The sequence below is a fragment of the Protopterus annectens genome, chromosome 13.part0 (assembly GCF_019279795.1).
Source record: "Protopterus annectens isolate FY-2018-M chromosome 13.part0, PAN1.0, whole genome shotgun sequence".
Classification (NCBI taxonomy): Eukaryota; Metazoa; Chordata; order Ceratodontiformes; family Protopteridae; genus Protopterus; species Protopterus annectens.
Window position 1 is genome coordinate 735,403,391 of NC_056747.1, and position 144,179 is coordinate 735,547,569.

Below are 144,179 nucleotides of genomic sequence, written 5' to 3' on the forward strand. Positions count from 1 at the left end.
CCCCCCAAGAGGCAATGTCTGGAAAAGCTTACCAGTCAGGAGAATGAGATGTTATTGTAGACCCTCTGAACACATAGCATGCATATCCTGAACAAAGGTGTCATGGACAAGATGTATTTTTGCCAGATGTGTCAGGGAGTGGTGTAGGATGTGAATGCTGCAGGTGCCCATTATTGGTCTCTGTAATAGGTGCAATAAAGGGTTAGCAATATGATACTCTGTTCAAAGACATGCTCAATACAGGTGGTGGACAACCATCACAGAACTGTCTCATTCTGGTATAGGAGTTCCAGCTGTCCTTGTCTGGGCAGTGGAAATGGATCTCACACTTTGGCATGACTTTAATGTGAGACAGAGTGTCAGTTGTTGATATACTACACTGTAAACATATATATATATATATATATATATATATATATATATATATATATATATATATATATATATATCATCATCATCTTCTTTCGGCTATTCCCATTAGGGGTCGCCACAGTGAAACATCTGTTTCCATTTTTTCCTGTCCTCTGCATCTTGCTCTGTCACACCAACCACCTGCATGTCCTCTTTCACCACATCCATAAACCTTATCTTAGGCCGTCCTCTTTTCCTGTTACCTGGTAGCTTTATCCTTAGCATCTTTTTCCCAATATACTCAGCATCCCTCCTCAGCACATGTCCAAACCAATGTAAACCTTCCTCTCTGGCTTTGTCTCTAAACCTTCCAACCTGGGCTGACCCTCTAATATACTTATTCCTAATCCTGCCCACCCTCGTCACACCCAGTGCAAATCTTAACATCTTTAACTCTGCCACATCCAGCTCTAACTCCTGCAGTTTTGTCAATGCCACTGTCTCCAACCCATATAACATAGCTGGTCTCACTACCCACTTGTAGACCTTCCCTTTCACTCTTACTGGTACTCATCTGTCACAAATCACTCCTGACACACTTTTCCACCCACTCCATGCTGCCTGTACTCTCTTCTTCACCTCTCTTTCACACTCACCATTACTCTGAACTGTTGATCCCAAGTATTTAAACTCATCCACCTTCGCCACCTCTACTCCCTGCATCCTCACCATTCCTCTATCCTCCCTCTCATTCACACACATATATTCTGACTTAGTCCTGCTGACCTTCATTCCTCTTCTCCCTAGAGCATATCTCCACCTCTCCAGGGTCTCCTCCACCTGTTCCCTACTCTCAGTACAGATCACAATGTCATCTGCAAACATCATAGTCCACGGGGACGCCTGTCTGATCGCGTCTGTCAACCTGTCCATCACCATTGCAAATAAGAAAGGGCTCAGAGCTGATCCTTGATGTAATCCCACCTCCACCTTAAACACATCCGTCACGCCCACCGCAGACATCACCACTGTCACACTACCCTCGTACATATCCTGTACCACTCTTACATACTTCTCTGACACTCCTGACTTCCTCATAAAATACCACAACTCCTCCATAGGTACCCTGTCATATGCTTTCTCTAAGTCTACAAAAACACAATGCAACTCCTTCTGACCTTCTCTGTACTTCTCCATCAGAGCAAACATTGCATCTGTAGTGCTCTTTCCTGGCATGAAACCATACTGCTGATCACTAATCATCATCTCCCTTCTTAACCTAGCTTCCACTACTCTTTCCTATAACTTCATGCTGTGACTGATCAAATTAATCCCTCTGTAGTTACTACAGCTCTGCACATCACCCTTATTCTTAAAAATCGGTACCAAAACACTTTTTCTCCATTCCACAGGCATCCTCTTACTTTCCAAGATTTCATTAAACAATCTGGTAAGAAACTCCACTGCCATTTCACCTAAACACCTCCATGCTTCCACAGGTATGTCATCTGAACCAACAGCCTTTCCATTCTTCATCCTCTTCATAGCTATCCTTACTTCCTCTTTGCTAATCCATTGACTTCATGATTCACTATCCCCACATCATCCAGCCTTCTCTCTCTCTCATTCTCTTCATTCATCAGCCCCTCAAAGTTCTCCTTCCATCTGTTCAACACATTCTCCTCGCTTGTATGTTTCCCTCATTATCCTTTATCACCTTTACCTGCTGCACATCTTTCCTAGCTCGGTCCCTCTGTCTAGCCAATCAGTACAGGTCCTTTTCTCCCTCCTTAGTGTCCAACCTTTCATACAACTCTTCATATGCCTTATCCTTAGCCCTCACCACCTCTCTCTTTGCCATGCACCTCATCTCCTTATACTCCTGTCTACTTTCTTCATCTCTCTGACAATCCCACTACTTCCTTGCCAACCTCTTTCCCTGTATACTCTCCTGTACTTCCTCATTCCACCACCATGTCTCCTTGTTGTCTTTCCTCTGTCCAGATGTCATACCAAGCACCTTTCTAGCCATCTCCCTTACTAGCTCTGCTGTACTTACCCAGCTATTCGGTAACTCTTCACTGCCACCCAGTGCCTGTCTTAACTCTTCCCTGAACTCCACCTCACAATTACCCTTTTTCAATTTCCACCATTTGATCCTTGGTGATGCCCTTACACTCCCCCTCCTCTTCTTGATCACCAACATCATCCTACAAACCACCAGCCTATGCTGCCTAACTACAATTTCCCTGGTCACCACTTTACAGTCTCCAATCTCCTTCAAACTGGCCCTCCTACATAAGATATAATCCACCTGTGTGCATCTTACTCCACTCTTGTATGTCACCCTATGCGCCTCCCTCTTGTTAAAATACGTATTCACCACAGCCATGTCCATCCTTTTCACAAAATCCACTACCATCTGACCTTCTGCATTCCTTTGCTTAACACCATACCTACCCATCACTTCCTCATCCCCTCTGTTCCCTTCACCAACATGCCCATTGAAATCTGCTCCAATCACCACTCTCTCACCCTTGGGTACAGTCATCACCACTTCACCCAACTCACTCCAAAATTTTTGTTTCTCATCCATCGCACACCCAACTTGTGGAGCATATGCACTAACAACATTCATCATTACACCATCAATTTCCAGCTTCATAATCATCACTCTATCCGACACTCTTTTCACCTCCAAAACACTCTTAGCATACAGTTCCTTCAGGATAACTCCTACGCCATTTCTTCTCCCATTCACACGATGATAAAACAATTTGAACCCACCTCTGATACACCTAGCCTTACTCCCCTTCCATCTGGTCTCTTGCACACACAGTATACCAACCTTCCTTCTGTCCAACATATCAGCTAGCTCTCTCCTTATACCAGTTATACTGCCAACATTCAAAGTTCCGACCCTCACTACCACAGTTGTAGCCTTTCTCCTCTCTTCCTGCCTTCAGCCATGCCTTCCCTCTCTTCTCCTCCTTTGGCCAACAGTAGCCCAATTTCTGCCAGCACCCTGTTAGCTAACAGTACTGGTGGTGGTCGTTGTTAACTCGGGCATCGACCGATCCGGTATGAAAATATTTACTGCTGTCCGCATGATGATTTGGTGAAGTTTTACACCAGATGCCCTTCCTGACGCAACCCTCCCCATTTATCCGGGCTTGGGACCTGCACAAAGAAATGCACTGGCTTGTGCATCCCTAGTGGCTGCGTTAAACATATATATATATATATATATATATATATATATATATATATATATATATATATATATATATATATATATATATATATATATATATATAGTACCGTGCACTACTTATGTGATGTGACTGGTTCCCTAATAACCTTTGGCAAACCTGTCCTTTCAGGTACCTCTGGGCTACATCTGCAATGACCCACCAGAATGTGTTTTATGGGGGGTATAGGCATTTGCTTGAGTGCTGCCAAAGGTATCATGCTCACGCTTTCATTGGTTCTACTGGTGGAGGAAGCAGTACAATGGGATTGCACATGCCTGATGTCAGCAGGTCTCCTGAGGATGATGATGGTGAATGTGTACATAGCACAATCCAATGAGACAGACTCTCTACAACACTACCATGGAAAGGCTCATTCACCTCATGAATGTCATGAACGTCTGTGGAGGTACAAGCTGAAGCTACATTATCATCAGTGCAATGTGGCCTCCTGTAACTATGAACTTTGACTGGACTCTCCATGACTCCCCAGCCACACAGCCACTGTCATTTGCACTACCTTTGACGTGCCCAGACTCACTGTAGGGAAGAGTTGGGGAGGGTTACATTACTGACATGATTCAAAATCAGTTCCTGATCCAGGTGCAACACGCAGCATAAATCAGTGGATGTGCAAGTCAATGATCCAGACATAGCATTGTGGAGATTATGAGTGGTTTCTGTGAGGATGTGCAACACCTGCAAAATGACATAGAGTATGTAGATGGGGAACTGCTGTTACTGTTTTAGTCTCCTGTGACAAATGTGGCAGTGTTAAGGCCCAGATGCTAGGTTGCCAGGCACATGCCACACCTACACATACTATGCAAATGGCTGCTGAGACAGCTTCTCTGTTAGCTATGGCTACACAGTCTGTCACACCTGGCTATTGGTGGTCACACTGTTGTGAATGGTGATTTTTCCCAGGGTTAAAATCTGGGACTCCTCCTCATTCTTCTCATGAATAATTCCGTTATCACCTGTGGGCACATGAAGTACCATGTGTGTTCATGATTTAGGTCGGTATATTGGTTAAGGTAAAACACAAAGTGCATGGTTTAATTCTTACATGGGGTAATTGGCTAGGCTTAAAATGGTCAACAAGGGCAGTTAGCCTAGTACTAATCTATGAGCTTTGTCCGGGTTGTGGATGATAAAACTGTCTTGGATCCTGATATCTGACAGAATATCAGGATGCAACACTTCTTCTCAAAGTTTTACTCATTCCCTGCTACAGACTGCATTGAACCTTGAGAGTGCAGGCCATCACAATGGAAATGACCAATGGTCATAATAATGTAGCACAGACCTATGACTGAAGGATGTGATCCCTGAATTTCCACAATGTGCTAATAAATTAAGTGGCTACTGAACTTGCTTCTCATGACCACGCCATATATGACAGTATTGTTTTTTAGCCATTACTGTGTCCCCAACAACCACCTGTGCAAATAAGGATGACTTTGCTCTACCCACCTCTAACCTGAGTGAGTAGGGCTATGCCTGATGCACAGCATAGATAGTTCATGCACTGCCTTGCATAGCCTGGATGCAGTAATGTATGCATTGCTTTATTCTGTGTTATTGTTGTTATGGTCCATAGTGTCACTATGTCTTGTGCCCACTTCCACCTCACATGTGATATCCAAATGCCTCTTCACCTCCAGACAGTTCAGCAGTGTTACTCTTTCTTGTGGCCACTTCCACCTCACATGTGGTATCTAAATGCCTCTTCATCCCCAGATTCTACAGCCTGCTGTTCTTCTGCTGATCTTACTGCTATGTTGGGCTCTGCTAAAATGTTTACCTGTTGCTATACCTGTTTACAAAGCCCTATATTACACAACATGACATACACTAAGATAATTTTGCTGCAGGTGTTTAATGTATATTAAAACACCCTGCCTGCTCTATTAAGAGAGTAGATGGATCCCTTCAATTGTCCAATAACACAATTAGAAATGTTATGCGTTTCTCCATGGTGGGAATGTGCACTGCCTTTGGGGTTTACAGATGGTGTTCATCATCCACAGCTCCATAACATACCTAGCATCACCCACAATACACAACAGCCATACCATATATGTGGCCTGCTTTCAGTCTGCATGGTATCTATGTGTGTACTGCTCTGTGTAACCCACCTATGTGTGCATTTACCAACTAGATGACCCTGTGAGAAGTCCTCCAGCATGAGCCAGTGGTAAAGATTGGATGTTCAGTTCAGTGTAAAGGATGGATACATGAGAATCACTGCAACTGCTAGGGTGGTACACAGATACATCATATATAATGTTCTGATCATTACACACCACCTCACATTTAAGGTAGTGGATATCCTTCCTATTGATTATTTCAGACCCTGAGAAAGTGGGGCCTTGATAGCAATGTGGGTGCAATTTATGCCTCTTAAGACCCCAAGGAAATAGGTTACGGTGTAAAATGCCCATGTAGTGTTGGCTCTCTTTTCTGCAGTGATGGAGAATCAGGTATGCTTCTCCATGTGCTGCAGCATGATGTCAAAGCACTGGTGTAGGATATGTGAGGCTGACACCTGTTGGTGTAGGATATGTGAGGCTGACACCTGTGATATGTCTAATGTGTCTCCCAGTAGTCATTAAAAGGTCCATGCAGCTAAGGTGGTGAACATTCTTTTGTGCCCACTGGGATGGGTATTCCACATATCACCCCTGTTTCCTCTTAAGGGTGACACAGTTTGACTAGCGCCCGTGTGGTCTCCCTGTCCAGTACCTGCTGTTCTGTCAGGTGCTGGTTTATGAGGCAGTGATGGTATCTTCTTTGATGATGCTGATGGCTGCAGTGTGCAATGCAGACAGCATTGGCTCTGATGGCAGCCACTAACACATGTTGTTTGGCTTTAGCTGCTGCTTCTTCTAACATACCTGTAGAATACACCAAAACTCCCCAGTGTTCAGAAGAGGCTTACTCTGTGGAGCAGTCTGCTGGCTTAATACATTTCTGAATTACACTGCCATGTTTGGAGCTAACATTTGCATAATCCATGTACTTCATTTGCATCGGGTTCTTTATTCCCATAACATTAAGTGATCATTTGAATGAACTGCATACCATGCTATTTTTCACATTCACAGCCATGTGTTTCTGAATCACCCACACTCTGTGTGCTGCCACTGCTTGTGCTAATTTATTTAATGTATTTATTAAGTTTTGTTGACCAGAATTTTATCCTTAATTTTGGTCATCTTTGTTCCTGTGCATAATGTTTTGTTAGCATTTCATTTCTAAATGGTTTGTACTCGATATTCATTATTTATTTATTGTTATTTATTATTTGTTGACTGGGTTAGTGCCAAAAGCCTAGTGGCCTCTTTTCATGGAAGACCTCAGGTGGTATATAGACTACTAGGGGAAATTTGGCCATGGCAGTGGCAAACTTCCCCTATTCTTTTCAATAGGTGCCATGGCTTCTTTTACATCCACCAGAGCTACAACCAGCTGAAGCTGATGGGACCTCAGTTTAACATCTCATCTGATTTTCACTTAAAATAAAATGCCTTTTCCTTTTCTTTTTTTTTTTTTGTTTATTTTATTGTATTTTTGTGTGTGAATTCATACGAATGAATAAAGTTTGGTCTTTGATTAATGAAATTCATATGGCCCATTACCAAAACCACTCTTTTTTTTTTTTTGCGGAATTCTTTAAAATATTGCTTGCAATGTATGGTTGCAGTCACAGCTCTAAACTTTTTTACTCAAGAATCAAGGACAAAGTCAAAAATAGTGTGAGGACAAAGGCCCAAAATTAAATACATTTTTAAATATTACTCTAATCCACTTAGAACATTTAATAGAAAAACAGATTTTGCATCAAAATGCATTTTCTGAATCTGAGCAGTAAGCATGAAATTCTAATATCTAGTATTATTTACTGACTGTAATCCTCAGTGATTCCCCATAAAATTAAACCAGAAGGCACAGGACACAAATAGAAGGGAAAATCAAGGATGTTCTGCAAAATCAGGGACAATTGAGAGGTATGCTTGCAACTAATGACCACTACAAGTCAACATATGCCACTGTCAAATACTTGTTTCCTTTGCATTTTAAATGCACCTCAAAGATAATTGCTATCACAGTTATTTAAAGTTTATTGTTCTCTTCAGTGCTTAGCTATTTATTTTATGATGCTTAGTTCATTTTCAATTTTAGAGTGCAATTTACTAGCATTTTATACACAGGTTGAGTATTCCCATAGGGCTAATAACTTGTTTACCGTGTCACCGAATGGAAAGCAGATGCGTCTGTTGAAGTGGATGTCTCTTTTCAGTTTCTGTGTTGACTAGCAGTAACAGTTTGTAGGACACCCTTGGTCATTTTAAGAGCAAGAATCAAGCTGGTTAAATATCTGACCCATTTTTTTTGTAGTAAAGCCAGAAGTAACAATAGACATAAGAGCCCACAGAGACTTGCTTACATTTTATGAGCAATGTTACAGTATATCATTTACTTGTGCAGTAAAATGGTACTGCAGATTCTTACGTCTTTTCTTGTAGATCATTTTTACTGTGCTAAAAAATACTAAAAGACAATACAGCTCCCTCTTGGAGATATTACTTATGACTATAGCACATGCAGTACTATAAAGGGGGAGAGAAAAACTGCTGTGTTTTGGTCCATAAAAACGACTTTATTAAAGTCATATTTAAGGCTGTCTATTATATCTAAGACACTGTTGATACAGGAAGCAATACTTTTAATTAGAGACAATGGAAATATATGTAAATTTATGACGTAAACAGTATTTCAGTGAGAGAGAACTATTTGTGTTAAGTGTTTCCAGTATGGCTAGTACATCCAAGAATTTAAATTAAACAGTGAATGCTTTTACCTTTGATGCATGGACTAAATTGTTCCTTTTGCAGATGGATGTATTCAAGCACTTAAGCTCTTTTGTTCCAGCATGTGGTGTGTTGGTTCTACAGCATATATAAGTGAGCAGCTGAATTTCAGACTTCAGAAACAACAGTAGACTACTTCTGCATGTTAATTAGTATTACCTTTTTCACACATTGTGCACATTATGACTTTCAGCTTCTGCATAAAATAAATTACACATCTTATAAGCTGTTCATTTTCTCTTCACAAAGTGAATCAGTTTGTTTAAAGCTGTAGAACAGTGACTAGCAGAAAGCATCAGCATTTAGTGAGCTCTGAATGATATCAATTCTGTAATGGATTATTTGGACCAGATTCCAAAAGACTTTTACACTGAGAGCAGGTCTTTTAGAATCCAGCCCCCCCCCCCCCCCCCCCCATGTAAGCCTGTTTACAGATAGGTTTTACACTGAAGTAAATCACTTACACTGAGAGCAAGTCATTCGGAATCAGGGTAGACTTTCACTGAGAACAACTGATGTTATGTTGTCCTATCTCGCCTTTCTTCTAACTGGTTAGGTTCGGAACCGATCATCAGTTCCAACTTGGCCAGTTACTAAAGCTCGAGGTCTTTCACAGGCTCATGGCTGTATCCCTATCTCATCATGCTCTAGTACAACTCCCCAGATCTTGTTTGCCGCTAAACAGATCGCAGGTGTCCATCTTGGCTCTGGCTGCATGAAAAGTATATTTCTATTATTTACCTTATTTTTCTGTCTAATTTTACATATAATAGCTGTTGTAGCTAGGAGTTTGTTGTCGGTAGGAGTTTGTCGTTAACTGTCGTTTCACATTTGCCTTTTGCTGTTTGTTCTTGGCCATCATTTCATAGGCCTTGCTATCTCCTATCCTGGTTAAACTGTGTAGACCCGTTTAAGATAGAGGGCTAAACCTACTCATTTTAGTTAGAGAGCAGTCTTCGGTGTGATTTCTAGCGTAAGTAGTTTTCCTCACTTCTGTTTAAATAAGGGCATCAGCCCGTTTAAGTTAGAGGGCTGTCGCAGCCCGTTTTAGTTAAGGGGTAACCTTATTGTACTATCTCACTTCCCTGTTTAAAAAAAAAAGTGTGCTGGTTATTTCATATCTTTGATACTTTGAAATTTTAGATATTTAGATATTTAGACAGTGGTTGTAGCTATTGCCTGTTTGCTATTTTGTGTGTGTGGCTTGTTTGAACTGTGTTACCATGTCGAAAGATAAGGAATCTAAACCTTATGGTTTTAAGAAGTGCAGCAGTTGTAGTAAAAAAATGTCCATTACAGACTCTCACACCATATGTGTTTATTTGGGAGCAGTTCATCTACAGGAATCATGCTCTATTTGTCACTTGTTTAGTTCCAGAGTGTTATTGGGATGTAGGAACAAGTTGATAGTAAGAGGTCTGCTAAAGTCTCCCTTCCATGAAGCTTTGGAAGAAAGTCAGAGCTCGTCAGCATCAAAAAAATCTCCGTCAACCAAATCTGATAAATCAAAAAGATCTTCACCCTCTTCAGGACTTTCTGAACCAGCCAAAAAATTGACAAAAGTTATACTTTCGGCTCCAATCATCTCTACTTTGGAACTGACAGGGACTATTTCATCGGCACCAGTGGTCTCGGTGCTCATGGAATTTGAAATTAGGGCCCAGTCCCCTGAATTGGAACTAGTTGGTCCTATTCCTACAACCAGTCAGATCTCCCACCCTCTTCTCCAGGTTCTCCAGGAGTCTTTCAGACAATGATGTGGATAGGGTGGTATGTAGACTTCTGAAGACACCGACACTGGCCAAACTTCTTTTGGCTCCAACCCATAGGGATTTGGAGATAGCCAAGACTACCCTAATTACTTTAATTCCTCCTCCAAGCTGACCTAGGGCCAGAATGCTTGGAGCCATCTGATGTGGAACCAACAGTTTCGAGAACCACTCCGGTTTCTTCGGCACTGACTTCTTCTCCGACATCCTCGGGGGCATCCGAGGAGTCTAGGAACCAACGTTCTCCAGTCGGGTCAGGAGAGGGGAGTCAGATCTGACATTTGTCTGGTCTGAACTTCCCTCTTGGGGCTTCAACGCGGGTGAGCTCGACCCCTTCATCGGCTTCGGAGCCAACCCCCTTGGTGCCAGTGATTTTTTCTGGCTCTTCAGAGCTGGAGGGATTGTCAGATCAGGGGAGGGGGACTTTTGAGCTGATGAGGCACATGCTGTCTCCCCAGGCAGCTCCACTCAGAGGATCCAACATTCCTCCCCCTAAAGCACCGGCGTCTCTCTCTCTCTCTGCACCTCACCATCCACAGAGGTCTAGGCCTCAGGGTACACCATCAGGTGAAGCCCCCCCCCTTCTAAAACTTCTCCAGAATATGCTTCTGTCCCTCTGAAGAGACTCTGTAAGAGAAAGCACCTGGACTCCCTCGAGGAGTCAGTCACCTCAGACACAGACCTCAATGCGTTGGAAAGGTCCCCACGGTCGCCCTCTGAGGATGTCTTCTTCGCAGACATCCTAGAAATCCTTCAACAGAGAAGCGGCTGGAAGCCCATCAACCCTTCTGATGATGAGTCTGTTTACCTGGAGGCCTTTGGGTCTCCCCCTTCAGCCACTTGAGTGTCTCCGACATTCAACGAGCTCATATAACTAGTTAGTTGAAAGGCATGGGAGTCTCCATATGCAGTGGAGCCTGTCCCTAGGAGGCCAAATACATTTATCACAGCTCCTGCAGACAAGGAGTTTTTAACTAAAGGTGTTCCTGTCGATGCTATGCTGGTGGCAGCAGCCACCAAGAAAGAGCTCTCTGAAACATCCTCATCTGTCCATCCTCCAAATAAAGACTCTTGTATGATGGATAGATATGGGAAGCACATGTTTTCTTCTGTGACGTTTACCCTAAGATCGCTGAGTTATCTGATGCATTTTACAAGGCTGCAAAGGGATCTCTTGAAGAAGCTAGGAGATACTCTTCAAGGTACAGTAGCTGCAGGAATCTCTGACAAGGTATCCTCCCAGCTCTCCACCTTAAACTCTGTTGTTAACTCCTTCATGAGACTCATTTCATATGCAGCGGATGGAGTGAGTAGGTCAGCAGGTTCAGGAATTTCCTTACAGAGACATTCCTGGATGTGCTTATGCAACTTTGCAGAACCCTTCAAGTCGTCTTTTGTTAATGCCCCGTTTGACGGCTCATCCTTGTTCGGGCCAAAAATTAAGGAGACACTAACCAGGTATGACCAAGAAGAAAAGACTCTCTCTCTACCATTGGAGTCTGTTTTTCCGTACCTTCAAGACCTTACTCTAAAGGCCAGAAGGAGGGAAAGATGTGGTTCTGGAAATCCAAGAGACCTTTGCAGGACACACATGGTGATTCTTCCCCCAGGGGCAGAGGGGGAAACACTAATGGAAGATGCCGACCACTTGGCAGAATGTGTCCACAAAATCAGGGCAACAGGAATTTGTTATGAGGCAGGCCCTTTCAGCATTCCTGAAAGAAGGCCCACCTGTCCAGCTCTGGAGGTAGTCAGGGGGATGCTTATCTTTGTACCTAGAAGCCTGGCTAGAAATAACAAGACACAAGTGGGTACAAAGAATCATATCCAGAGGCTACTCCATACCCTTTTCTCTTCCCGTCCCAAACATAAAGAAAACACTGGATGTTCCACCCAGTCAAAGGGGTCAAGCAACCCTAGAAATTCAAAAGTTGCTAGACAAAAGGGTCATCCAAGAGGTCTCTGCAGACCAAATAGGATCCGGAACTTACTCAAGATTCTTTTAGTGTCAAAATGAACAGGGGACTGCAGACCAATTTTGGATCTCAGCAAATTGAACAAATCAGTAAAAAAGACCAAGTTCCAGATGGTCACACTGCAGTCAATTCTTCCTTTCTTGAGAAAAGACAATTGGATGTCCTCTATAGACATCCAGGATGCGTACTACCACATAAAGATGGACAAGCCATCCAGGAGTCATTTGTGCTTCTGGCTGAGAGCCAGCCATTATCAGTTCAGAGCTCTGCCCTTTGGTCTCACTATGGCCCCCAGAGTGTTCATGAAATGTATGGCAGTAGTCAAGGCTCACCTGAGACGTCTAGGATTCCAGGTGTTTCCATATCTAGATGACTGGCTCCTGACTGCCACCACCAAGCATCTATTATTAGAGGCCAGAAACAACACGTTATTCCTTTGCTCTCACCTAGGCATCACGATAAACTACAAAAAATTTGCCTTGTTGCCATCGCAACGTATCATATTTATTGGAGCAGACATAGACACTGTAAACATGAGAGCAAAATTACCCACAGAAATAGTTTCAGTTCTGAGGCAACAAGTCTTCAACTTGATCTACAGGAAAAGAGTAAAGGTAAGAACTGTTCTAAAAATCCTGGGGACCATAGCAGCAGCTATAACTTTAGTTCCTCTAGCATGCATGCACATGAGAATTCTAAAATGGCTACTTTCCACTCAATGGTCCTTACAGGAACTACCCATGTCTCACCAAATTCTGTTAATGGAGTCATGCAAGAAGGACCTTTGCTGATGGCTCCAGTCCACTCATGTGACATCAGGTCAACCCTTTCTTCCACCACAGCCAGTTGTAACAGTAACCAAGGACGTTTCCCAGATAGGGTGAGGGGGCATTATATGGGCAGGACAGTTCAAGGTACTTGGCAGGATCATGAGCCCCATTTGCATATCAATGTCTTAGAGATGAGAGCAGTGCTTTTGATGTTGTAGGCACTGCAAGACTCTCTTCTGCTAAGGACAATTGCGATTCAGACAGACAACATGTCAGTTGTTTGGTACATAACAAGGAGAAACCAGGTCTTAGCCCCTATGTCAAGAGGCACTCAGAGTATGGCAGTGGGCGATCTCCCAATGCTTTCTCATAGCAAAGCACATCCTGGGAAAATCCAGCATGATAGCAGACAAACTCAGCAGGGAAATTCTCATGCCTCACGAGTAGTCCCTAAAACAAGAAGTAGCGGAAAGGATCTTCCGCAATTGGGGTCAGCCTTGCTGCAGTCTTTTTGCCCCATCCATGAATGCCAAATGCAGCAGCTATTTTGCCCTGATCCCCCCCTCCAAGGGGAGTCACCAAGGGACACACTTGTACATGATTGGCCCTCGGGTTTCCTTTATACTTTCCCTCCTTTTCCTTTGATACCCAAGGTTCTTCAGAAAGCCAGCTTATTGGGAAGCAAACTGATACTCATTGCACCATATTGACCTCATCAAAGCTGGATCCCCTTCCTTTGGCCTCATCTTCAGGAGGAGCTGTGGATCCTGGACCTAGGTTCCAGACCTTCTGACTCATTGGTCGGGAGCGCTCCATCCTTCCATTCAAACCCACAAACTGACAGCTTGGCTCTCCAATTCCAAATATAACCAGGCCCCCTAACCTCCCTCATTCAGTCAAAAATATCTTGATATCTTCTCATAAAACCTCAACCAGAAGTTTGTATATCAGCAGATGGAAAAAATTTTCCTCCTGGGCAATGTCAAAACATATTGACCCCTATTCTGCTCCCATAACTACGATTCTTGAATTTCTGGCTGATTTATTTAATGAAGGAAGTTCTTTAAACGACATCATTTCCTGTCTTGGCGCTCAAAATACACTTGAAAATAGCAAATGGCCGACTACTCGTGAAGATATCGTGCAGCAAATGGCTGACCCTTTCCCGCTAGACAACTGATCAGTTGTCTAGCGGGAAAGGGTCAGCCATTTGCTGCATGATATCTTCACGAGTAGTCGGCCATTTGCTATTTTCAAGTGTATTTTGAGCACCAAGCAGGAAATGATGTCGTTTAAAGAACTTCCTGTACATATTTAAAATGCTTTTTGGCGCCTTTCAGTGATGTTGTTCTGAGGAAGCTGCTTCTTGTTTGTAGCGGTGAAAACGCATTTTATTTTAAAATAAATTGGCGTTCAAGATCTTTGGAGTATTTTTGTGGAATCTTTCGGTGTGTCTTGGATTGGTACTCGCACCTCACGTTTTGGTTTTGCTTGTTTGTTCTTTTGCACTTGGTTTGTCATTTGTAATATAAATAGAACATGTTGAAGGGATAGGTATCTTTCTCAGAGACTATCCCTATTCTGGGACAAGCTTTCCATCCATGAGAAACAGAATTCATCCCTGACCCTATTCAAATGCAACCTGGGCCAGTGGATGTGGAATCAGAAATTTACCCCTGGACTGGCACCCCCCATTGGACAGAAGCAACTTGTAAATGCTCTGCCACCTAAACAGACCTTTATCCCCCTGGGTAATTTATACTGTCATCTACAAATGGGAAAACATGGCTATTATTAAAAAGGCGTCCTAAGGCTGTTAGCATCATAATTGCCTATGAACCTATTAATATAGTTAACTTTTTATATGTTTACATCACATAGAGGTATCAGTTTGACAATAATCTCTGATAGGAAATTAAGCTGCAGGAAATGTATGCAACATTACTTGGACTTTCATTTTTGCCTGGCTTCTGCCCCCTGTTTTACTGTAGGTTAGCTCATAATACAAACAAATAAATAATAATACTCAAAAATAAAGAAGAGGAAAAAGAAGAAGAGCACCAGGTTTAAATTTTTTTCTTTTATTTTTCATAAGGACATTCTTTTTTGTGGGAAATGGGGCATTACATACTCATTCACAAATATGAAGAAAGCAAAAGGCTAAGAAATAACTGCATAACTGCCTTTTACTTTGATTAATTAAAGAAATATAAGTACTACAGTGACGTGGTTATGAGTATCATTCTCTATGGCTAAGAAGATGAGTTGTTTAATAGGAAGAATAGAAATAAGGGAGAAAAATAATCAAAGGATATGAAATAATATCCAATCAAATGAAAGAAATGGGGGTGAACATTAAGCAGATACAAAAAGTATGACTAAGTTATTTAGTAATCAAGAAACATTTTGATTCAGAGAAAAAAATAAGAAACCAATACCAAATTAATTGGGATCAAAATTAAATGTGGTCTAATAGAAAAAGAAATGAGAAAAAGTCCAACTGAAAAATTTCCCCAAGGCATGTGATCGAAGACATGGACAGCAGAGGAAGCATTTAAATATCCTACCATATTTTTATTTGCTGAAGAAATATATCATTCATTGGATGCTTCATTTGGCTTTAGCAATGTATATATCAAGTCAAGGATTGAAAAAGAGAATGAGCTATCAGTGAACACGTCTAGTTAACATTCTTCTGAGACAGAAAGTTAATTTTCTGGATGTGGCTAATACATGGATTCTGAATCAGATGGTAGCCTTCAAATATGAGTGAAAATAAACCAAACTCAGTTTGCCAAAATGAAAATCTACAGAGGCACTGAAACAGTAAAATATGTAAAAAGATGAAAAACTGATCAGGGAAGATGAATATAAATCAGAATATATTAATATGGCAAATAGAGAAACTTAAATTGTCAGAAAAGAAAACGTTTAAGGAACGAATCATAAATAGTTTCCTTGTAAGAGCAGTGATGCAAGAGGAATGTAAGAAAAGAAGAATATCAAACAATGGGAGATAAAACCATCTTGGAAAGAGAATGATCATTAGAAATACTTCAGCATATCATATAACAGCTTATCCAAGGGACATAAAGTCTAAAATTATAATAATATAAATATAGTAGGCAAAACGCAACAGGCACATGTTGTGTCTCTAAGAAATGTGCTTGACAGGCTTAAGCAAAATGGAACTAAATTGATCAAAGAGAAATGTGAGCTTGACAAATATATATAAAAATTTTATGGGCTCATATTTTCAGTAAAAGGAGTGCACCAGATTCACAACAAGGTTAGGATTTTATATAATTTGTTCCCATCAGTTAATGCAAAAGAATTGACAAATTTGCTATGCACAGTTAATTGTATCTTTAAGATTCATCAAAGATTTAAGCAATATTATTGCTTCTTTGAAAGGATTAATAAAAAAATATATTCATTTTGAATGGGCAGAGATAGTTAGAAACCATGTGATTAGTTACAGCAAAGTGTCAATTTGCATATTTTGATATTATAGTTAAGCCCAAAGCGTGAACTGTTCTTATATACTGCTGTAAGTTCATTAACCCTGGCAGTAATTCTAGGTAAAGTGCAAGTTGACAGATAATGATAGCTTGATCACAGATCAATGTATGAGTACTATATTTGCAGACCAAACTGAAGTTCTTGCTATAGCCTGAACATGTGAACATTTTCACATATATTCATTTTGGAAAGAGTTAAATTAATAACTGAGTCACAAAATACACAAAGCCATGTTTAACTAGTTGAAGCTAAAACCACCACTCAGAATTGGAAGATATTCAGTAAGACTAAAGCCAGGTGTTTAAATTTCAATTTAGAATGAACATTTCTCATTTTTCATAGCCTTCCTACAAGCCTGATCTTCTAAGAAAATGAGTCTTTGACCAGAACAATAAAATTAAGAAATATAAAACCTCCTCTGTGTTTTTCTTAGCCCATGCCTCCTGCCCAAACATTATGGAGTCCCTCTGCATTAAGGCAAACACCATTCTAATAGAACACTTCAACTATTCTTCCATTAATTGGGAGACTTATACGTCCTCAAATATGTGGCCCCAGAAATGTATAGACTTCACCAGGGCAAACTCTCTGGACTAGTTAGTCTGCAACCTCCCAACCAGGAGCAATAACATTTTGGAATTGATTCTTATCAATATAGGGCCGGCTTTGCTCTCCACCAATTTTAACTTTTTTCCTGGTCAAATTGGATAACAGATCAGTCACATTCACCTTAGGACTGAAACTGGAAGCATCTTCCAGTGCCATGGTATTCAGAGATTATACCAAGGCTAATCTATTAAAACTGAATGATGATCTCACTAAATTCAAAAGCCCCTTCCATTTTGATGACTGCACTGCTTATGTAAAATCCATTATTGTCAAATTCTAGACACATGTAAATAGCTCCATATATGCATCTGTCTTCCTTCAGAAGTAAATACAACACCACATTTAAAAATAACCCTGTATGTTAGAACCCTGATATAAATAGGCTTTATAATAAAAGAAAAAAATAATCGCATGCAAAAATAACTTTAACTCTCAAGATGTTTTTGCCAAACTTAACAAGGAACTTCTGGACCTTAATCAAATCTACAAACCCAGATATGAGATAAAAATAACTACATAGTTGAAGGACAACAACAAAGCATACGTTATGTTAGAAATCTCTAAAACAATGCCCAGCACTGAGAAAAGCTAAGAGCAATGGATATCACATGCTCAGACCAAGAGGCTATAGATAATCTACTAGCAGACAAATTTAGCTGAAACTTCACCCTCTCCCCTCCCATAATCTCAGGTCACATACCTGCATCTATACTCTCCCTTAAATCTCCCTAAAACAAGTCATCAAGGTGCTAGCCAAAGCCAAGAACACAACCTTTATGCTGCTGCATAACACAGGTGCATAGGTTCATAGGTAAGTACTAGGCTAGCTGCCATTGTGGGCCATTTTACAACTGACAACTTCCATTTAGGTGCTTGAATTAACCTAGCCCCCTTAGTTTTAGATTGACCTGAACCATCCTATGGTTGATAATTATATATTACCCCTAGTAAGAATTACTAGGATCATACCATATATAATTTGATTGGACCTATGCATGGGATAAAGCATTTAGGAGCTGCCTCTGTCCATTAGTAGTACAAGGGGCAGTCCTGGGGTGAATCTTCTATTTCCCATCCATAGATCTATGTCGAGCTTGAATATGGACATGAATAAGCTGTGTTTTACATGGATGAGGAGTCTGTTCCAGAGCTGCTTACTGGTTACTCAGGAACATGACTTGTCAATCACACCACAGATGTTATTCAATATCAGCTTCCAAACAGGCTTCATACCAGATGAATGGCTGAAAATAAAACTCATCCACTTGCACAAAGACGGGACATAAACAGACACAGGTAATTATAGACCTATAATCCTAACCAGACTCATCTGTAAGGCTATGGAAAGAATCACTGAGAAATTAATAAATAAGGATATAGGTATCCTACAAATCATAGACCCATGTCAGTTCAGATTCATCAAGGGCAGATCCTGCTCACTTAACCTGGTTGACTTCTTTGAGAAAGTTACTGAAGTGATGCATGAGGGAAAATCACTACAAATCAAAAATTTAGACCTTGCAAAGAAAATCGCCACCTTCCCACACTGAGGTATCATAAAAAACTCTTCTTGCTAAATATAAATTCTTATGCATCACATTGGATAACAAATGGGCTCAGAAATAGTACCCAGGAAATTAGGATCAATTCCCCCATGGCTTCCGCTGAAAATTGGCTTGTTCCAAGTCGGACTTTCCTGGTCAACAAATGTTAAATAAAATAAATAAAATAAAATAAATCTCTACCTCCTCCAAAAGTCGAGCTACTAGAGGTGCAACCCAAGGTCCAGTCCTTGAGGCATTCCTTTTTGACACTCGTATTCTGTTACTAAGAAATGGAATTCTATCCATCTGCAATAGTGCAACCTCTGACCTCTCCAACTTCAAACACCTACTAAAAGAGAACCAAACAAAGACTTGGTTCTGCTCCTGTACTAGTCCATTCTGAACTAGTCCCTCCACCAGCATATTTCTAACTTCTTACTCATTCCTTCTGTCTGAACATTGTCAATCTATTTCTTTGATAAAGAACAAATATAATTTTGTCTAGACTGTAGGCTATGTTATCTAGTTATCTTTGCTTCAAAGTGTGTACTCAGCATGTTTAATGTAATGTCTATGAACTGCAACTTGTGAATTCTTTAACTGTTATCAATGTCCTTTTTTCAGCTTTTTTTATCTATACATATTTTTGCATGTATGTGTAAGTTCACATTGTCTGAACTGAAGCTGTGAATTTTTTACTTAGTTAATATGAGATTCTCTGGTTCGATTCTTGGCTGGGGTGCCTTCATTGTTGAGTCTGCATGTCTTCCCTGTGGTCACGTAGGTTTCCTGCGGGTGTTCCGGTTTCCACCCACATTCCAAAGACATGCAGTCGGCAGATTGGACACTAAATTGTCTGTAGGTGTGAGTGGGTGTGTGAGTGAGTGTTAAGGATGAATTACTGAGGCAGAGCTAGCCACCAGGTGGTGTAAACCTTGGCTCAAGATGATTGTCACTTTTGAAAGTGACGTCCCTGACCTCATGTGAAAAATGGGAAAAGGGGGTTGAGGATGGATGGATGGATTGTGTTCTTCTGTATTAGGTTTTGTAATAATTTTTGTTATTTATCTGTAACCATACTATGTCAATGCAGAGTTCTTCTTACCAGGCCTCTGCTGAAAATGGGATATTGTCCCAGTTGGACTTCCCTGATAAACAAATGTCAAGTAAATAAAATAAATAACAAATTAAAATGTTAAAGATTTATGGAAGACCACATTTGCAGATGACTGTAAACAGATCCCAAAATTAGGGATCTGGGAACCTATGCCAATGAAATGTATTGTTAGAAAGTCCTTTTTCATCACACAACTTATATCTAAAGGTATGACATTCAGGTGCATGGATGTAATCATTAGAATATACTCAGATCACATCAAGTTGATCTTTGAACATAATGCCCCATTCTGTATGTACCCAAACTAGAGAAACAAAATGCTTTCTCAATAAAAAGAGCCTAAATCACAAAAGCTACACAGAACCTCTCAAAGCCTTGCTCCTCTTCTCAGTATAATACATGCTATTAAGAGTTGACCTTTGCCTCACATATAGAGACTCAACAGACGTTCTTCTGTCAAACCTGTGACACATTTGCAAGTCCAGTGATAGCATGGACACACACACTTAAGGGATATCAGTCTCTTTTGCAATATACATAGAACATGTCAGAGGGTTAGGTATGTATCTCAGTGAATACCTCTTTTGTGGAGCAGTCTTCCACGCCACATAAAGTGAGGTACTTCTCTTAATCTATTCAAATGTAATTTGGACAAACTGATGGAAAACTGCAAATTTACCCCCAATTTAGCACCCATGTCCCTCAGGCTAGGGGAAACAAGTAAATGCCCCACCATATCCTTGTTCTGACCTCATTTGGATTATTCATATGCAAAACATAAGGACTAAAAACTACCATGGGAATGCAAGGCTAGGATTCTTAAGATCCGCATAGATCCGTAACCTAGTAAGTACTTATGAACCTATGTAAAGTTCAAATGACACGTAAGAAATGTATTTTAAGAAAAGACATTTAACTTTACCAATGGATATGAACCAGGACAGTTTTAGCCATGCTGTGCAAAGAAATATGAAAGTTTCAATGCCTTAACCAGTCACTGCTCTTTCCTGAAACTAGAGAAAAATCTTTGATGATTTAGACTTTAGAACTGGGACAAGACACAATGACCAGTGTAGTAATGACATATTATTTAAAATGACTTTGTCAATGAAAGATTCTGCCCAGAAGATAAAACAGAGTTATAAAGAAATGTGTTTGCTTGAAAAGCTATTGTGCCATAACCCAAAGATTTTGTTTTAATAGGATTTTGGACAATACTAAGCATAGACATATATGTTGTCATGTCTAACATATTTTACATATTAATTGTTTTATAATAATTAATTTTATTTCAGGAGTCTATAAAAATATTTTTTCATGTATTTTTAAAATAAATGTAAAAATAATTAATTTTTATTGCTCAGAAGTGTTGTTCAAAAAAGGATGTAATATTGTGATAGCCTACCATATTATAATTGGGGGTTGGTATTATGGTTAAGGTGATTATCTCACAGTCACAAGGTACTGAGTTTGATTCTCAGCGATGAAAGGGAAATTGGTGAATCTTAAAATGGCTCACAAGGGAAGCTAGCCTAAGTTCTTACCCATGAACCTATGAATAATAATAAATGATTTACCTATGTTAAATTGTATTACTGTACTTTGAGCTACTGTTCACTGATTTTCCTAAATAGCAAACTTGTAAATCAAAATTGCAATAAAGATGTGTTTTTGGCAAGGGTAAGCCTCAGGGTACCCCTATGTGGAGTACAAAAGACTTGATCCTCATATTCCCCTTGGTTATATAACTCTCAAGTCCATGGTTGTACAACACTGGAAAAAAGTGACAAATGTCAGTATAGTACACAAAGGTCCTGTACAACAAAAATCTACAATTTTTAGTGAACCACAATTAAATAAATACAAAGATAAGCTTCTCAATGTAAGTATACTTGTCTGAGTTTGGATTGCCCAGCTATATGCATTAAAAAGAACTTAGACTGATATTGGGTAAATAAAAGTTTAAGTTTTAGAGTTTAAGAGTGTAGAGGTGCAAAAGACCCCATCTTAAATATTTACTCAGCAGCCAGTCTCATTCATAGATACAATCTGCAAGGATGTTGCCTCTTGGAAGTCTTGGACTCATTGACTAACATGAGTAACGTGTAAGTGGAAAGTTGTGAAAGTGCAAGTTTGTGACTGGTAGAGCAATTAGGAAGAGTCACACATAGCAAATGCATTAGTGAATAAAGCTTGTGGTTACTTACTATACAGCTCCTGGCTAATTACTTCAGAATTTGCAAAAAAGACGATTAGGTTCATAGGTTTATAGGTGTGTACTAGTCTAATGGCCCTGGAGCCTTTACAAGCCTAGCCATAGGATTACTCTGGCATAGTGCCACTCGACCTTAGTTCCCAGTACCTCTGTCGAGTAGAGCCACTGGAGTTTTCCCCAGGGTGAATTTTCTGTTTCGCATCCACTCATCAAGATTTCTCTTGAAGAGAATCAGCGAGGTGCTTTGCTTGACATGTATGGGAAGTCTGTTCCATAGCATGGGCAGTCTCTGGGTTATGAATCTGTCCCTCCAGCATGCTCTGTTAATTGTGGTAATGAGGTTGAGGTCTCTGGAGCCTGTGGTGCGGAGGGATTGGGATTTCTTTAGATGTAGCATTTCTAACAGAGCTGGGTCAGACATGGCTTTGTAAGCCAAGCAGAGATCGCCTCTAAGTAGGCGATATGAGACAGCGAATAGTTGGAGTTTTTTGAGTCTGTCCATATAGGACAAGTGTTTAAGGCCTAGGATCCTCTTTGTAAGGTACTTTTGTGGCCTCTCCAGTTGTTGCCGGTGTCTAGTGAGGTACATGCCAAATGGGGCATTGTACTCAATGACTGGCTTAATGAGGGAAGAGTAAAGGGAGACAATGACCTCTTTCTTCCTGGATACAAAACTCTTAGTGATGAGATGTGCCACATAGAAGGACTTCCTGACCACAGTGGCAATGTGGTGATCAAAAGTGAGGTTGCTGTCAACCTGTGTTCCCAGATCTCTTATAACACTTTCTGTGTTCAGTAGACTACCATCAATGTTGTAATTCATGGGAACCATGTTTTTCCCAATGTGGATGATGACACATGTTTTGGCATTGAGCTTAAGGCCATGGTTCTGACACCAGTTATTGGTCTCAGTGAGGCCATTCTGTAGGATGTCAACATCACTTGGGGAGTTAATATTAGCTCCCAACTTGCAATCGTCTGTGAACTTTGTCAGCCAGAGTCCCTTCATGTTGGCCTGGACTTCAGAAAAGTAGATACCAAACAGGAGAGGACCCAGGACTGAACCCTGTGGGACTCCAGTCGTGACTAGTTGGCAGTCTGACTTGGAGTCAGCTACTTTCACACTGTGGGTTCTGTGAGCCAGTTTGCAACCCACCTAGTGATATAGGGGTTGATGCCAAGCTTAGTGAGTTTTTCTATGATTCCTGAGTGGGAATGGTATCAAAAGCCTTGGCCAGATCAAGGTAGGCTGTATGAACCGCCTTGCCTTTATCCACAGCTCTGGTGACTGACTCAAAGAAGTCGACTAAGTTGAGCAGGCATGATCTACCCTTCACAAAACCAAACTATGTGGGATCCAGAGTTTGGAGATTCCCTATATTCTTGTTTATTAGGTCCATGATGTTGCGTTCCATAGCTTTGCATATCAGACTCATCAGGCTAATGGAGCAATAGTTCCCAGGATCTGTAGTCACTCCTCGTTTGTGGAGAGGGATGACTGTAGCAGTGCACCATTTGATAGGGACAAAGCCTGAGGTGAGGCTGTGATTGAACAGGGCACACAGGTGAGATGCCAGTTCACTCTGTAGTTCATGTAGAACACAACCAGAGATATTGTCGGGTCCCATAGAAGCTGTATTCTTGGCCTTGGACAGTGCTGTTTTAACCTGTGCAGCAGTAATACTGAGTGCCTGGCAATCTACCGGTATTGTGATAGGTCCTTTGGGGGTGGGGTGGGGGGAGAGGGGTAAAGTTGGCACTGAATCTGTCGGCCAGTATACTGGCAATATCTGTTGGCTCTGTATAGGAGGTACCATAGTGCAGTAGCTCAGATCAAATCTGGGTATTGCCATGGAGATTCTTTACATAACCATAGAAGGTCTTTTGGTTGTCTTTACTATCTGCTGCAATTCTGTTTTCATAGCTAGCTTTAGAGGATTTGATGAGGGATCTCAACTTTTTATTGAGGCTGATAAGGGAGTTTTTCCAGTCTTGTGACTTCACCTTATTCCACATCAGTTTCCTTCTTCTGTTGTAGAGTTTGTTTATGGCAGGAGACCACCAGATTGGCTTCCTTGTTTTGGAGGAGAGCGTCTTGGTTCTATTGGGTATGGCGAGATCCATGCATTTGTGTACATGTTCGTACAGTGCATTGGTGTATGATTCTGCAATCACACAGCTATTCTCCATTTGCATGGGTGCTGTGAAGTTAGCCACCTCTGTTTTTAGGAGCCCAAAGTTAGCTTTGGAGAAGTTTTTCATGGTGGTTACCTTTGAGGGGTGGCGGGTGGGAGGTATGTGGATTTCCATGGTGATTAGTTTGTGGTCAGATCTAACCAAGGAGGAGCTGACTATTGGTGTAGAGCAGCAGTCACCCATGTTAGTAATGACCAGGTCAAGGATATTGCTACCTTTAGTGGGGGTAAGAATGAGCTGGTCCAGGGTGTTGGAATTAATGAACTCCAGGAAACATTGGGCAAGTGTATCAGTACATGAGTAGTTTATCCAGTTAATGGAGGGGTAGTTGAAGTCGCCTAATAAGAGAGTGTTATGTTGGATCCTAATATTCTCCAGGGTGCTTAGGAACATGGAGTGTGAGTCTTAGGACATGGTTGGGGACATATAGCAGACTATGACCTGAATCGCTGTCTTACCCAATGTTAGCTGCACCTGAAGTATCTCTGATGCGTTATGTTGGGCTACCAATCTGGAGGTGTGCACATCCTTTAGGAATATGGAAACGCCACCGCCTTTGGAGCTTCGGTCCAAGTTCTGGGGCTGAAAGGTGTGGAATGAGTTATAGCCTGGTAGTGCAGGGGTGCTTTCTGCTGCCTTGAACCAGGTCTCTATTACAGCACAAATGTCGATGTTCTCCATTTTAAGGAGTGCTTCGAGCGAGTGCATTTTGAGATTTAGACTTCTAACATTGAGCAGCATGACCCTCAGATTGCATTTGTTTGTAGCTGTTATGGTGGTAATTTGGTCTTTGGAACATCACTTAAAAAAGGCACAACAGGGGTGGCAAGAGCCTTGGCCAGTACCTGGAAGCCCAGAGGTGGCAGATGCAGGCCATCTCTGGCAAACATCGAGGTCAGTCAATAATGTCATCCCAGGCAGACAGATACTGGATCCCCTTAGAATGACACCAGAAACTTAGCCAATTGTTGAAATCAGTCATTTTCTGCTTGTACTTGCTATCATTCTGGGTGATAGTAGGATGCTGCTCAGGGTTAGGGTCATACCCGCCTGGGCTACATAGTCTGAGAGCTCCTCCATGTCTCTTTTCATGTAGTCCAGAGAGGTACATCTCACATCTCACATGTACAATGACAGAGTCATATTTGTACCTGTTGTTGAGGGACCTGAGTGCATGCGTTATGTCGTGGATCCTGGCACCTGACAGGCAGCTGACTGTTACTTTCTCCTTATTCATCCTAGTGAGTGGGACATCAGTGTGCCTCACTATCGAGTTACCTATGAATAGTGTTTTGGGCATGCTGTTTTGCCTTAGGGGCTTTGGTTGAGTGGCACACTGTTTAGCAGAGTTATGTGTCTTGTGATTAGTGTTGTGTTGTGGTGTTCAAATGCGGTTCTGTCTTGGAGGTCTCTACTGTTTGAGTAGATTTTTATTGAGAGCCTCCGTGAAGGTGTGTGTGTGGTTTGTGTTTTTATGTGAAGGCAGTGCTGGTGTGTGTAGTGGAGGGCTATGTGTTCCATGTGGTGTGGTGCAAGTGTTGACCTTCTCCTCTTGACCAGCTATTCCAGTCTTGGCTAGAGAGTGCGTGGGTTCCAATTTGGATATATAAGTTCATTTCTTGTAAGTCTGAGTGTTGGAAGGTAAGAGGAGAGGGTTGTCGATGTACATGAGGCAGTTGCTACATTGCCTCAGGATGCCCATTTTTACCAGGTTAACAGGAGAAAGCACAGAGAACTGACCTTTAGACATGCCTGGAGGGGTGGGCATTGACAATAAGTACTGGATCTGTTTCCTTGTAGAACATTTAGTGCTGGTAGCACTTTTGTGTGCTACAATAATTGCTACAAGAAGTCTGGTAAAGTGCTAGACTAATAAGCTAGTATAAGTGCAGGAGAGGAGAAAACTAGTAGATCTAAGGGAAAAATTGAAGAGCAGACTCTGGCACTGCTCAGAAGCTTACAAACAGTCCTGGGTACATCAAGCCTGTATCTGGACTAGACTAGTTACAAGAAAGGTGGGAAACAAGCGCAAATGTGGGCTTTTAAACCAGAAAGTTGAGAGAGATGGAAAAATTGTCCAAATGGCCAATAAACTACAATTTCTGGCCAGGAACCACTCCTCTTGTGGTAGATAGGCTACTTAGTGCTTACCACTCCCACTGATAAGCTAGAAGGCTTCCATCCAACACAGAAAGGCTTGGGGGGCTCAGGAGCTTACAAACAGTCCTGGATACAGCAAATCTGTATCTGGACTAAACTAGTCATTGGAAAGGGGGGAAACAAGTGCAAATGTTGGCTTTTAAATCAGGAAGTTGAGAGAGATGAAAAAACTGCCCATACGGCCAATAACTACAATTTCTGGGTTAGAAACCACTCCTTATGTGGTAGATAGGTTACCTAGTACTTACCACTCCCACTGATAAGCTTGAAGGCTTCCCTCCAACACAGACAGGCTTGGGGGGGCTCAGGAGCTTACAAACAGTCCTGGATACAGCAAATTTGTATCTAAACTAGACTAGTTACAGGAAAGGGGTGAAAAAGCTTAGAATTTTTTTTTGTTTTACTTTAGTAAAGTGGAAAAGGAGAAAGCTGGAACAGAAGACAATTCAATGTTAAGAATCTAAGTGGGTTGGCTCTCTCAAATGTTCTCTCTCTATTAGGTAGAATGAATTAATGACACTAGACTGGGAGGAATGTCCCGAATCAAATATACAGTATGGGCGGGCAACTGCAAGTATAAGAACAAGACAACAATAGAGAAGGCAGGTGGGAAACTATTACAGCTACTAGCTGTAGCCACTAAATGAAAGTTTTAAACAGATAAAGGAGCAAAGAGACTCTAAAAAATGCTTTTAACTGCAAACAAATCAGTTATATGATACCTGACTAGAACACAGAAACCTCAAAAAAATGCACAGAAAGGCACAGATATAGCACTCACAAATAGAAAATACAACTCTCAGTATGAAAAAGTTTACAGTTAAGTAATTCAGTAAACATGCAATTAGAGTAATGAAACAGTATCTAGCAATGAGAAATACAGTTAAAACAGTATAAAACAGTACATAAATGCAGTGAAACAGTACTAAAGCTTTATAACAGTGAAAAATGTAGTAGATTAACTGTATAGCACAATTATAAGTGTTACAGAAGTGAAGTTCAATGAAATGAGTGTAAGAAATAACTTATTCTGCTCTTGGTATTTTAAGGAATTTCTGCTTAGTCCCAGTAATGAATCACCATCTGCAGCCTGGTAAATACAAGCACAACTCTTTGCAGATACAGGGTTTATATACCAAGGAGCACAAATTACTAAGCAGGTCTACTAGCCCCTGCTGTTACCCAATCACTCGTGCTACAGAAGGTCAGGAAACCTGTTACTTTCAATAATAATGAAGACAACACACTATCAGCAGAAAATGGCTGCCAGAAACACAGGAAAATCAACAAACAAAACTACCAGGTCTTGACAACAGCAGGCCTCCATCAAGATTATGCAACCTGAGTAGAACACAGAAACCTCACAATAAATGCACAGAAAAAACACTCACAAACAGAAAATACAAGTGTCAGTATGAAAAAGCAGTTTACAGTTTAGTAATTCAATAAAAATGCAATTATAGTAATGCACAATATTACAGCTACTAGCTGTAGCCACTAAATGAAAGTTTTAAACAGATAAAGGAGCAAGGAGACTCTCGAGAATGTTTTTAACTGCAAACAAATCAGTTTGATACCTGACTAGAATACAGAAACCTCAAAAAAAATGCACAGAAAGGCACAGATAGAGCACTCACAAACAGAATATACAACTCTCAGTATGAAAAAGCAGTCTGATTTTGAGCATGTGCAGTGTTGTGTTGACACTTAGCCTTTTTCTCTTGATGTGAGTAGGCTTTTTGCTCTGTAGTAGAGTTTGTAAATTAAATGGTTTTCTTTTAAAAGACAGCCAGCCAAAATTATGCAATTTCGTCTGCATAAACGTCTACTATTTCAAGTTGCCTGCATTCCATCTGTGCTATGTATTGTGACGCCAACCACTGCTACCAATATGTGATGGCCACCAATATGTGACTTCCCCATGCTGGGCCAGTAATCAAGGAGCCTGAATCCTCACCACTGACACCAGAGAGGGACGTGCACTTGGAATACAAATGGATACACTAAGTATTTCCAGATGGAGAGCTCTCTGCATCAAGTACAATTTCCCTTAAGAGCACACAGGGAACACACTCAGTCTGAGGTCTGGATGTCTCTATATTTGACTCCCTCCAGGTCTCCAATAAGACTCCCTACTGGTACAGCTGTAGGCTTAGGTCCTCAGCCGAGTGTCCAAGCCAAGTCCTCCAGCACTCTCTTTGTGAACCCAATGCGTTGTGTCCCTGCCCCAAGTAGCTGGCACACACACACACACACACACACACACACACACACACACACACACACACACACACACACACACTCTTTAAGATTTAATTTACACACACACACACACACACACACACACACACACACACACACACACACACACACACACACACACACACACACACACACTTTTTAAGATTTAATTTACACACACACACTGACATTCTTTAAGATTTAATTTTCACACATACACACACACACACACACACACACACACACACACACACACACACACACACACACACACACACACACACACACACAAACACACACACACTTGGAAAAGGCTGGCATAGATTACCTGCTCTACCAGCTTTGTTCAGACTATAAGGTAGATTCACTGCTACTAGTCAGTTACTATAAGACTCTTACAAAGGATATCTATTTATGTGGTGCAATATTAATACTAAATGCAAATGATAGTAGTTGACCAAGACAGTGAGGCCTTCTGGAGTGGCTCACAGAGTGTCACCAAATAAATATAAGTACTTTCAAAGGTTAGATACTTTCTACAAGGACCAGTCACAATAAAAGTTTCAAATATATTTAATAATAAATAATAAAAAAACATGAAAATACTGAGTATATATTTACACTAAACCACAGAGTTAAGATAACAGGAAATGTTGAAAAGAACCGTGATGGACAGACTCAGACAAATAAAGAAAAACAATATCTAAACTAAGCTTCACTATATTCCTGACTAATATAAAATAATTACTGTTCCCTAGTTAAGTTACTTGCTACAGCAAGGCAAGATGATATGGGTGAGTTCCCCAAAACAGAATACTCAATACTCTGAGATTTCTCTTTGTAATATCTAAAATATAATTTCCAATAATGCTGGCAGAATGACCTCATCTGGTCACCTAACTCTAGGTTCTCGCAGTATTCCCCTTTGAAGCTGAGACAAGAATTTAGCATAGATGGCTACAATACACATCTAAATGTTTATGGCAGTGCCTGGGGCTTCCTCTCTTTTTGCTGAGCTAATGAACAAAGGCTTTTTCCCAGACCTAGAGTCTCTGGTCCTATTCAGCACTGTGGGGTACCATTTTAATGGCTTAACAACTCATTTGCATTTCCCTTATTTTTTTTAAAGCAAGCTAGCTGGTTAACCATTGCTGTCCCAGTATCCTCCATTAAAACATATATATTTAATGCAGTTACAATAATATATGTACATTCCTTTTCATTTTAGCAGGGTGCACTATTGATAAAATTTAACACAAGCAAACCTCACAAATACGTTTTCAGCACAAGCATTTGTACAAATCAGTTTGATGTTTATTTATTTATTTAACATTTGTTTAATGAAAAAGTCCAACTGGGTCAGGAACCCATTTTCAGCAGAGGCCCGGGGAGAAAAGCTCCAAATGATACATGAAAGTTAAGACATTATACATGAACAAGACAATAGCAAGTATTAAAGCACACTATAAATAAGTAATGAATACTAAATAAGTACAGAGAGGTATATACAATAATAAAACATGTACTATATAGACAATACTAAATAAAAGTAATATGGTAGATTACAAATTTTTTTTATCTGGTAGGATTAAGGTAAAGTGTGCAGGTCAGAATATTAGAAGCAAGCATATGCTTAGAAGAATTGTGGTTTAGGATGAGAATAGTTAAGGGTGCAGAAATACATAAAGTGTCTCAGTTCGATATGGTAATGGTTAGTTGATGAAATTCATGGACTAGGGATCTCCAGATGTAGAAAGGAAAGGCCCTAGAGAGGGGATGGAGTTCACCTGTTAGGAAAGGAGCAGGTACAGGTCTGATTACAAAGAAAACATTTTTTTAGAATGTGTTTGAAGTTGTTAAAACACTCAGTGGTAGTAATGTCAGAGAGTTCCAGAGCTTTGTGGTAGCATGAGAGTATAGGCACTGTCCAGCTCTTTTGTTTGGAATGTAGATGGTTAGGAGTTGTTTGTTTTCATAGTGGAGGGCTCTGGTAGGGATGTAGGTTTAGGTCATATATGAGGGCTAGGCAACTATCAGCTGTATATATCCTTATACATAATTATATGCAAATATACATATGGATATACAAATGACATACAGTTCTAATACATTTATAACATAAGCATCTTGTATAAACCAGTTTGATATTCAAAGGACATATCATTCTTTACAAAACTCCAGCTGGCTATACTGGCACTTGCCCATATCATCAAATGCATATTTTTCTACTGTCTGTTGTCCAGACAGTGGTAACTCACCTAGTTAAAATGCAAAAAACCCCCCCAAAAAAACTGAGGTGTGCAAACATGACATGGATCATCTTAATCCAATAAACTGATCTGTAAGATCTGAGGAGGGTAATATCAGTAATAAACAGTGTATAGGCTTTGTCTTTCCTAATAAAAACATGCGGCTCAACCTTGAAGTTGGAATCTATAAGTAAGGGAGGTGTGGAGGCATGGGGAGTTGCCACCCCAAAGAAAAAATATTTTGTAGCCTTTAGTGTTGCTAGTTGAATTCTATTTTCATTACATCTTTGAGCATGAATGTAGTCATGTTTTACACTTTGATGACTAAAACTAAAACCAACTAATGCTATACATAATTATTTAAAAATTAACCTGAATAAAACAAAGCTTTTTTCTAAATAATTGAAGGAGTGCACTGCACTTTTGGACTGCACTCTAACTCAACAGCCTTATTTATTTGACATTTATTTACCGGGAAAGTCTGACTGGGCCAGAAAGTGCCCATTTTCAGAAGAGGCATGGGGAGAAAAAGTCCACAATCACAATATTTCAAAAATCAAGTACAGCTATTTTCAATTACAAAGTATCATGTTACAAAACAGCAAGTAGAAATATTTTAAATCACTAAGTGTCATGTTACACTATAAGACATAAGATTGAAAAAATGTGATGAGAAAAAACATAGAACATATGTTTCATAGTAGAGTGCAACAAAAAATAATGAGTTGAAGAGAATATGTGAGGAAAAATGTAATAGTCATATTATTTGTGACATAGATTAGTATGTGGCAAAAGAGACTTAAGACAATTCTAATAAGATACTTGAAGATATATCAGACATTACCAAAGATAACATGATTAGAGACAGTGTGGTGAAACTGAGTGATGTCTTAGTATGAGGGAGGTGTTCATATTATGAATATAGAAGGAGGAAGGATGGAGAGTTGGAGATTATAAGAAGAGGGAAGGGTAGGAGGCCTTTAGGTAGCTTAGGTAAGTAGTTTGGAAAGAGGTATAGAAAAGGTCTGCAGAGTGGAAACTCCACCTAGACCCTTTATAATTAAATTTCTCATGTTTACATCAAGGAAAGTACAAAGCAGCTTCAACTTAATTTTTGTGGTTACATGAAGACTCATTTAACAGAATCATTCTTAGTCAAAGAAAAAAATAGCAAAATATAAAATCATCTAAAGTAAACATATATTTTAAAGTTCAAAAGTACATACCCTGATAATCCTGAAATGCTTTATCATAACAAATGGCATACTTTCAACAGTGCAGATTAAGAAGAACTGAAGCCTTAACTAATAATTCCTGATATTTTCAGCTGAGCATATTTATTGCTATCTGCTATTAAAGTTAAATGCATTCATATTTTAGTACAAGTATCATTCAAATAGGGGTTGAAACAATTGATTGCAGTACTTTACTCACTCAAATGTTCCTGCTGTTTTCTTAAATACATGTTTCATAGTTTTAGTTCTTTCTTCCTGACTTGAACAAATTGTCAATGTTATCCAACAAGGGAGTTTATATAGATTTTATATTCCTAGCAGATACTTGCATATAGCCTTTCTCACACTTATTATGGAAATGTTTATTATTGGGACTGGTTTCATCAATGTATTTGGTCTAGAATTATTCTCCTCCTTGTTCTCTTTTCTTTTTCCTTCTTCCTGTCGATATTTCTCAGTTTGGGCACATGCTGCACCCTTAATGCATGCTTTGTCTACTGCTGCAATTTATTACTATTTTTCTCCAAATTTGTTCCTGTCTTGTAGTTGGACTACATGGTCTAATACAGATTTTGCACTGGATTTTATATATCTCTACTTATTCATGCTCACTTTTCCTCTACTAAACCTAAAAGTCAAATCAGTTCAGTCACTGGTGCATTAAATGTGTTTAAGCACCTATCACCTGAAATACCTTTATATTTGTTCACACTTATGAAAGCCTGATTTAGCCATGTTAGACAGTTAGAAGCCAATGCATATTCTAAATGCTATTCTTTCTTTATGCAACACTGATGGCTACCATATGAAACTAGAGAGTAGTCTCACTTTGAGGGCCTGTCCAAGTTAGCTCAGGAAGGGATGACTACTTTTGCTATTTGCAATATGTTTATTCAGCATCTTCTTCTTTTCCACAAAGACAAATATGGTTTATTATTTAATTAACAGACATATTTCCCATTTCCTTCCCACTTATCTTCCCATTCTCTGTATAACCTTTTGTTGTACTCTGCATGCAAGTTTTAGTTGTTGTGCTCTCCTTGTTAGCCTGATTTTACATAAAGTTGATCTTTCCTATAGAGATAATTTTGGAGAGGTTAATATAATAAGTACCTGGTCAGGCTTCTGCTTGTAGTCTGTCTAGCTCATATTCTTCCATGATTCCTTCTATCCTCCCAACACACACACACACACACACACACACACACACACACACACACACACACACACACACACACACACACACACACACACATACACACACACACTGTGGACTGCCTTCATGAGGTTTTAAGTGTATAGAATGCACCAAGTAACTGGAATTAGGGTCTCCCCCATCTTTTTTTGGTCCACAAATGTTGTTCTTTTAATTAAGCTATGCCTTTTGTACCTTACATTTTATATCATACTATTTTTGTAGTATTATTAATTCAGTTGGATGACTGCAGTGCATCTAGTAATAACGTCTTCTTACTTTATTTCACCAACAGTAAAAATGCATAGTTTTATGACTGACCAACATCCTTAGGTTGCTATTATTTGATTATTGAGAACCACTTAAGTAATGTGTTTTGTTGATATCTTGTCATATGCAAGAGGTAGCCTGGTGGTGCAGATGAGGGGCCTTACATCCTAAGTTGGGTATTTTTCACAGATCTTCTTTTGAGTCCTTGGTGGGGGGGGGGGGTTCCTCCTGACAAATCTTCATGTACTCTAGGGCTGGTGGCATTTCTGTTTCATCCTAACTGGATTGGCTAAGTACAAATTCTTGTTTTTTTCTCTCCTATGAAATGAGATTCTGTTCCTTCACATGGGATTGTAATCATTCTCATTTTGTAAATATTTTTTGGGGCAGGTGGGTCCACTAGTTGTCACCCCAGTTTCTTCTGGAATTTCCATGATCTCCACGTTACCTCTTGAGGTATAATAAGGTGCTAGCTACTATCCTGCTTTTAGCTACTTACCTTTTGACAAAGCTTTGAGAGGATCAGCTCCTTTAACTGTAATTCTGATTTCTCCATTATAGGTATTGGCTGCATTTTGCATTCAGCATTTCCAAGTGCAAACACACTCGGTGAACCCTTTCCATCAATAGATCTGAGAGTGTTATCTCTCAGTCCATTCATGCAATGATCCTCTCATATACTTAAGGAATCACTGCCTTCCACATTTTCAGGGATAGCTGTGAACTGAAGATTCTCCATCCTGGACCTATCTCTGAGATAAGTAATCTTTTCCTAGAACCCCTCCTGTTGTCCCTCCAGTGCAGCCATCTTAAGGCTAGTTTTCACAGCATTTTATGCAGAGATTATTCGGTATCAGAGTAATGTGACACTGTATTTTCAATTGCTTTAAACGTTTTATCATATGTTGCTATAGAATCATCTAATTCCCATCAGTTCTCAGTAGTCCATTAGAGGACTTCCTCGTTTTATCTTTTCTTTCCCAGGATTCACTTTTGCTTGCTCTTGCTTAAGTTACAGCTGATGGGATATGGTCCAGTTCTTAAGTCACTTTTGCAGAAACTACCTTTTTACTTTGACTGTTGTCTTGACTTTTCTTCCTGCAAGAAGCATTTGTTCAAACTCATAATCTGACAGTTTGCTTACAGGTTACTTTTTGACAATGTATCCATTAAACTTTGATGTTTATTTGTCTGAGGAGTGGGTGACAGGAAAATCCAATGCAAGCTGAAAGGCACCATACAAGAAGGCCTCAAAAAAAGAAGTTATGTACTCACCATAATGTTGCATGTTTGTAGTCCATCTCGCCCTTCATTCTTACATATGGGTTCAGAGCCAATTATCGGCTCTGACTCGGCTGATTACAAAGCTCAAAGACTCTTAGTTGGCTCATGGCAAGGTAGGTATCCCATAGTGCACTAGTAAGAATCCCCAGATCTTGTTTGCTGCTAGCTATAAGAATGATAGAAAAGGTTATCCACAAGGAACACCAAAGATGAAAGGTCCCCACCCTACCAAATGCAATACTACCCTGTCTCCAGATCCTCCAAGGATGGGGGTAGGAGGGTCTTCTGCGTGGAGACATGCGTGAATGGGCGTACCTTCGTTGAAGGTTGTGTGTCAGGGCTGGTAACTCGGCACGTAAAAATCAATTACCAATCATTAGCGGACCGGAGTTCGCTATGGCGACCCCTAACCGGGAAAAGCCGAAAGACACAACAACTGTTTGAATGATTAGGAAAAAATACAGGTAGTTCAATAGTTTGATTCAAATTAGTAAATAGAAAAAAGGTGGAACTGCATCAAAAAACACTTGTAAATCCAATAAAGATGTGCAAAACACAGAGCGGAAAACCAACCGAGGTATATTCCAATGTTTTAATGAATCCACACAAACGAACACAAAAACATTTACTACATGAACGCCTTCACACCGTTTACATGCGTTTTCATTTTATCGCTATAGACTTCATCAGATGACTGGAGAATACATCTGCTACTAATATTTATACTAAATTTCATTAACAAAAACCAATGGGATTAAGTAATCTGTATTTAAAGCCACCAATGGGTTTGCAATTGAACCAAATGCAGAATTTTGTTAATGAAATTTAGTATAAATATTAGTAACAGATGTATTCTCTGGTCATCTGATGAAGTCTATAGCAATAAGATGAAAACGCATGTAAACGGTGTGAAGGCATTCATGTAGTAAATGTTTTTGTGTCCGTTTGTGTGGATTCATTAAAACATTGGAATATACCTCGGTTGGTTTTCCGCTCCATGTTTTGCACATCTTTATTGGTTCAAATTACCCTGAGAGCAAACTTTAGGAATGAAGGAAGGGTTTGTACGAAGGGAAAATCTGTCTTTATGAAAAATCAAGTAAGGAGGCTTGACTGACAGTGCTTTCAACTCTGACACCCTTCTAGTGGATGTAATAGCTACTAGAAAAATGGTTTTCCAAGACAGGAACTTCAGTACACATGAATGCACGAGTTCAAATGTTGGGGAAGTAAGTTTTGACAGAACGAAATTTAGATCCCAAGGAGATACAGGTTCCTAAAAAGGAGGTCTCAGCAAGGTAGTGCCTTTAAGGAAGGTTTTACATAAGCATTTTGTTTTGGTTTAAGGTTTTACATAATCTGTGAGCCATCAGATTAGGCTCATGTTGTCCCAAATGAAAATTTGATATCGCTGCCAGTTGAACTTTAATTGCAGCAGCAGCTGACCCCTGATGGAAAAGTTCTAACACCAAGGGGATGGTTGCTGTGTAAGGATCTACATTTTTCTCTTTTGCCCAGATAGAAAATCTTCTCCATTTGCTAGTGTATAACTTCCTTGTGGAAGGTTTGTGGGAAGTCGTATGGGTTACTGTAGGTGAAAAATCATGAAGCCTGATTAGGGATGGAAGTGGAGCAGCCATGCTGTCAAGTTGAGGGTGTGGAGGCAGGGCTGAAGGGAGCCTGACATGTGAGTCAAGAGGTCTGGAACTGGGGCCAGAGTCCATGGATGGTCTAGGAGATGAGGCCCGAGAAAGGGGAACCAAATCTGATGAGGCCGGTAAGGAGTGATCAGAATCATTTTGCTTCCCAAGAACTTTGCTTTCTGGATCACTTTCGATATGAGCGGAAATGGGGGAAATGCATACAGAAGTCCCGGAGGCCAATTGTGAACAAGTGTGTCTCTTGCTGACATCCCCAGAGGGGGGATAAGGGAGAAGTAGCTGCTGCATTTGTCATTGATTTGACTGGCAAAAAGATCGCAGCAAGGCTGTCCCCATTTGTGGAAAATCTGTTCCACTACTTTCTGATTCAGAGACCACTAGTGCGGCATCAAGATTGCCCTGCTGAGCTTGTCGGCTATCACACTAGTTGTCCCCGGGATATGCGTTGCTACTAGAAAATGCTGGGAAGATATTGCCCACTGCCAAACACGAAGAGCCTCTCGAAAAAGGTGGTAATATCTGGTTCCTCCTTGCTTGTTTAGATACCATACCACTGACATATTGTCTGATTGGATTGCTCTCGTCCCTAGAGGAAGAAAGTCATGAAGTGCTTGCAATGCTAGAAGCACTGCTCTCATCTCTAGGACATTGATATGCAAGTGAGCCTTGTGATCTTGCCATGTGCCTTGGACAGTCCTGCCTAGATAATGCCCCCCCATCTGGGAAGCATCCGTGGTCACAGTAGCAACGGGTTGGCGAGGAAGGAAGGGTGTTCCTGTTGTTAGTTGATCAGGCTGAATCCACCAAAGGAGGTCTTTTTTGCAAGGTTCAATTATGAGAATATGATGAGATAGAGGCAGTTGTTGAAGAGACCACTGGGAAAAAAGTATTTTTTGAAGAATTCGCATATGCAATCTGTAGAGTGGAACAAGATCTATGGTAGAAGCCATGGTCCCTAAAGGTTTCAGCACTGTCTTGGCCTTGACTTTTTGTTGAGGAAGTAAGCTGTATAGCTGTTGTCTGAGATTTTGAATTCTGTCTGCAGGAAGATGAGCCATCATGGTGACTGTGTCTATTTCTGTGCCTATAAAGTCACAAATTGAGAGGGCGACAAGGCAGACTTTTCCCAATTTATCAGAATTCCTATCTGGGTACAGAGCTGGATGGTTGAATCCCTGGCTTGTAGGAGTATGTGCCTGGTGGTGACGGTCAGGAGCCAGTCATCCAGATGATCAGTCTTAATGTACAGATATCACTCAGTAAAGGACACGTCTGATGATCAGTGTTAACGTAGAGATATCATCCAGTAAAGGACACATCTGATGATCAGTGTAAATGCACATATATCACCCAGTAAAGGACACAACTGATGATCAGTGTTAATGCACAGATATCACCCAGTAAAGGACATGTCTGATGATCAGTGTTTATATACATATATCAACCAGTAAAGGACACATCTGATGATCAGTGTTAATGCACAGAAATCAGCCAGCAAAGGCCATATCTGATGATCAGTGTTAATGCACAGATATCCAGTAAAAAACATGTCTGATAATAAGTGTTAATGTACAGATATCACCCAATAAAGGACATGTCTGATGATGAATGTTAAAGAATTGATATCACCCAGTAAGGGACATGTCTGATGATCAGTGTTAATGCACAGACATCACCCAGTGAAGGACATGTCTGAGGATCAGTGTTATTGTACAGATAATTCCAAGTAAAAACATGTCTGTTGATCAGTCTTAATGTACAGATATCACCCAGTAAAGGACATGTCTGATGATCAGTGTTAATTTACAGATATTACCCAGTAAAGGCCATATCTGATTATCAGTGTTAATGCACAGATATCAACCAAAAAGGACATGGCTGATGATCAGTGTTAATGTACAGATATCACCCAGGAAAGGACATGTCTGATGATGAGTGTTAATTTACAGATATCACCCAGTAAAGCAGACATCTGATGATCAGTGTTAATGCACAGATATCACCCAGAAAGGACATGTCGGATGATCAGTGTTAATTTACAGATATTACCCAGTAAAGGCCATATCTGATGATCAGTGTTAATACACAGATATCACCCAGTAAAGGACATGTCTGATGATCAGTGTTAATGTATAGATATCACCCAGCAAAGGACATGTCTGATGATCAATGTTAAAGAACAGATATCTCCCAGTAAAGGGCATATATGATGATCAGTGTTAATGTACAGGTATCACCAAGTAAAGGACATATCTGATGATCAATGTTAATGTACAGATATCACCCAGCAAAGGACATGTCTGATGAGCACTGTTAATGCACAGATATCACCCAGTAAAGACATGTCTGATGATCAGTGTTAATGTACACATATCACCCAGTAAAGGACACATCTTATGATCAGAGTTAATATACAAATATCACCTAGAAAAGGACATGTCTGATGATCAGAGTTAATGTAGAGATATCACCCAGTAAAGGATATGTTTGATGATCAGCATTAATGTACAGATATTACCCAGTAAAGGGTTTGTCTGATGATCAGAGTTAATGTACAGATATCACCCAGTAAGGGACATGTCTGATGATCAGCGTTAATGTAAAGATAACACCCAGTAAAGGACATATCTGAAGATCAGCGTTAATGTACGTATATCACCCAGTAAAGGACATGTCTGATGATCAGCATTAATGTACAGATATAACACAGTAAAGGACATGTCTGATGATCACAGTTAATGTACAGATATCACACAGTAAGTGACATGTCTAATGATCAGCGTTAATGTACAGATATCACCCAGTAATGGACATGTCTGATGATCAGCGTTAATGTACAGATATCACCTAGTAAAGGACATGTCTGATTATCAATGTTAAAGAATTCATATCACCCAGTAAAGGACATGTCTGATGATCAGTGTTAATGCACAGATATCACCCAGTGAAGGACATGTCTGATGATCAGTGTTAATGTACAGATATCACCAAGTAAAGAACATGTCTGATGAGCAGTCTTAAGGTACAGATATCACCCAGTAAAGGACACGTCTGATGATCAGTGTTAATGCACAGATATCACCCAGTAAAGGACACAACTGATGATCAGTGTTAATGCACAGATATCACCCAGTAAGGACATGTCTGAGGATCAGTGTTAATGTACAAATATCACCCAGTAAAGGACACCTCTGATGATCAGTGTTAATGTACAGATATCACCCAGTAAAGGACACATTTGATGATCAGTGTTAATGTACAGATATCACAACATAAAGGACATGTCTGATGATCAGTGTTAATGTCCAGATATCTCCCAGTAAAGACATGTCTGATGATCAGTGTTAATGTACACATATCACCCAGTAAAGACACGTCTTATGATCAGCGTTAATATACAAATATCACCTAGAAAATGACACGTCTGATGATCCAACTTAATGTACAGATATCATCCAGTAAAGGATATCTCTGATGATCAGTGTTAATGTACAGATATTACACAGTAAAGGGTATGTCTGATGATCAGACTTAATGTACAGATATCACCCAGTAAGGGACATGTTTGATGATCGGCATTAATGTAAAGATATCACCCAGTAAAAAACATGTCTGAGGATCAGTGTTAATATACAGATATCACCCAGTAAAGGACTTGTCTGATGATTAGTGTTAATGTACCAATATCACCCAGTAAGGGACAAGTCTGATGATCAGTGTTAATTTACAGATATCATCCAGTAAAGGACATGTCTGATGATCAGCGTTAATGTACTGATATCCCCCAGTAAAGGACACCTCTGATGATCAGTGTTAATGTACAAATATCACCCAGTAAAGGACACCTCTGATGATCAGTGTTAATGTACAGATATCACCCAGTAAAGGACATGTTTGATGATCAGTGTTAATGTAAAGATATTTCCCAGTAAAGGACATGTCTGATGATCAGAGTTAATGTAGAGATATCACACAGTAAGTGACATGTCTGATGATCAGTGTTAATGTACAGATATCACCCAGTAAAGGACATGTCTGATGATCAGCGTTAATCTACAGATATCACCCAGTAAAGGACATGTCTGATGATCAGTGTTAATGTACATATATCACCCAGTAAAGGACACGTCTTATGATCAGTATTAATATACAAATATCACCTAGTAAAGGACACATCTGATGATCAGTGCTAATGTACAGATATCACCAATTAAAGGATATGTCTGATGATCAGCGTTAATGTACAGATATTACCCAGTAAAGAACATGTCTGATGATCAGAGTTAATGTACTGATCTCACCCAGTAAGGGACATGTTTGATGATCAGCGTTAATATAAAGATATCACCCAGTAAAGGACACCTCTGATGATTAGTGTTAATGTACAGATATCACCCAGTAAAGGACACGTTTGATTATCAGTGTTAATATACAGATATGACACAATAAAGGACATGTCTGATGATCAGAGTTAATATAGAGATATCACACAGTAGGTGACATGTCTGATGATTAGCGTTAATGTACAGATATCACCCAGTAAAGGACATGCCTGATGATCATCGTTAATATACAGATATCACCTAGTAAAGGACACGGCTGATGATCAGTGTTAATCCACAGATATCACCCAGTAAATCACACATCTGATGATCAGTGTTAATGCACAGATATCACCCAGAAAAGGACACGTTTGATGATTAGTGTTAATGTACAGATATATTCCAGTAAAGGACATGTCTGATGACCAGTGTTACTGTAGGGATATCACCCAGTAAAGGACATGTCTGATGATCAGCGTTTATGTAGCGATATCACCCAGTAAAGGACATGTCTGATGATCAGCGTTAATGTACAGATATTACCCAGTAAAGGACATGTCTGATGATCAGTATTAATGTACACATATCACCCAGTAAAGGACACGTCTTATGATCAGCGTTAATATACAAATATCACCTAGTAAAGGACACATCTGATGATCAGAGTTAATGTACAGATATCACCCAGTAAAGGATATGTCTGATGATCAGCATTAATGTACAGATATTACCCAGTAAAGGGTATGTCTGATGATCAGAGTTAATGTACAGATCTCACCCAGTAAGGGACATGTTTGATGATCAGCGTTAATATAAAGATATCACCCAGTAAAGGACACCTCTGATGATCAGTGTTAATGTACAGATATCACCCAGTAAAGGACATGTTTGATGATCAGTGTTAATGTACAGATATCACACAGTAAAGGACATGTCTGATGATCAGAGTTAATGTAGAGATATCACACAGTAAGTGACATGTCTGATGATCAGCGTTAATGTACAGATATCACCCAGTAAAGGACATGTCTGATGATCAGCGTTAATGTACAGATATCACCTAGTAAAGGAGATGTCTGATGATCAGTGTTAATTTACAGATATCACCCAGTAAAGGATGCATCTGATTATCAGTGTTAATGTACATATATCACCCAGTAAAGCACATGTCTGATGATGAATGTTAATGCACAGATATCAACCAGTAAAGGACATGTCTTATGATCAGTGTTAATGTACAGATATCACCTAGTAAAGGAGATGTCTGATGATCAGTGTTAATTTACAGATATTACCCACTAAAGGGCATATCTGATGATCAGTGTTAATGTACAGATATCACCCAATAAAGGACACATCTGATGATCAATGTTATTGCACAGATATCACCCAGTAAAGGACATGTCTGATGATCATTGTTAGCATACATATATCACACAGTAAAATACACGGCTGATGATCAGTAAAGGACATGTCTGATGATCAGTGTTAATGTAGAGATATCACCCAGTAAAGGACATGTCTGATGATCAGTGTTAATGTAGAGATATCACCCAGTTAAGGAAACATCTGTTAATAAGTGTTAATATATATATATCACTGAGTAAGGGACACATTTGATGATCAGTGTTAATGCACAGATATCACACGGTAAAGGCCATATCTGATGATCAGTGTTAATTCACTGCTATCACCCAGTAAAGGACATGTCTAATTATCAGTGTTAATGTAGAGATATCACCCAGTAAAGGACATGTCTGATGATCAATGTTAAAGAACAGATATCACCCCGTAAAGGGCATATCTGATGATCAGTGTTAATGTACAGATATCACCCAGTAAAGGGCACATTTGATGATCAATGTTAATGTACATATATCACCCAGTAAAGGACACGTCTGATGATCAGTGTTAATGCACAGATATCATTCAGTAAAGGCCATATCTGATGATCAGTGTTAATGCACAGATATCATCCAGTAAAAACTTGCCTGATGATTAGTGTTAATGTGCAGATATCACCCAGTAAAGGACTTGTCTGATGATCAATATTAATGAATTGATATCACACAGTAAAGGACATCTAGGATGATCAGTGTTAAAGCACAGATATCACCCAGTAAAGGACATGTCTGATGATCAGTGTTAATGTACAGATATCACCAAGTAAAAGACATGTCTGATGATGAGTATTAATGTACAGATATCACCCAGTAAAGCATACATCTGATGATCAGTGTTAATGCACAGATATCACCCAGAAAGTACATGTCTGATGATAAGTGTTAATGTACAGATATTACTCAGTAAAGGCCATATCTGATGATCAGTGTTAATGCACAGATATCACCCAGTAAAGGACATGTCTGATGATCAGTGTTAATGTATAGATATCACCCAGTAAAGGACATGTCTGATGATCAATGTTAAAGAACAGATATCACCCAGTAAATGGCACATCTGATGATCAGTGTTAATGTACAGATATCACCTAGTAAAGGACATATCTGATGATCAATGTTAATGTACAGATATCAACCAGCAAAGGACATGTCTGATGATCAGTGTTAATATACATATATCACCCAGTAAAAAACACGTCTGATGATCAGTGTTAATGCACAGATATCACCCTGTAAAAAACATGTCTGATAATCAGAGTTAATGTACAGATATCACTCAGTAAAGGACATGTCTGATGATCAATGTTAAATAATTGATATCACCCAGTAAAGGACATGGCTGATGATCAGTGTTAATGTACAGATATCACTAAGTAAAGAACATGTCTGATGAGCAGTCTTAATGTACAGATATCACCCAGTAAAGGACACATCTGATGATCAGTGTTAATGTAGAGATATCACCCAGTAAAGTACACATCTGATGATCAGTGTTAATGCACAGATATCATCCAGTAAAGGACATAACTGATGATCAGTGTTAATGCACAGATATCACCCAGAAAGGACATGTCTGATGATCAGTGTTAATGTACAGATATCACCCAATAAAGGACATGTCTGATGATGAGTGTTAATGTACAGATATCACCCAGTAAAGGACATGTCTGATGATCAGAGTTAATGTACTGATATCACCCAGTAAGGGACAAGTCTGATGATCAGCATTAATTTACAGATATCACCCAGTAAAGGACATGTCTGATGATCAGAGTTAATGTACAGGTATCACACAGTAATTGACATGTCTGATGATCAGTGTTAATGTACAGATATCTCCCAGTAAAGACATGTCTGATGATCAGTGTTAATGTACACATATCACCCAGTAAAGGACACATCCTATGATCAACGTTAATATAGAAATATCACCTAGAAAAGGACACGTCTGATGATCAGAGTTAATGTAGAGATATCACCCAGTAATGGATATGTTTGATGATCAGCGTTAATGTGTAGATATTACCCAGTAAAGGAGTTGTCTGATGATCAGAGTTAATATACAGATATCACCCAGTAAGGGACATATCTGATGATCAGCATTAATGTAAAGATATCACCTAGTAAAGGACATGTCTGATGATCAGCGTTAATGTACGTATATCACCCAGTAAAGGACAAGTCTGACGATCAGCATTTATGTACAGATATAACACAATAAAGGACATGTCTGAAGATCACAGTTAATGTAGAAATATCACACAGTAAGTGATATGTCTAATGATCAGCGTTAATGTACAGATATCACCCAGTAAAGGACATGTCTGATGATCAGCGTTAATGTACTGATATCACCTAGTAAAGGACATGTCTGAAGATCAATGTTAATGCACAGATATCACCCAGTAAAGGACATGTCTGATGATCAGTGTTAATGTACAGATATCACCAAGTAAAGAACATGTCTGATGAGCAGTCTTAAGGTACAGATATCACCCAGTAAAGGACACAACTGTTGATCAGTGTTAATGCACAGATATCACCCGGTAAGGACATGTCTGAGGATCAGAGTTAATATACAGATATCACCCAGTAAAGGACTTGACTGATGATTAGTGTTAATGTACCGATATCACCCAGTAAGGGACAAGTCTGATGATCAGCGTTAATTTACAGATATCACCCAGTAAAGGACATGTCTGATGATCAGCGTTAATGTACAGATATCACCCAGTAAAGGACACCTCTGATGGTCAGTGTTAATGTACAAATATCACCCAGTAAAGGACATCTCTGATAATCAGTGTTAATGTACAGATATCTCCCAGTAAAGGACACCTCTGATGGTCAGTGTTAATGTACAAATATCACCCAGTAAAGGACACCTCTGATGATCAGTGTTAATGTTCAGATATCACCCAGTAAAGGACACTTTTGATGATCAGTGTTAATGTACAGATATCACCCAGTAAAGGACTTGACTGATGATTAGTGTTAATGTACCGATATCACCCAGTAAGGGACAAGTCTGATGATCAGCATTAATTTACAGATATCACCCAGTAAATGACATGTCTGATGATCAGCGTTAATGTACAGCTATCACCCAGTAAAGGACACCACTGATGGTCAGTGTTAATGTACAAATATCACCCAGTAAAGGACATCTCTGATAATCAGTGTTAATATACAGACATCACCCAGTAAAGCACACATCTGATGATCAGTGTTAATGCACAGATATCACCCAGAAAGGACATGTCTGATGATCAGTGTTAATTTACAGATATTACCCAGTAAAGGCCATATCTGATGATCAGTGTTAATGCACAGATATCACCCAGTAAAGGACATGTCTGATGATCAGTGTTAATGTATAGATATCACCCAGTAAAGGACATGTCTGATGATCAATGTTAAAGAACAGATATCACCCAGTAAAGGGCATATCTGATGATCAGTGTTAATGTACAGATATCACCCAGTAAAGGACATATCTGATGATCAATGTTAATGTACAGATATCAGCCAGCAAAGGAAATGTCTGATGATCAGTGTTAATGTACAGATATCACCCAGTAAAGACATGTCTGATGATCAGTGTTAATGTACACATATCACCCAGTAAAGGGCACATCTTATGATCAGCGTTAATATACAAATATCACCTAGATCAGCCAGCAAAGGAAATGTCTGATGATCAGTGTTAATGTTCAGATATTACCCAGTAAAGGACACTTTTGATGATCAGTGTTAATGTACAGATATCACACAGTAAAGGACATGTCTGGTGATCAGAGTTAATGTAGAGATATCACACAGTAAGTGACATGTCTGATGATCAGCGTTAATGTACAGATATCACCCAGTAAAGGACATGTCTGATGATCAGTGTTAATGTACAGATATCACCCAGAAAGACATGTCTGATGATCAGTGTTAATGTACAGATATCACCAAGTAAAGAACATGTCTGATGAGCAGTCTTAATGTACAGATATCACCCAGTAAAGGACACGTCTGATGATCATTGTTAACATAGAGATATCACCCAGTAAAGGACACATCTGATGATCAGTGTTAATGCACATATATCACCCAGTAAAGGACACAACTGATGATCAGTGTTAATGCACAGATATCACCCAGTAAGGACATGCTGAGGATCAGTGTTAATATACAGATATCACCCAGTAAAGGACTTGACTGATGATTAGTGTTAATGTACCGATATCACCCAGTAAGGGACAAGTCTGATGATCAGCGTTAATTTACAGATATCACCCAGTAAATGACATGTCTGATGATCAGCGTTAATATACAGATATCACCCAGTAAAGGACACCTCTGATGGTCAGTGTTAATGTACAAATATCACCCAGTAAAGGACATCTCTGATAATCAGTGTTAATGTACAGATATCACCCAGTAAAGGACACCTCTGATGGTCAGTGTTAATGTACAAATATCACCCAGTAAAGGACACCTCTGATGATCAGTGTTAATGTTCAGATATCACCCAGTAAAGGACACTTTTGATGATCAGTGTTAATGTACAGATATCACACAGTAAAGGACATGGCGATGATCAGAGTTAATGTAGAGATATCACACAGTAAGTGACATGTCTGATGATCAGCGTTAATATACAGACATCACCCAGTAAAGCACACATCTGATGATCAGTGTTAATGCACAGATATCACCCAGTAAAGGACATGTCTGATGATCAGTGTTAATTTACAGATATCACCCAGTAAAGGACATATCTGATGATCAGTGTTAATGCACAGATATCACCCAGTAAAGGACATGTCTGATGATCAGTGTTAATGTACAGATATCACCCAGTAAAGGACATGTCTGATGATCAATGTTAAAGAACAAATATCACCCAGTAAAGGGCATATCTGATGATCAGTGTTAATGTACAGATATCACCCAATAAAGTACACATCAGATGATCAATGTTAATGTACAGATATCACCCAGTAAAGGAAATGCCTGATGATCAGTGTTAATGTACAGATATCACCCAGTAAAGACATGTCTGATGATCAGTGTTAATGTACACATATAACCCAGTAAAGGGCACATCTTATGATCAGTGTTAATATACAAATATCACCTAGATCAGCCAGCAAAGGACATGTCTGATGATCAGTGTTAATGCACAGATATCACCCAGTAAAGGCCATATCTGATGATCAGTGTTAATGTACAGATATCACTCAGTAAAGGACATGTCCGATGATCAGTGTTAATGTAGAGATATCACTCAGTGAAGGACATGTCTGATGATCAGTGTTAATGTAGAGATATCACAGAGTAAAGGACATGTCTGATGATCAGTCTTAATGTACAGATATCACCCAGTAAAGGACACATCTGATGATCAGTGTTAACATAGGGATATCACCCAGTAAAGGACACATCTGATGATCAGTGTTAATGCACAAATATCACCCAGTAAAGGGCACAACTGATGATCAGTGTTAATGCACAGATATCATCCAGAAAGGACATGTCTGATGATCATTGTTAATGTGCAGATATCACCCAGTAAAGGACATTTCTGATGATGAGTGTTAATATACCGATATCACCCAGTAAGGGACAAGTCTGATGATCAGTGTTAATGTACAGATATCACCCAGTAAAAGACATGTCTGATGATCAGTGTTAATGTACAGATATCACCCAGTAAAGGACACCTGTGATGATCATTGTTAATGTACAGATATCACCCAGTAAAGGACATGTTTGATGATCAGTGTTAATGTAAAGATATTTCCCAGTAAAGGACATGTCTGATGATCAGTGTTAATGTACAGATATCACCCAGTAAAGGACATGTCTGATGATCAGCGTTAATCTACAGATATCACCCAGTAAAGGACATGTTTGATGATCAGTGTTAATGTAAAGATATTACCCAGTAAAGGACATGTCTGATGATCAGAGTTAATGTAGAGATATCACACAGTAAGTGACATGTCTGATGATCAGTGTTAATGTACAGATATCACCCAGTAAAGGACATGTCTGATGATCAGCGTTAATCTACAGATATCACCAATTAAAGGATATGTCTGATGATCAGCGTTAATGTACAGATATTACCCAGTAAAGAACATGTCTGATGATAAGTGCTAATGTACAGATATCACCCAGTAAAGGACATGTCTGATGATCAGTGTTAATGTACAGATATCACCCAGTAAGAGACATGTCTGATGATCAGTGTTAATGTACAGATATCACCCAGTAAAGGACATATCTGATGATCAGTGTTAATGCACAGATATCACAATGTAAAGGACATGTCTGATGATCAATGTTAATGTACAGATATCACCCAGTAAAGGACATGTCTGATGATCAGTGTTAATGTACAGATATCACCCAGTAAAGGACATGTCTGATGATCAGTGTTAATGTACAGATATCACCCAGTAAAGGACACCTCTGATGATCAGTGTTAATTTACAAATATCACCCAGTAAAGGACATGTCTGATGATCAGTGTTAATGTACAGATATCACCCAGTGAAGGACATGTCTGATGATCAGTGTTAATGCACAGATATCACCCAATGAAGGACATGTCTGATGATCAGTGTTATTGTACAGATTAAACAAAGTAAAAAACATGTCTGATGATCAATCTTAATGTACAAATATCACCCAGTAAAGGACATGTCTGATGATCAGTGTTAATGTAGAGATATCACCCAGTAAAGGACACATCTGATGATCAGTGTTAATGCACAGATATCACCCAGTAAAGGACTTAACTGATGATCAGTTTTCATGCACAGATATCATCCAGAAAGGACATGTCTGATGATCAGTGTTAATGTACAGATATCACCCAGTAAAGGACATGTCTGATGATGAGTGTTAATGTACAGATATCACCCAGTAAAGGACATGTCTGATGATCAGTGTTAATGTACAGATATCACCCAGTAAAGGACAAGTCTGATGATCAGTGTTAATGTACAGATATCACCTAGTAAAGGACATGTCTGATTATCAATGTTAATGTACAGATATCACCCAGTAAAGGACATGTCTGATGATCAGTGTTAATGTACAGATATCACCCAGTAAAGGACATGTCTGATGATCAGTGTTAATGTACAGATATCACCCAGTAAAGGACATGTCTGATGATCAGTGCTAATGTACAGATATCACCCAGTAAAGGACATGTCTGATGATCAGTGTTAATGTACTGATATCACCCAGTAAAGGACATGTCTGATGATCAGTGTTAATGTACAGATGTCACCCATTAAATGACATGTCTGATGATCAGTGTTAATGTAGAGATATCACCCAGTAAAGGTCATATCTGATGATCAGTGTTAATGCACAGATATCACCCAGTAAAGGACATGTCTGATAATCAGTGTTAATGTACAGATATCACCCAGTAAAGGACATGTCTGATGATCAGTGTTAACGTAGAGATATCACCCAGTAAAGGACACATCTGATGATCAGTGTTAATGTATAAATATCACCCAGTAAAGGACATGTTTGATGATCAGTGTTAATGTACAGATATCACCCAGTAAAGGACATGTCTGATGATCAGTGTTAATGTACAGATATCACCCAGTAAAGGACATGTCTGATGATCAGTATTAATGTACAGATATCACCCAGTAAAGGATATGTCTGATGATGAGTGTTAATGTACAGATATCACCCAGTAAAGGACATGTCTGATGATCAGTGTTAATGTACTATCACCCAGTAAAGGATATGTCTGATGATGAGTGTTAATGTACAGATATCACCCAGTAAAGGACATGTCTGATGATCAGTGCTAATGTACTGATATCACCAAGTAAGGGACACTTCTGATGATCAGCGTTAATGTACAGATATCACCCAGTAAAGGACATGTCTAATGATCAGTGTTAATGTACAGTTATCACCCAGTAAAGACATGTCTGATGATCAGCATTAATGTACAGATATCACCCAGTAAGGGACACCTCTGATGATCAGTGTTAATGTACAAATATCACCCAGTAAAGGACACCTCTGTTCATCAGTGTTAATGTACAGATATCACCCAGTAAAGGACATGTCTGATGATCAGTGTTAATGTACAGATATCACCCAGTAAAGGACATGTCTGATGATCAGTGTTAATGTACAGATATCACCCAGTAAAGGACATGTCTGATGATCAGTGTTAATGTACAGATATCACCCAGTAAAGGACATGTCTGATGATCAGTGTTAATGTACAGATATCACCCAGTAAAGGACATGTCTGATGATCAGTGTTAATGCACAGATATCACCCAGTAAAGGCCATATCTGATGATCAGTGTTAATGCACAGATATCACCCAGTAAAGGACATGTCTGATGATCAGTGTTAATGTACAGATATCACCCAGTAAAGGACATGTCTGATGATCAATGTTAAAGAACAGATATCACCCAGTAAAGGACATGTCTGATGATCAGTGTTAATGCACAGATATCACCCAGTAAAGGACATGTCTGATGATCAGTGTTAATGTACAGATATCACCCAGTAAAGGACATGTCTGATGATCAGTGTTAATGTACAGATATCACCCAGTAAAGGACATGTCTGATTATCAGTGTTAATGTACAGATATCACCCAGTAAAGGACACATCTGATGATCAGTGTTAATGCACAGATATCACCCAGTAAAGGACATGTCTGATGATCAGTGTTAATGCACAGATATCACCCAGTAAAGGACATGTCTGATGATCAGTGTTAATGTACAGATATCACCCAGTAAAGGACATGTCTGATGATCAGTGTTAATGTACAGATATAACCCAATAAAGTACACATCTGATGATCAATGTTAATGTACAGATATCACCCAATAAAGTACATGTCTGATGATCAGAGTTAATATACATATATCACCCGGTAAAGGACACGTCTAATCAGTGTTAATGCACAGATATCACCCAGTAAAGGCCATATCTGATGATCAGTGTTAATGTACAGATATCACTCAGCAAAGGACATGTCTGATGATCAGTCTTAATGTACAGATATCACCCAGAAGGACATGTCTGATGATCAGTGTTAATGTACAGATATCACCCAGTAAAGGACATGTCTGATGATCAGTGTTAATGTACAGATATCACCCAGTAAAGGACATGTCTGATGATCAGTGTTAATGTAGAGATATCACCCAGTAAAGCACATATCTGATGATCAGTGTTAATGCACAGATATCACCCAGAAAGGACATGTCTGATGATCAGTGTTAATGTACAGATATTACCCAGTAAAGGACATGTCTGATGATCAGTGTTAATGTAGAGATATCACCCAGTAAAGGACATGCCTGTTGGTTAATGTTAATGTAGAGATATCACCCAGTTAAGGGCACATCTGATGATAAGTGTTAATATACATATATCACTCAATAAAGGACACATCTGATGATCAGTGTTAATGTACAGATATCTCCCAGTAAAGGACATGTCTGATGATGAATGTTAATGTACAGATATCAACCAGTAAAGGACATGATGATCAGCGTTAATGTACAGACATCACCCAATAAACAACATGTCTGATGATCAGTGCTAGTGGACAGATATCACCCAGTAAAGGACATGTCTGATGATGAGTGTTAATGTACAGATATCACCCAGTAAAAGACATGTCTGATGATCAGTGTTAATGTACATATATCACCCAGTAAAGGACATGTCTGATGATCAGTGTTAATGTACAGATATCACCCAGTAAAGGACATGTCTGATAATCAGTGTTAATGTACAGATATCACCCAGTAAAGGACATGTCTGATGATCAGTGTTAATGTAGAGATATCACCCAGTAAAGGACATGTCTGATGATCAGTGTTAATGTACAGATATCACCCAGTAAGGGACACCTCTGATGATCAGTGTTAATGTACAAATATCACCCAGTAAAGGACACCTCTGTTCATCAGTGTTAATGTACAGCTATCACCCAGTAAAGGACAGGTTTGATGATCAGTGTTAATGTATAGATATCACCCAGTAAAAGACATGTCTGATGATCAGTGTTAATGTATAGATATCACCCAGTAAAGACATGTCTGATGATCAGTGTTAATGTACACATATCACCCAGTAAAGGACACGTCTTATGATGATCCAACTTAATGTACAGATATCATCCAGTAAAGGATATCTCTGATGATCAGTGTTAATGTACAGATATTACACAGTAAAGGGTATGTCTGATGATCAGACTTAATGTACAGATATCACCCAGTAAGGGACATGTTTGATGATCAGCATTAATGTAAAGATATCACCCAGTAAGGGACATGTTTGATGATCAGCATTAATGTAAAGATATCACCCAGTAAAAAACATGTCTGATGACTAGAGGTAATGTACAGATATCACTCAGTAAGGGACATGTCTGATGATCAGCGTTAATGTAAAGATAACACCCAGTAAAGGACATATCTGAAGATCAGCGTTAATGTGCAGATATCACCCAGTAATGGACATGTCTGATGATGAGTGTTAATGTACAGATCTCACCCAGTAAAGGACATGTCTGATGATCAGTGTTAATGCACAGATATCACCCAGTACTGATGATCAGTGTTAATGTACAGATATCACCCAGTAAAGGACATGTCTGATGATCAGTGTTAATGTACAGATATCACCCAGTAAAGGACATGTCTGATGATCAGTGTTAATGTACAGATATCACCCAGTAAAGGACACATCTGATGATCAGTGTTAATGTAGAGATATCACCCAGTAAAGGACACATCTGATGATCAGTGTTAATGCACAGATATCACCCAGTAAAGGACATGTCTGATGATCAGTGTTAATGTACAGATATCACCCAGTAAAGGACATGTCTGATGATGAGTGTTAATGTACAGATATCACCCAGTAAAGGACATGTCTGATGATCAGTGTTAATGTACAGATATCACCCAGTAAAGGACATGTCTGATGATCAGTGTTAATGTACAGATATCACCCAGTAAAGGACATGTCTGATGATCAGTGTTAATGTACAGATATCACCCAGTAAAGGACATGTCTGATGATCAGTGTTAATGTACAGATATCACACAGTAAAGAACATGTCTGATGATTGGAGTTAATGTACAGATATCACCCAGTAAAGGACATGTCTGATGATCAGTGTTAATCTACAGATATCACCCAGTAAAGGACATGTCTGATGATCAGTGTTAATGTACAGATATCACCCAGTAAAGGACAGGTTTGATGATCAGTGTTAATATACAGATATCACACAGTAAAGGACATGTCTGATGATCAGCGTTAATGTAGAGATATCACCCAGTAAAGGACATGTCTGATGATCAATGTTAAAGAATTGATATCACCCAGTAAAGGACATGTCTGATGATCAGTGTTAATGTACAGATATCACCCAGTAAAGAACATGTCTGATGATCAGTGTTAATGTACAGATATCACCCAGAAAGGACATGTCTGATGATCAGTGTTAATGTACAGATATTACCCAGTAAAGGGCATGTCTGATGATCAGTGTTAATTTACCGATATCACCAAGGTAAAGAACATGTCTGATGATCAGTCTTAATGTACAGATATTACCCAGTAAAGGACATGTCTGATGATCAGTGTTAATGTAGAGATATCACCCAGTAAAGGACATGCCTGTTGATCACTGTTAATGTAGAGATATCACACAGTAAAGGACATGTCTGGTGATCAGAGTTAATGTACAGATATCACCCAGTAAAGGACATATCTGATGATCAGTGTTAATGCACAGATATCACCCAGTAAATGGCGTATCTGATGATCAGTGTTAATGTACAGATACCACCCAGTAAAGGACATGTCTAATTATTAGTGTTAATGCACAGATATCACCCAGTAAAGGACACATCTGATGATCAGTGTTAATGCACAGATATCACCCAGAAAGGACATGTCTGATGATAAGTGCTAATGTACAGACATTACCCAGTAAAGGACATGTCTGAAGATCAGTGTTCATGTAGAGATATCACCCAGTAAAGGGCATGTCTGATGATCAGTGTTAATGTAGATATATCACCCAGTAAAGGGCATGTCTGATGATCAGTGTTAATGTAGATATATCACCCAGTTAAGGACACGTCTGATAGTAAGTGTTAATATACGTATATCACCAAGTAAAGGAAACATCTGATGATCAGTGTTAATGCACAGATATCACCCAGTAAAGGACATGTCTGTTGTTCAGTGTTAATGTACAGAGATCACCCAGTAAGACATGTCTGATGCTCTGTGTTAATGCACAGATATCACCCAGTAAAGGTCATATCTGATGATCAGTGTTAATGCACAGATATCACCCAGTAAAGGACATGTCTGATGATCAGTGTTAATGTAGAGATATCACTGAGTAAAGAAAATGTCTGATGATCAGTCTTAATGTACAGATATCACCCAGTAAAGGACATGCCTGATGATCAGTGTTAATGTACAGATATCACCCAGTAAAGGACATGTCTGATAATCAGTGTTAATGTACAGATATCACCCAGTAAAGGACATGTCTGATGACCAGTGTTAATATACAGATATCACCCAGTAAAAAACATATGAGATGATCAGTGTTAATGTACAGATATCACCCAGAAAAGGACACATCTGATAATCAATGTTAATGTACAGATATCACCCAGTAAAGGACATGTCTGATGACCAGTGTTAATATACATATATCACCCAGTAAAGGACATGTCTGATGATCAGTGTTAATGTACAGATATCACCCAGTAAAGGACATGTCTGATGATCAGTGTTAATGCACAGATATCACCCAGTAAAAACATGTCTGATAATCAGTGCTAATGTACAGATATCACCCAGTAAAGGCCATGTCTGTTGATCAATATTAATGAATTGATATCACACAGTAAAGGACATCTATGATGATCAGTGTTAAAGCACAGATATCACCCAGTAAAGGACATGTCTGATGATCAGTGTTAATGCACAGATATCACCCAGTTAAGGACACATCTGATGATCAGTGTTAATGTAGAGATATCACCCAGTAAAGGACACATCTGATGATCAGTGTTAATGCACAGATATCACCCAGTAAAGGACATGTCTGATGATCAGCGTTAATGCACAGATATCACCCAGTGAAGGATATGTCTGATGATCAGTCAATGTACAGATATCACCCAGTAAAGGACATGTCTGATGATCAGTGTTAATGCCCAGATATCACCCAGTGAAGGACATGTCTGATGATCAGTCTTAATGTACAGATATCACCCAGTAAAGGACACGTCTGATGATCAGTGTTAATGTAGAGATATCACCCAGTAAAGGACATGTCTGATGATCAGTGTTAATGTACAGATATCACCCAGTAAAGGACATGTCTGATGATGAGTGTTAATGTACAGATATTACCCAGTAAAGGACATGTCTGATGATCAGTGTTAATGTACAGATATCACCCAGTAAAGGACATGTCTGATGATCAGTGTTAATGTACAGATATCACCCAGTAAAGGACATGTCTGATGATCAGTGTTAATGTACAGATATCACCCAGTAAAGGACATGTCTGATGATCAGTGTTAATGTACAGATATCACCCAGTAAAGGACATGTCTGATGATCAGTGTTAATGTACAGATATCACCCAGTAAAGGACATGTCTGATGATCAGTGTTAATGTACAGATATCACCCAGTAAAGGACATGTCTGATGATCAGTGTTAATGTACAGATATCACCCAGTAAAGGACATGTCTGATGATCAGTGTTAATGTACAGATATCACCCAGTAAAGGACATGTCTGATGATCAGTGTTAATGTACAGATATCACCCAGTAAAGGACATGTCTGATGATCAGTGTTAATGTACAGATATCACCCAGTAAAGGACATGTCTGATGATCAGTGTTAATGTACAGATATCACCCAGTAAAGGACATGTCTGATGATCAGTGTTAATGTACAGATATCACCCAGTAAAGGACATGTCTGATGATCAGTGTTAATGTACAGATATCACCCAGTAAAGGACATGTCTGATGATCAGTGTTAATGTACAGATATCACCCAGTAAAGGACATGTCTGATGATCAGTGTTAATGTACAGATATCACCCAGTAAAGGACATGTCTGATGATCAGTGTTAATGTACAGATATCACACAGGAAAGGACATGTCTGATGATCAGTGTTAATTTACAGGCATCACGCAGTAAAGGACATGTCTGATAATCAGTGTTAATGTACAGATATCACCCAGTAAAGGACATGTCTGATAATCAGTGTTAATGTACAGATATCACCCAGTAAAGGACATGTCTGATGATCAGTGTTAATGTAGAGATATCACCCAGTAAAGGCCATATCTGATGATCAGTGTTAAAGCACAGATAGCACCCAGTAAAGTACATGTCTGATGATCAGTGTTAATGTAGAGATGTCACCCAGTAAAGGACATGTCTGATGATCAATGTTAATGTACAGATATCACACAGAAGGACATGTCTGATGATCAGTGTTAATGTACAGATATCACCCAGTAAAAAACATATGAGATGATCAGTGTTAATGTACAGATATCACCCAGAAAAGGACACATCTGATAATCAATGTTAATGTACAGATATCACCCAGTAAAGGACACGTCTGATGATCAGTGTTAATATACATATATCACCCAGTAAAGGACATGTCTGATGATCAGTGTTAATGCACAGATATCACCCAGTAAAGGACATGTCTGATGATCAATGTTAAAGAACAAATATCACCCAGTAAAGGACATGTCTGATGATCAGTGTTAATGTACAGATATCACCCAGTAAAGGACATGTCTGATGATCAGTGTTAATGCACAGATATCACCCAGTAAAGGCCATATCTGATGATCAGTGTTAATGCACAGATATCACCCAGTAAAGGACATGTCTGATGATCAGTGTTAATGTAGAGATATCACCCAGTAAAGGACATGTCTGATGATCAATGTTAATGCACAGATATCATCCAGTAAAGGATATGTCTGATTATCATTGTTAATGTAGAGATATCACCCAGTAAAGGACATGTCTGATGATGAGTGTTAATGTACAGATATCACCAAGTAAAGAACATGTCTGATGATCAGTCTTAATGTACAGATATCACCCAGTAAAGGACATGTCTGATGATCAGTGTTAATGTACAGATATCACCCAGTAAAGGACATGTCTGATGATCAGTGTTAATGTAGAGATATCACCCAGTAAAGGACATATCTGATGATCAGTGTTAATGCACAGATATCACTCAGTAAAGGACACCTGTGATGATCATTGTTAATGTACAGATATCACCCAGTAAAGGACATGTTTGATGATCAGTGTTAATGTAAAGATATTACCCAGTAAAGGACATGTCTGATGATCAGTGTTAATGTAGAGATGTCACCCAGTAAAGGACATGTCTGATGATCACTATTAAAGAACAGATATCACCCAGTAAAAAACATATGAGATGATCAGTGTTAATGTACAGATATCACCCAGTAAAGGACATGTCTGAAGATCAGCGTTAATGTACGTATATCACCCAGTAAAGGACATGTCTGATGATCAGCATTAATGCATAGATATAACACATTAAAGGACATGTCTGATAATCAGCATTAATGTACAGACATCACCTAGTAAAGGACATGTCTGATGATCAGTGTTAATGCACAGATATCACCCAGTAAATGACACATCTGATTATCAGTGTTAATGTACAGATATCACCCAGTAAAAGACATGTCTGATGATCAGTGTTAATGTACAGATATCACCAAGTAAAGGACATGTCTGATGATCAGTGTTAATTTACAGGCATCACCCAGTAAAGCATATGTCTGATGATGAATGTTAATGTACAGATATCAACCAGTAAAGGACATGTCTGATGATCAGTGTTAATGTACAGATATCACCCAGTAAAGGACATGTCTGATGATCAGTGTTAATGTAGAGATATCACCCAGTAAAGCACATGTCTGATGATCAGTGTTAATGTACAGATATCACCCAGTAAAGGACATGTCTGATGATCAGTGTTAATGTACAGATATCACCCAGTAAAGGACATGTCTGATGATCAGTGTTAATGTACAGATATCACCCAGTAAAGGACATGTTTGATGATCAGTGTTAATGTACAGATATCACCCAGTAAAGGACGTGTCTGATGATCAGTGTTAATGTACAGATATCACCCAGTAAAGGACATGACTGATGATCAGCATTAATGTAGAGATATCACACAGTAAGTGACATGTCTGATGATCAGTGTTAATGTACAGATATCACCCAGTAAAGGACATGTCTGATGATCAGTGTTAATCTACAGATATTACCCAGTACAGGACACGTCAGATGATCAGTGTTAATGCACAGATATCACCCAGTAAAGGACATGTCTGATGATCAGTGTTAATGTAGAGATATCACTGAGTAAAGAAAATGTCTGATGATCAGTCTTAATGTACAGATATCACCCAGTAAAGGACATGTCTGATGATCAGTGTTAATGTACAGATATCACCCAGTAAAGGACATGTCTGATGATCAGTGTTAATGTACAGATATCACCCAGTAAAGGACATGTTTGATGATCAGTGTTAATGTACTGATATCACCCAGTAAAGGACATGTCTGATGATCAGTGTTAATGTACAGATATTACCCAGTAAAGGACATGTCTGCTGATCAGTGTTAATGCAAAGATATCACCCAGTAAAGGCCATCTCTAATGATCAGTGTTAATGCACAGATATCACCCAGTAAAGGACATGTCTGATGATCAGTGTTAATGTACAGATATCACCCAGTAAAGGACATGTCTGATGATCAGTCTTAATGTACAAATATCACCCAGAAGGACATGTCTGATGATCAGTGTTAATGTACAGATATCACCCAGTAAAGGACATGTCTGATGATCAGTGTTAATGTACAAATATCACCCAGTAAAGGACATGTCTGATGATCAGTGTTAATGTACAGATATCACCCAGTAAAGGACATGTCTGATGATCAGTGTTAATGTACAGATATTACCCAGTAAAGGACATGTCTGATGATCAGTGTTAATGTAGAGATATCACCCAGTAAAGGACATGTCTGATGATTAGCGTTAATGTACAGATATCACCTAGTAAAGGAGATGTCTGATGATCGGTGTTAATGTACAGATATTACCCACTAAAGGGCATATCTGATGATCAGTGTTAATGTACAGATATCACCCAGTAAAGGACATGTCTGATGATCAGCGTTAATGTACAGATATCACCCAGTAAAGGACATGTCTGATGATCAGTGTTAATGTACAGATAGCACCCAGTAAAGGACATGTCTGATGATCAGTGTTAATGTACAGATATCACCCAATAAAGGACATGTCTGATGATCAGTGCTAATGTACAGATATCACCCAGTAAAGGACATGTCTGATGATCAGTGTTAAAGAACAGATATCACCCAGTAAAAAGCATATGAGATGATCAGTGTTAATGTACAGATATCTCCCAGAAAAGGACACATCTGATAATCAATGTTAATGTACAGATATCACCCAGTAAAGGACATGTCTGATGATCAGTGTTAATATACATATATCACCCAGTAAAGGACATGTCTGATGATCAGTGTTAATATACATATATCACCCAGTAAAGGACATGTCTTATGATCAGTGTTAATGCACAGATATTACCCAGTAAAGGCCATATCTAATGATCAGTGTTAATGCACAGATATCACCCAGTAAAAACATGTATGATGATCAGTGCTAATGTACAGATATCACCCAGTAAAGACATGTCTGATGATCAGTGTTAATGCACAGATATCACCCAGTGAAGGACATGTCTGATGATCAATCTTAATGTACAGATATCACCCAGTAAAGGACACGTCTGATGATCATTGTTAATGTAGAGATATCACCCAGTAAAGGACACGTCTGATGATCAGTGTTAATGTAGAGATATCACCCAGTAAAGGACACATCTGATGATCAGTGTTAATGCACAGATATCACCCAGTAAAGGACATGTCTGATGATCAGTGTTAATGTACAGATATCACCCAGTAAAGGACATGTCTGATGATGAGTGTTAATGTACAGATATCACCCAGTAAAGGACATGTCTGATGATCAGTGTTAATGTACCGATATCACCCAGTAAGGAACAAGTCTGATGACCAGCGTTAATTTACAGATATCACCCAGTAAAGGACATGTCTGATGATCAGTGTTAATGCACAGATATCACCCAGTAAATGACACATCTGATTATCAGTGTTAATGTACAGATATCACCCAGTAAAAGACATGTCTGATGATCAGTCTTTATGTACAGATATCACCAATTAAAGGACATGTCTGATCATCAGTGTTAATGTACAGATATCACCAAGTAAAGGACATGTCTGATGATCAGTGTTAATGTACAGATATCACCCAGTAAAGGACATGTCTGATGATCAGTGTTAATGTACAGATATTACCCAGTAAAGGACATGTCTGATGATCAGTGTTAATGTACAGATATCACCCAGTAAAGGACATGTCTGATGATCAGCGTTAATCTACAGATATCACCCAGTAAAGGACATGTCTGATGATCAGTGTTAATGTACATATATCACCCAGTAAAGGACACGTCTTATGATCATTGTTAATGTACAGATATCACCCAGTAAAGGACATGTTTGATGATCAGTGTTAATGTAAAGATATTACCCAGTAAAGGACATGTCTGATGATCAGTGCTAATGAACAGATTTCACCCAGTAAAGGACATGCATGATGATCAGCGTTAATGTACAGATATTACCCAGTAAAGAACATGTCTGATGATAAGTGCTAATGTACAGATATCACCCAGTAAAGGACATGTCTGATGATCAGTGTTAATGTACAGATATCACCCAGTAAAGTGTATGTCTGATGATCAGTGTTATTGTACAGCTATCACCCAGTAAAGGACATCTCTGATGATCAGCGTTAATGTACTGATATCACCCAGTAAAGGACATGTCTGATAATCAGTGTTAATGTACAGATATCACCCAGTAAAGGACATGTCTGATGATCAGTGTTAATGTACAGATATCACCCAGTAAAGGACATGTCTGATGATCAGTGTTAATGTACAGATATCACCCAGTAAAGGACATATCTGATGATCAGTGTTAATGCACAGATATCACCCAGAAAGGACATGTCTGATGATCAGTGTTAATGTACAGATATTACCCAGTAAAGGACATGTCTGCTGATCAGTGTTAATGCAAAGATATCACCCAGTAAAGCCATATCTAATGATCAGTGTTAATGCACAGATATCACCCAGTAAAGGACATGTCTGATGATCAGTGTTAATATACATATATCACCCAGTAAAGGACATGTCTGATGATCAGTGTTAATGCACAGATATCACCCAGTAAAAACATGTCTGATGATCAGTGCTAATATACAGATATCACCCAGTAAAGGGCATGTCTGATGATCAATATTAATGAATTGATATCACACAGTAAAGGACATCTATGATAATCAGTGTTAAAGCACAGATATCACCCAGTAAAGGACATGTCTGATGATCAGCGTTAATCTACAGATATCACCCAGTAAAGGACATGTCTGATGATCAGTGTTAATGCACAGATATCACCCAGTTAAGGGCACATCTGATGATATGTGTTAATATACATATATCACTAAATAAAGGACATGTTTCATGATCAGTGTTAATGCACAGATATCACCCAGTAAAGGCCATATCTGATGATCAGTGTTAATGCACAGATAGCACCCAGTAAAGGACATGTCTGATGATCAGTGTTAATGAACAGATATCACCCAGTAAAGGACATGTCTGATGATCAGCGTTAATCTACAGATATCACCCAGTAAAGGACATGTCTGATGATCAGTGCTAATGTACAGATATCACCAATTAAAGGACATGTCTGATCATCAGTGTTAATGTACAGATATCACCAAGTAAAGGACATGTCTGATGATCAGTGTTAATTTACAGGCATCACCCAGTAAAGCATATGTCTGATGATGAATGTTAATGTACAGATATCAACCAGTAAAGGACATGATGATCAGCGTTAATGTACAGACATCACCCAATAAACAACATGTCTGATGATCAGTGCTAATGTACAGATATCACCCAGTAGAGGACATGTCTGATGATCAGTGTTAATGTACAGATATCACCCAGTAAAGGACACGTCTGATGATCAGAGTTAATGTACAGATATCACCCAGTAAAGAACATCTCTGATGATCAGCGTTAATGTACTATCACCCAGTAAAGGACATGTCTGATGATCAGTGTTAATGTAAAGATATCACCCAGTAAAGGACATGTCTGATGATCAGTGTTAATGTACAGATATCACCCAGTAAAGGACATGTCTGATGATCAGTGTTAATGTACAGATATCACCCAGTAAAGGACATGTCTGATGATCAGTGTTAATGTACAGATATCTCCCAGTAAAGGACATGTCTGATGATTGTGTTAATGTACAGTTATCACCGAGTATAGACATGTCTGATGACCAGTGTTAATGTACACATTTCACCGAGTAAAGGCCACACTGATTATCAGTGTTAATGTACAGATATCACCCAGTAAAAGACATGTCTGATGATCAGTCTTTATGTACAGATATCACCAATTAAAGGACATGTCTGATCATCAGTGTTAATGTACAGATATCACCAAGTAAAGGACATGTCTGATGATCAGTGTTAATGTAGAGATATCACCCAGTAAAGGACATGTCTGATGACCAGTGTTAATGTACAGACATCACCCAGTAAAGGGTATGTCTGATAATCAGTGTTAATGTACAGATATCACACAGTAAAGAACATGTCTGATGATCAGTGTTAATGTACAGATATCACACAGTAAAGAACATGTCTGATGATTGGAGTTAATGTACAGATATCACCCAGTAAAGGATATGTCTGATGATCAGTGTTAATCTACAGATATCACCCAGTAAAGGACATGTCTGATGATCAGTGTTAATGTACAGATATCACCCAATAAAGGACATGTTTGATGATCAGTGTTAATGTAAAGATATTACCCAGTAAAGGACATGTCTGATGATCAGAGTTAATGTAGAGATATCACACAGTAAAGGCCATATCTGATGATCAGTGTTAATGCACAGATATCACCCAGTAAATGACATATCTGATGATCAGCGTTAATGTACTGATATCACCCAGTAAAGGACATGTCTGATAATCAGTGTTAATGTACAGATATCACCCAGTAAAGGACATGTCTGATGATCAGTGTTAATGTACTGATATCACCCAGTAAAGGACATGTCTGATGATCAGTGTTAATGTACAGATATCACCCAGTAAAGGACATGTCTGATGATCAGTGTTAATGTACAGATATCACCCAGTGAAGGACATGTCTGATGATCAGTGTTAATGTACAGATATCACCCAGTAAAGGACATGTCTGATGATCAGTGTTAATGCCCAGATATCACCCAGTGAAGGACATGTCTGATGATCAGTCAATGTACAGATATCACCCAGTAAAGGACACGTCTGATGATCAGTGTTAATGTAGAGATATCACCCAGTAAAGGACACATCTGCTGATCAATGTTAATGCACAGATATCACCCAGAAAGGACATGTCTGATGATCAGTGTTAATGTACAGATATCACCCAGTAAAGGACATGTCTGATGATCATTGTTAATGTACAGATATCACCCAGTAAAGGACATGTATGATGATCAGTGTTAATATACCGATATCACCCAGTAAAGGACATGTCTGATGATCATTGTTAATGTGCAGATATCATCCAGAAAGGACATGTCTGATGATCAGTATTAATGTACAGATATCACCCAGTAAAGGATATGTCTGATGATGAGTGTTAATGTACAGATATCACCCAGTAAAGGACATGTCTGATGATCAGCGTTAATGTACAGATATCACCCAGTAAAGGACATGTCTGATGATCAGTGTTAATGTACAGATATCACCCAGTAAAGGATATGTCTGATGATGAGTGTTAATGTACAGATATCACCCAGTAAAGGACATGTCTGATGATCAGTGTTAATGTACAGATATCACCCAGTAAAGGACATGTTTGATGATCAGTGTTAATGTAAAGATATTACCCAGTAAAGGACATGTCTGATGATCAGAGTTAATGTAGAGATATCACACAGTAAGGACATGTCTGATGATCAGTGTTAATGTACAGATATCACCCAGTAAAGGACATGTCTGATGATCAGCGTTAATCTACAGATATCACCCAGTAAAGGACATGTCTGATGATCAGTGTTAATGTACAGATATCACCAAGTAAAGAACATGTCTGATGATCAATGTTAATGTAGAGATATCACCCAGTAAAGGACATGTCTGATGATCAGTGTTAATGTACAGATATCACCAAGTAAAGAACATGTCTGATGATCAGTCTTAATGTACAGATATCACCAGAAGGACATGTCTGATGATCAGTGTTAATGTACAGATATCACCCAGAAAGGACATGTCTGATGATCAGTGTTAATGTAGAGATATCACCCAGTAAAGGACATATCTGATGATCAGTGTTAATGCACAGATATCACCCAGAAAGGACATGTCTGATGATCAGTGTTAATGTACAGATATCACCCAGTAAAGGACATGTCTGATGATCAGTGTTAATGTAGAGATATCACCCAGTAAAGGACATATCTGATGATCAGTGTTAATGTAGAGATATCACCCAGTAAAGGACATATCTGATGATCAGTGTTAATGCACAGATATCACCCAGAAAGGACATGTCTGATGATCAGTGTTAATGTACAGATATTACCCAGTAAAGGGCATGTCTGATGATCAGTGTTAATGTAGAGATATCACCCAGTAAAGCACATATCTGATGATCAGTGTTAATGCACAGATATCACCCAGTAAAGGACATGTCTGATGATCAGTGTTAATGTACAGATATCACCAAGTAAAGAACATGTCTGATGATCAGTCTTAATGTACAGATATCACCCAGAAAGGACATGTCTGATGATCAGTGTTAATGTACAGATATTACCCAGTAAAGGACATGTCTGCTGATCAGTGTTAATGCAAAGATATTACCCAGTAAAGCCATATCTAATGATCAGTGTTAATGTACAGATATCACACAGTAAAGGACATGTCTGGTGATCAGAGTTAATGTACAGTTATCACCCAGTAAAGGACATGTCTGATGATCAGTGTTAATGTACAGTTATCACCCAGTAAAGGACATGTCTGATGATCAGTGTTAATGCACAGATATCATTCAGTAAAGGCCATATCTGATGATCAGTGTTAATGCACAGATATCATCCAGTAAAGGACATGTCTGATTATCAGTGTTAATGTAGAGATATCACCCAGTAAAGGACATGTCTGATGATCAATGTTAATGTACAGATATCACCCAGTAAAAGACATGTCTGATGATCAGTCTTTATGTACAGATATCACCAATTAAAGGACATGCCTGATCATCAGTGTTAATGTACAGATATCACCAAGTAAAGGACATGTCTGATGATCAGTGTTAATGTACAGATATCACCAAGTAAAGAACATGTCTGATGATCAGTCTTAATGTACAGATATCACCCAGAAGGACATGTCTGATGATCAGTGTTAATGCACAGACATCACCCAGTAAGGACATGTCTGAAGATCAGTGTTAATGTACAGATATCACCCAGTAAAGGACATGTCTGATGATTAGTGTTAATTTACCGATATCACCCAGTAAGGAACAAGTCTGATGACCAGCGTTAATTTACAGATATCACCCAGTAAAGGACATGTCTGATGATCAGTGTTAATGTACAGATATCACCCAGTAAAGGACATGTCTGATGATCAGTGTTAATGTACAGATATCACCCAGTAAAGGACATGTCTGATGATCAGTGTTAATGTACAGATATCACCCAGTAAAGGACATGTCTGATGATCAGTGTTAATGCACAGATATCACCCAGTAAAGGACATGTCTGATGATCAGTGTTAATCTACAGATATCACCCAGTAAAGGACATGTCTGATGATCAGTGTTAATGTACAGATATCACCCAATAAAGTACACATCTGATGATCAATGTTAATGTACAGATATCACCCAATAAATGACATGTCTGATGATCAGAGTTACTATACATATATCACCCGGTAAAGGACACATCTAATCAGTGTTAATGCACAGATATCACCCAGTAAAGGCCATATCTGATGATCAGTGTTAATGTACAGATATCACCCAGTAAAGGACATGTCTGATGATCAGTGTTAATGTACAGATATCACCCAGTAAAGGACATGTCTGATGATCAGTGTTAATGTAGAGATATCACTGAGTAAAGGACATGTCTGATGATCAGTCTTAATGTACAGATATCACCCAGTAAAGGACATGCCTGATGATCAGTGTTAATGTACAGATATCACCCAGTAAAGGACATGTCTGATGATCAGTGTTAATGCACAGATATCACCCAGTAAAGGACATGTCTGATGATCAGTGTTAATGTACAGATATCACCCAGTAAAGGACATGTCTGATGATCAGTGTTAATGTAGAGATATCACCCAGTAAAGGACATGTCTGATGGTCAGTGTTAATGTACAGATATCACCCAGTAAAGGACATGTCTGATGATCAGTGTTAATGTACAGATATCACCCAGTAAAGGACATGTCTGATGATCAGCGTTAATGTACAGATATCACCCAGTAAAGGACATGTCTGATGATCAGCGTTAATGTACTGATATCACCCAGTAAAGGACATGTCTGAAGATCAGCGTTAATGTACAGATGTCACCCAGTAAAGGACACGACTGATGATCAGTGTTAATGTACAGATATCACCCAGTAAAGGACATGTCTGATGATCAGTGTTAATGTACAGATATCACCCAGTAAAGGGTATGTCTGATGATCAGTGTTATTGTACAGCTATCACCCAGTAAAGGACATGTCTGATGATCAGTGTTAATGTACAGATATCACCCAGTAAAGGACATATCTGATGATCAGCGTTAATGTACAGATATCACCCAGTAAAGGACATGTCTGATGATCAGTGTTAATGTACAGATATCACCCAGTAAAGGACATGTCTGATGATCAGCGTTAATCTACAGATATCACCCAGTAAAGGACACGTCTGATGATCAGTGTTAATGTACAGATATCACCCAGTAAAGGACACGTCTTATGATCAGTGTTAATGTACAGATATCACCAAGTAAAGTATATGTCTGATGATCAGTGTTAATGTACAGATATCACCCAGTAAAGGACATGTCTGATGATCAGTGTTAATGTACAGATATCACCCAGTAAAGAACATGTCTGATGATCAGAGTTAATGTAGAGATATCACACAGTAAGTGACATGTCTGATGATCAATGTTAATGTACAAATATCACCTAGTAAAGGACATATCTGATGATCAGTGCTAATGTACAGATATCACCCAGTAAAGGACATGTCTGATGATCAGTGTTAATGTACAGATATCACTCAGTAAAGAACATCTCTGATGATCAGCGTTAATGTACTGATATCACCCAGTAAAGGACATGTCTGATGATCAGTGTTAATGTACAGATATCACCCAGTAAAGGACATGTCTGATGATCAGTGTTAATGTACAGATATCACCCAGTAAAGGACACGTCTGATGATCAGAGTTAATGTACAGATATCACCCAGTAAAGGGTATGTCTGATGATCAGTGTTAATGTACAGATATCACCCAGTAAAGGACATGTCTGATGATCAGTGTTAATGTACAGATATCACCCAGTAAAGGACATGTCTGATGATCAGTGTTAATGTACAGATATCACCCAGTAAAGGACATGTCTGATGATCAGTGTTAATGTACAGATATCACCCAGTAAAGGACATGTCTGATGATCAGTGTTAATGTAAAGATATCACTCAGTAAAGAACATCTCTGATGATCAGCGTTAATGTACTGATATCACCCAGTAAAGGACATGTCTGATGATCAGTGTTAATGTACAGTCATCACCCAGTAAAGGACATGTCTGATGATCAGTGTTAATGTACAGATATCACACAGTAAAGAACATGTCTGATGATTGGAGGTAATGTACAGATATCACCCAGTAAAGGACATGTCTGATGATCAGTGTTAATCTACAGATATCACCCAGTAAAGGACATCTCTGATGATCAGCGTTAATGTACTGATATCACCCAGTAAAGGACATGTCTGATGATCAGTGTTAATGTACAGATGTCACCCATTAAATGACATGTCTGATGATCAGTGTTAATGCACAGATATCACCCAGTAAAGGACATGTCTGATAATCAGTGTTAATGTACAGATATCACCCAGTAAAGGACATGTCTGATGATCAGTGTTAACGTAGAGATATCACCCAGTAAAGGACATGTCTGATAATCAGTGTTAATGTACAGATATCACCCAGTAAAGGACATGTCTGATGATCAGTGTTAATGTACAGATATCACCCAGTAAAGGACATGTCTGATGATCAGTGTTAATGTACAGATATCACCCAGTAAAGGACGTGTCTGATGCTCAGTGTTAATGTACAGATATCACCCAGTAAAGGACATGTCTGATGATCAGTGTTAATGTACAGATATCACCCAGTAAAGGACATGTCTGATGATCAGTGTTAATGCACAGATATCACCCAGTGAAGGACATGTCTGATGATCAGTCTTAATGTACAGATATCACCCAGTAAAGGACACGTCTGATGATCAGTGTTAATGTACAGATATCACCCAGTAAAGGACATGTCTGATGATCAGCGTTAATGTACAGATATCACCCAGTAAAGGACATGTCTGATGATCAGTGTTAATGTACAGATATCACCCAGTAAAGGACATGTCTGATGATGAGTGTTAATGTACAGATATCACCCAGTAAAAGACATGTCTGATGATCAGTGTTAATGTACTGATATCACCCAGTAAGGGACATGTCTGATGATCAGTGTTAATGTACAGATATCACCCAGTAAAGGACATGTTTGATGATCAGTGTTAATGTACAGATATCACACAGTAAAGGACATGTCTGATGAGCAGTGTTAATGTACAGATATTACCCAGTAAAGGACATGTCTGATGATCAGTGTTAATGTAGAGGTATCACCCAGTAAAGGACATGTCTGATGATCAATGTTAATGTACAGATATCACCCGGTAAAGGACATGTCTGATGATCAGTGATAATGTAAAGATATCACCCAGTAAAGGACATGTCTGATGATCAGTGTTAATGTACAGATATCACCCAGTAAAGGACATGTCTGATGATCAGTGTTAATGTACAGATATCACCCAGTAAAGGACATGTCTGATGATCAGTGTTAATGTACAGATATCACCCAGTAAAGGACATGTCTGATGATCAGTGTTAATGTACAGATATCACCCAGTAAAGGACATGTCTGATGATCAGCATTAATCTACAGATATCACCCAGTAAAGGACATGTCTGATGATCAGTGTTAATGTACATATATCACCCAGTAAAGGACACGTCTTATGATCAGTATTAATGTTAATGTACAGATATCACCAGAAGGACATGTCTGATGATCAGTGTTAATGTACAGATATCACCCAGAAAGGACATGTCTGATGATCAGTGTTAATGTACAGATATCACCCAGTAAAGGACATGTCTGATGATAAGCATTAATTTACAGATATCACCCAGTAAAGGACATGTCTGATGATCAGCATTAATGTACAGATATCACCCAGTAAGGGACACCTCTGATGATCAGTGTTAATATACAGATATCACACAGTAAAGGACATGTCTGATGATCAGCGTTAATGTATAGATATCACCCAGTAAAAGACATGTCTGATGATCAGTGTTAATGTATAGATATCACCCAGTAAAGACATGTCTGATGATCAGTGTTAATGTACAGATATCACCCAGTAAAGGACATGTCTGATGATCAGTGTTAATGTACAGATATCACCCAGAAAGGACATGTCTGATGATCAGTGCTAATGTACAGACATTACCCAGTAAAGGACATGTCTGAAGATCAGTGTTCATGTAGAGATATCACCCAGTAAAGGATATGTCTGATGATCAGTGTTAATGTACAGATATTACCCAGTAAAGGACATGTCTGATGATCAGTGTTAATGTACAGATATCACCCAGTAAAGGACATGTTTGATGATCAGTGTTAATATACATATATCACCCAGTAAATGACATGTCTGATTATCAGTAAAGGACATGTCTGATGATCAGAGTTAATGTAGCGATATCACCAATTAAAGGACATGTCTGATCATCAGTGTTAATGTACAGATATCACCAAGTAAAGGACATGTCTGATGATCAGTGTTAATGCACAGATATCACCCAGTAAAGGACATGTCTGATGATCAGTGTTAATGTACAGATATCACCCAGTAAAGGACATGTCTGATGATCAGTGTTAATGTACAGATATCACCCAGTAAAGGACATGTCTGATGATCAGTGTTAATGTACAGATATCACCCAGTAAGTAAAGGACATATCTGATTATCATTGTTAATGTAGAGATATCACCCAGTAAAGGACATGTCTGATGATCAGTGTTAATGTAGAGATATCACTGAGTAAAGAAAATGTCTGATGATCAGTCTTAATGTACAGATATCACCCAGTAAAGGACATGTCTGATGATCAGTGTTAATGTACAGATGTCACCCAGTAAATGACATGTCTGATGATCAGTGTTAATGTAGAGATATCACCCAGTAAAGGTCATATCTGATGATCAGTGTTAATGCACAGATATCACCCAGTAAAGGACATGTCTGATAATCAGTGTTAATGTACAGATATCACCCAGTAAAGGACATGTCTGATGATCAGCGTTAATGTACTGATATCACCCAGTAAAGGACATGTCTGATAATCAGTGTTAATGTACAGATATCACCCAGTAAAGGACATGTCTGATGATCAGTGTTAATGTAGAGATATCACCCAGTAAAGGACACATCTGATGATCAGTGTTAATGTATAAATATCACCCAGTAAAGGACACAACTGATGATCAGTGTTAATGCACAGATATCACCCAGAAAGGATATGTCTGATGGTCAGTGTTAATGTACAGATATCACCCAGTAAAGGACATATCTTATGATCAATGTTAAAGAACATATATCACCCAGTAAAGGACATGTCTGATGATCAGTGTTAATGCACAGATATCACCCAGTGAAAGACATGTCTGATGATCAGTGTTAATGTACCGATATCAATCTGTAAGGGACAACTCTGATAACCAGCATTAATGTACAGATATCACCCAGTAAAGAACATGTCTGATGATCAGTGTTAATGTACAGATATCACCCAGTAAAGGACACCTCTGATGATCAGTGTTAATGCACAGATATCACCCAGTAAAGGACACCGCTGATGATTAGTGTTAATGTACAGATATCACCCAGTAAAGGACAAGTTTGATGATCAGTGCTAATGTACAGATATCACCCAGTAAAGGACGTCTGATGATCAGAGTTAATATAGAGATATCACACAGTGACATGTCTGATGATCAGCGTTAATGTATAGATATCACCCAATAAAGGACATGTCTGATGAACAGCGTTAATGTACAGATATCACCCAGTAAAGGATATGTCTGATGATCAGTATTAGTGTACAGATATCACCCATTAAAGGACACATCTGATGATCAATGTTAATGTACAGATATCACCCAGTAAAGGACACGTCTGATGATCAGTGTTAATATACATATATCACCCAGTAAAGGACATGTCTGATGATCAGTGTTAATGTACAGATATCACCCAGTAAAGGACACGTCTGATGATCAGTGTTAATATACATATATCACCCAGTAAAGGACATGTCTGATTATCAGTGTTAATGTACAGATATCACCCAGTAAAGGACACATCTGATGATCAGTGTTAATGCACAGATATCACCCAGTAAAGGACATGTCTGATGATCAGTGTTAATGTACAGATATCACCCAGTAAAGGACATGTCTGATGATCAATGTTAATGTACAGATATCACCCAGTAAAGGACATGTCTGATGATCAGTGTTAATGTACAGATATCACCCAGTAAAGGACATGTCTGATGATCAATGTTAAAGAACAAATATCACCCAGTAAAGGGCATATCTGATGATCAGTGTTAATGTACAGATATCACCCAGTAAAGGACATGTCTGATGATCAGTGTTAATCTACAGATATCACCCAGTAAAGGACACGTCTGATGATCAGTGTTAATGCACAGAAATCACACAGTAAAGGACATGTCTGATGATCAGAGTTAATGTAGAGATATCACCCAGTAAAGGACATGTCTGATGATCAGTGTTAATGTACAGATATCACCCAGTAAAGGACACGTCTGATGATCAGTGTTAATATACATATATCACCCAGTAAATGACACATCTGATGATCAGAGTTAATGTATAGATATCACCCAGTAAAGGACACATCTGATGATCAGTGTTAATGTACAGATATCACCAAGTAAAGTATATGTCTGATGATCAGTGTTATTGTACAGCTATCACCCAGTAAAAGACATGTTTGATGATCTGAGTTAATGTACAGATATCACCCAGTAAGAGACATGTCTGATGATCATCGTTAATGTAAAGATATCACCCAGTAAAGGATGTGTCTGATGATCAGCGTTAATGTACTGATATCACCCAGTAAAGGACATGTCTGAAGATCAGCGTTAATGTACAGATGTCACCCATTAAATGACATGTCTGATGATCAGTGTTAATGTAGAGATATCACCCAGTAAAGGACATGTCTGATGACCAGTGTTAATGTACAGACATCACCCAGTAAAGGGTATGTCTGATAATCAGTGTTAATGTACAGATATCACACAGTAAAGAACATGTCTGATGATTGGAGTTAATGTACAGATATCACCCAGTAAAGGACATGTCTGATGATCAGCGTTAAAGTAAAGATATCACCCAGTAAAGACATGTCTGATGATCAGTGTTAATGTGCATATATCACCCAGTAAAGGACTTGTCTGATGATCAGTGTTAATGTACAGATGTCACCCAGTAAAGGACAGGTCTGATTTTTAATGTACAGATATCACCCAGTAAAGGACATGTCTGATGATCAGTGTTAATGTACAGATATTGCCCCATAAAGGACATCTCTGATGATTAGTGTTAATATAGAGATATCACACAGTAAAGGCCATTACATGGGTCTGTTGATCAGCATTAAAGTACAGATATCATCCGGTAAAGGGTAAAGGACATGTCTGATGATCAGTGTTAATGTACAGATATCACCCAGTAAAGGACATGTCTGATGATCAGTGTTAATGTACAGATATCATTCAGTAAAGGACATGTCTGATGATCAATGTTAATGTACAGATATCACCCAGTAATGAATACATCTGATGATCAGCATTAATGTACAGATATCACCCAGTAAAGGCCATATCTGATGATCAGTGTTAATGCACAGATATCACCCAGTAAATGACACATCTAATGATCAATGTTAATTTACAGATAATCAGTAAAGGACAAGTCTGATGATCAGTGGTAATGTAGAGATATCACCCAGTAAAGGACATGTCTGATGATCATTGTTAATATACAGATATCACCGAGTAAAGGACATGTCTGATGATTAGTGTTAATGCACAGATATCACCCAGTAAAGGACATGTCTGATGATCAGTGTTAATGTACAGATATCACCCAGTAATGGGTATGTCTGATGATCAGTGTTATTGTACAGCTATCACCCAGTAAAGGACATGTCTGATGATCAGCGTTAATGTACAGATATCACCCAGTAAAGGACACGTCTTATGATCCACATTAATATACAAATATCACCTAGTAAAGGACATATCTGATGATCAGTGCTAATGTACAGATATCACCAATTAAAATATATGTCTGATGATCAGCGTTAATGTACAGATATTACCCAGTAAAGAACATGTCTGATGATAAGTGCTAATGTACAGATATCACCCAGTAAAGGACATGTCTGATGATCAGTGTTAATGTACAGATATCACCCAGTAAAGTGTATGTCTGATGATCAGTGTTATTGTACAGCTATCACCCAGTAAAAGACATATCTGATGATTGGAGTTAATGTACAGATATCACCCAGTAAAGGACACGTCTTATGATCCACATTAATATACAAATATCACCTAGTAAAGGACATATCTGATGATCAGTGCTAATGTACAGATATCACCAATTAAAATATATGTCTGATGATCAGCGTTAATGTACAGATATTACCCAGTAAAGAACATGTCTGATGATAAGTGCTAATGTACAGATATCACCCAGTAAAGGACATGTCTGATGATCAGTGTTAATGTACAGATATCACCCAGTAAAGTGTATGTCTGATGATCAGTGTTATTGTACAGCTATCACCCAGTAAAAGACATATCTGATGATCGGAGTTAATGTACAGATATCACCCAGTAAGAGACATGTCTGATGATCAGCATTAATGTAAAGATATCACCCAGTAAAGAACATCTCTGATGATCAGCGTTAATGTACTGATATCACCCAGTAAAGGACATGTCTGATGATCAGCGTTAATGTACAGATGTCACCCATTAAATGACATGTCTGATGATCAGTGTTAATGTAGAGATATCACCCAGTAAAGGACATGTCTGATGACCAGTGTTAATGTACAGACATCACCCAGTAAAGGGTATGTCTGATAATCAGTGTTAATGTACAGATATCACACAGTAAAGAACATGTCTGATGATCAGTGTTAATCTACAGATATCACCCAGTAAGGGACATTTCTGATGATCAGCGTTAATGTAAAGATATCACCCAGTAAAGGACATGTCTGATTATCAGCGTTAATGTACAGATTTCACCCAGTAAAGAGTAGGTCTGATGATCAGTGTTAATGTAGAGATATCACCCAGTGAAGCACACATCTGATGATCACCATTAATGTATAGATATCACCCAGTAAAGGACGTGTCTGATGATCAATGCTAATGTACATATATCGCCCAGTAAAGGACACGTCTGATTGTTAATGTACAGATATCACCCCCTAACGGACATGTCTGATGATCAGTTTTAATATACAGATATCACCCAGTAAAGACATGTCTGATGATCACTGTTAATGTACAGATATCACCCCATAAAGGACATGTCTGATGATTAGTGTTAATTTAGAGATATCACCCAGTAAAGGCCATGGCTGATGATAAGCATTAAAGTACAGATATCACCCGGAAAAGGACATGTCTGATGATCAGTGTTAATGTACAGATATCACCCAGTAAAGGACATGTCTGATGATCTGTGTTAATGTACAGATATCATTCAGTAAAGCACGTGTCTTTTGATCAGTGTTAATTTACAGATATCACCCAGTAAAGGACATGTCTGATGATCAATGTTAATTTCAGATATCACCCAGTAAAGGACATGTCTGATGATCAGTGTTAATGTACAGATATCACCCAGTAAGGATTCATTGGATGATCAGCATTAATGTACATATATCACCCAGTAAAGCACATATCTGATGATCAGCGTTAGTGTACAGATATCACCCAGTAAAGGACACATCTGATGATCAATATTAATGTACAGATATCTCTCAGTAAAGGACAAGTGTTATGATTAGTGTTAATGTAGAGATATCACCCAGTAAAGGACATGTCTGATGATCATTGTTAATATAAAGATATCACCCAATAAAGGACATGTCTGATGATCAGTGTTAATGCACAGATATCACCCAGTAAAGGAAACATCTGATGATCAGTGGTAATGCACAGATATAACTCTGAAAGAACATGTCTGATGATCAGTGTTAATGTACTGATATTATCGAGTAAAGGACATGTCTGATGATAATTGTTAATGTAGAGATATGACCCTGTAAATGATATGTCTGATGATCAGTGTTAACGTAACAATATTACCCAGTAAAGGACAAGTCTGATGATCAGCGTTAATGTACAGATATCACCCAGGAAAGGACACATCTGAACACCAGCGTTAATGTACAATTATCCCCCAGTAAAGGACACGTCTGATGATCAGTGTTAATGTACAGATATCATGCAGTAAAGGACACGTCTGATGATCAGTGTTAATGTACAGATATCATGCAGTAAAGGACAGGTCTGATGATCAGTTTTAATGTACAGATATAACCAAGTAAAGGACATGTCTGATGATCAGTGTTAATGTATAGATATCACCCAATAAAGGACATATCTGATGATTAGTGTTAATGTACAGATGTTACCCAGTTAAGGCCACGTCTGATGATCAGTGTTACTGTACAGATATCACCCAGTAAAGGACTTGTCTGATGACCAGTGTTAATTTACAGATATCACCCAGTGAAAGACAAGTGTGATGATCAGCTTTAATGTACAGATATCACCCAGTAAAGGACATATCTGATGATCAGCGTTAATGTACAGATATCACCCAGTAAAGGGCATGTCCGATGATCAGTGTTAATGTACAGATATCACCCAGTAAAGGACATGCCTGATGATCACCATTAATGTATAGATATCACCCAGTAAAGGACACATCTGATGATCAGCATTAATGTACCAATATCACCCAGTAAAGGATATGTCTGATTATCAACGTTAATGTACAGATATCTCCCAGTAAAGGACTCATCTGATAATCAGTGTTAATGTACAGGTATCACCTAGTAAAGGACATGTCTGATGATCAGTGTTAATGTACAGATATCACTCAGTAAAGGCCATGTTTAATGATCAGTGTTAATGCACAGATATCACCCAGTAAAGGCCAAATCCGATGATCAGTGTTAATGCACAGATATCACCCAGTAAAGGACATGTCTGATGATCAGAGTTAATGTAGAGATATCACACAGTGAGTGACATGTCTGATGATCAGTGTTAATGTACAGATATCACCCAGTAAAGGACATGTCTGATGATCAGTGTTAATGTCCAGATGTCACCCAGTAAAGGGTACATCTGATGATCAGTGTTAATGTACAGATATCACCCAATAAAGGACACATCTGATGATCAGCGTTAATGTACGGATATCACGCAGTAAAGGACATGTCTGGTGCTTCTTGGCAGCATACTTAAGGTCATGTCTAAAGGATTTTTAGTGGGTAAAAAATAAACTTACCTTAAAGTAGGGCATATGCTTTTGCTTACAGTCACTCCCTCTTAACAAAATGAAGTGATTTTCTTACCATTTGTACTAGAAAATAACTTTTTTAAAGCTCCCTTAGTAAAGGACATGTCTGATGATCAGTTTAATGTATAGATATCACCCAGTAAAGGACACGTCTGGTGATCAGTGTTAATGTACAGATATCACCCAGGAAAGGATATATCTGATGCTTCTTGGCAGCATACTATAGGTCATGTCTAAAGGATTTTCAGTGGGTAAAAAATAAACTTACCTTAAAGTAGGGCATATCCTTTTGCTTACAGTCACTCCCTCTTAAAATGAAGTGATTTTCTTACCATTTTTCCTAGAAAATAACTTTTTAAAGCTCCCTTAGTACACAAAAGTCCAAGCATGAGCATCTGCTATTGTCTTCACCTGAAGGGGTGTTTGACACTTATCAATGATGTTGTTTTTGAAGCTCTTGGACACCAGCAGCCACTCATTTCCTTGAATATAACAATCCCCAGTATTATTATTAATTTTTTTTTTATTTTCTTATAGTTTTGTTGCAGGTCCATTTGTGTCTGTGTGTGTGGGGGGGTGGATAACAATTGGTAAACAATTATAAAGCAGTTTTTCATAAAATTAATTGCTTGCAGTTGTTTACCAATTAATACATTAACTAATTAGTGAGTCTTACTCTGAATAATGCCAGCACGTCCTAGCACATCAGAAGCTGCTTTATTTTCCCTTTCACGTACCAGAGGAATTTTAAGTTAATTTTCTGGTGAAAACTGAGAGAAAAATGTTTCCTTTTATTAAACACTGTTGATCGCAAGTGCAAAGATGTGCTTTAAGTTAGGTTTAATTTTTAACCAAAAAAATCTTTGAGACTTGATCTTTAACCTGCCATGAAGTCTGCACTAAAAAAATCAAACACCTGCCATTGTTCATAGTTGCGAAATGTTGCTTTGATATTTAGTGAGAGTAAAATTTTTAAAAAGTAAGCAAATACATTAAAAAAAGTAACTATGAAAAGTAACTGCAGTTACAAGGATGTGATGTTTAACTTTTACCTCACCTAGTTTAGAAAGGTATAAAAATAAAAAAACATTCAAGTGTGTGTGTGTGTGTGTGTGTGTGTGTGTGTGTGTGTGTGTGTGTGTGTGTGTGTGAAGAAAGAGAGCATACCTCTTAACCTCTGCTATTTCATCAGCATGCATTGTTTAAACAATAACAATTATGAAACTCTACTGTTTGGAATTATTGACTGACTGCAATTTTCACTGATATACTAGAAAATCAAACATTGTAGGAAGGCTAGAGCAAAGATATGTGGCAAAAATCCGATAGAGTTAAGAGGCATGGGGAGGGTTGCAATGCCTTACATTGTATGATTTGTTTTTATTCATTTCATCTCCATGACACATCTGAGGCATATTCATTCAGCAAAGTAGTTGTAACTGCTTAGCACATGTGAGTGTGTGTGTGTGTGTGTGTGTGTGTGTGTGTGTGTGTGTGTGTGTGTGTGTGTGTGTGTGTGTGTGTGTGTGTGTATACATTAAATACTTATATGACTTTAACAAAAATTACATATGTTACACCATCTTTTGCTTTGGTCAGCTTTTTGACTTATTTTGTTGCATACTCTTGTCTGCTGCTTGTTAGCTAAATGTGTGCTGTCATTGTATCCTCTGCTTGTATCCCAGGTTGTCAGTGGAAAAAGAGTCTGCTTTTGATCAATTCACTTTTTAAAAGTCCTTGTTATAAGCATTCTGTTTTGTTCATGGCACAGAATACCTAAAGTTTACCAAGGTCACTGAAGGGCTGAATATTAATTCAGCTTATATATGTGACTGACATAATGGAATTTCCATCCTTTGTATTTGGAAGTAATGTAAAGACATCTCCACCCTTGAATCTTAATTAATGTGTCTAAGTTATATCAGGCAAAAGAGGTCAGAAAGCTGAGTCAGTCATACTTTAGATACTTCTGACTAGACATTCCTTTCTGGATCTTTCCACCGGAGGAACTGTTAATAATAATCTTATTCTCTCACACACACACACACACACACGCGTGTGTGTGTGTGTGTGTGTCTGTACACACATAAGTGTTTATACAAATAGATGTATACTTTACATGTATATATATATATATATATGTACTTATACGTATATATATATATATATATATATATATATATATATATATATATATATATGTGTGTGTGTGTGTGTGTCTGCGTATGATACACACGCACACACGCACACACGCACACACGCACACACACGCACACACACGCAGACACACACACACCATTAATAAGTATACACACACAAAATAATAATTGGAATGTCTTAATCTGAATGTACTAAAAATATAGTCAGAAGAAAGCAGAATGAGACAGATCTTGTGGTTACATCATATATTTTTGTTAAGGAGTCAGTATTTAGAGGAAAATACTCTTGTCTGTGGTTTGGGTGCATGTGCAGGAAATCAGGAGACAATCTGGTGAAGAAGATTTCAGACAGACAGGAAGAAGGCAAGAGGAAATGAGAGTCTCCAGCAATGCGAATTGATTGTGTGAGAGAAGACGTGCAATAGTCAGATATGACTGTACAAGAAGGTAAGAGATTGGCAGTGAATCAAGAGACATGGTGGCAATTAACATGACACCCTGACCTCATGTAGAAAATAAATGAAAAAAGGGGTTGATGATGATGATGACACTTGTCTTTCGAGAACCCATTTACAACATATGTTAATTGCCTTTCTAGAACAGGAAACTCATACCTGTTCATCCTATTAAGCAAAGTAATAAAACAGAATACATTTTCAAAATAAAGTGCTGATACATTTTGGAAGTAAATGTATCAAAATTTTGCATAAAGGGAGATGTATGGTGATGAGGGTATTCTCAATGCTCTAATAGGAGCACTGCAGAAGCTCAAAAAGTATATTGTAATCAGTCAACTCACAATCAGATGAAAATATAACAAAATAATAAAAAAGCATGCTTTGTAATGGGGCAAAACCACCTACACCTGCCATGTGTGAGGTTGTACCTCCCAACCCCCTTTAACTTATGTATACCAACTCAGAGATCACACAATAGTAGAGAAAAGATAAAAGTCCCTGATCCCCACTAGTTAAAGATCTCACAGAAACACCAACCTTGAATGCTCGACGAAGTGTGACTTGACCTAAATATTTAGCAAATCACACTTAAATATAAAAAAGGCTCAACAGACCCACCTAAAACTTATTTTAGGGGCAGCACAGTGACATCATGAATAGTACTGTCACCCCATAGAAAGAGGTTCTCCAGTTCAATTCTCAACTGGGGTGCCTTCTGTACAAGATCTGCATGTCTTCCTTGTGTTCATATGGGTTTTCTCCAGGTACTCTGGTTTCCTACTACAAAATCTAGAGGCATGCAGAAGGCAGATTGATTAAGCTAAATCATCCCTAGGTGTATGCAGTGTGTGTGTGTGTATGTGTGTGTGTGTGTGTGTGTGTGTGTGTGTGTGTGTGTGTGTGTGTGTGTGTGTGTGTGTGTGTGTCTGTGTGTGTGTGTGTGCGCGCGTGTATGTGTGTGTTTGTTACAGAAAAAAAGGCCTGGCAATTTACTTCAATCCCTTCTTGCCTAGTAAACTTCTTCCATGGGTAATGGCAGCTACCTACACCTACAAGGTTGCTGTAGAAGTCAGATGCGATTGGTAAGCACTGAAGACTGATGAAATTTTATTTCCTACAGAACAGTGTCAGTAATTTCAGGAATTATTCAGAAATTCACTGAATCCAGGGAGCTAAATAAAGAGTTTGTATTAATACCAACTTACTTCACTGGTATCAGATCATATTTCCAGACAAATTCTATAATTTTGGTAAGAAATGCAGTCTGTATGCAGATGATGGGGTACCTTTAAATAAAATTGGAAAAATATATACAGTATAGGAAAAAAAACAGTCATATTACGGGCTTATGCTTTAGACTTTGTAGTTTCTATTCTTTTATAACAATGTATAAAAATAAAGCAGAAAATGATATCTTTATTATATATAGATATCACAAGCTTTGCCAACAAAATTCCAGACTTATCATTTGAGGGCTACAAAGTGACACAGATGTAATAATTGTCATTGGAAGAAAGAATGAAAAGTAACTCTGTCTCATTGCCTGAAAATCACATATTCAGCCCACATGAGAAACATAAACAACGTAGTAAAGTGAGTATCTGTCACTGATGGTACCGTTAAGCCAAATTAGAGACTTTGTCACAATTATGAGAACGTTTGAAAAACATATTAGTGCTATTAAACTCTTCAGCTACAAGAGCTTTGATCTTGAAGGATTCTTTCAGCATTTTGATATGGCAGCATAGGAAATCAACTAACTAAAAAAAGACTATTTTATTGGAAGAAACCAGTTTTGTCTGTAAAGAGTATGTAAACCTATGGTATAGGTATAACTTAATGACAATATGTATTTTATTTTTAATGGGGTAAAGCTATTAGACATGAGTGTTTGTTTTCAGGGGTGATGTCCAATATCTGATTAAATGATGTGCTCAGTCATACAGTAAGCAAATGGAGTCAGAAGGAATCAAACCCAGGAATACATGGCAAAGCAGTTCATAGCTTTAATCCTCCGTATTATGGATACAAAGTCTTTATAATCTTCAGCCTGGAATTTTTAGAGCATTTTGTATTTAAAGCAAACTAGTGTGAACCTGCAATCATTCATTTTCTTGTTTAGAATTGGATAAACTTACAGCAATTCATTTTCTCCTTAACATGTCCAGATTTGTTAATTATGAAAGTTTATTTCTTTTATTGTACTTTTATTTACACTTTGCTGAATGGATTGGCCCCACTAGGCCATTGGCCTGTTTTCAGGGGAGACCTGAGGTAGTATTCATGCTGACTTGGAGATATTTGGCCAGGGTACAAGGGAACTTCCCCTACACTTTTAGATATGTTATGCAAGATCTTTTACATCCACCTGTGCTATCAGCAACTCAGGCAGATGGGATCTCATTTTAACACTTCATCTGAAGGACTGTTTTATAGAAGCCTATTTCCTCTTTTCAGACGGAGACACAGAAATTCATGTCACATTTCCAAGTTTGCATCCATGTGTTTGTAAATGTTTAAGGGGCATACCGGTAATCTCTTTCTCCCTCCTTCCCTCTCTTCATCCCTAAATGGGAATTCTCTGGGAATGATTGATGTTCAGTGCTCCTTTGACAGAATCTCCATACATTAATTAGATAGATATCAGTATAATAAGTCTGTCTGACTGTATCCTTAAAACAGCCTTATATGTTAAATCTAAGACTAGAAATAGTTTTTCATACTGTCTACAATATATACCCAAGTCATAGTATTTGAGGGTGACAAATATATGCACACAAGTGAGTGATTTAGTCCAAGAGCTGGATAATAATTGCTGTTTCTATCTACGGGTTATTCTTATGGACTGTTTACAAAACTCTGATCTTCGCTAGACACAAATTATTGTCATCTATGGATAAAATTGTAGCTCTAAGAAGTCACATTTATTGTTGCTGCTGCACTAATGTCTTAGCGAAATATCATTTATCCAAACAGTGGCATTTGATAGAAACGTTCAAAAACATGCAGATATTTTATACAGGAAAGTCAAGACTTTACAGCAGTTTTTCATCTTGTTTAATGTTATATCAGTAAAAGCTACCGGTAATGGGGTTCTCTTCCAGAATGCTTACTTCCTTGCTGCAGTTCTTCTATTTGCTGTTTTAGGTGCTAAATATCAGATTCTTCGGCTATGAGTCAACGTATTTATCAAATGCATCATTAAATATGTATCTTACATAGGAGTTTGCACATATAAGGCATTCCACAGAGGTAAAGAAAACCAAACACATAAAAAGAGAGTGTCCAAACATTTCAGACACATGTGCTTTAGCTGAGCATGATCAAGCCTTTCATGCTTAACATTTTTTAGCTTAGAAGTCTTGACAAATTTAAGGTTGCCAGTGTACCTTTTGAGCACTTCTTTGGATAGAAATATATCTATTGGTATGCAATGCCAATGCAAGAAGAGTTCCATACCAATGCCACAAGATTTCCTAATTTTTATAAGTAAGTTCATTGCTATATATTAGGCATCCTCTATCTGGGTGACAAGGAATTTGTGAAAAAGGTGGATATGCAGTTATCTGACCTACTGACTTTCATGAGTTAATTGTTGCTTATCTCAAAGAGCTGCTTCTGCATTGTATTCTGGTATTCCATTTCTCTTCTTCTTCTGTTGAACAGGAGAGTTTTGGGATTTGTTTATTTATTTATGCAAATGTTTATTAACTGGGTAGGTGAGCTGGTCTAAGGGCCCCCTTTTTAGTCATGACCTAGGCTCACAGGATGTGACTGGTAGATGGACTTTAACCAGTTGTGTGGCACTTACCTTTGCAGATTCAGCCGAGTGGTTCTGAGGGTGTCTTTTGGTAAGTTTGTTCTAGAAATATCATTTTTTTTTTAATTTCCCAGTTGATAATTAATTTAAATCTGAGCTCAAGTCTGATGGAAATCAAATAAAACTGCATGTTTTAAATGCAGTACATTTTAATGTACTTATGCTACTCATATTTATTAATTATAAAAGAAAAATATTGCCCTAATTTTTAATTCCATGTGTTTTCGCTGTATACTGAATTTATAGACAAGTGCTAAGTCTGTGAATATTTTAATCAATAAACATTATATATGTTTTCATGTTTTTGCAGGGGGGGCAAGCCCCCCTGCACCCCACACCCTCTGCTAATTAAACATACCAACTTAAAAACTACTTATTAACCTTCTTCTTAATAGAAACGGGACAATGTACAACCAAACTAGGTGGTGGGCTACACCCCCCCATATCCCCCAATGTGGGGGGCTGTTTCCCCCACACACCCCTAATTATATATACTAACTCCAGGATCACACTACAGTGGGAAAAAGGGCATATACCTTTAACTTGCCTTACAGTACTCTACACCTGCCACTACTGCTGGGAACGCAGAAAACATTTGCCAAATTATTTTAGATACTTCCCATAAAAATGTAACGAGACAAACCCACATTTAGAAACACTACAACACTACTTGCTACATGACTATTGAAATTCTAACAGTCAGCACTGGGTGTCAGTTAAATGAGTTTTAGGTCAAGTGAAGTAGACCGATATATATATATATATATATATATATATATATATATATATATATATACACACACACACACACACACACACACACACACACACACACACACACACACACACACACACACATATATATATATATATATATATATATATATATATATATATATATATATATATATACAGAGAGAGAGAGAGATTAGCGGTGTGGAGGTTTACCTTAACACTTGGTGGTGCAATGGGTCTTATTCTTCTGAAAATAAAAAAAGAGAACTGATTATGACTTTTGCATGACATTTTGAGTGTCCCTTAATAGGATATGTGTTAGTAGTTTAAACTTTTTAGTCGTGATTGATTGCATGTCAATTAAAATGGCATGCCATTAATCATAGCAAACTGTGAAATGTTGCTGACTAGTTCTCTTTGTGTCAGAGACCCCATTTAGTCCATATCCAACAGAACTGATAATTTTCTTCATCCAGTGCTTCTGTGGCTTCTTAAGGTTTAATTCTTGAAGTCACTCTCCTTTTCAGCATTGACAAATGAGGTTAACAAGGATTATAAAACAGGGATATCTGTTTGCATGCTTGCAATAATGTGATACAATGACACAACTTAAGATAGTCCATTGTAGCTTGGAAGCCTGATTTTAAATAAAAATAATATTTTGTTGTTCATTATTGCTCAGAGCAGGAAACGGCTTGCACTTTATTTTGCATCAGTTAACACAGAAGGCCTTTTGGGCTGTCTTTTGACTCATATATTTCCTTACTGTCTACATGTCCATACCTGTGTGGAAAGCTCCTATTGTTTAGGTGGAAGGTCTTATATATTTTTTTCAAATTCTAAATTGACTAAAGTGCGTATTTACTAACCAGTTGAACATCAAAGTGAATAAAAAAAAATTAGGACAATATACAAAATGTGACATAATCATAATAAATAATAACAGCATGTAAAGTTTATGGCAAGAGTAAAAACTGTTTAGCATGTTTATCATTCAAGACCAAATCAAACAGGCATGCGCTCACGGAGCTCCTGAAGCAGGCCAGTGAACTCCCTTAAGCACCAAGTGTTCAAGTGAGAGATGTGACACTGAGTGTCTCAAGTTGCACTTTCTGAGTTACTAAGACCCCTAGAGTGGCTGGCAAACAGCACCACCTAAGATGGGCAATATGGAAAAATTACCTACTTTAAGTAAGAGGGACTCAGGTCATACAAGGATATAAAAACAGTTATCAAGATTTTGAACATTACTCAAAACTAGATTGGAAGCCAATGCAACTTCTGTAACCTGAGAATAATGTGATGATAATACTGTGTGCCACTCAGTAATCATGTACAAGTTGAAGCTGAGCTACATCGGTTTTGGGGAACCTGAGGTAAATGGTGCTCAATAGTCAAGGTGAGAGAAGCCAGAGGAATACATTACAAGAAAGGGATGCCCATTAGATATCAAGTCTTTAATTTTTGTGGTATTCATCAGATGAAAGCCTGATTACTTAATCACAGCTGAAACATAGTCCTTAAGAGTCAGGAAATCATCAAGGACCATATTAATATCACCCATTTTCAACACTAGCTTCAGACAATTAATACTGTGACGCCTGTGCACTGGCACAGTAATCAAGGAGCCTCAATCCTCACCACTAATGCCAGTGAGGGGCATCCACATTGGGAAGGATAGCAAATACACACACAGTAAAATAAAATTTCCCTTAAGAGCACACCGAGATCACAGTCAGTCTGGGGCTGGTTTCTCCCTTTCTCTCCAGATCCCCAATAAGGCTCCCACTGGCACAGCTATAGGGTACAGGTTTCAACCTAGTTGTCAAGATAAAACCTTCAGCACCCACTCTGTCCATCCAGTGCTTCATGTCCCTGCCAAAGTAGCTGACACACACACACTTTGAGATATGATATGATATACAAACGCACAGACACTCATGGGGAAGGCTGGCACAGGTTCTCCAGCTATGCCCCCTTCTCTGCCAGGCTACAAGGTAGAACTCACTGCCACCAACCACTAATATCAGCGACTAAAAAAGTCCTTACCAAAAGGTGTCTAATTATTACTGTGCAATATTGTTATCCAAATAGTAAGTGTGACCCAGAGCTAAAGCTATTGGAGTGGCTTGGCCAGTATCACTGTATACATGCAATGTACTCTAGAGCTTAAATTATTTCTACACAAAACAGCCACAGTTAAAAGGTTTAAAATATTTAATAATAAATAATAAAAACACAAGACAATACTTCTTACTACACAGTGCTAGTCAAGAGTTCAGACATCACGGGAAATGTTTAAAATAATACTGTAGAATAGTTCCGACATAAATATAGAAAACAGCTAGAATAAACATACTATTTTCTAGCTCTTCCTAATAACAATCACATTTCTAAATAAACTTACATATAGAGCAAAAGCAGAGTACTGGTGAGTTGTCAGCTTTAGACAAAGTTCAAAATTCTCTCTCTCTGTCTCTGAGAAAGTCCTTTAAATTGATAATATATCCTGCTGACTCATTTTAGATTACATCATTCTTAACAATTCTCTGGTTTCCCAGGCTAACAGAAACTCTACATTTGCATTTCTTAGTACGCTTGTACCTGGTCAGGAAACCACAGTAATTAAAGTCATTATATATGTAAAATCTAGCAATTAACTCTGGTCTCAAAACAATAGAAGGAATCTGCTGGTTCAGACACCGCAGTTCTGAGTTTGAGATCAAACAGTCATACAATGCTTGACTTATCAGCTTTTTTCCAGCAGAGTGCACCATTGTTACATTTTTGACATTCAGCATTTAACACAATTTTCTTCCATTTAAGAGAACAAGACTGTGGCTTATATTAATATTTACAAAATGGTGCAAAAAACTGGAAAACAGCAACCTTGTAGCCGGAGAGCCAACTCTAACCAAAGGAATTAAGAATTCAAAGTAACTTCTTTAACGCAAAAGTTCACATGATTAGGTTTGTTTTGTCACTTCCTCTATGAGAGTATTTAAATGTTTTTGTTAGCTGTTTCCATTTGTATTTTCTTCTGATGAAGCTGAGGCAGGCGACGGAAAAACGCTACTTTTAAGAATAAAACTTTTGCGTTAAAGAAGTTACTTTGAATTCTTAATTCCTTTGGTTAGAGTTGGTTGCTGTTTTCCAGTTTTTTGCACCAGTTTGTTTGCTTGTTTTTTACTAATATTTACAAAATGCAGAATTATCTACAAAATTCTATCTAGCTAGGCTGGTAGCCTTCACATATCTTCACATTTCTACCCCCCTGAGAACTCAAGCTAGTTTTTCAAGTGTCCCTTGAGAAACGTTGCATGAGAGGGTTAGGTCTGCCTGAGTATACCGTACCCCACTTCCTGTCTTGAGAGCCCATCTGCACTGGCATTGCTACTCCCACTAAGGTGCTGCACTGATATATCATAGGTAGCAACTTGGCATTTTGCTGGCTGGCTTCGTGTAACCATGTTAAGGGACTGTGATCTGTAAATACAGTGAATTTTCTTCCATACAGATAAGGCTGAAGTTTCTGTAGTGCCCACACTATGGCTAGACATTCCTTTTCTACAGCTGCATGGCATTCCTCCCTGAGTTGGAGCCTACAACTGAGATAAACCACTGGGTGCTCTCCTCCCTCTGAAGAAATCTGGCTAAGTACAGCCCCCATCCCATGGTTTGAAGCATCCACCTGCACAACAAATTCTTTGCTGTAATCGGACTGGCTAATACAGGGGGTCCTCCCAAAGCTTCTTTAAGCTTCTTGAATGCCTGCTCACATGCTGTGTTCCACACTTCTTTATCCGGCCTGCACGTCCTTGTCAGGTGTGTGAGGGGAACAGCTATGGTACTATAACTGAGGGCGAACTTTATGTAGTAACCTGATGTCCCTAAGAATACCCTCTCCTGCTTTTTAGTAACAGGTGCAGGCCATGCCTGAATGGCTTCTACATTGGCAGGTTCTGGCCTGATCTTACCACTCCCCACTCTATGTCCCAGGTAGGAGACCTCTGCCATATCCCCCTGACATTTGCTTGGCTTAATGGTCAACCCTGGCCTCTGTAGTCTGCCCAGAACCTCCCTGACATGTTGAGGGTGCTCTTGCCAGGAATGGCTGTAGATGGCAATATCATCTGGGTAAGCAAGGGCAAACCCTCCTGCTCCTGTTAGGATATGATCTACCAGCCTCTGGAATGTTACTGTGGCATTTTCCATCCCAAAGGGTATCTTTGTGAATTCATACAAGCCAAACGGAGTCACAAAGGCTGACCTCTCTCTAGCACTGGGAGTCAAGGGCACCTGTCAGTAACCTTTGGTAAGATCAATGGTGGTAAGATACTTAGCCTCACCCAGCTGCTCTAGGGCCTTATCTGTCCTAGGCATGGGATAAGCATCTGACTCTGTGTGACTATTTAATTTCCTATAGTCGACACAGAATATGGTGCTGCCATCCTTCTTTGGCACCATCACCACTGGGGAGGCCCAGGCACTGTTGGACTCTTGAATTACCCCTAGTTCCAACATCTGCTGTATCTCCTCCTCAGAGTCTGTTTGAATCTCTCAGGCACCCTATAAGGGGCCTGCCTAATAGGCCTCTGGGGTCCTGTATCCACCTGGCACTGCACCAGGCGGGTGCACCCTGGTTTCTCAGTGAACATGTCTCCAAACTCCTGTAACACTGCTCGGATTTCTCAGACCTGGTTAGGAGATAGCTGCTGGGACATTGCTACCCCTTCCACTGAGGTGTCAGTCCAAGCCTCACTGAGGAGATCAGTCATCAGATCTCCCTCAGACTCTTCCTGCAATCCACTGCAAACACTCAGCATAAGGGTCTCCCTAGCATGGTAAGGTTTCATCATGTTAACATGGTACAATTTGTGCTCCTGACCCCTGCTTAGCAGTTCTACCATGTAGTTAACATCACTTACCTTTTCTACCACCTTGTAGGGTCCCTACCAAGCTGCTTGCAACTTGTGTCTGACAGGAATGAGAACCATCACCTGCTACCCTACAGCTAACTCTTTAGCTTGAGCATTCCTGTCATACCATGCCTTTTTCTGTTGTTGGGCTTCTGCCAGGTTTTCCTGGCCCAAGCCCATGAGATCCCTGAGCCTTGTCCTGAGGTTTAGGACATATGCCACAACAGACTCCTTGTGAGATTCACACTCACCTTCCCACCCATCACAAATTAAATCTAGAGGTCCCCTCACCCTATGCCCATACAGCAACTCAAAGAGTGAAAAACCTATGGATTCCTGGGGAACCTCTCTGTAAGCAAACAAATGGGACAAATATTTGTCCCACTCCTTCTTAAAACTGGTCTGCAAAATGCCTGTAGCATGGACTTGATTGTAGAGTTTAACCTCTCAACAAGACCATTAGTCCCGGGATAGTAGGGGGTGGTCTTCAGGTGCTTCACTCCACAGTACTTCCACAAACAAACCAGCAGGTCTGACATGAAATTGGCACCTCTGTCGGTCAGTATTTCTTTTGGGAAACCTACCCTGTTGAAAATCTCTAACAAAGCACTTGCCACCTTTTCTGCCTCAATGCAGGACAAAGTCACTGCCTCAGGGTATCTTGTAGCATAATCTACTAACACTAGGATATGCTTTTTCCCTGTGGAACTTGGGGTACTCAGAGACCCCACAATATCCATAGCTACTCTCTGAAATGGCTCCTCAATCACAGACAAAGGCATCAAAGGAGCTCTCACCTCGTCTTCTGCCTTGCCTACCTTTTGGTACTGCTCACAGGTCCTGCAGTACCCTGTAACATTTCAGGAAATTCCAGGCCAATAGAAGTTCTGAATAATATGTCTCTTGGTATGTTTTATGCCCATATGACCTTCAAAGGGAATATCATGGGCTATGGCTATAAGTGCCAGATGGTAGGCTCTAGGCACTACCAACTGCTGTATCCTCTCACCTTTTAGCCCTACCTCAGGTGTCCACTCTATATACAGTAACCCTTTGTCCCAGTATACAGATTCCCCCTTCCCTTGAGAATCAGGTGACTCACTATCTCCCTGCCTCAGGCCTTATAATGTGAGGTCTGACAGCTGAGCCTGTCTCAACTCTCTCTTTGTAACCCTTCCCAGCTCCACTCCACAGGAGGTCTGGCATCCTCTGACAGCGGTGCCTCACTGTCAGCCTAGGTACTACTACTCACCTCTACCTTTGAAATCACTCTGTCCATGCGAACATCTGTACCCACAAGCAGATGTGGCTCACCTTCAGTCTCACTGCTACAGAGTAGTTCCCTCCCTGAAGTAATCACCTCATCAGTCCTGGCTGCAAGTATGCAGTCTGTCTGGGTCTCCCCCAGGCTACCAGACCCACATGCTTGCCTTGAAGCCTGACTGTGTGTAACTGCATTAACACATAGTACTGCCTTATCCAAATCCTTCCCTATCAGGACATCTGCAGGATGGTAGTTTGGTACCCTTGTTGTCTCAAGACAACCTACTATTGGCATTTTGTCCTTTCCACTTACTGGCTCTCTCACCTTTTGTTCCCCTCTTTGCTTCCATGGACATCTCTACGCCACATGGCCCCACTGGTTGCATTCAAAACATTTAACCCTAGGTCCTGGACATGTACCTGGAGTAGTGGCTTCCTCTGCTACTGGCAGACTCTGTCGGGGCAGTCTGGGCTGCCCACCATGGGTTCCTTTAGACCCATGAGCAGTACTGGGGGTCCCTTTCCTGTGCAGGGATGCCCTGCTTGCTAGGTATAGTTCTCCCTTCTTCCCCAACTCATCTGAAGTAGCACATTGTCTATCAGCTAACCAGATCCTCATGTCCTCAGGCAAAGTGCTAAGGACTTGTTCCCTCACCAAAAAATCTGCCAGTCCTTCAAAAGTGGTGACCTGATATCCACTCACCCACCTATGAAAATAAGTGCTCAGTTCAGCAACATATTCACACACATTTTCATCTGCCTTGCATCTGTGCTCACAAAACTTTTTCATATAAGTTTCAAGTGTTAGCTTAAAAAATTCTAACAGACAATTCTTAACAGCAGTAAAATCAAAATATTCACAATCAGAAAGTTTAGACAACACAGTTACAGCTTTACCATGGAGTAATGGGTTCAGGATCCGTACCCAGAGCCTTTGGTCAACATCATACTGTTTACATACCCTCTCAAACATATGAATGAAACTATAAAAATTATCCCCCTCTGTAAACTGTGAAAGAAATTTACTGACCTTTTGTGGTTTTGGGGTCCAGTTACTCCCCATTAACTTCATGGCTCTGGCAAAGAGTCAGCATCTCCTTTCCTGAATATTTAAATTACAATGCAAAACAGTCAGCGTGGAAGCCTTCTTCTGTCACCAGCAAGAACCAGTAAACTAATTATTGTGAATAAGCTTACTAATTTAATACTAAAATCAGTGCAAGCAGTATCAGTACACTTACTCATTTAATACTAAAATCAGTGCAAGCATTATCAGTGCACTCACTAATTTAATACTAAAATCACTGCAAGCAGTATCAGTACACTCAATATTAAGCAATTTTAAATCAGTGTAAGCAGTATCAGTGCACTCACTATTAAGCAATTTTAAATCAGTGTAAGCAGTATTTGTACACTCAATATTAATACTAAAATCAGTGCAAGCAGTATCCGTACACTCAATATTAAGCAATTTTATTAAAGGTCTTTTAGCCTGGTGAGTAGTTTAAGGGGAGGGTCTTTGCAAAATAACACTTATGTGCTTATAGTCAACAACAATAAATGGAGGGAATTATGTTGTCAAAGGGGCAGGCAACAACAGATACATTGGGTTGAAGAACACAACTACGACAGAGTTGGTGAGATGGAAAAACAATTAGACCCTTAGCACTGAGCTGATTGGCCTGGAACTGCCCTGATACAAAGATAATGGCCAAACTAGCATGACATACACTCAGTGCAGAAGAATGAAACAAGGGTTTAGTAACAACATTTAGACCACTTAAAATGGAAAAAATGCAGTGCAACTATGTACTGGAATCACCAATATAGACTTAAAGACATAAAGACTGTTAAAAGGAATTTAAAATCAGATCAAAAAATGAAAACACTCATCTGTCTATTACAATGCCAAACTGTATTGTTTGTATGTCATACAATTGTGACTTTTTGCAATACTGGTAGAGCAAACTAGAAAACTTGAAACTGCTACCCTATAAAGTTTCACATGGACCTTTTTTGTGCTGTTGTCAGCTGTTTTCTGACATTTAACATCATGTCTGGCAGTTATCACAATTAAGTTTATGAGTTATTAACAAGCTGCTCCCTGTTGTACAGGGTTTGATTCCCTCAGCTTTCATTTGTCCACTGTATGATCTTGAGCAAGTCACATAGCCGGCCTTAGGTACAGGCCTACTAGCCATCTGCCTAGGGCACTGCTCTAGCAGGGGGCAATTTTCCATTATTTATTTATTTATTTTTTTTTTAAGTAAGGAAATGATTTCTTTAAAATATGTTGAATGAATACAGGAAAAAACTGAAGAGTAACACAAACTGTGAGAAAAAGGAAGAAAAAAGTAATCTGGATGGTGTACATAGACAAGGATGGTTGCAAGGGGGAACATGGGGGCGCTGTGGAGCATTTCTGTTTTGACCAAAGGCCAGCCCTGGCAAGTCATTTAACCAGACAGTACTTTAGGGCAATTGGGAAATTGGGATAAGCTCCTTAATGGTCTGATGGACAGCATGCCAAAACAACAACTTATGAAACTTAACAAAACAATTGAGGTGTCAGTTCTTTCAAGCCAGATACTGTTTTGAGCAGGCATATAGGTACTGTAAAAACATAAATGTGATATTTCCAGTAAATTGCAGCGGAATGGTACTGAAAGATTTAACCTTGGAACTTAATTGCTGTGGAAACCATGCAAATCTAAAATAGACTTGTGCTAGTTGCAAATTAATGGCTATAGAAGGCAAAGTTATCTGCAATGACTAATAATTAATGTGCATGGACAATTGTTTTCTGATACATTTTTGCACTAGATTGCAATTTTTGCTATACCAAATTGAAGGAATTGTGTCTCATAAAGTGATCTTAAGCTCCACATATGCTGGACAGTGTATGTTTTTATAGCAAAACATACACAGGTAGAATGATTGCAGCTTGCAGTGATATAAACCATAGACTTAGGTCTCTCACTGAACACAAAGTCATCAGTAATGCGGCTCACTAATTTTTGGAAGTCTCACACCCAAGAATGACAATTTTTTTGGCATACCCAAACCCCACATAAACCCAGTATATCCCCCTTACTGACTGGTAATGGCCAATGGGGTTCCATCACTGAAGCCCATGACCATCTTTCTGGAAGCACAGATCAAATATTTGACTGACAGCAACAGGCCATTCGTTCTAGATACTCAAGACTTCTTGGACAACATCGGGGACATTTTCATTGACCAGGACACTATCTGGGTTACCACTGACATGGAAGCACTATATACAGTGGTACCACATAATTTCTGTATTCATGTGATCCTAGAAGCCTACAACAAAGGTAGGACTGCCCTCCCTGGGGTGATAGAGCTATTAGGGTCTTTCCTGGACTGACTGCTCTAAAACATTTTTTTCAAGTTCCTTGACCAGTATTTTAAGCAGGACACTGGACATAGCAGTGGGGGCGGCCATGGTGCCTAGCCTGACAAACATTGCTATGAGTAAATGGGAAGAAGAGACTGTGTACAATTTAGCCTTTATGTTCAGTGTACAGTGCTGCTATCACTTCACAGATGATATTTTCATCTTGAGGCAAGTTAGTAGTGATAGATTAATTTAATTCTTTGGGTACATCAACAATTCCACACTGTTGTACATTTCACCACCTACCACAACCACACACATGTGAACTTCTTGGATCTAGCCATTAGAAAAGCTACAGAGACAGCATCCTACAATCTCTATAGGAAACCTGAAAGGGTCAGTATGGTACTATACTTCCTGCCTTTTTATGTATTATAGCTAAATTTAAAAAAAATAGTGCATTTTAGCAAGAAGTATTCAATGTTTTGCTTGTTTTTAAAGTTATTCTTGGCCACTGTGTGTTGGTAAGTGCTATACTGCAGTATTCATTTAACCAAGATAACACATTTTGTGGTAGTACACACCTGAATGTGATATACTATTCCAGACCAAATCCACATTCAGGAATCTGGTAGACTTGCTGCCCAGCTCAGCATGGTCTTGGACCAAGTTGCAACTCAAGCCATGAAATTCTTTGCTTATGTTCTCATCTGCATTACACAGTAAAAGCTAATTACTATTCAAAAATGAGCACACTGATTGGACAGCCCAACTAGTATATCTATTGTAAATCAAGCATATGCCTATGCAAAAAAAGTCTGTACGTTCAAGCATTATTGAGTAGCTGGAATTTACAGTGATATATGCTTGTTTATTTTTTGAGGCATTGTTTATGAGAGATAGAACAATACATGAGGAAAAACAGAAACATTCTAAAAAAACTCTAATCAGATGGCAAGTATGCTAGCCACCAATGTATCTACTGCCCCTTTTGTCATTTTTTTTTCACAAGGGGTCAGGGTGTCACGTCACTAGTGGCAATCACCTACAGCCAAGGTTTACACAACAACATGGCTGCCACTTTAGTTCTTCCACACCACACACTTACATCTATGGCCAATTTAGAATGCCCAGTGCACCTGCTGCAAGTCTTTGGAATGTAGGAGGAAACGAGATTACCCAGAGGAAACCCACCCAAACATAGGGAGGACATACAGACTCTGCACAGAAGGCATCCCAGCCAAGAATCAAACCAGGGAACCTCTTGCTATGAGGTGGCAACACTATCTGCTGAGCCACCTGTCAACTGTTGACCTATTTGCAGAACGTCCCTGATTTCCCCATTTTCTGCCTTATGCCTTGTAATGTTTTTGAAAGCCATAATATGGTTTCTCCAGCATTTTTGTTACTTTTAAGTAAAACAGCTGGAACATAACCCAGGACACGGGAGAAAACAAAAGAGAGAGCATTACAGAAATGCTGCCTCAACCATTCTATTACTTGTATGAAGTGATGTACTTTGCAAGCAGGCAGACGTATGTACCATACATATGCACACTACATCACTTTGTAAGTCAGAGGTGGAAGAACACTGTAGTACCATGATACAATTGCATTATTTAAGAAAGGTAAGCAATTTCTTTCTTAAATAATGTTATTGTATAATAACAACAATCCAATTCTGTGTGTGGGCATATCAGGATTTACCCACAGTTGGCTTTGTTTAATCAAATGGACTGCCCTCATGATCAAACCACATGAACCACGGGCAAATCCTGATATACCCACACATAGTGGTGAATTATTGCTTAAATATAGTCATTGCAGTTCATCATTTAAGACATTTGGACACCATGATTTCTGAACACTGTTACTGTAACTTTATAATTTAGTGCATACTAACATGGTGATTTCTATGCATTGCTGGAGTGGTTTTTAAACATTATTTGTGGTTCGAGGAATTTCTAAACATTGTCAGTGGTCTACTTTTTTCTCTTAGTATCTATTTTACCAATGTATTATGTAGTATCACCATTTTCAGATTTGTCAAATCCACTTTACAGGTAGGTAATTATTTCATCAGTACCCTATTTTTAATATAGTTGCATTAACTTTGCTGTACCTTATCTCAAACCGGGAAGTGGTAGTTGTTGAAATGTGTAGCTGCTGACAAGTCATTTTAAATGGGGCTGGACCTTTGCTAACAATGACAATTCCAGTCCTTGCCTTCTCCAGCCCACCCCTAGTCTAACTGTAATCTCTTTTGTGCAGCTTATTCCAGCAGATTCAGGAGCTCATTTCTTGCTCCTGATATTCATAACGTTGTATTTTTTATTGACTCACCAATTGAGCCCCCGCACTTAGTTAAATATGCTTGACATAAATCTGATTTTGTCCTCTACCCACAAAACATATCCAGCTGTAATCATGCTGTGAATGTATCTTGTGTAACTAATTTTAAGAGTTTTATCCTATGATGTAGTGGGAGGGAATTCTTACTCACTAAAATAGCAAATCCTTAAGAATTTCACTATATAGTGTATTCTTCTGGAGGGCATTTCCTCACAATTCGAATCACTTGCTTTCAGCCACTTCCCTAACAGGTTTCACTTTCCTGCTTGTAAAGAATGTTTTAGTTGTTTTTTTTTTTCATTATGATTATTTAAAATTAGTATATAAAATGATAAAAGGTCTCAGAGAATTCCAGTCACAGAAATGTTAACACATCACACTCTGTGACTGTTGGCAATTTGGAGTAAATTAATGGGCATGTAGGGTACACAATCACAGCTTATGAACATAATTATGCTATTTACAAATCTTCCCTAACTATGAAGACAATTAAACATTTGGAAACTTGTCTATCTTCCTGTTCTGATGATAGACTAGGCAAATAATACTAGCCTGAACTCAGGATCCAACTCTCAAAGTACACCTACCATATTGGCAAGCTTATACAATGGTTTGACGGTTTCTCTTCTAAATATTACTAATGTTGACAACAAAATGGCTACATAGAAACCTAAATATTTCTAGAGGAACTTAATATCATTTCTATTACTGAGTAGTGGCTCAGAGATGATGCATGTCATTCCTCACATATGCAACAGAAATATTTGATTTTTGTAGGTAATATACACTGCTTAAGGCAGGTGGTGGGGCCCACATTTACTCTAAAATTAATAAAATTTTGATTTAAGAGTAAAAGAAAAAAGAATGATCCAACAGATGATGATGCCCCAAACCACTACTTGATCAAATCATTTTAAGTGGTTATATAAAACATTACATTGTGGTTGCCTATATTTCCCTGTCAGACACTGCCATGCACCTTGAAGACCTACTGCAAGGTGCAGGGCTGGACTGCATACCTGTCCAGATTTATGCAGAATGTCCAGATTTTTGCCTCATATTTTGGTCTGTACCTCGTAAAATTTGTAATTTTCTGGCAAATCACTGTGGACGGAAGTCACTAATAATGACATACATTTGAAAATACATTCAGAAAATTCACGCTAACACAAATCCTAGAGCAGTATTTAAAATGTATCCATATTTTTGGGCCTTTGTTCAACGTCCCTCCATTATTTTAGGCTTTATCTGGATTTCTTGTGCTAAGATATTGAGTGGAATCTTAAACTGTAAGACTAAAAATTGATAATTCTTTGGGACTGCAACTTAAATTGGTCAAGACACCTTACAAACAACTTTATAGAACACTGGCTGTTCACAGCCATTGGCTGGTTGTCAGTCAGCCTATTAGAAAAAAATCCAAGTTAAAGTATTATGACACTTCTATATGTCATAATTACGTATATTCTTTACAGATGTAGTGATATCCACTGAATACCCTAAGTAAGCTATGCACTTTGTTCTGCTGGTGATTAAAAAACCTAAGAGACATCTAATGTATGTATGTGTATTTATCAGGCAGGGCTTTTTCTGAAAATTAGGAAACTGCACTTTTAATGGTGACCATTATACAGACAATTCCAGCTATTACTCTTAATTCAGCAAGAAATAGCTTATCACAAGTCAGGACATATAATTCTTGAGTAATCAAGAAAGACTTAGAGACACCAAAATCTCCATGGCTCATGACTGCCTTCAAAGCTCAGTTTAGAGAAAGCAGTCAGGACTGGACACACTGGAAAAATGACCATGATCTGACTTATTAGGAATGAATAGTTCTTAATGTGAAATTGTTACTAATGCAGCTACATTTTTTTTATTAGAAAAAAAGAAAATGTTAATATGAAGTCACTCCAAAACTGTTCCAGAAGATAATTAAGGTCTTAAAATCACTGGCAGTCATTGATAAACTGACCTTGACAACAATGTTGCAGAAAGAATGAAGGATTAAATTTCAGCAAGAAATTCTCAGTGACAAATGCTTCACATTCTAATCAAGCACCATAGTCAAACAAATTTTTATGAATTCTCTAGCTTTAAAACTGGTCTACAAGCTTTTAGAGGACCTCAGAATGCAGAATGAGCTCTGTTACTCCTTGTTACAAACAGGCTTCCCTTAGCTGTCTGGATATTATATAGCAAAACCTCAACATCTCAGTACAAACCTTCCTCTCATAATTGGTTTCTTATTCCCTGCATATAAACATTCCCCTAATGTTCCTCCACTACCAAAGATCGATCCCAAGTTTCAACCTACAGCCAATCTATGCCCACTTACCAAACTATTTAAAAGGATTGTTTACAGCCATGCCATGGAGTCTTTCAAGAAATGTCATTTACTGTCTAATGTTTGTTGGATCCACAAGCAGAATGACAGTCTGTTACAGATTAAACTTGTTGATGGCAACAAGAGGAAACAGCTCCATGTTGAATCTAATACTTCAAACACACAGCTACATTGGAAAAGGTTGGAAAACTGGAACTAGATCCACACTAGCCTGTAAAGGAATCAATGGCCAGCAGGATGTTTGTCCATAGCAAAAGGGGAGTACCTGCAGCAAAATAAGGTAAGTTTGTCCACAATGGACAGGAGAAGCAACCAAGTGATGTTTATGATAAGGAAGCATTTTCTGCTTGTCCCATTTTTGATGTGATGCACCCTTTGCCAAGCTTTGTCCAGTTCCTTCATGCTTATTTTGATATTAGTACATCTTGGATCTATGTTTCACCTGTCACATACGCCTATGTGCAATGGGCTTCATTGATTGTGTGGAGGTTGGTCAACAAATATGTTTTTCTTGCCTCCGACATGGACCTGCTATCTGTTGATTTATAGCTCTGCATCCATACTCACCATCATTTCAGAACTATTAACCCTAAGAATAATTTGCAAAGTCACTTATAGTATGTATAATGATATGGAAAAATGACTACTTGCAGGGGTACATTTTCATATACATGAGAAGGGTCTTTGAGATTGTAGACCATGGCCTAAACCTAAGCAAATTTAAGAACCTACATTTTTGTAAAAGTATGGCCACCTAATTTTGAAACTGTCTAACAAAGTTAACTTATAAGAAAATATCAGGTAGCTAATTGTCTGATTTAGGTTAATTCAAAACTGGTGTACTCAAGGCTTTGGTTTTATGTCTAGTACAATTCTCTGTCTTCATTTATGATTTAACCTTTGACCTTCCAAAACTTGATATTATAGAATATGGTGATTGCCTGTCCTAAAATAAGACATGAACTTTAACAGGTTTACATTCATTTTGCAGAAATGCAGTACATTAGAGTTTATTTGACCAAATGCAGTTACTAGACTGATTGAAATGTCATACGTGCATTATTGAATTAATGTAAATGAATGGGGCCTACCATTCGTACATGTGAAGTCAATGCTATGAAATCTGCCACTGAAGCTTTTGAATGGACATCGCGGTACAGTGAGGATCAGGAAATTTACCCTTTTTCTCACTGTAGTGCGAATATGAGTTGGTATATATAATTTGCAGGGGTGTGGGGGGGCTTGCCCCCTGCTAAAATGTACAAACAGGTAGATGTTTGTGTTTGTTTAGACCCTTCCACACTTTGTGGTTTTGGGCTGTGTGCAAATGTTACAATAAAAAAAAATGCAAATGTCAACCCGTTCCTTTAATTTGACATCTCTACCAATCAGCTGTCTGTAATTCGACTATTAGTGGAGATATTTTTCTCCAAAACTGTTCTGTAATTCAATTAAATGAATGTATACCACTTTAACACTCCTTCCCTCAATATTGTGTCTAGACAACACACCTCTACAAAACTGAAATATAGTTCGGGATCGAAGTACTTGGGTTGAAAAAATACTCTGTCTCTTTTGATCATCATGTGACAATGGCTGCCGGAAACCTCTTATCAGCCTAGCTAATTTGCAGTGGAATATCACCAAAATCTAAAGAGGTATACATTTGTAATATCTAATAGCCTAAAAGTAGTACAGAGAAGAATAAGGGAAACAGAATTTTGTATCATTTAGCTATATGGGTAGAATTGCAAGAAAAGGAGGGATATATAAGATGAGGTAAAGGCATTAAGAGTCTTAATGAAAAAACTTAGATGAGGAAGACAGAAGATAGATTAACCAGTTATGGAATGATCATGTGAATATGAGAAGTTTTTTATGAAAATTGGTGGATACGTTTTAAATAAATGTATAAGAAGTTTTTTTTTTAATTATCAAGTAATGAGAAAGAGGAAAGAGAAATTAAAAAATAAGCAAATGAGTCAGGATGTGTTTAAAAATAAGCAAATGAGACAGGAGGCGTTTAAAAAAATAATAGAAAAAAAGACAATCATCTAGGAAAAGGAGGAAAGTTATATGAGATGAATAAGGAGAAGATTAAAAAAGTTATATAAGCAAAGATATTTTTACAAGGGAATAAAGAAGAGGTTGTATGGTATTTAGTAATATTGTAAGACAAAATGAGAGATTAATAAGGGAATTGAAGAATAATGATGGAAAACAGTGAATGCACAAAAAAAGTACTTGAAAAAATAATAAAGTGTATAGAAAATACATTAAAAAGGGATATAGAAGACAGGCAGAAATGGAAAGTTCAAAAATTAACAGGATAATAGGAATATGAAATATAAGTGTAGGTGAATTAATGCAATTTTAAAGGAATTAAATATGGAAAAGCCACAGGAAGGGATGGTATTGAATATTATATGTATTATAATATGGATGAATGGAAAACATGTATTTTGTGGAAGTATTAAATGAATGAGTAGAAAAGGGAATAGTAGAAAAATAAATATGTACAGGGGGTTATGAAATGTATATGAAAAAAGGAGAAAAAGAGGAGATAAGAAATTGGAGACCAATGGTATTAAATAACACTGATTATAAGATATTTATGAGAATAATAGGGAAAAGATTAGGAAATAGTGTAGATAAATTACTTGATGTCATGATTTTTGGTAAGAAAGGGAAATTAAGTCAAGATTTATTGTGGATATTGAGAGAGGTGATAGATGACATTATAAATAAAGGGGTAGAAACTAAAGTTATGGTAGAAGACATAAGTAAAGCATTTGACAGAATGCAACATAATGTCTTGTGGGATATATTAAGAGATTATGGTATAAGTGACAAAATAATTAAAACAATTCTGTCAGTATATGCAAATAATAATGTGACAGTGATACTAAATGGGTGGTTAAGTGAAGAAATAAAAATAGAATGTGGCATAAGGCAGGGCTGTCCAGCAAGCAGCATTTTATTTGCAGTATATGAACAGAGTGTTGAAATGGCAAGGTATAACATCACAGGAGATGTTCAAATTCCAGTAATTTTTACTTATGAAGATGATATAGTCCTAATTATGAAGAATAATAAGTGGATAGAAGAATGTATTGAAAGATGAAATCAGTATTTAAAAATATAAATAAAAAAGTAGTGGTATAGATTCAACAGATAGTACAGAAGAGCTTCAATTTAATAATGAGGTTAGCAATATATTAAGAATAACATTTGGAATAAAATGTGAAGAGAAAAGCAATATAAACAAATAATACAAAAATGAAGAGAAGTTTATATGTTTTGGAAGTCATATATATATATATATATATATATATATATATATATATATATATATATATATATATATATATATATATAGATAGATATACTGTCGTATAAGAAAAAAGTGTATTTAATTAATTTGATACTTTTAGGTAAAATTGTGTATTTAGCAGGTGTTTATATGATTCCTTCTAAATTTGAAAAATATTTACTGTTTAGTGCATTCTCATTTACATGGGGATTCATGTTGAATCCAGTTAGGAGACAGATTTTTTATGTTGAAGAAGAGGAGGGAGAACTGTAATTGATTAACACAATTGTTCATACAGCATCATTGAATCCTTATAAAGTTTTGGCAGGACTGGAAGAAAAGCATAAGAATTTAATAAATGTTATTATGAAAGACAAGTATAAGAATTATTGGCAGAAAATAAGTTCTGAGAAAAGATGGATTTTTTTTTTTGCAAATGAAGACATGAAAATTTATCAGAGTAAATTTTTTATGGAAATTGAATATTAAAAAAGTAGGAAAAATAAAAAAGAATAGTATTCTAATATAATGGCTGAACAATATTATATATACCCATGGAAGCATCTAGGGAATGAAGAAAGAAATGTAATTAAGGTAAGATGTGCACGGTGTAGGAAAATGTACGAATGTAATGATTTTATTTGGAGATTGACAATAGGTAAACTGCCAATTAAAGCCAACATGCCTTATAAAAATTACAAGAGAGAGAGAGTGCAATTATTATGGGGAGATTGAAACAACAGCACATGTTTTTCTGAATTGTTCAACAATAAAGGAATTATGGACAAAACTATGTGAGAATAAGATACTGAAAGACTTTAAAAGTGTTGAAGCTATGAATACAGAAATGTTGAATATAGGGTACTATAGCAACAAAACACAAAAAGAGGTGAAAGAGATTGATAAATACTGTTTTATATTTTATGGGCAATGAACTGAAAGAAATTAAATTTAATGCAAATGGGTATTGCCTGAAATTTTGAAAAAAGATACAATTTTGGTTGTGGAAAAAGAATGGGGGTAATTATTAATATATATGAAATTGTAGGGTAGATGGAAAATATAAATAATTGTAAATAATGTACAATATGTAAATCATTTAAATAATGTGTATAAGCTGTGTTAATCAATAAAGAACCCCTACTCATCATTGTTGTGAGTGGGAACCATTTTGGAGGAACATATCCTTTTTCCATTCCAAGTGCAGAGGAGGCCTGGAGAAACAGGGAGGCAGAAGGAGATGATAGATTAGGGAAAGAAATGAAGGAGAAAGCAAATATTAAAACTGGAAAATTTGTGCAAGATTCTGAGGAAATGTTTCAAAGAAACCTATTTGATGGATATGAGTCAGCAAATGATGAATGTATGATTATAACTCTCCAGTCAGGAGGGCATGGGATGATTTACTTAAAGAAATGGTGCAGAGTGAGCTAGAAAATGAAGAAAATGTTTCCTGGGGGCATTATGGAGAAAATACAAAAGGAAGATACATAGGAAATCCTGAAGAATAGTGGTTAGATGGAAAAGAAAACATATGCAGAGAAAGTAAAAGGAGACAAAAGTGGAGTAGTAGAAAAGAAGGCAGAAGACAATGAAAAACAGAAGTATTCGGCAAGTATTCAAAGTACAGAAGACAAAGAAATGGACTGTTATGAAATGTGGGACAATTTCATAGCTCATTTGGGTGCAAAAGGAAAGGAGGTAAGAACATCTATTCTTATTAACCAAGAGACATTTTGTGACACTATGTTTGAAACTGTTTTTTAATAGAATATTTTCTTGGTGAATATGAAAAAAGAAAAACTGTGACCCATGAAATCTTTATGTGGTAAAAGTATTTAATGGGGAAAAAGGGAAGATTCACGTACAATTTCGAATAGTGGTAGAAAGGGAGACTTTGAAAAAGGATATTTGAAAGATTTATGTAAAGAAGTACTGGACATTGAAAAAGTTCATGACAAAAGGGGTTTATGGACTTGTGGCTGGGACTGTAATAGTGTGTTAAAAATAGAAAGAGAAAATTATGCATATACCAAGCATGATAAATATGGAGAGGGATAGAGGTATTGTAAAATACTGAGTACAACCTAAAACATGTATTTTGTGGAAAAGAAAGATATTTGTTAAGTAGCTATGTGACAAAATAAAATGTTATATTTGTGGGGAAATATGACATGATGCAAAAAGTATGAATTGAAATGTTACAAATGTACTAAAACTGGACATTTATGGATGGTTGCAAACATGAAAATAACAGTAAGGAAAAGGAAAACGAAGGAGAAGAAAATGAATAAAAATAAGAAATTTTAGAAGTAGCAGGAATGTAAGATAAATTAGATGAGAAAAAATAATAAAGAGGACGTAGAAGAATGTTCTGAAATAAGTGATGAAGAAGATAAACTGGGAGGTAATAAAAGGAAAAAAGAATTATCTTTGTAAGAGGGTAAAACAGAAAAAAAGAAAATTCAAAGGATAAATACAAAAGAAAAAAGAAAAGAAATTGATGAAAAAGAATATATACAGCTAAAACATGGGGCTTGGTATAATGGTTAAAATGTCTGATTCTCACCTTTGGGAAGGAAATTGGTTAGGCTTGGAATGGCCAATTAAGAAAGCTAGCCTAGTAATTAGCTATGACCTTGTGAAACTATGAATCTAAAGAAAGGGGAAAATGAAAATTTTAGGGTGCTTTCTGTAAATGTGAATAGTATTAAGAATATAGTAAGAATAGGAATTTTGGAGTGCTGTAATGCATGTGATGTAGATGTAATTATATTAGAATGCACAAGACTTTTAACAAATGAAGAAAGATTACAAACTATGGGAAGGAAAGATAATCTGAAAATTGGGAAATGAGAGACATTTTGCAATAGCCATATTCTGTAGAAATATAGTAACGATATTAGAGATGCAACTCTAACAAAAATGGTAAGATTAACCATTGTAAATTTAAAATAAAAAAAACAAGTATATAGAATTATAACATTATACACTTATACTAAATGTAATGAAAGGGAAATCTTATTTCATCATATTTTAGTCTATGTAGTGATAAATATGAATATTATAATAACAGGAGACTTTAATTGTGATTTAAGAGCCAAGCATAAAAGGAAAGGAAATTATATAAGAATGTTAGAAGTTATAAGATATGGTAAGTTAAAACTTTGAGACAAAAATTCATATACTTACAAAAGGGGTATGTATAGAACTGAAATAGATTATTTAATAGTATCAGAAGATTTATTTATAGGATAAGGAGAGGTAGTTGAGACAGGATTTTCTGATCATCTTGCAATATGGCTAGAGATAAAAGAAAACAAGGCATATATACAAATGCGCAAAGGAATAAAAAGGATAAATGAGAAAGCATGGAATGAAGTAGGAAAGAGATTAATAATACAATTATGGAAAGATCATATTACTGTGAGAACATTTTATAAACATTGTTCCTAATGGTGGATGATAGTTAAGGAAAAAATATATTAAAACGTTTTTTATAGTGGGAGTATGATGTGAGAAAAGTATAGAAAGAAAAATATAAAAGGACATATAACAATGCATTGGAAGAGTTAGAACATAATAATGCAAAGTACTTTGACAAAGAAAAATAATTATATGAAAGAAATCAAGAAAAAAATACAAGAATTGTCATATAAGCAAAGATATTTTTACAAGGTAAAAATAAGGATTATCAAGTTACTTAAAGAGATTAGTAAAGGAAAATGATAGTGTAATAAGAGCAATAACACTATAAAAGGAGAAATAGAAAGAGCTCAGGAAAAGATTATGAATAGTGTAGTACAATATGTGCAAGAAATGTTTAAAGAAAAAAGAATGCAGTGAAACACATAAAAATGTTAACAGAAAAAAGAAAACAAAGAGTTGGAAAAGGAGATGTCTTTAAATGATAAATAAAGTATTAGGATAAGTAAATAGTGATTCAGCTGCAGGCCCAGATGGAATAGGGTATGAAATGTATAAAAATTTAAGGGATTGTCAAAAAATATTTTTAAAGATTTTGAATGAATGTTTAATGATGGTTTTGAGTGCAAATAATTATGTAGTGGAATGCTTAAATTCACATGGAAGAAGGAACACATTAGAGAATTAAAAACTGGAGACCAATAGTATTGAATAGTAATGATAATAAGATCTTTATGAAAATAATACAGAAGAGATTTGAAACTAAAATGGAAAATATTATGTAAGATAGTATATATAGTATAAAGGGGAAGGGTTGTCAATAATTTTTATTGATGAAGATATTGTGGATGATATGAACAGAAAAGAAGAAGCAAAAATAATGATAGGACACCTTAATAAGGTAGGTGACACAATTGGACATGACATCTTATGGGTAATAATGAAAGAATATAATATAAGTAAGAAAGTTAGGAAACTATGTATGTCTGCATAAAGTAATAATAAAGTAAAAATATTTGCAAATGGATTGTTAAGCTAAGAGGTACATATGAAAAGTGGTGGAAGACAGGGATGTCCAATGAGTTGTATATTCTTTGCATTAGTTATGCATGTGATAGTATGTGAAATAAATTATAACATGAATGAGACGGGGCATATAACACCTAAAGGGTTAAAAATTCCAGTTATATTAACATATGCAGATGACCTTATAATAATTGTAAAAAAACAAAATTTGGATAAAAGAAGTAATAATTTGCACAAATGAGTGTCTAGAGATGATAGAGAAGCTTTAAAATAAAGAGAAAAGTAAAGGTTTAGGTGATGTAGTAAAGATTGGAGGTCTATATTTTACAATGAATGAAATTTCTGTGTTGGGTATAACATTTGGGAATGAAAATATAAATAGAATTCAATGAGAAAAAAAACACTAGATGAAATAATAACCAAAAAAACACCAGAAGCAACATAAGAATGACTCTCAAACTAGTGTAAAGAAATTTTATTCAACGCTTTCGTCAATAAGACTTCTTCAGAAATACAAAAAGATAAAAACCTCTGACATTTAAATACTTAACATACACACTCATCATTACATCAATCAGTTCAATGGTTCAATGAATCAATCAACTCATTATGCTGTTTTAAAGAAAAAATACACAATGCATAAAAAGCAAACATTAAAACCAAAAGTATAAACCTTACCTATAACTAAACATTAAAAATAGAGTGGAAAGGAAAGACACTTTGTGGCAACTAAGGTAGGAGCTGATAGTTCGCCTGGACTCAACGATACTGTTAACATCAAATGTTTTATGGAAGAAAGGAAGTTAGGTTTATAGTTTTGGTTTTAACGTTTGCTTTTTATGCATTGTGTATTTTTTTGTAGTAAAACTGTGTAAATATAAGTACGAAAAATGTTAGGGTATGGTAAAAAAGTAATAGAGAAAAAGAGTATATAAACAAAGAAATAAAATGTTACCAAGAAAAAATATTTTTGTTGAAAATAAAAACTGATGATATCGAAAATGGTAGAAAAGTGTGTTATAACAATGTAGTGATAAAACATTACTATGTAGAACAATGGTAAAATCTGACAGATGAAAAAATAAAGCTATAAAAATATGAAGCAAATGGTGTAATCAGAAAGTAGAATGTCCAGATTTTTTGTAGAGACTGGTAATAGATGAATTGCCAGTAAAAGGAAATATGCCATATAAGAAGAAAAGTGATAGAATATGTTTACATTATCATGATGAAGAAACTACAGAACGTGTGTTTTTGAAATGTAAAAGAGTAAAAAAGTTATGAAGAAACTGTAAAAAAGATTTTTGAAGATATAAAAGAAATAGATAAAATAAACATGGATATGATTAGATAAGGATATTATAAGCATAGAAGTAAAGAATATGTTAAAAGAATAGATGCAAAGTTATTTTATGTTATATGACTTATATGGAATGAAAAAATAAATGAAATTATGTTTAATGGTAAACGTATTTTAGCAACAATACTAAGTAAAATCACATGGAGGTTATGGAAAAAGGAGTTGGGGTGTAATAGATAAAAAAATTTAGCATGATAAGGGAAATTATGAATATGTATAAATATATCTGCATATTTATACATTTTGAACATATGTAAATATTTGTAAATATGCAAATATATTGTAAATAATTATTTTTATATGACCCCTACTCTTTGCGATAGGTGCTGTGGTATCTTTTATATCCACCAACTCAGGCATTTAGGGCATGTGTTTAACACTTATCTGAAGACAAGACACTCAGAAGTGCTGCACCCCCCCCTTATGCAATCTTTTCTCACTTTGCTTTTTATCTACATTATCTACTGCAATTTGTATTTGTTCATTTTTATTTGAACAATGTTTATAATAATGGCAGCATTATCTATTGTAAATTTTATTTATGTCTTTGTATTTGCGGAATTGTGATTTATGTACATTATATAGTATATATTGGTCTTTGTGCCTTTGGCCCATTTTATCATTAAAAAGGGGTTTCCAATAAGCATGTCCAATTGAATGTCAAATAAATAAATAAATAAAAAACCAAACAAATAAATAAATAAATATAAAATAAACAGGCAGAGTGACACTTGTTTTTTATTCAAGAAGCTGATGTACCACAGTTAATAATACGGTTAAAAATACTCCTTTCTTGGTATCGTCCTGCCCTTTGCTACTACCCTCCAGAGCTGTATTATTTGCATTTTTGATCATTTTCACACCCTAGTCCTGGTCAAATTATTATTTTTTTTAATTTTTGTATTGTCACAGTACCATAGAAGATAAGTTATTGTTAAATATTTTATACCTAATACATAACTAATATACTTAAAAACTAACTTGACAGCAGATGAAAAATGCTGCTTGAATAGTCTGTTACAAAATAACTTTTCTAGTTTTCTTCTGTTTCTTACCATTTTGTAGTTACCAAGGAACTGGCTGTATGGCCTGGATATGCAGTGAACGTAACTATGAGACAAGGTCTGTCTCTACAGTTTGGATAAGGAGTAAATATTTCTATGGAAGGTCTGATTTAGTTTTTGTACATGAGATTTCAAGTGTGGAACAGCCTATGTTGTTGTGTCTTTCGGCTTTTCCCAGTTAGGGGTCGCCACAGCGGAACTCCGGTCCGCTAATGATTGGTAGTTGATTTTTACGTGCCGAGTTACCAGCCCTGATGCACAACCTTCAACGAAGGTACGCCCATTCATGCATGTCTCCACGCAGAAGACACTCTAGCTGAGAATCGAATCAGACAGCGTCTTACTGTGAGGCGACAACGCTACCGCAGCACCACCACCGCAGGTAAGTGTAGAACAGCCTATCATTTTCATGAATTGCTTTTTTGGGCAGCAACTAGGTCTTCAAGGGCCTATGGCATCTTGACACTGTGAAATCAGACATTCTACTTCACTAGAACCTTTCAGGACAGAACCATCTATTTTAGTAGCTATAAAGTTTGGCACTTCTCTTAAGATTCATTTTATTGGATAGGTTTCTCTGGTCAGGAAACCTAAATCAATTTTAAGCTCTTGTTAGTAACATTAGTATATATGAAAAAAATTGGCTGTGACTACTGTATTTTTCTCACTTTTACCTGTCATCCATCAGTCATTTGCTTATCACCCAGGCAGTATCAGGGTTACTGCTTGATATTTCCCACATTAACCTCTAGCAGTTTCATGTCTGCAGGCCCCATGTTCCCACCCCAATGGCTAATGCATGCTTTCATGTACAAGACAAAAACTGACTACAGTGTTGGTGAATACTCACACCTCAGCCAATCTGCTGAATGCTAGGATGCATATACCTCATTCCATCTGTTGCATGTTAGAACACAAACTCGGTGTGTGTGCACACCTCATTCAATCTGCTGCATGTTAGAACAAAAACTTGGTGTGTGTGTGTGTGTGTGTGTGTGTGTGTGTGTGTGTGTGTGTGTGTGTGTGTGTGTGTGTGTCTGTGTACATGTGTGCTCACCTCATTCCATCTGCTGCATGTTAGAACACAACATTGGTGTCTGTGTGCATACACCTCAATCTATCTGCTGCATGTTAGAACACAAACTTGGTGTGTATTCACACGACATTTCATGTGCTGCTTGTGCTGCCTGTCAGTCTTGCAGCAGGTCAGACTGTGCTCCCATCCTAGGAACAAGGAGTTAACACCCTCCTTATCTCGCTTCTCTAGCACACAAGTTGTTAATCAACTTTTGAGTTGTTTGGATCAGAGTCAGGGTTTTGCCTCTCTGTCCCAAAGAGCTAGCTACAGTGCTCATTCTTTGATAGTTTCTGTGACATTTATTATTTCAATCAAATAAAACATATGCTCCTGATTCTGGACCTTTAACAACTATATACCGCTTGATGAAAAATAACGACTACTTGACAAATGTCTCTGTTCGTCCATTAGCAATCTTGTTAGTGCAGATCTTACCTCATTTTACGTCCCCACCAATCAAAAGTTCCATCTGACTGTGCATCCTGTGCAGTGTTCTGCCCTTTACCACTGGTTTTAGTTCAGAAACCTCCTCTTCTGGAACATTTTACCAGGAATGCAGCACTCTTTCTCTGAACAAATATTTTGCCGTGCATTTCCTAAAATCATGTAGTCCTATTCTTATCTCCAAATGTACTATCACAACTGAATATGATATTTTTTTGTTGTTCATCCTGAACTTTTATGGAATGATGGCCACATTTAAATGTAGCATACATGTTTTATTAATGCCAGAGTGTGTCTGTTCATTTTTACTAAGTGTTTTGTGTTGTTAATCATTTTGCATTGTCAGTTGTCTAGGATATGTTTAGAGATATTTATGATCATCACACTTAAACAGCCACTTGTCATCTGATGGTTTTGGGTTTTCATAAACTTAATATCATCAAGAATGGGGATTGATGTTATAACCAGCTGCATTCATCATGCATGCCTGCTTCCTTGCAGTGTATATGGCTAGCAGTGGCTAGTTATCCATACAGGTACTGGATAAATTTCTTCACACCCTACACCAGGCTAAAGAAGTTCTGATCTACCTGTGCATGATTACATTCAGCTTTGGTTACTGACCTTTATGCAGATAGAGTACTCTCTGTTCAGGCCATCCTGGAACATATTCATCAGTTATGTAATGATAAATCCAAGCGTGTAAGAACTTTATCTGATGCAATCATTTCCTTTGTTCCTTGAAGGCATATTTGCCTCTGTTTTCATTCAGACACATTATGCAGCAATGTATTTAACAAATATAACATCATCCAGAGTTCCAGCAGAACCAAGCACTATTAGTTAACTAGTCCTAAATGTGACATCAGTTGTGACACGCTCTAAGGCCTGGATATCATCTTTAGAATAGTCTGTGCCTCATCTTCTGTGTAGTCTGGCTCATTCTTGTCAGCCATATGTCTGTAGCGTAAACTGTATAGCATCATTGTTTACACTGATTTTATTTAATTTAGACAAATAAACTGGACTGAGGGGGACCCTATTCAGCTATGAATTGTTACATTATAAGCAAAAAAGCAAACTGATATTCAGTAGTGTATAAATACAAAATTTTGCAAAATTTACTACCAAAAAAAAAAAAAAAAACTGGCATAAAATGAGAGAACACAGACAAGGCCCACACATTACTTCATGTTACTTAACATACAAAAAGCTTAGCCTTTAAGTGATACAAGAGATGCCAATGAGGTGCATTTTTAAGATTCCAGTAGGAGAAAGCTTTGTTGTAGCACTTGAAGGAGAAATAGTCATTGAGAATGGAGAATGGTGATCTTCATAGCATTTCCAATTACCTGTCAAAGGATACAACAGCAGCAAAACTTGATAACTGCTAAGTCATGGAGATGATTGGAAAGTTTTCCAGGTAGTTGTTGTTGTTTGCCTTTCGGCTTTTTCCCGGTAAGGGGTCGCCACAGTGGATCTCCAGTCTGCCAATGATTGGCAGTAGATTTTTTTATGAAATGCCGAGGTGCCAGCTCGATGCCCAACCTTCAACGAAGGCACACCCATTTATGCACGTATGTCTTTCGAACGCTACCCAACCACGGGGAGGACATGCAGACTCCACACAGAAGGCACTCCCAAGGCAAGCCGAGAATCGAACTGGAGAACCTCTTGCTGTGAGGTAACAACACTACCACTGTACCACCGCGGAATAATAAAACATAAAAATGTAACTAGTGGGTAGAAGTAATGTTTCGCTTTTCCTTAATATAGCTTATAGTATCCTGAAACTCATGTTTTTGTTAACTTTTTGAATAAAGCTGCAGAAGAGTATTTGGAATGCTGCAGAGGGGACTGAAGCTACACTAGAAAAAAGTGTAGCAATTGCATCAACTCCTACAGGTCATAGTTTTTTTAGGCAAATAGATTTTTAGATATGTCATTGGGTTGATAGATAGATAGATAGATAGATGGATAGATAGATAGATAGATAGATAGATAGATAGATAGATAGATAGATAGATAGATAGGTAGGTAGGGAGAGATAGATTTTTCCCATTAATTTAATTTGCAAGGGAGGCTGTCACCACTGTTACCCTTCTTACACCTAGCATTTATTTAGAGTGGGGGCTAGAGTGGTGCCAATCCCCATTAGAAATGGAATTAAAAGAAAAGCAGAGAACGATTCAAAAGAAAAAATCCATGTATGCTTTTTTTAAGCTTTTGAATTTTGAGCACATGACTCTAGCTTTGTCTTTGCATTTGCACCTTTCAATGTACCCACTTCCTTGACAAACAGTTGTTTGATATCTTGCTACAGTAGTGATAGCTTTTCTTCGTAACAAGTTTGTCAGTGCCATTGGTTACTACCTGCAATTTCTTAAAATACTCCCATTTCAATTAATGTTCCTTATCCATTCTCCATCAAATTAAGCTGTCATATACATACACATTCAAAATTTACTTTCATGTGCATTTTCCCATTGGAAATACAGATTGATATTCACAGTCAACTTATGTAGTATGCAGCAGTGTCTCACGCCAAAAGTGAGAATGTTCAGATAGATAGGAGTTCATAGAATTCAGTAGCACTGCACGACAATAAATGATAAGGTGTGGAAAGAGGGGTATACAAATACGTATATACTGACAAGCAAATGAAGAAGAACATTCTAATGAGAGTATCCCATGATGTAGATAGGAATATGAAAAGCAGGTTGTGATTCCGAGTAATCAGTCTTGATGTCTCACAGTCAGCTGCATCTAAGTATAAATGCAAAAAATACACCAAATTTTCAGAATTGCACCTGATAAAATGCTTAGACCAGCAACAGCAGCTTTATCACTTTAACACAGCAGCATTTAATACATACATACGTACATATGTGTATGGAAGCAGTACCTCTCTTTGATGCGTGTTTCAATCTACTAGTGAAACAATACTAGCTTTTTGATAATGAGACTGCAGTACAGTGAAGATCAGGAAATATGCCCTTTCCCCACTGTAGTGCGATTTCAGAGATGGTATATATAATTAGCAGGGGTGTGGACGGTGCAGTGGGGCCACCCCAACAAAAAACACTGTATTATACTTTATAGTTGATCTTATTTGGGTTGATGTTAGTCCTCTTCGATTATTACTAGCTGATCATTTTGGATCAACACTGTGCACTTTTGTGATGCTTTATGTATGTAGATATATATATATATATATATATATATATATATATATATATATAAATAGTTTACCAAAACAATTTTGAATACCACAGTCTTGAAAATCATACGCCTGAGAGCATAATATTAGAAGATCAAAAATGCGGAAGATCACAACATCCAGATATCTTGAATAATAAATATCCCTACAAGTGTGAACCTAGGAACAAGTGCTAAGATGGGTACAGCAGAGGAGTAGACCCAGAAATGAATGCTAGCATGGATCCTGCAGGGGGCAAGTCCAGGAGTTCAATATTGTGGTCTTAAGCAATGTCTCAGGCAGACAGAACTGCATTTTAAAGTCTTATCTGAAGGACTACATATTTGAACTGTGTTGGTGGTGCTGCGGTAGCATTGTCGCCTCACAGTAAGACATTGTCCTGTTCAATTCTCAGCTAAAGCGTCTTCTGTGCAGAGACATGTGTGAATGGGCGTATCTTCATTGAAAGTTGTGCGTCAGGGCCGGCAACTCGGCACGTAAAAATCTACTGCCAATCATTAGCAGATCGGAGTTCCGCTGTGGCGACCCCTAACTGGGAAAAGCCGAAAGACACAACAACATCTGAAGGACTACATCTCAGAAGTGCAGTATTCATGCTGTCCTGCAGTGTCACTGTTTACACATATATATAAGCACTTGGTGGAGGGTTAGAACCCGGAGCCTTCTGAGCTGCTTGGCGTCAGACACAGGCTGCAAGCTGCTAAGCAAATGACACTAAGATGACTGACATGGTAATATTAAAATGGAGTTTTGCAGTTCAATGCCACATGAGAGGAGTACAAGTTAAAAAAAAGCTTTCAAATAAATTGAACTAATCAAGAGTAGGTTATAACCAATTAAATCAATTCTAAATGGACAATTCATGTAACATAGAAAGGTACCTGCTCTGGACAGACAGCGCGCCACTCCACAGAAACAAGCTGTAGAACTGTTGTAGCAGATCCTTTTACAGAACTATTTTCATTTCCTATGTAGTTTGAGCAAGTCTCAGTGTCATGTATAATAAATAAAGCTGTTCACATGGCAGGTGGAAGAATCGAGTCAGTATCACTGCTATGTTGTATTAGGCTTGTAGTAGATCAGCCTGTAGAAATTGTTAAGAAAATTGATTGCCATCAGCAGTGCATTATGGGCCTAATGGTAAGTGGAACAGTGTGTATATATTGTGCATGTGTGAAATTGCCATTGCCATTTTAAGAATGTACATAGTTCATAATGCTTTGCAATTTCTAAGCTATTGTTAGTTGGGTCTGCGATGCTGAAGTGTTATAATCATTTTTGCTGAGCTGCCATGTTGTTTCAAATAAAACTTACCTTTAGCTGAAAATAATGGTGAATCCCAAAATAATGGTGAATCCTGACATTTTGGTCCAACCAATGAAGATTATAGAATAAGCAGTAGAGCAACTGGTGACTTTGTGTCAGAACCAGGATTTTCTTAATAAATTAAAACTGAAAAAATGCCTCACCATTTATGAAACTATGTCATATCACCTCAAGTGATTCCATTAACTCAGAGTCAAATTTATTTACCAAAAAAAGTAAATTTTGCCTCACAAAGTCCTCATTTTACCAAATTTAATCCATTCAGCATAACAAATTAATTTCTTCTATAATGATGAAGTTTATCCATCAGAGCTACTTGACCTTTTAAAATCTTTTTGTTGACTTGCCTGGAGAAAGAAGTTTGCACAATTTAGTGTGACAACCAAATTAGACAAGGAAACAAATTAAAGTAAATATATTTCTCTATGCAATGGACTGTGAAACATAGGCCATATACAGTTCATCTTTGTTTGCAGAGGACCAGAGTATTACACGAGTCAGCGATTAGCAAACTCTCAAAGTATTTTGTGCCAAAAAAAGAAATATAATATGTAAAAGGTCATGTTTTAATAAATGTGCGCATAGGCTGAATGTGTTGAAGTTTTGTAAGACAATTGTATAACTGCCTGAAAAATGTGGGTTTACTAGTACAGAAGATGAGCAAATCAGGAACAGAACTGTGACTGGGATGAGTGAGTGAATGGAGGTGTATCAAAGGTTACCAAGGGAAGTAAAAAACAGTAGACAAAATAGATCACCAGAGAGACAGAACTGGTTAAAGGGGAAAATCCTAATTTAAACATGGCAAATGATATGTATAAGCTAAAATACATTAATAGGAAGTTTAAATAAGAGGCATAGCTCCATTCAAGCTAAATGAATGGTGAAGAATCAGAGTGAGAATAAACCTGGCAAATGCATGGGGTGTGATCACTACCATGCTGAGTCAGAACAGAGGAGGTATGAAAAATAAACACTGGACCATTTTGCTGTCAATTGTAAAACAAAAGCTAATTGAAGAGTTTGTATCTGAAAATGTGGCTAAAAGTAATGTTCAAAATGCATTGTGGCTGGGTTCAGTCATTGCTGTTTATCATGTTAAAGCAAACTAGCAAGTTAAAATTCCTATTCGTGGATCTCCTGTGACTTTGAAGATTGATACAGGGCCAGTATTTCTGTGATATCACATGCTGTATATAGATGTTTCTTGAAGCATTTGCAGTTGCATGAAACACAGATTGGTATTTGTAGTTGTGCAGGCAAGCTCAAGTGCATTGGCGGATGTCTGGCCATGTCTGAATGGAAGAGTCAGAAGTCTGAATTTTAGATTTATTTGCTGGGTGGAATCTACATAAATAATCTGTTCACCATGTGCCATGTGAAATGGGCTTAACTGATAGAATCAATTAAATCAGGGTAGATGCATTTAGTGAAGCTTGCATACTTCATTGTGAACCAGTAAAGACTAAACTAAAATTGAATAGTGTTTCATATACCTTGACCATCCACAGGAGTGTGCTATTTCTTATGCTGTTTAAATTAGAGGCAGATTTTTTTTGGTTTTGTATAATTTTTTTTTCTTGTAATAATTCTGGGTGTAACTGAACTGACTTAGTGGTGTGCTCCCAAGGTTCTAGTGATTTAAAAGAATGGTCAGGTGTGAATATGTATTGATTTTAAAAATGCTCAACAATGCAGTTGTACGTGACTGAAAAATGCTCAACAATGCAGTTGTACGTGACTGATTTACACTGCTGCACTAGGAAACATAGTACTGAGCTTGTAAATGCAGAAGTGCTTTCCATGTTGGATGCTTCCAGTGGATTCTGGCAAATACCTTTAGATAAAAAAGTCAAAAGATGACAGCCTTCTTTACCCCTATGAGAAAGTTCTGTTTTTATAGGTTCAGCACCTGAAATCTTTCAGTGTGAAATTACAGATTTACTTAAGTGTCTTGATGGTGGTGTTGTTCTTAAGGATGACATCATAGTATTTTGACCTTGATAAAGAAATCCATAATTCAAAGTTCTGCAAACTATTAAAAGTTATGGTCTTTAAACCAAGACAAATGATGCTTTAATAAAACAAAGCTTCTCAGTACATTGGCCATTAAGTGCTAATAGCATTAAACCAGACTCAATCAAAGTGCAAGCAATAGCTGAGTTGCAAAATCCACATTTTTATTTATTTTATTTATTTATTTTACATTTGTTAACTGGGAAAGTCCAACTGGATACAGCTCCATTTTCAGCGGAGGCCTGGGGAGAAAAGCTCCAAATGTACAAAAACAAGTGTAAATACAATGAAATTATTACAGTGAGTTATCACAAAACTGAGATTTGTTTAACGATATGTACACACAGGTGCATGTTTTTTTGTGTGACATTGTGTGACTGAGTTAAGACAAGTCCTAGGAGTGATTAATTATATGGGCAATTTGTGCTAGACCTTTCCAAAATGCTTCATCCTTTGTGCAAAAAATGTGCATGGGCTTGGGTACATGCTGAAGCCCAAGGATTCAGAAAAGTGAAAGACATGCCGACAATAGCTCCATTGCCAGCTTACTATGTTGTCACTAAACATATAGTTTGCAGATGCTGGCAGCTATTGCCTTGGTGCAGTGTTGCTCCAAATGAATGAACAGGTGTTCTGTTCTTTGCGTAGTGATCCAGAATGCTACCTGATGCTGAACAGAAATATGAAAAATCTTCAAAATACTTGTTAGGACTCAACCTTTCCAACCGCAGACTGGCCACAAACTGCTAGTTCCCCTGATTAATTCATGCAACTTAAGATTAACTGCCGCTGAGGTGACAGAGATTGTTAATGAAACTTAAAAGGTTCAATGCAATCCACTTGCCTAGAAAACAACTAGTTGTTGCAGATGCATTTTCCATAAATCCTATACATGACCAGCCATTATTGAATATAGGAAAAGATGTTGCAGTTTACGTGCAGAGCATAATGATGACTACATATGAAACTAATAGAAGACTAGAGAAGCATAAGCAGGTTACCAAAGACAATTCTGAGTTACTCTTTGTTGCTGACTGTGGTTTCACCTGTACTTCATCTAGTCCTCATGATCCACAATCAAAAAGTGAAGCTGACAGAGCAGTGCAGACAGCCAAACAAATACAAAAACAAACCAATCATAATAGTGCTCTCATGGCCTAGCAAACTATTTCATGCAGTAGCATTTAGTAAGCCCTGCACAATTAAGATTTATAAGACAAATATGAACAGACCTGCCAATGATATAATCAAAACTTGAGCCTAGAATTATTCTATAGAATGCAGTCACACAAAATGATCAAAACGTCAAAGTTTTATAAAGAAAGTTTTATGATCAGTGTTATTCTTTACACCAGCTACCTTTCCTTAAACCAGGTCAAGCTGTCCTCTTAACATAGGAATAGAAAGTGGAACACAGCAGGTGTAGCAGTACAAAAACAACACTGAAACACATTCCTACATGGTGCAAACTAAAGATGGTAACATTGTTTGACAAACCAGATGACATATTCAACTGGTTCCTGATGAGTGTCAACCTGAGTTCAGTGTTCCAGAGAACAAGCCAGACCCATATGAGCCGAGAATAACCAAAATAATATCTGCATCAATGACAGAGCTACATTATCCAAATATCCGAGACAAAGGATGTTTATGTTTGACCATAGTAACAGACCACGTGCTGTCCAGCCAACACAACTAAGACTGTTCCTGTTCCTGATCCTGTTGACTTTGTTTTGCCAAGTTTCAGTAAATGTTGTAATGCATGTCATAACAGCATGTCTCTTAAGATTTCTTTTTAAATGATCTCAATCTGTTACCATTTCAAATTTGAATGCTCTATGAATGACAAAGAGAGGGTGACTGATTTGTACCCAGAAACATTTTCAAAATTATGACAGAGTCATTGGTACAGTTAAGCAATTGCTAATAATTCATTTTGTACTGTTTCATAAATAGCTACATTGTCCATATGTAATATCTATATACTTTTGCAGGTCAGTCCAGAGTGTTGAATGTATGATGCAATGGTCTTATATCAGCAGACTCTGTAATTTTGAAAAATGACATGTTTCTAATAAAGGGTAGAGTTGCAAAAGTAAGTGAAATATAGCTGCTAAAGTATTTGTAAATATTGTACATAATGTGAAGTAGCCATTGCCATTTCAAGTCTAAACTATGCTGTTGCCCTTTTAAGACTGTATATAGTCCATAAGCAGTGTGATTTCTAAACTCTTGGTAGCTGGTGTTAACATGCTGAAGTATTAACCTCATTTATGCTGAGCTGCCATGTTATTATAAATAAACATTACCCGTTTGCTGAAACTAATGTTGAATCCTCTGATTTCTGACTCAACTAATGAAGACTGCAGAGTAACCAGTAGAATAGCTTCTGACATTAAGCAAACACTTTTTGAGGCTCTATAGGATATATATATATATATATATATATATATATATATATATATATATATATATATATATATATATGCTAAGAAATGTCTAAATACATGGTAAATATAAGGTTTAAAACTGAGAAGACATAATGATATATGAATAGGGCTGGTTGCCACCTTTGATGAAATGGCAGGCTGGAAACAAACATGATGCCGGCATGAGCTGGTTCATATTACATCCAACAAAGGTTGGCTTTAATGTGTTGAACCATTCATCAGTCTAGCACAGAGACTGAAGTGCAAATGCACTGTCCTCACTACATATCTCCTCCCTAACTTTCCTTGCCCATCTTTTTATACTTTGAGCCATGTGAAGACAACATCAGTAACCTAGCCTCTGACCTTTAATGTTTTCCAGGCCCTTAATATGGAACTGTGGTGCTTCCACATTTAGAAAATCCATTATAGTCTGGTTTAAATAAAAGAGAGACATGGATTTCCCTGTATGTTCATGTCTATTTTTGTGTGCAGCTTAATTGGTACTATAATCCTGCAGCACTTGTGGGCTGTAGGGGCGTCAGCTAAGTGCTGTCTGTGTCAATCAAGAGGCTTAGGTGATGAGGACATGAGAACAAAAAGCTGTCCTTAATAATAGTCTTAGAAGCTTTCTAATTGCAGGCTTCCAGTAAAAACAGTAACTCTAGCTATCATGTTACAGAAAGAAAGGAAAGTAGGAAGGGTTTGGTTTTCTAGTGCTCTCTCAAGGTGGTCTTTCACTGCGGAGGATGTTTGGAGGTGGGGTAATGGGTAGGGAAGAGAGGATTATGGACAGAAGGCAGAAGCAGTCCAGAGGAACAAAGGTATACCCATATGTGTAAATAGCTTTTTTAGTCCTGCTGTGGAAATGGTGTGAACAATCTGTGCAACAGGATTCGAGCAGAAATGAGGTGCAATAACCTTTAAGGACATTTAGTAAGGGTACTCAAAGAGGCAACAGGACATGCACCAGCTGCCATCAAGTCAATAACTCAGTTTTGTGTACTGATTTTTGTATTTTTTCATTATAAGGACACACAAAATTTTGTTCCCTTTATTGTTATATTAGAATGTAATGAGACAGCAAAATGTAAGCACCAAAGCTTTGAAAAAGGTCCTGCTACCTGTAGAATCTCACCTGTGCGCCAGTTATGTCACGAGTAATACAGACAAGTCACTGACTGAAACTCTGTTCTCCAGGCCAATGAATTATTTTCAGCATGGGGTGTTTATGCTGAAGAAAAATAAAACTTTACGGGTGCTAAAAAATGATGCTTTACGAATTCATTCTCTTGACTCATTTAACAGTTCCTACCTTGACAGTAGTACATAATGTGCGCTAAGCTGGATAGAAAAGAGCGTGTTGTTGCGTGCTTTAGCTTTTACTGATTAATTAGGGTGTGCTCAATGCACAAAAGGGCTCTCACATAAAACATCAACAATATTTCAGACATTCCTGCTTGGAATATTGAATTTACTTAAGGAAAAGCATCTTTGCAATAACTTAAAGGAAAATAGAAGTAGTCTAACAGAGCACAAAGTGCTTTAGAGTTTGTAGCAGAATCATATGAACAGGGTTTAAATAAGCTAATTAATATGCATGTTATCAAGGAAAGGTGAAGGGCAAACACATAAAATGCCTAGTAAATTATTTTGTTTTTGATAAAAAAACACAGGAGACGACAAAAGACAAGTTAAAAAACAAATGTAATTACTTTTCAGAAGTCAACAAAGTTTGACATGGAAAATTTTTTTTCATAAAACATGAGACAATAAAAATGAAATGTCTCTTCAATCTGTGAATTTGTTGAGGTGTACAGCATGTGTGTGTGTGTGTGTGTGTGTGTGTGTGTGTGTGTGTGTGTGTGTGTGTGTGTGTGTGTGGGTAAGGGTACCCAATATGTTTGTTTGTCTTTCGGCTTTTTCCCGGTAAGGGATCGCTACAGCGGAACTCCGGTCCGCTAATGATTGGCAGTAGATTTTTATGAAACACCAAGGTGCCAGCTCGACGCCCAACCTTCAACGAAGGCACACCCATTTACGCACACGCATGTCTTTCAAACGCTACCCAACCGCGGGGATGACATGCAGACTCCACACAGAAGGCACTCCCAAGCCAAGCTGAGAATCGAACATACCCAATATACTGAGTGAAATTAATATTAATGCAAATGGTAGTCTGACCAAAAGCAAGGCTATTAAGAGTGGCCCACACAGCATCACCAAATAAATAGGTAAGTACTCTCAAAACTTAAATACTTCTACAAAGATCAGCCACAATGAAAGGTTTAAATATATTTAATACTATATAATAAAAGAACAAAAACATACTAGGTGTAGGTCTATATCATGTCAACGAAACAGCATTACAACAAATGCAGTTTTGCTGACACATATAGACCGAAATTGGAAAAGAGCGAAAGCTCAGGTCGGCGATTTCTTTCCTAGGAAAAGAAATAACTTGGCCTGAGCCATGAGATTGCCCTTTACCTGACTGTAGTGAGAACTCGGAGTTGGTATATTTAGTGTGGGTGTGGGGGACAAAGCCCCCACATTGGGGGTGTGTGGGGGCGAAGCCCCCCAGTTTGTAATGTTTTAAGTGGTATGTTGTGTTTTGTTGGTTCACTGATTGTTTTCCATGGAAAAAAAATTGGTGAACTGGGGTTTTGCGCTTTTAAGATTTCGGTCTATATGTGTCGGTGAAATGGCATTCACTGTAATGCCATTTCGCTGACATAATATAGACCCCTAAGTATATTCACAGTGATATCAGTGTTCAAATCACAGGAAATATTTAAAATAACATTGAAGGACAGGTTCAGACAAATAAAGTAAAACAATATCTAAACTAAGCTTCACTATATTCCTAACTGAATCTAAGAGAATTACTATACCCTACTTTTAATAGAGCAAGGCAGATGATGTGCTGAATGGTTCTTCTTGTCAGGACTAAGATAGAATGCAGAATGCTCTGTTTCACTAAGAGACTTCTCAAAATAATATTTAAAATATTACTTCTGAGATAGCTTGCAGAATGACATCACTTCTGGTCATCTGATTTCTAGTTCTCATGCAAACCCGCATTGCTGACAGCAGGCAGTATTTAGCACCTATGTATAAAAATACACTGTAAGCACAAATATATGCTATATTGCTTTATCAAAATGTTTAAGCATCAAACCACAGGTGATGAACACCAAGATTTTGAAAATCAATATCCTAAAAAGCTGAAGAAATCAAAATAAAAAAACACTGCAAAGCGAAACAAATGGTTTCTTTTCTATGTGCAATTAGCAAAATCCCATGACACATTCAAAGATAATTTGCTTAAATACTGGTCATGCTTCTCAGCTGTGCCTGATTTTCAAGGGAGGTCTCTGATTTTGACTCAAATTATAACTCTGTCCCTCTTAATCACTCCTAAAACTAGTAACTTTTGGAGAAAAGGTGGTGAATAACATATAATAAATAATGGCAATAATTAGAGATCTAGACTTATTTTGCTTCAGAAAATCTATAAGAATTTACATTTTCTTATTCTGTCAATGTTTCATATTAACCGTACTAGTGTTTTAAAAGTGTCTCTGATTATTTATAGATTTGTCACTGATTCTTTTAAGATTTTTCCCTGATTGGTTGAGAGCTACAATAGTTGTAGTGTTATAGAAAAAGCTTTTCAAAGATAAGGTGCAGGGTTAGTGTTAGGGTCAGGGACAGGTTAGGGATAGCATACATTAGTAAAGTGGCATGGGGGGCTTCACACCAACACACATATATAATAGTAACTCTATTCCTTTACTTAGCCCATATTCTAACCCTAACCTGCATACACTCAAACAAACACTTCTACCCCATAATGATGAAATCTTCATTATATCTGAAATTTTTGGCATTAGTATCCCAAACCCACACTTACTCACATGCATTTGCTCTTCCTTCTTCCAATATCTTTAATGTAAGCTGAAAGGAAACCTTGACCACATTTTATTCATTCACTCTGTCAACAAACCAAACAAATGACAGAGCGACACTCATCTACACACATACATGCATATCAGATATATGGTGGGTGTGTGTGTGTGTGTGTGTGTGTGTGTGTGTGTGTGTGTGTGCATGTGTGGGTGTGTGTACATATATAGCTATATATATATATATATATATATATATATATATATATATATATATGTATATATATATATATATATATATCAGGGCCGACCTTAGCTGAAACGGTGCCCTAGGCGAAGTGCTGCTCTGATGCCCCTTAAGCCCCACCCACACTGAACTCAAGAAACACCCCTATTTGAGCCACGCCCACAGATGGGTCAAAACATTGACAATAATGAATTACACTTGGTAGGTATAACTGCAAAAGAACATTACACAAAACTATCCATCATTCATGAAAAAGCCTCATTTCCAAACTGCAACTTTTAAAGCAAAAACAATACTTCCAAGTCAACATTCTGTATTTACACTCATCACTCTCCAAAGCATTACTGCACAGGCTAATCTGCTCTCTTTCATACTACCACTAAATAAAGAGGTATCATGATAAATGGGGGTGTGGCAAAACAGCTTTACATTTATACAACCCTCACTACCAATGTCCCACAGAAAGACAAGACTTGTTGCCAAGGTTTATTAATGAAATTTGAATGTAAATGATATAATTCCACTTCTCAGACATCATGTCTACTTTTTTCTCCACTTCTCTGCATGTACTGTGGCATTTGCACCATCCACCCACTTCTATAATCCAAAGCATGATTTCATAGCACATAGCACAGCTCCCTACAGCCAAAGAGACTAGATGACTGTTTATACAGGTGCGGCCTCATCTACTAACTACATACACCACATACAAAAGATTGTAATCTTTGCTACAGTTCTGAGCTTTGTTAAACGACCAAATAATCTGCGAGTGCAGAAAGAGACAAATAATTTTATTACAGTGCATTTATACTGTAGAGTTACCAGATCATTGCCATTTCAATCACAAATATCATCAAGCAGAGAAACACACTTGTTGAAGCATGACCACAGCAGCTAGAGATGAGAAATTAAGGGGCCAGTTATCAAATGGACAGTTACAGCAGCACTAAGAACAAAATACTTTTGCTAGGTATATTTCAGCTTTTTTAATTACACGTTATATAATGTTTACATGGTAAGCACGTATGCAGTCACACCAGACAGAAATGCATCCTTTGAAAGCACACAGTAACAGCATGTACTGTAAATTTGGGCTGGTTGACCAATGTTTATGTTGGTGTAAAGCTAATCATGTTCGAGTAACTAAAAGGTCAGATAGTTATCCATTTAACAACGAGAAAACTAGATGAAAATATATAGCTTATCATGATAGACCTGATTTCAGACTTCAGCAAAAAAGACCACTTCACAACCTTTGTGAATAACACAAAAATTAAGGACATCACACACCAAATTACAATAGATAACCAACTGTAATATGATTACCATTTCCAACAAGCCATAAAAAATAAATGTATGTATTTATTTGAACTTGCTGACTGGGAAAGTTGAACGAAGCACATTCAGTGGAGGCCCAGGGAGGGAAGTTCCATCATAGTAGTGAATATCAGACAAGCCGAAAGCTAGATAGCCTCTACCAAACAAAACCTTCCTTCACATAAACTGCTAGTTTTCATATTGCCACCACAGCCTACCTAATACCCGCCATCTTATATGTTGCTCCAGTTTTCACAAGTTTAACAATCACTGTTAACAGCTAATAACCAAATTTGTATCCAGCCTACCTAGTTGGCCTCACTACTACATTGCCATTAACTGCCTCAAACTACCCACTTTCTTATTCACTCAACTACTGTTAGCCCATAAACTCCAGAAAGTTGTCCAAGCCTGAGCATGCTTATAAATCCTTAGCAAACCCTTAGGCTCCAAAGATAAACTACTATTGAATATAACTAAAACCTAAACCACTGCTGGCAACTCACTATACTCCAGCAGCATCTGAGACAAATTCTAAATGTAAAGTCTTTCAAAATCAAAATAAAGCATCATTAGTTCAACTGGCTCTGCACATGCTCTCCAACCCAATATATCTCTACCTCTTACTGATCTATTATTTATCTCACCAGCATAGTCTCCTCCTTAAATAATATTACTACAATGTCCTTTATTTTCCTCTCAAATGCATTTACTGCTATTGCTTAACTGAAACTCTCCTAAACTACTGCAGACTAATTGCACTGTGTACTCGTACTTTAGGTGCACAAAACAGCTGCTATTTCTTTGTAAACATGCCTACACTGCAAACTGTTCTTATACCACATTTGTACTTTATATCAGATTATTTTGATTTGCACTTTCCATCACATTTTCTTTTTGTACTTCCCCAGGAATTCACTGAAAAGGGGGGGGGTCAGACATTGCTAAACAAATGTACTAAACAACCACACCTTCTAAAACTGGTGATTTGGGGAGAAATTGTGCTGGAATAGACTTAAATATTGCCATTGATTTGATTATTTCAAAGGGTTTCTAATTGGGTTTGTATAAAGTCTAATTCTGTAGGGGAGAACGCAGTTAAACTAAATAATAGGTTTAGCGTATGTGGTAAGCTGTGCTAGCCATCTTGCACCTTAACAGAAAATATTAGTATTTGTGGTAAGCTGTGCTAGCTGTCTTGCACTTTAACAGAAACTATTACCCATGAAAACATTAAACAAAACACCTACATGCTTGCGAACACCAAAAACACTAAAAATAATCACTTCAACCACCATACAAAATTAATAAAAAACATTTTTATTTGTTTTCATCATGACCACCGTCCAGTGCTTCACTAGAAACACCAGGACTCCAAAAACTATTACCTTATTTATTTGCATACAAGCACTATACATAATATAGACCAACTCTCTGCTTTTACTCCTAAACATTCATGTTATACTGTCACTGGTGTTTATGGAGAGAAAATCTCTACCGACAGTAAAATGCTAGTGACTAATGCAAACAAAACCACTTTGTTTCTACAGTCCGCCCGTCCTATATTTGATGGGGTTTTCCTTTCGTAATTATTTTAACAAATAATATTTTATTTGTACTTAGCTGATACAGTCCAGCTGGTCCTATGGGGTTTCATTTCATAATTATCTAAATAAATACAGTATTTTATTTGTTAGCTCAGCTGGTACAGTCCAGCTGGACATGCGTGTTTTCAGCGGAAGCCCGAGGAGAAAAAATCCATCCAGTAAACATTTTGATCAATTGATCACGATTCATGACAAAACCATTTTTAAAGAAAGTAATTTGGCTCCAGAGCTCAAGAACTGGACTTACCTAAAAAATTAAAAAAAAAAATCGCTTTTATCTCCCGCGCCGCGTGGTTGAAAATAAACAGGCCACTGATGCACACACATCCAGGAAGTTAAGAAAGCCAATAGATCTGCCTGCCTCTATCACATTAACCAAAGAAGGAATGAGAGGCGGGCGTGATCAGAGTTTTATACCATCGACTGGAGCATCAGCCAAGGACGTCAGTGGCACAAAGGCATCAGATTGGATGCTTTAAATAAAGCTCAAGAAGAGTAACCACTGACTGTCACTCACAGATGCAGAGGGGAGAGGGAATGGAAGAATACAGGGACCGTGCTATGTGCTGTGAATTGACGTCATGCTTTAGATTACGTGGGGGAGGGCGCAAATGCTACAGTATGGGTGGAAAAGTGGAGGAAAAAGTAAAATACATTACGAAGTGGAGAAAACAATTTCCTTAAAATTGTGCCCTTTATGAGGCTTGCCTGTACGGCGCCCTAGGCGGTTGCCTAGTTCGCCTATGTCTAAGGCCAGCCCTGATATATATATATATATGTATATATATATATATATATATATATATATATATATATATATATATGTATAGTCTATGTTATAGCATCGAACGCTTAAAAAGCCATGTAAGCAAAAGCTTATAATCTTGAAAGCTCAGAACAGCGATTTTTTTTCACCCCTACTTAAATATACCAACTCTGAGATCGCACTACAGTGCCGAAAATGGCAAAGTAACAGAAGTGGCCCAGCGAATTCTTCCCCTGGGAAAGAATTTGCTTAAAAGCCGCTATATATATATATATATATATATATATATATATATATATATATATATATATATATATATATATATATATATATGGGTCTACCTTTAAATTTCGAAATCCCAGAACCTCGAACCTCTAAATCCCGACATTCAGAAGTTTGAAGTTTTGGAATCTGAAAAGTTATCAATGGAGATCACCATATAATGCAGAATGGGAACTTTACTGTTCTCTGCACTGTAGTGTGATCTTGGAGTTGGTATATTTAAGTAGCCGGGGGGTGTAGTGGGTGCAGGGGGGACTTGCCTCCCTGCAAAAACATGATTTCTTAAGTTTTCTTCTTTTATGTGTTTTTTATATTTAATTTCGATATTCCAAAACTTCGGACTTGGGATTTTGAAATTTAAATGTAGACCCATCTATATATACATATGTATATATATATATATATATATATATATATATATATATATATATATATATATATATATATTTATTTATTTATCTATCTATATATAGATATGAGTGTTTCAGCAAACTGCAAATGCTCATAAGAGTGAATACAGACAAAGTAATAATTTTACATCAAACTGTAAAATGATCAAACATAAAAAAAATGCACACAAGCAGGGTAAGGGAACATTCCCTTATCCCGATGTGATGTGATTCAGTGCAAGAAGGCTGCTGGCACAAACTGCTGGAAGAAACTCCATTTAACTGAACTTTCGCTCACATGAGCATTCACTTTTTTACAGTAATAAAAAGCATTCGCTCATGTGATCAGTCGCCCTTGTCAACTGCAACCATATATGAATATATGTATATATATATATATATATATATATATATATATATATATATATATATACATGTATGTTGTGCTCGCATGTGAATATAATGTATATATACTTGCATTTGTTTGTGTGTGTATGCTGGAAAGCCCTGGTGGAGCCCAGTGGCTGGAAGTATAGATCGGCTGGACATGTGGGAAGAATGGTTGCCCTAGTTTCCAGGACAGACAAGTCCTCAGCTTGCCACTCTTCAGTGCCTAATCCTGCCTAAGAAATGAAGTCAGCATGGAGGGGGTAAGGCCACAGAAAAAAAATCTAGTGCATACAATAGTGTATGTGACACTGCTGGTATCAGGCTCCACTCTGCTTCTCCCAATTGCTTTCCCTTCTCATCCCACCTGTGATGATCTCTCCCTGGAGAATAATATTCAGACACCCATAGAACCCCATTATATTTCCCTTCATTACAGTGGCCCCACCTGGAAGTTAGTACTTGGCATGGAAGATGGGAGCAGTGGAAGCCAAGCTGAGCTGCAATTGGCCCAATGAGGTGTGTGTGTTTCTGTGTGTGTGTGTGTGTGTGTGTGTGTGTGTGTGTGTGTGTGTGTGTGTGTGTGTGTGTGTGTGTGTGTGGTGGTGGGGATATGCAAATAGACCAAAAAAAAAAAAAACTTAAATTGTTACCAGTATTTTATTATTATTATTTCTGAATACAACTATGTACTCCAATAGACTGATTAGTTGTAATTATGAAATAAGTGAGTTTCATGTCAAATTTTTACTTAGCTGAAATGTTGCCTTGTGACTCTGAGCACTTTGCTGGACATCTTTTTGCATTTCTGCTATAAAGTTTGATTTAGAGCATGAACTGGAGACACATATCAGAACATCACAAGTAAACGGAGTCCCCCCATCCAAGATGCCCGTCTTCTGTTTTTTTCCATCAGCCTTTTATTACATATTTTAGATAATAATGTGCTAATTATATGTTACAGTGTTCATCTATGTGTGCAATACCTCTGTTTACTACAGGCATTACCATGGCAGATAGAGATAAAGCATTCACTGCAATCTTGATGACTCAAGATCGATTAGCAACTTTGGAGAAGCTAATAAAGAGGGAAGGCACTGGCTTGCCCAACCTAAGTGGTGGTAGGCATTCCAACACACCATACCTTTGTTAGTGGAGACAGGTGTAGTAAAAAGCAACATTATGGACACAGACATACATGCTCACTGAACAATGTGTGTGCTGTGTAGCTAGGACTAGATGCGCATGCAGACATATGCATGTGTTACCAAAAAGGTGCAGTGTAGTTTGTGCAGAGTAGACTGCTAAGAATGTACATGGACTAGGCAGTAACAAATGTGCAGGGTGGGGGGGGGGGGCGCTTGATGGTTGACAGTGAAATGAAAAAAAAAATGTCTAGAAAAAGTATGCTTCTGTTTGCCACACAGGGAATACTTGGCATATGTTATTATAAATGGCAAAAGCTAGTTGACTTCTTCGAAACAGTTATCAAAGCCTTAGATGAGGGAAAGGTAGTCCATGCAGCCTACCTAGACCTCACAAAGGCCTTCGACACAATAACCCACTCTGATATCATAAATAAGCTTACCAGCTTAAATATCAACCCATATGTCACAACATGGGTTGCAAACTGACTCAGGGATAGAACTCACATGGTCAGAGTCGCGGGTGCCAGGTCCGACTCCAAACTAGTTACAAGTGGCATCCCATAGGGATCAGTCCTAGGACCCCTCTTGTTTGGTATATACTTCTCTGAGGTACAGGCAAACACGGGAGGACTGTGGCTGACCAAGTTCGCAGATGATTGCAAACTGGGAGCCATAATCGACTCTCCGGCTGACACAAGCATCCTCCAGAAGGGCCTTACGGAGACTGATACCTGCTGTCAGAACCATGGCCTCAAGCTAAATGCAAAAAAAATGCATAGTCATCCCCTTTGGGAAAAAATAAAGTGCCCACAAACTACCATATAGGAGGTAATCCACTAATTACAGAAGAAGTAATCAGAGATTTGGGAACCCATGTAGATAGTAACCTCTCCTTTAACAATCACATTGCCAAGTGGTTAGAAAAACCTTCTATATAGCCCACCTAATCACGAAAGGGTTCTCATCTAGATCAAGAGCGGTCATTGTGCCCCTCTACTCATTGCTCATCAGGCCCATAATTGAGTACAATGCCCCATTTGGGATGTACCTTACCCGACACCTGCAACAGCTGGAGAGACCTCAAAAATACCTCAACAAGAGGATCGTGGGCCTCAAACAGATGCCCTATGCAGCTCAACTAAAGAAACTCCAGCTCTACTCAGTTGCTTACCGCCTACTCAGAGGTGATCTCTACCTGACATACAAAGCCATGTCTAACACAGAATTGTTGAACATGCTCCACCTCAAGAAAACCAAATCCATTAGAGCTACACGCTCCAGGGATTTAAACCTCAGCACAACAATAAATAGGACATGCGGGAGGGATAGATTCATATCCCAAAGGCTTCCCGCGCTCTGGAATAGAATCCCAGTCCATGTTAGGTAGAGCCCCTTGCTGACCTTCTTCAAGAGAAATCTTGATAAGTGGATGGGAAATCGTAAATTTGCTCCTGGGATTACTTCTATGGCCCTGCTGGACAGAGGCTCAGGAATCTAGTCTAAAAGGGAGGCAAAAGCCAACACATTCTGGCTAGGCTTATAAATGCCCTAGGGCAGATAGCCTAGTACCTACCTATGAACCTATGAACTTCTATATCAGACAGTTTAACTGCTGCTGGACAAGGTGCCCAACTGTGATGCCACTGTAGAAAGAGAAAATATGAAGAATAGAACTAGCAGACGCACACAATTTAGTTAAACACTTCAAGAGTGAGAGGCTGATGTCCTGCTTTTACTACCTGTATGAGGGTACAGGTTAATCCCTTTGTAGGACTGACCATAGTGGAGGTCTAGGGATACTGCAGCTTGCCAAAAAGGCATCTATTGAACTTAAGTTTGCAAACTAGGTTGCATGGAAGTAAGACAGGAAGATGGGCACAATCAACCTGCCCTATCACTTTACCTGACAGAGCCACAGCAGTCAGGTAGGTAGCAGATGTAGTAAACTTATGCATGATGAGGAAGACCAAACCTGGGCAGTAAAAATAAATGGCAAGAAAAAAATATTTATTTATTTATTTATTTTTATTTTACATTTGTTGACCGGGCTAGTCTGGCTGGATACATGTCCATTTTCAGCAGAGGCCCGAGGAGAAAAGCTCCACTATATACTGGTACATTACATAAAATACATTACTATAAGATACAACTTATAAGGATTAAAGAACTAAATGAATGTAGGATATTAACAATACAGAAGCATTTTTACAGAAATGTACAGTTCTTAAATTACATAATTTTTACAGAATACGTATAATACTTAAAATACTAAATACTGAGTAGAATTCCTAATCCCATGTTATTAGGAAAAGCAGGAGTAGTAATTTTGAAAATAAAGAAAGAGGTAGCACATATAAAGGTCTATACTATATAGTATTGACAGTTATGATAATACATTTGTGCCAGGGCACCAGTTCTAAGAAACAGAATTGCACAGCAGGGAGCAAAGTGTAGGATTAAGTGAGAGGATAGATGACAGGATCGAGAGGTGTGTTGAGTAAAGAGAAGAGATGTTATAGGAAAAGTAATATCTAAGTGGATATAAGGTGAGCTACAGAGGAGGAGTGATACAAGTAGTAGAGACAGGTAGAGAAAGTAATGGAGAGAGTTGTAAAGAGAGTTGGGCACTAAAGTCAGTCAGGATTAGAGCAAGGGCATAGCCAGTTGGATTTGAAATGGTACCTTAGTTGTTTCTTGAAAAGTTTTGATGAGCCTAGGGAGGTCAGTTCTATGGGAAGTTTATTCCAGTAAGAGCCAACAACATTTGTAAACAAGGAGTTGCCAGCTTTATTGTGTGATTTGAGAGTAGTGACTAGCAGTTTGTTTGCTGAGCGGAGGGAAGTAAGATTCTTGTAGGGGGTGACAAGGTTATTAAGTATTGGTGTATTATTAGGGTAATGGAGAATTTTATAGGTGATAACTAACTGGTGGAGGAGAATTAGATTTTGAAGTTCAAGCCAGCCGAGTTTTTTGAGATTATCACAATGATGGGTACGAAATGGGGAACCTGTGGCAAATCTGGCAATGTTATGGTAGGTTGTGGCAAGTTTCTGAAGGTTTGATTTTGAAAGGTTGATAAAGGATGGGGAGGCATACAGTAATGTAGAGATGAGATGAGTTTGGGCTAGAGACACCCTGCTAGTTGGTGTAAGAAAGGGCTTAAGTCTATAGAGGGCACCTATCTTTTTATTTACAGCTTTGATGGTTAGGTCGATGTGGGAATCAAAGTTCAGTTGATCATCTATTGTAAAGCCTAGCAGTTTAGTTGAAAAATCAGGTGTAATGATAGTGCCATTATCAGAAACAATCGAGAAGGAGAAGGGGGTAGACTTAAGGGTAGGTGAGAAAAGTAATCATTTGTTTTTTTTTGGGATTGAGGAGGAGACAGATATGTTGGAACCATTTTTCTGCTGCTGTAAAGACTTTTTGGGTGGAAGAATGTAGTTCAGCTGGAGATCCAGCAGAGCAGATGAAAGCTGAATCATCTGCATACTGAATACATGTGGATGTTGAAATAAAATGAAACCCCTACTGACACCATAAGATGAGGGAAAATTATGTTTTACTGTGTTGTGGAGATCTGACTTAAGCAAAGATATGACAAGCCCGTGTTCCTGTCTGCCGGGTGATTTGCATATATTATTCGTTACTCTTTTCTTAACATTATGAGACCTGTGCAGTTTGCAGGTGCACATGGGGGGTGTTTGGAGGATCTGCTTGTGAGAAATATTACTTAATGGTAACAAGGAACTGTTTGTAGGTGGTGGGTGGGTGATGGGTTGAAACAAGAAGGTTTGCTACACTTGAGTTGCTGATGAATCCTGGGTCCCAAAATGCCCCTGAAAAAAAAAGTTTTCTTTTATTTTGGCTGTCCTTGATAAATCATATATTTAATAGCAGTACAGACTGGCAGAACAATTGTATTGATTTAGCCATTTCTGGTTTTTCAAGGTTTCTATTCTGGATTTGCTGACAAGGTTTAACACCAGTGAATCCTTCATTCGAGCTTTTGGCTAAGGCAGCTATAGAAGGCAGGATAAGAAGTGTAGGGAAGATGAAATCTGGGGTGGGGGAAGATATGTAGTTTCAAAGTATGGCTTTATTTCTAGGCACTTCCCAAGAGGACAGCAGCCTTGATTGCAAACACTGTATTAATTATCTGGTGCTTGTCTGAAATGCTGCACTGTTACCCCAGGCAGCTGTTTGAGGAACAAGCAGAGAACGATAGCCTCAACCAACAGAAACACTTCAAAAGCATTAATAAGCTGCTCTCCTGCAGTGCAACTTTGATTTTTCAGTAAACAAGGAGCCCAGTGAGTAGGCTGCAACATAGATATTAAAATCTCTTAGTGGTTTCGAAAAGCATTCCAGTAACTTATTTTCATCAGTTTTTGTAAATGCTAGAGTACAGAGCAGAAATATTTCTAATTTAAATAATCCCTCAAATACATAGACTTTTATAGTTCTACAGTCAAATCCATAATTGCTTTCCTGCATGCGGTCACACAATAACTGTGTTCCTCTGCATACAGACCCACTATAAATATTTGATGTGTATTTAGGATATTTAAGATACCCACAATAAGGTATTTCCTTTGGGACACAGATGTTAAATCATTTTATCTATACATTATGTCTCAAAGTACTTTGGGAATATATGACTTTGATGTTTATCATGGAGGATAAAGCAAACTTTCAAATGAACTCTTTATGGGAGTCATTGTGAGTTTTTTTTTATTTTTTTTTTTTATTAGATGTTTGGGTTCTCTGCATTCATGGACTTCTCCTGCTATCTAGGCATAATGATTCTATTTTTTTATAGCTTATCCTTGTGTCCCTTTCTAAATTGGTTCTACTTTCTCACATCATTGATTCCCTTCTTTCTGACTTTTTCTTTGAGGGTTGTACAGATGTTGGAAAACGGATTACTCTATATGCATGCTCACTTCCTTGATGATATATGGTTGCTGTTTCAAATGATATGTTGTATTGCTATGGGGTGTTCTGCCACAAAATATTTATGAAATAAACTGACAATATAAACAGAAATGCATTTTTGTATGGTTCTGAAAATGTAAAAAAAAAATGTAAATCTGTCCTGAATTATTTACTTCTTTATTACTGTTTATTAACTGGGGTAGGATACTGATCCACATGGACTATTTTCAGGCTTGTTCAGAGATACACAAAAGAATAAAAAACAGGTTACAGTAACACAAATGCAGGTTATGGACAGTAACACAAATGCAGGTTATGGACAGTAACACAAATGTTTCAGAATTACATTTGGTAAGTAGTATAACAATAGACAGTAGCATATGTATATATACATATATATATATATATATATATATATATATATATATATATATATATATATATATATATATATAAATATATATATATATATATATATATATAGGTCCCCTACAAAATCCTGAAAGCACAGAATCCCGACGCCCAAAATACCAAAACGAAAAGCCCGAAACCCCACATTACCGAAAAGTTGAATTCAAAATCGCGAAACTAATACATACATACATACAGCACACAAACATACACACACCCTCCCCCCATAACCAAACAAACCACCTTACACTAAAGATAAGCAGGGAGGCTTCACCCCACCTGCACCCCCAATGTGGGGGGCTGTGCCCCCACCCCCCTACTTTATTATTACAACTCCGAGATCGCACAAACATATACATAAGGCAAACTCACACCCACACATTACAGTCCCTCATACACACACCACAGTGACAACACACACTTACACACACTAAAGCCCCTCACAAACACACTTACACACACATACTTACCTGAACCGCAACATCAGAAGCACTAACTCAAAGTCCCTTAACATCGGGATTTTGAATTTCATGCTTCTGGTCTTTTGGCAATGTGGGGTTTCGGGCTTTTCGTCTCTGTATTTTGGGTGTCGGGATTCTTTGCTTTCGGGTTTTCATAGGGGACCCATATATATATATATATATATATATATATATATATATATATATATATATATATATATATATATATATATATATATATATATATATATATATATATATATATATATATATATATATGGATCTACCTTAAAAGACCGAATGTTCAGATAACCGACATGCATATAACGGGGAATAGTCCTCCCTGTGTGAAATGACATTGTGAAACTTGCTCACTCCTAACAATGAGTTTCCTCTTTTTAGGTGAATTACATAACCTGTTACCGCCCTCACCCGCAACTCATCTATACAGTTCTGTTCTGCAAGCAGAGTGGACAATAACACCAACAAGTTAGTACCCTTCCCACCTAGGAGACATTTCAGTTTCCTATGCCACGCCTCTATGGAATTTTGCGTATGTGATAGGCTCAATTCATTCAACTCACTAATGTTCCAAAACGTAATTGGAAACAATGGTGGAAACCTCATACGTGAGGACAGTCTAGTATTAAATCTTTGTTGTTTGCCATAGACATACCACTTTGAAAAGTATTTCAACGCATCCTTTCCTTCAGCTGGGAATGCCTCCTTTATAAGCTCATATGTACTTTTCACATCTGTTTCTTTCAAGAATGCTAGAGCTACTTGTGACTTAATGGCCAGTTGGAATGACTGTGTCCTGTTGAATACAGACGCCAGACCCAGTGACTGCACTTTTCGCCACAAATTCTGCCCAAAGTGGAATAGGCAGCCCTTTGAGTGTACTGCAGGCATATTGTTTTTGATGCTTTTTAAAGTGGTGATTTAGAAGTCACAGAGCACATACCGCACTGTGATGTCCAAGTTCTGGTCTTCAAATAAGTACAAAATACAATGCCACAGGTAATTGTAGCACTTGAGGAGTTTTTTTAGACATCAATGAGTAAATTAGTGGGACAGCCTTACTTTGCTCCCCGTACTTTAGGTAGCCATGTATACTGTACAGTTGCCTCATGATTTCACCTTTAGTAAAAAACGTACCATCCATTGACCAGATGAAGGTTCAGCTAAGGTCATGTAGATTCTCAACCATTCTGAACACCACAACGTAAGTATCTGTTGTTTGGTCAGACATTGCCTTACTAATGAATGTCCCATTTTGAGGGGGAAACTTAGTGAAATCAATGCTTTGTAATGCGGGGACTTTCATCCCAGCTGTTGGACCTATCTTATGCCTTACTCTACACACTTGTTGGAGTAGTGCCTTTCTGTGGGATACAGAGTGGATTGTATCTAGCGAAGTTGACGCTACCGCGTCTTGCACTACGAGACATGGGGTATCCCTGCTGTAAGTAGCCCTGGTCTTTAAGCTTCCACATACAACGTACCATTTGACTTCACCGGGATCCCCGCCATGATTATGGGCAACTGACTTTACTAAGCAATCCCTGTCTGGCATTACAACAGTGACTGCTCTGCCTTTGCAGCCTTCTATAGCCTTATATTTGCATCCCCAGTATCTCTTTGTCTTTCGCGTTCGTTCTAAGTGGTACAAGTACCCATCAATGACAAGCAGGTGTTTACCCTTTTAGGATGCTACCGTTGTATAACTACTATTTATGATTCCTGGGGCTTCCATTTCAGAGTCGGCCATAGTGTCTTCGGTGCATAGCATAATTCTATGCAACCTGTGCTGGGAATTTGAATGTTCTCTGATGAATGCAATTTGTATGTGTTAATGTATGCTGATTAGACTTTAATTAGTGGTTCATACTTGGAATTGCAGGGTCTAGCATGACTGCATTGTACTTGCTGTAGTGTTAAGCTATACCAGTGATACGTGTGACGCAGGATTAAGTACTATGTCAGCGTTCTGACTTTCGTTGTTGTGAAGTGTCGGTTTTTTGAGGTGTCGGTGTTCTGGTGCCGGTTATGTGCATGTCGGTTATCTGAATGTTCGGTCTTATGAGGTAGACCCATATATATATATATATATATATATATATATATATATATATATATATATATATATATATACCATGATTTACACAGATGCACTCACAGATGTACCTTCAAGTGAGAAAATAATTAAGCCATACTACACTCAAGAGACTAAAAACATTTTCTTCATATTCATATTGTGGCACCTACTGAGTTAAATTCCTTATTTATATGAGCTGCTTTTTAATAAAAAAATGTTCTATGATCTTTTTGTTAATCAATAGCCCAAATAAATTCAGTGTACCCGTCAGTAATGTTACCTTAGGGACGGCATGAGGTATAGCCATAGACATTAATTGATTCATCTCTGGGCATGCACAGTCATGCAGCTATTAAAGTCTATGGACGTACGTCTTGCTTTCCCTTTGTTGAGGTCACTGAGGTTAAAGTTTACTGTTTACCCTCAGTGACATGATTCCACACGAAGGATTTTCGACTGGAAACAGACTGCCTGCCTTGCTTGGATTACTTTCGAATACTTAGTAATGCTGTACAATTATATATTTTCTATTATTACTTTTTGTTTTGTTTTGTTTTGAGTTAAGACGAGTTTACATTCGCTACTTCTACTACTATTGTCTGATCTGATTAATATACAGTGATTAACTAGAAATATATGGACTGAAAATCTTCCACACAGAGAAGTTTCTTACACTGTTTTGTTTTTGGACCCACTACACTTAAGTGGGTTGTTTTGAGACTTCAGGGATACCACGGAGATTACTTGTTTTCTAATTTATTATAATCAGTCTTTTCTCATATTATTTTCAACTGCATCAAAAGCTGTTCCCTAAAATCTTGAGTATTATCTCCTACAATGCCAAAAAAACTTTCATCTTAATTAATACAGACTGTTGTTTTGAATTTCCTAACAATTACAATTTTTTTCTTAGCAATATCTGTCTATTATACAGAATTTATATGTGACTACTTAGGCCTCACAGTCTGTTAATAGTCACAGTTCCATACCTTTCAGATTATTAAGTGAAGTGAAACAAGGCTCCTCTTTTCTACAACTTTGTTATAACAGTTACCACTTTTATTGTTTCTCTTTTATTTAATGATGCACTGTACAGAAATATATTGCTATGAAAAAATTGTAATTGTTAGGAAATTCAAAACAACAAATTCTGTTCTACAAAGAAAAAGCTCCCATAGTTATTATTAATGCCCACCCCTCCAGGCATGTCTACAGGTCAGTTCCCTGTGCTTTCTCCTATTAGCCTGGTGAGCTTGGAGACAATGTAGCAACTGCCTCATGTACACTGACAACCCTCTCCTCTTACCTCCCAACACTCAGACTTGTGAGAGATGCACTTATATATCCAAATTGGAAGCCACACACGCTCCAGCCAAGACCGGAATAGCTGGTCAAGAGGAGAAGGTTAACACTTGCACCACACCACATGGGACACATAGCCCTCCAGAACACACAACAGAACTGCCTTCACATAAAAACACAAACCATACACCCACCTTCACGAAGGCTCTCAATAAAAATCTACCCAAACAGCAGAGACCTCCAAGGCAGAAACACACTCAACCACCACAACACAACCCTAATCATGAGGCACATAACTCTCCTAAGCAGTGTGCCACTCAACCAAAGCAACTAAAGCAAAACAGCATGTCCAACACACTAGTCATAGGTGACTCGATAGTGAGGCACACTGATGTCCCACTCACTAGGTTGAATAAGGAGAAAGTAACAGTCAGCTGCCTGTCAGGTGCCAGGATCCACCACATAACGCACCCATTCAGGTCCCTCAACAACAAGTACAAATATGACTCTGTCATTGTACATGTGGGTGTGAATGACCGGAGATGTACTTCCCTGGACTACATGAAAAGAGACATGGAGGAGCTCTTGGATTATGTAGCCCAGGCGGGTATAACCCTAGCCCTGAGCAGTCTTCTGCCATCACCCAGAATGATACCACAGTACAAGCAGGAAATGATTGATTTCAACAACTGGCTAAGTTTCTGGTGTAATTCTAAGGGGATCATCTGTCTGCCTCGGATGACATGATTGACAGACCTCAATGCTTTGCCAGAGATGGCCTGCATCTGTCACCTCTGGGCTTCTGAATACTGGCCAAGGCTCTTGCCACCCCTATAGTGCCTTTTTTTAGGCGGTGTTCCAAAGACCAAATCACCACTGTAACAGCTACAAACAAATGCAATCCTGATGGTCATGCTGCTCAACTCTAGAAGTCTAAATCTCAAAATGCATTTGCTAGAAGCACCCCCTTAAAATGGAGAACATTGACATTTGTGCTGTAACAGTGACCTGGTTCAAGGCAGCAGAAAGCACACCTGCACTACCAGGCTATAACTCATTCCACACCTTTCGGCCCCAAAACTTGGACCAAAGCACCAAAGACAGTATTGTTTCCATATTCATAAATGATGCGCACACCTCCAGACTGTTAGCCCAACATAACACATCAGAGATACTTCAGGTGCAGCTAACATTGGGTAAGACAGTGATTCAGGTTGTAGCCTGCTATAGGTCCCCAACCATGACCCAAGACTCACACTCTACATTCCTAAGCACCCTGGAGAATATTAAGGTCCAACCTAACACTCTCATACTGGGCGACTTCTACTACCCCTCCATTAACTGGGTAAACTACTCATGTACCACTACACTTGTCCAACATTTCCTGGAATTCATTAATTCCAATGCCCTGGACCAGCTTGTTCTTACATCCACTAGAGGTAGCAACATCCTTGACCTGGTCATTACTAACATGATAGTCAACTCCTCCCTGGTTAGATCTGACCACAAACTAATCACCTTGGAAAGCCACATCCCCCCCCCCACCAAAGGTAACCACCATGAAAAACTTCTCCAAAGCTAACTTTGGGCTCCTAAAGACAGAGGTGGCTAACTTCCTGGCACCCATGCAATTGGAGAACAGCTGCATGACAGTGGAATCAAATCCCAAGAAAACAAAACTTCTTCTCTTTTCTCCCACTCTCAAATCTTCCACACCTTTCTTCTCTATCTCCTCTAATAATGCCACCTGTATTAACCCAGACATGACCACTCGCCTATTAGGTATTACTATTGATAACCGTCTTAATTTTGATGGCCATATTGACAACACCATCAAATCAGTTAACAAAAAAATAGGTACTCTCTACAGAATTAAACCCTTTCTTACCCCAGCAGCTAGAAAAACCATTGCCCAAACCCACCTGATATCCACTCTTTTCTATGCCTCTGCCATATATACTAACTTATCAAAAAATAACATTACCAAACTCTCTTCCTGTTATAACAGTATAACTAGATTCATTACTGCTACTCCCTTCAGAACTCACCACTGTCTCAACCTCAGGCAACTTGATTGGTTAGAACGTAATAGCCACCTACTCTATCAACAACTAATTATCATTCATAAGTCCCTTTACTACCCAGATGCTACCCCTAGCCTGACAAAACTGATTACCCCTTATAAAAACCTAGCCACACTCCGCTCTACTAATAAACTACTAGTAGCCTCGACTAAATCTTACAATAAAGCTGGTGACTCATTATTTTCAAATTCTGTCGGGAAAATCTGGAACCAACTCCCTCAAGAAATAACAAACCTAGACTCCACATCCCTTTTTAAAAAACATATCAAAGAGCACCTAAAAACCCACTGGCTATATTCCTGTGCTAATCCTGACTGAAAACACTTCCCCCTTACTCCTAACTTCACTCACTCTCCCCTGACTGTTGCCTCTAAATGCCACACCTACTGATACCAGCTACTTCCTTATTTTGAATCCTCTATAAATTTTACCTATTCTTTCTTTCTTCTCCATATTATGCCATTTGGGGGCTTCCTAATCTGCTCTTTTTATTACTCTTACTTTCTATCCTGCATACCTGAAATCTCTGTTTTTAACCAGCTGTTTCATTTATTTTTGTTAATTATGGTCTTGAGTTGGCTAGTCTGTTTTTGTTTTTCTTTTTTTTCCTCTTTTAGTCTTACTCATGCTTACCATTGTACCATTCTGTATTTTTGCTTGCTATTGTCTCTTTTTTTTGATTGTTAATGGTTGCTTACTGCTTGTATTGTGGAGCTTTTCTCCCCGGGCCTCTACTGAAAACGGATATATGTCCAGCTAGACTAGCCCGGTCAACAAATGTAAAATAAAAATAAAAAATAAAACTAATGCACTGTATGAACACGTATGCAAATGCATGGATCTCGCCATACCCAATAGAACCAAGATGCTCTCTTAGGTTCATAGGTTCATAGGTTCATACTAGGCTATCTGCCCGAGGGCATTTACAAGCCTAGCCCATAGTTTTGTGGCTTACGCCACCCCTTTAGTATGGGGAACTATACCCATTATTTTGCTGTGCCTCTGTTGAGCAGTGACACTGAGGTAATCCCTGGGGTATATCTGCGATCTCCCATCCATTGGTCAAGATTTCTCTTGAACAAGGCCAGCGAGGTGCTCTGCCTCACATATACCGGGATTTTATTCCACAGCATAGGGAGTCTTTGGGTGATGAATCTATCCCTCCAGCGCGTCCTATTAATAGCCGTGTCGAGGTTTAAGTCTCCGCCCTTGTGGCTCTGATGGATCTAGATTTTTGAGGTGAAGCATATTCATCAAATCTGGGTTTGACATGGCCTTGTATGTTAGGCAAAGGTCACCTCTGAGCAAGTGGTGCGACTGAATAGAGCTGGAGTTCTTTCAGTCGGGCAGCATAGGACAGATGTTTGAGACCCTTTATCCTTTTGGTGAGGAACTTTTGTGGCCTCTCCAGCTGCTGCAAGTGTCGGGTCAGATACATTCGAATGGGGCATTGTACTCAATCATTGGTCTGATGAGTGATGAGTATAGGGAGACTATGACCTCCCTTGATCTAGATGAGAATCCCTTCATGATAAGGTGGGCAATGTAGAAGGTCTTCCTAACTACTTTAGCTACATGGGTGTCGAATGACAGACTACTATCAACCTGGGTCCCCAGGTCCCTGATAACTTCTTCTATGCTCAGTGGATTGCCACCTATTTGGTAGCTAGGGGTAACCTTGTTTTTCCCGAAGGGTATGACTATGCATTTTTTGGCATTTAACTTTAGGCCATGGCTCTGGCCCCAGTTATCCGTTTCTGTGAGACCCTTCTGAAGGATATCTGTGTCAGATGTGTTTCCTATGGCCCAGTTTGCAGTCATCTGCAAACTTTGTCAGCCATAACCCTCCTGTGTTTGCTTGTACTTCGGAAAAGTAGATGCCAAACAAGAGTGGGCCCAGGACTGAGCCCTGTGGTACACCACTTGTGACAGGCTTTGAGTCTGACATGGCGCCAGCAACTCTGACCCTGTGGGTTCTGTCACTCAGCCAGTTTGCAACCCATCTTGTGATGTATGGGTTAACATTTAAGCTGATGAGTTTTTCAATGATACCCGAGTGGGGTATTGTATCGAAGGCCTTCGCCAGATCGAGGTAGGCTGTATGTACTGCCTTTCCCTCATCAATGGCTTTGGCTTTCCAAAAGAAGGACGCCAATCTGATGGTCCCCTGCCATAAACAAACTCTACAACAGAAGGAGGAAACTGATGCGGAATAAGGTGAAGTCCCAAGACTGGAAAAACCTCCTTATGAGACTCAACAAAAAATTGAGATCCCTCATCAAATCCTCTAAAGCTAGCTATGAAAACAGAATTGCAGCAGATAGTAAAGACAACCACAAGGCCTTCTATAGTTATGTAAAAATTCTCCACGGCAATACCCAGATTTGCTCGGAGCTGTTGCACAATGGCACCTCCTATACTGAGCCAACAGATGTTGCCAATATAATGGCCGACAGATTCAGCCAACTTTACCCCTTCCAAGGACCAATCACAATAACAGTAGATTGACAGGCACCCAGTATTACTGCAGCACAGGTTAAAACAGTACTGACCAAGGCCAAGAATACAGCTTCTATGGGACCTGACAATATCCCTGGCTATGTTCTGCATGAATTGCAGAGTGAACTGGCACCTCACCTGTGTGCCCTGTTTAATCACAGCCTCAGCTCAGGCTTTGTCCCTACCAAATGGTGCACAGCTACAGTCAACCCTCTCCACAAAGGAGGAGTGACTACAGACCCTGGAAACTATTGCCCCATTAGGCTGACAATTCTGATATGCAAAGCTATGGAGCACATCATCATGGACCTAAAACAAAAAGGATATAGGGAATCTCCAACTTCTGGATCCCACACAGTTTGGTTTTCTGAAGGGTAGATCATACCTGCTCAACCTGGTCGACTTCTTTGAGTCAGTCACCAGAGCTGTGGATGAAGGCAAGGTGGTTCATACAGCCTACCTTAATCTGGCCAAGGTCTTTGATACCATTCTGCACTCAGGAATCATAGAAAAACTCATTAAGCTAGGGATCAGACCCTATATCACTAGGCAGG